This window comes from Electrona antarctica, assembly GCF_951216825.1.
Source record: "Electrona antarctica genome assembly, chromosome: 4".
Classification (NCBI taxonomy): domain Eukaryota; kingdom Metazoa; phylum Chordata; class Actinopteri; order Myctophiformes; family Myctophidae; genus Electrona; species Electrona antarctica.
In genome coordinates this window covers 37,310,274-37,440,080 of record NC_136809.1, presented here as the reverse complement: position 1 = coordinate 37,440,080, position 129,807 = coordinate 37,310,274, and the positions used below count along the sequence as shown (strand labels likewise).

The following is a 129,807-nucleotide window of genomic DNA, read 5'->3' as shown; positions in this document are numbered from 1 at the left end:
CATCCTCTAGAGCCTGAGGTGCTAGTGGTAAGTTGAAGCATATCCTCTGTGACACACACACACACACACACACACACACACACACACACACACACACACACACACACACACACACACACACACACACACACACACACACACACACACACACACACACACACACACACACACACACACACACACACACACACACACACACACACACACACACACACACACACACACACACAGATAAGCACTTGACTCGGTTCCACCGATATAAATCGATAAAATATAGTGACAAAAGCAGCTCTACAAGCTTGCGGTTATTTTCACAATGTTTGCCTCTTTCTCACGTAATATGTGACAAATTGTCTATTTTGGTATTAAAAGGGTCTTAGAGTCATTAAATTGTAACTCTTTGGAAAATAGCAGATCTACAAGCTCACGTGTTTGGGACGCATTATGAGCTTGTAGACTGGCTATTTTTGAGGGGCGCTAACCCCTCCTATGCGGTGGTTACCAAGTACAGACCCAACGTATACTGTATAGGGTTGATATAATATGATAGGGTATAAGTGGTTTACTTGCCTGGAAGAAGTTTAGCTCAATATCATTGAGAATTCCATCGTTGTCGAGGTCGGACACTCTGAAGATTCGTGTCAGGGCTTTCATACAAAGTAACTTCATCTGGAAATCAAACAGTAACAGGACTCATAAAGTCAGTAAAATATACTGGTTTTCAACTCAGTAGATTTCGACTAAAACGGGGCTCCCAGTTGCCACACAGTTTTAACAATGAATTTTTACAACTTTTCCAAAGTATTTTACCTAATTTACAGACCTATAGCAATCATATGCTAACAAGTAGAAAGTCATTCCAAACATTTTCCAGGCATGGAGAACAGTTTTGTAATAAATATGGAGCCAAAACATATCAGTTAAGATGTTGTGTAGTTTGGTAAAGATGCAAAACCAGCTGAGAACCACTATACTAAAAACAATATACTCTAGCCAATAACCATCCGTCCATCTTCAACCCAAAATGTACCCCCGGCCAAACTATTACCACGGTTAAAGTTGGCTAGCCTGTTTGATACCCCGGGTGAATAAACTGAACTAGCCCAGAATATAGGCTACCCCATTGTGGTGTTTACCTGTGAGAAACATTTTTTATATTTAAGCTGACAGCATTTGACCTGTGTGTAAAGCGGTGATGCACCCTAGAGGTAGGTGGAGAGCATCACATCTCTTGCCTCATCGATCGAGGTCTTGTATCAGCTATCAATATTAGCTTTTATTATTAAGAATACAGTCATTTCTGTTATGTTTGAACATTGGTGTATAATAGTTATTATTCTACTATCGACAACAAAGCCAAGCTATCATAACTGTGCTATAAGCGACGTACAGACTGGTTGATTTTATTGTATAAACAGTATAGTTAGTGAATGTGTGTACGTGTGTGAGTGTGATATAAACAACAAAATTCCATAAACGTTGTGTTTGGTTTGTTACAAGTTGATTGAGTCGAGTAGTTTGCACTGTTGTGTCCAGGCCAGCGATCCATGTCAGAGGGAGATTGTTTAGTAACCACTTATTAAGCAATATTCTGTATGAAACACTTTAACCCCGGGCAGCCGGGGGTAGATTTTGGGCTGTTACACAAGGTCATGAGGCAAAATATTACATTATGATGTAATCCTTAGATTCCTTCTTCAGCTTACATCCTTTTTCACTGGGCAGTAGAGGGGGCCGGTGGGGTGAAGTACTGCCTTTTGGGCATAGTAGAACATCTCTGATATATTCTTCAAGTTCTTTGCCGAACACTGCAAACATTAAGAAGAATTATTAAATAGATAAACAAATGCTTCCTGAAAGACAATAATCTTTATACCTTTATAACCACTCTACATAGGGGACTGTTAGTATCGAAAGCTATCACTCTCAAAAGTAGGGCCATGTCTGCCTTGCATTTCTGTCTGTGTGTGTGCTCGACTGTGCGTGCGTGCATGTGTGCGCGTGCTCATGTCAAGCCAGAATAGGCCAGGGTATAAACAAACAGGATCATGCCCACTTGCCCAGTCTATTAACCAGTCTAACCAAACAATGTGTTAGACAGCAGTTGTGTACACCAAGGAAGGCTTAGGTCTGCCAAGCCAGTAGTGCAGTCAGTCAGTCAGTCAGTCAGTCAGTCAGTCAGTCAGTCAGTCAGTGTGTGTGTGTGTGTGTGTGTGTGTGTGTGTGTGTGTGTGTGTGTTAGCAGCAGTTTAGTGAGTGACCATGTCTAAAATAGCTGGCCAAACTGTAGCAACTAAAAATAGCCAATCTACGATCTTTCAATGCATCATGGGAGCGATGCCTGTCAGTGGGAGGTGTTAAACGAGAGAGGTGCAGGACAGAGGGTGCTACGCCTTCCCGGGGCGACTCCTCACAGACAGGTGAGCCAGTAGGGTACAATAGCAGCATCTGATATAGGGCATGTGAGCCCAAAACACACATACATTAATTTTAAGTGGATCCAATCAGTGTGCAAGTGTGCAAGCCCAGCTTCTGCCAATGTTTGTGTGCACACAAACAAACAAAATAAAATAAAATAAAATCAAGATGTTCTGAATAAGAATTGGCATGAGAACCATTAACAATGTACAGTATAAGAGTAAAAAATGTAAATGTCTTTCCTTGAAGATACAAAGTCAGCTATCATGTTTCTATAATGAAATATCAAGAGAAGCGAGAGACGGAACATAATTCTTGTCTTGGGCCAGCTTCAGGTGAAATAGACAGAGTAGTGCTAAGGCCAGTCCACAGTCACACCAGTGTAACTCCTTGCTACTGCAAATCCTTGCAACCATTATTCCCAAATGGCACCAGTGACCAGTCTGGTCAGTCCCGACCGCAGCAACGGTCTCTTAAACTGTTTTGTTGCAAGGAGTTGCATTAGTGTGGACTGGCCTTAACATTAAAAAGTAATAATCATACATAGAAAAAAGAAAACACATGGACCCAAACGTTTTCACAGTATATCTCTGACCCATAAATCAGTATTCTTTGTAAGTCTTCTATTACAGTGCATGTGGAGGTCCTGGTCCTACCTCGACACAGGTCTCTATCTCACTGTGCTGGTTCATGATAGGTAGTATGGTCTCCATGCTACTGTGTTCCACCAGATCAGACTTATTCCCCACCAGGATCAGAGGAACCCTGCACACACAACATAAACTTTTATCTCTTTTTGTAAATCAACACCCAATTTGAAAAAATAGCGCTAGACAAAACTATCAAAAGTAGCAGATCCACAAGCCCAAATGTGGCGCGAAGCGACACATTTTGGGCTACTTTTGCTATTCTTTTTTTAATTTGATTCCTGAAAAGTAACCGACAGAGAGGATAAACACCATGAGGGCAACATAATAATAGACCAGCTTGTAAAATTTTACTTTTGACGCCCCCTTATACTGGTATTGACGTGAACCCTCTCCTTTGTATGTTCCTCAATCACAATTACTGTCGACAGACTACCGTATTGTGCGAATATAAGATGACTCTGATTATAAGACGACCACCATTTTTCAAGACTCATTTTTGGGAAAAGAACATTGAATGTCAAATAGTCTAGTCCCCGATTATAATACGACCATGTTTTTAGGAAATTTCCATTGGAAAAAAACATATAATATAATATAGGGTACTCACCTACTATCCTTGTCCCTGTTCTCAGTTATGAGGGGGATCCAGTGGCTAGTAACCTGGATGTTAGAGAGGAGATGATTATCACTATTTTACCACAGTGGTATATGGTCATGGACATATCAAGTGTTTTAGAGGCTATTGGGCAAACACATATTGCTTATCAAGTTAGCATGGTGACAACAAAATACAGAAAAATTAACTGTATACCAAAGCTGGTAACTGACCTTCTCCATAGAAGTCTTATTGTTGACAGAATAGACAATGCAAATCACATTTGCCTACAATGAGAGAAACAGACGGCGATCATGTGCATTAGGATTCTACCTGGAATGGTCTAATCTGTATGGGTGTCAGAGCAATGAACTAACTCACTTTGGAAATCTCCTGAAACAGCTGCTCATCTGTTTGCTCTGCCTCTGTGGTTGTATAAAATATGACTTATTAAAAGTCCACTCCTTTCTCAAGTCATTTCTTTTGATATATGTTTTACTCACTGACATGATGGACATGGTATTTTTCTCCATTCCAATGTATAATGTACAAAAGTACAATTACAATACGATGGAGAATATTGAATAAGATACAACTTTTCAAACACCACTACGTCAAAATAAAATAAATGAAAAATAGTCTTAGCCATGACAGTACCCGAATAGTCAACTATGTGTGTAGGAACTCTTTCTGGTGTGACATCTGCTGGAATTGTGATCTCCTCAGCACGATAAGGAACCTGTGACAGATACACACAGTCACACACAATGCAATACAGCTGGCTTTAAACTAATTATCAAAGCCTAATTTAATTTATTCTCCGTATTATGACAGAGTTGGACTGGGACAAAAAACAGCTCCGGCATATAATGCCTTAACAGGCCACCTTCTGATGTGGAAAGTGGCTCAACTAACGCCATTTCTAAACCATTGTGCTCATCACAGTTCATATCAGTATTACATTTCAGCTCACTCACTAACACGGTTAACAGACTATAATAAAGTCTGTCCAGTGAATGGGTACCCCCAAAAACTTCTTATCAAAGCATGTGCATGCTCTCAAAGTATAGATTAACCTTTGTGGTCTTTCCGTTAATCTTAACTCCATAGTCCATACCATAGCAGTGGATGTAATTGCTTGAATAATTCAATCATACCACTTTCGGGAACTCCTCGCTGACCAGGGACATGATGAGAGAGGTCTTCCCCACCTTGGCTGTGGAATCATTTGGGGGAAAAAGGTTCCTCATCCATTAACAATTTGTTGAAATGTGTGTGTTGTAAATGCATTTCTACACAATATATAGCCTAACTTGTAAAATCTTTATTTATTTTAAACATTCCTTTGGGTGTGTGTGTGTGTGTGTGTGTGTGTGAGAGAGAGAGAGAGAGAGAGAGAGAGAGAGAGAGAGAGAGAGAGAGAGAGAGAGAGAGAGAGAGAGAGAGAGAGAGAGAGAGAGAGAGAGCAGTGCCATGTACATTAGCTAGTTATATTGATTGATAGTATATGTTCATCAAAGGTGCACACTGCACAAATTCCATCAATTTGTGAACTAATCAGACAATCAGGATAATCAGGCCATAAACATGATCAGGTCTCCAGACCTACACCTTCACACTAAAAGGACCCAGTGCAATTTGATCAGGAGCACTAGTGTCAGCATTATTCTTGGTGAGCATAAGAAAAGTCTATAATGTTTTGGTGTGAATGTGGCACTTCTGCTGCTGCTCAGCCTCTTATATCTCTAAAAGCGAGATGCTATATTCTTGACTATCTCGGTGGTGGCAGACTGCAGTGCTCTATAGGAACAGAGACTGTGGGTGTGGGTTATATCAGAGCCACTCTGGGTTATATGTTTGAATATTAGATTTATTTAACCTAGATGAATGAGAGGCGATGTGCACAGACACATTATTCGTGGTGGACGTCAGCATCACGCGCCCAGCTGTCAGAGATGCAAAAGAGAAATCAGAGGGTGACCTGACAGTCACACATCAACAACACAAGCAAATTACATTAGCCTATACTTACGCTCTCCCACTAATAATATCCTCACGTCTTTGCGCATCTTCACCAGCGTTGAGAAACAGAGCGCTGAGTGTGTTTATTATAATAAACATGTATATGCTCATCTGGATGAATGGCAGAAAGCGAGACGGCGTGAGCTTTCCACGTCAGACTGTTCCTGTTCCGTCAAAGTAAACCCCAGCGCGCTCGTCAAACGCCACCTACATAAACATGTGACGTCCGGTTGGTGGACTTCAAATTAAGAGAATGATTGTACCAGAGCCATATCTAAGGCTCTGGACTGTACAACATCATGGTAACAATCTGTTTACATTTTAAGATTTCAGGTTTACAAAAAAGACATGAAAAGGTGAATAGATGTGTAATTTGTACGGTTCGTTGCTTTTTCTAAATAAAACAAACAATAAAAAAGTGTTTTTTAGTATCAAGGGAAAGGTGGCTATTGATATTTTATAAACACCATCATACAAGCCAAATTACATTCTGGAATATGAGTGTTCTGTTGGGAAATTTGGGAATATACATTTTAAATTGGACCAAGAATCCCCCAAAAATATGTAGGCAGTTTCAAATCTAAAGCTATTTTTCTCTTTTGTAGAGTGAGGTGTAGGCCTAGGTAACAGCTACCTACCCAATTATCTGATCATCCTGAACAAAATACAATGTATGTGCTGTGCATGCAAATCATATGTAGGCCTACTGTAAATGTTCATATTCAACAGGTTCCAATAATCCAATGTTAAACAAGAACTGGCAGCACAGTCTGACACTGTTCCAAAGAACACGGCCATGTCAACGTTTATTTTGATCTTATTTTCCTTAATTAATTACATTTCTGGTATTTCTAGTGATTTTTTATTAAAATAGATTATTGTGAAGTCCGCCAAACGGAAGATTGATGCTTCCTTAAGACTTGACGAGCGAATTGAAACCATATGCATAGAGCCATAATATAATCTTTGAAACCACGGAGACTGAGGCTGCGAGGCAGGCTGCACGGCCTGATTCGATTGGCCTATTATTCGCATTTGTGTCCAAGACCAAGACACCTTGCACCTGTGCTGTGCTGCAAAACGGCCAGCTCTGCAGAACAAGTTCTTTGGGAGTTTTTACGAATGTACGATATTGTGTAAAATGTCACACTGAAGAGTTGATCTGCTCTCGTCCTTTTCTAGCGAATCTAGCCTGACCGTTAGCTTTAACGGCATCAGACGGGGAGGGATGCGATAGATCGTATAGCCACATTAACACAAAGTTCGGTGACTCGATCGGTACCCTGACCACTCACCAGTCAGTCAACACAGTCCCCAGCCAGTCCGCATCAGCTGGAATGATGCCTGTGACTGTGCGGCTGTGCCTGACCTGATCTCCCTGGTCATCACACCAATCACATCACAGCCAGAGCCACCCCTTCAACGAGACCAGATGAGAGACGACACATAGACAAACATAAAGCGCACACAAATGTAGGCCTACCATATGCCACCAAAATGTGTAACGCCCTACCAACAGCCATTAAAACACGCGAATCCCTGACTCCCTTGACTGCTCTCAAAGGGCACCTACGGACGGCTGCAATTCGAAACTGCCCCCCGTAAAATGTGAATCCCCCAACCCTTTCCCCATAGTATACTATATGTTTCTTTTCCCTTTTTACCTCCTTACATGATTTCCTGTTTTTTTTTGTATACTTGTACGTCTCTATATGTTCTGATGAATTGAAAAGGGTGGACCCTGTTGTAAACAAGTGTAATGCTTTATCAGTGTCTCGCGTCCACAGTCAGTAACAGTCTTTGTATTGAGTTGTGCTTTCTTATAAAATGTACCCATTCTGCAAACGGTTAATACATACTTCAATCAATCAATCAATCAACCATATCAAATGACTTACAAAAGACACCAGGACAATTTGAATCGTACATAATGCAATATGCATACATCTTGTTAGATCAATGACATTGGAAAAAACTGATTTGCACTAGTTTTTGCCATCACTACATTTAAAAAGAAATCTTCTGGAAGTTTAAGCGAGACAAGGCACGTTCATTTGTATAGCACATTTCAACAAGGAAATAAGCCTTTAATGCTTTTATCCTCTGCGTGTGTGTGTGTGTGTGTGTGTGTCTGTGTATGACTATCTGTGTCTGTGTCTGTGTGTGTGTGTGTGTGTGTGTGTGTGTGTGTGTGTTATATGGATGTGCTGCTGATGTGCTCTTTTCTTTTATCGCCAAATAAATCAACCAATATCACTCAAAGTGCTTTACACAAAACAGTAATAGTAGACAGTGCATAAGAAACACATTTATTAAAAAAACATTTGAGAAAATGAAAAGAAGAGAATACAATCACAGGATATCACACCCGTGTGAACTGAGTGGTGTAAAGTCTTATATAGCCTGATCAGCTGTGGTCTGACGTAATGTCTGACGTAATGAAATCACACCCGGGTGAACTGGGTGACCGTAGCAACCATGCTCATTTTTTCTGCACAGACAGACAGACAGACAGACAGACTAACAAAGCCAGTTGTAGGAGTGGTTTACACCACTCAAAAACGAAGTAGCTAGGTTGCATAAAACAGAAAAGTATTTGTTTGAGTTTATAGTTATAGTTCTCTGCGTAGTTCACTGGTTCATGACGTTCACAATATCAGAAAAGTATTTTGGACATATTGTACGCCACTCAATGCATTCAAACCAACCATAGTATTTTGAAATCAATAAGAAATATTTGCCGTAGTCATATATGATATGGCTAACGATTTTTTCTTTTTTTGTTTTTAAAGTAAAAACTTGTGTACGTTTTCCACTACAATGCATCATTACGTCTAGGGAAAGATAGTGAGTTGTGCAGTTTAAGTCCATACAGCCAGAACGCCGGCCTCACTGGCTGTGAAAACCCTCCGTTGGGGTTCACACAGTACAACAAAGTCTGGTCGTCCTCCAAGCTGTAGAAAGACAGCGATCCTCCTGTAACGTCCACACTCACAGCCACTCTCACTAAACGGGGCTTCTCATGTTTCAGTGGCTCTTCATTGCCGTCATGCCAGTAACTCAGACTCTCCTTGCCCCCTTCCAGGCACCAGGAGCAAGCAGTACGTCCCAGCTGGTCATCCCATCCAATGGTGTCATACGCCACGCCAACAGCCCAGCCCTGGCTTCCTGTGGTGTCCACATCCCAGTAATGGAGCCCCTCGCTGAGCTGTTGCTCGGCCAGCCATTGGCTGATTCTGAAGCGGTCGTTGTGGCGTCCGGCAGAGGACTATTGTGGATTTACAATAGAGATAAAGTTAATTAGAGGAAAATAGATAGATAGATAGATAGATAGATAGATAGATAGATAGATAGATAGATAGATAGATAGATAGATAGATAGATAGATAGATAGATACATAGATAGATACATAGATACATAGATACATACATACACGTATGTATGTATGTACATACGTACATACATACATACATACATACATACATACATACATACATACATACATACATACATACATACATACATACATACATACATACAATAATCAACATAAAGGTCACGCATATTGTTACGAAGGATATGAGATATCACTCTGACGTCACAGCAGTGACGTCAGAGGCGACATCTTCAAGACTATAAAGAAGAGAGCCTGATAGGCATGAGTGAATTAAGCTTTGACTTTGGTTAAATACTTTAATTTACGGACAACTACCAGATAATAACTAGATAGCTTGGATGGAAATTATTTCCCCATGTAATTATTTTTTACTGTACCGGGATCATCTCCTCATCTCACTTAATAACAGTTATCAGATCCGGTTTAGAACGGATACGGAAACGCTCTGTGTTCATGCATGTATGTGCGTGGGAATTATCAGATACAGTATCACTGTCAGTAGACGGACGGGCTCTGAACCTGCTCTGAATCAGATGTGAACACTGAACACAAAAACGGGAGGTTAGACTGTAGAGTAGACTGGACTGCAGCGGTAACATTTCCACCCGGACCATTTATAATGTCGCACACCGACGAACCAATGAAAACAAACAACCGCACACGTGTCTACAACAACAGCATGGTGTGCTGTTTGAGCTCATTAGTCTGATTCACATTCAATATTTATTTGATTCATTACATGTTTAGCGTGTGCAAAATGTCAACTAACGCAGACGTGGATGTGGCAGAGAAACCTTTACCTCCTAACTGGATGTTACAGCACCCGATGTACCTGCACATGATGAATCTAGAGGTGGAGGACTCTTCTCAGGTTCATGCAGCTTTCCTTGTTTACATGGATCTGGTTGAGGTGCGTCAGTGGACAGATGTCTCTGGCGTTAAATGTCCCATCCTCCAGCTGGTGCTGTTGGAAGGTAGGGAGAAGGATGGTGCTGCCGTCCAAACTGTTCTGCCTCTGCCTGTTCACACATCTCTGAGCCACGGAAGTATACGGCAAGTGCTGGACAGAGGACCTCCCATGCTGTTGTGTGCGGTGGCGTCTGACTCCAGCCTGGTCTACCAGAGGATGACCGACGGGTTAGTGACACCCGACCCTCCAGCGGGTCCCTTTCAGGAACAGGGCCGCCGGCAGCACCGCAAGAGGCGGCAGCAACGCTGACCACGGAGTGAAACCACAACCCCGCTGTTGATGGACTTAATATTCAACAGTTATGTCTATGTGAAAAAGCTTTGAAAATGAGAAAGTAATGATACATGGTCCTTCGAGCCGTAAAAGACAGCCAGACGCACAGGACGACCGCCCTAAGTACGTCTGACTTCTAGACCACCTGACGACAATCCAGGCCCGTCACCAACAAGCACCTAAGGGGCGTCTTCCGACGCTACATACAGTCCAAGATCTCAACTGAGAACCCTATCATGCCCACAGAGGACTCACAGATGCGTATCGACGAAGCGCTGCACACCCTTGAGGCGACCAACGCCTCCATGTCCGCAGCCATGCGGGACATGGTCGCGGACAGGATTGCGGACAAGGCTGAGTATGAAAGACGTGCAACTGCAGAGCGAGAGCTTTATGCGCAGCGCGCGTCAGAACGAGATACCCAGCTGATCGAGGCAATCACCCGAGCCTTCGCCCGAGCAGGCTATGGGAACCTTGTGCCGCCTGTCCAGCGAAACGATCGGTCAGATGACAGACATTACATCCCACCGTCACCCGCCACTGTGCGGTCCCCTGACCCAGGAACATGCTGGGTCGTGGGTGTGGGCGTGGGTTATGCGAGCCCACGCCTCGCCCGCTCAGGGCGCGGCACGGCCGGCAGATACACTATCTCACACAAGGTGCTACATCGCGGAATCCACTCCGACCTCCGATGTTGCGATCCAGCACCCGGACAGCGACGCCCGCGAGCTCTCCACCTCACCAGGCCGTGACAACGGCATACGCAATGCTCCTACGCCAGCCCCCGACGCTACGGTCGACGGGGGGAGAGGGATCGGCCTCAACCTCGACATAGTTGACCGCTGCGTCAGCATTTCCAGCCACTCCGCCACTCAAAAGGGAAAGCTAACAACGAACCTCCACTCAGGAGAGATAGAGGGAAGGCCAAAGCCACCCCCCACTCCATTGACACAAGCTAGCAGCGTACTGAACGAGTCAACAGAGAATTGTGCAGCGGTCAGCCTGAGTAGGCCAACACCCTCGCCCAACCGAGCCACCTGACGTCCACCCGACAGGCCCACCAGCGAGAAGGAGGACGACGACGGCGACCCACAGGGTCTCAGGTCATCTCCTGACGCAAGCCACCTGCCACCGCGCACCAACCATGAGCCACGCCAAGCAGACAGCCAGGCGACCACCGAGGACGTTCAGCTTTACGACCCGAACACCCTCAAAGCGCCAATTGTCGCAGTACGAACGACCGAAACGGCAACTGCCCACGTCTCAAGCACAGCTCTAACCACTATAGCACTGGTAGTCAAGACTGCCTCCATCCCCGCCCCAAGCGTGGGCACACCGCGAAAGTTAGAGACCAAACAATACGAGCCTAGCGTCGCACAGACAAGGAACAAGGAGAGCAGCACTTTGGCCCCAACGAGTGGCCAAGTCGCCACGCTCCACCTCGTCTTTTGTGTGAGCTCGTCTCAAGACGAGCCTGCACAGACAGAGAATCTACAACAGCAGACCAGCGCCAGGAAGACATCCCACCCGGCGCCCAAGAGAGACGACAACGTCCAAAGGAGGCCAAGGCCCCCCAAGCAGATAGCACCAGGCCAGAGCCTGACAAGAAAGCAGAATTCTACCCCATCTGCAATACCAACGACGCAAGCCGCCCCAGAGTAGGTGCCGACTTCGGCGCTGATTGAGATAGAAGCCATTCTGAACTCCAGGCCCGTGAGCCATGTATGTTTCAGATACCGAATCGCCTCCCCATGGGCCGGCCCGACGCCACCAGTCACCCATCCTGAAGCCGAACTGCTCAGCCGCAAGAGGCAGCGACATTCGCCGGTTCTACATTGACCAATCGCCCCTCGCGAAGAATCCTGCCACCAGGACGCGGCTCTCCAGACGCAGTGACGCAGTCGTACCTATACACACGACTTGTGGCACAACTGGTCGGACTCCCAGACTGCCCGCCGCAGCAAGGGGAAACGAATAGTGACCACGGATAGTGAAGCTTCACTAAGGGGGAGTGTTACGAAGGATATGAGATATCACAGCAGTGACGTCAGAGGCGACATCTTCAAGACTATAAAGAAGAGAGCCTGATAGGCATGAGTGAATTAAGCTTTGACTTTGCTTATATACTTTACTTTATGGACAACTACCAGATAACTACTAGATCAGACACCTATTTCAAGGGATCGTATTCCACCCCTCACCAACAGAGGACGAACCCTCGGCTCCATATTCCCACCAGATTGAGACTCTGACCAGAGCCCCGATTACACATATGTTGTTGGTGTATGTAGGCTACATAACAAAAATTATGAGCTTTCATTTGACACAGTGGGACAAAGCCCACAGACAACACAAACACAAGCACCTACCTTGGTCACCACCACTTTGCCTGCTGTCTTGAAGCCAAGACCTCGCTGACCCAGGGCTGGTGTGAACGTAAGGAAGGCGAATGTAGCACCAGGCAATGGTGGGGGGAAGTCTAAAAGCAGTGTATATTAAATAAATATCAATATTGTTGTAAGTTGTTGTCAAAATAAATGTAGTAAATACATTTTCATGTTAAGATATGACTTTAATCCAATCAGGAGCGAGAACTCATACTGGATACAGGATAAACAACTGAAGTTGGATGTGATGAAACAACAAAATGAGCAGTTGATTAATGATCTTTGTGGAGTTCTATTTCCTATTTACATAAAATTGGTATCCTGACCTGAAAATGCATTTTCAGATTGCTGAAGAGCTAAAGAGACCCCTGTTACTGAACAAATACTCACTTTCATTTTTTGTACATTTCAGTTGTTGAATCTGTTGGTGATTGAGGCTCTGCCTGGCAATTTTATATCAGCAGCTTACTGTGTGCTGTAACTATATCTGATATCAGGTACCAACATCATACTGTACAGTAGACTAGGGAAGGAATGTGATGGAGAATTTTGTGATATTCACCTCTGCTACAATACAGAGGTGCATTTAAAGGCAGCACAAACTGTCTCATACAACGAATATATAGCATTGATATACTGTAGTAGGTTAGTTATTACACGTACACACCAAAAAATGGAAACCTCCATTTTTTGGTGTATTCTAAATGGTTGTATGCTAATGTAGGCTAATGTAGGCCTATAGTGTACAGTAACACGATAATAATAGGCAACTCAATAAACAAGCTAATGGTATAGCACTGCACAGTGGTACCCACCCTCTGCTCTATGGTTGTCCTGTAGTGGTTGGCCGATTGCCAAGTCCTGGGACAGTCTTTCACTGAGGTCTGTGTCCAGTGGAACATCACCTGTTGCCCCCTCTGCATTGGCAGCACTGGCAGGAACAGCAACCTGAAATAATTTCATGAATTGAAACTGATGACCGCGTTTCATTAGAAAGAGTTCTGCTATACTTCAAATAGGCTACATTGCCTTGCCTACTACCATCATTGGGAATGCTTAAATAACTGACCTTTTTCCAGGGAACTGTCCTGCAGCAACCCTGCATTACACTTTATGTAATCTATAGCCAAATGTTTTCACTTGCCTCTCTTAAATGAACGATATGAGCATCACTGCCAGTGCCAGGATCACATGCCAGGTTTGGTGAAAGTGTGGAGGTCTCATCAAATCCGGACGTCACATTAAACTCCTTATGTCCACCATCACCATGAAAACGTGGGCATAAAACCAGTTTGTAAATACGTTTTGTGCAGGTGGTTAGTAGGCATTTATTCGGCTGTGTAGACTAGTCATTTTGAAAGGCCTACTGAAAAACCAGCATTTAGAAAAATAAGGGCTATAACCTAATTAACTGACTGACAGCTGTCACTTTCACTCTCTTGCGGTTTCGTTCAACAACTTACCCTTTCGGCGTTGGAAGATACTTCATTAGAGACAAACGATTTGTGGTCCCAAACAACTTTGACAATGTTGCATAGTGCAATACTCTTATGTAATCTCATGCCATTGAGAATTGGTGCTCTGCAATCGGGGCAGGTTTTTGTCTTTTTCCTGTGTTTAAACAGTTTACGTATGCACTCAATACAGTAACTATGTCCACAGGTCAGTGTCGTCGGATCAGTGAAGTTTTCTTGACATATAGGACATTCAATGAATCTATCTAATATGTTGAGAAGATCTTCAACTATTTCCATCTTGAGCCAGCAGCTTCGGCTTCAAGTTGCTCGAAATGAAAGTGAAATTAAACGATCTGCTTTGACCTTTCCCTCGGTTTACGTCATGACAAATCGCTTGTCCTATACTGCCATCTGCTGGTTGTCTGGTGGCACAGCCAGCTCTTCTCCCCTTTCTTTGATCTCAGTTTCTTTCTACACTAGTATGATAAAGGAAACGCTAACAAAATACAACACTTCAAATAAAATGCCGCATTTTATAAGAAATTGGGTACATTTTGAGTAGCCTATATACTAACATAGTTATATTATTAAGAAAGTCACTGACTTTACCCTGTAAACAAACAATAATCAGTGTTTAAAAAACAAACAAAAAGAAAGATACAGTTATGTGAATGAAGCCATGTTTGTGATCAAGCAACTTGGACCAAGCTGTCCCATTTGTCCTATTATAGTGTCTACAACTCTACGGTGTAGAATGTGCAAAGAGTTGTATTAGCAGTTGCAGTAATTCTGTCATTGGTGTTGATCTGGGCTGCCAGTGCACTCCCTTAGCTACTGCTTCCATTATGATGAAATGTTGTCTAATATTCCAACAAGGGTGCTTCACTCCTATATCCACATCCAGTCTGTCTTCTCTTGATGCTGATTGTAGTCATTTTAACCTCGGCCAATTGGCTTCATCTGTTAAAATAAACAAAGAGGACAATATCAACGCACGCACGCACGCACGCACGTATTGTATCGCTCCTCTGCCTCCAAACAGCCTTAAGGTGAGCTGGTAAGGACCTACATTTGTAAGCTACTGGTGGCCACCCACAGAGGCGCTCCCACCAATGAAGCGCCAATGCGGTGCCCACACCCATCACCAACCAAATGTGAAAAATAACCATAAACTCCTAGGCCTGGCATCACTATTTTGGGCATGCCATTCATTATATATAGGTGAAGGTTTTTGAAAATGTTCAAGCTTTGTCAGAAAATTTCAAAACATTTAAAAAATAACCAATTTATAAGATCAAAACGCATCGCAACGTGATTTTCTGTGAGCTTGTAGTTTATGAAATGCAAGTATATCTTACTTGCATAGTCCTGCATGGTCAGGGGTTGAGAGATGATCTGCTTGAAGGCTGCTATCCAGTCCTTCTGGTCCTGTTCCTGCTCGCACATGAACACAAACTGTCTGCCTGGTGTCTGCAACGTGATACCACACTGCCATCTGCTGCCCCGCATGGCATTGGGTGATCCCTCGTTTACAGAGTAGTTGTGGCTCTCTGTGCCAATGAAAACAGCACCCAGCTCAGTAGCATCCTGTTGCCAAAACAAACAAACAAAATAATGCATGATGTGTGTAAATGAATATAGACAGATATGTGCATGCTTTTGAAAATTTAAAAATACTGTGCACAATCATTACCAGTGGAGTTTTAAAGTAGAGAAGCTTTCTGTCCAAGCTTAGAGTGAACCACCTCTTTTTGAATGGCTCCCATTGCTGAAATTACAAACACACGCACACGCACGCGCGCGCGCACACACACACACACACACACACACACACACACACACACACACACACACACACACACACACACACACACACACACACACACACACACACACACACACACACACACACACACACACAGATTGATTGATTGATTGATTGATTGATTGATTGATTGATTGAAATATTTATTAACAGTTTGCAGAATTACAGTACATTTCCAGCACAAACTCAATACAAAGGCTGTTAACTGTGAGTGGACGACCCAATTAAGCATTACACTTGTTTACAAGAGGGTCCACCATGTTCAATTCATCAAAACATTTAGAGACGTACAAATAGACACTTCTATATAGACAAAGAACAGAACAGGAATTCATCATAATGGAGGTAAAAAGGGAAAAGAAACATATACAGTGAGGGGAAAAAAGGGGGGGGGGGGCGGTGGGGGGGATTCAGATTTTACGGGGGCCAGTTTCGAATTGCAGCCATCCGTAGGTGCCCTTTGAGAGCGGTTTTGAAGGAGTCAAGGGATTCGCATGTCTTAATGACTGTTGGTAGGGCGTTCCACATTTTTGTGGCATAGGAGCGAAAATAATTTAGTCCCTTGTTTGTGCCGAATCTGGGTTGTACATGGTTCGTTGCACTCCCTCTGGTGTTGTGGGTGTGGACTTCGTTAACATTAACACTAGGATGTCTGAAAAAAATGCACTACTAATATGACGGCTAACGGTCAGGCTGACCGGTGTTTTTCGTGCTATTTGATTGGCCATTGTCTCCCCCACTGTCTAATGATCTTCACACCTCTCTCTGCACCCGTTGACGGCTTGCCATTGTCTTCTAAATGTTACATTCCAACGAATTCAAGGCAGCAGTTTCAACTAGACAGGACAACTCAAAGTTATTTTTTATTTCAGTTTACCAAACTATAATTATAGTGACGGTGTGAGCGCTTTATTGAATACCCTTGCGCAGCAAACACTGTCCGACTTTGTATTGAGCCAATACAATAGGCTACCACACGTTATTGCCAGAGCCAGGCACATTGCTCAGACGAAATACGACATTAGTTATATATTGTCATTTTATATAGAGGGGGAAACATCGATGTAATTAATATATATTTGATTGATTGTGCCAAAAAAAGGAAAGAGCTGTGCGTGCGTGCGTGCAAATCAGAAAAGTTTAGGCTACAGACAAAGGAGTTGGGAGTTTGGGAGCGGCTAGCCTTCTAATGCTGCGCACATATTAGCCTATATATATTTAAAAAATACCCAGCATAATTTTTGGGAAGGCTAAGCCTGGCCTAGCCTTACATACCCGCCGCCTATGATCGATGTCATTTATATATATTTGATTTATTGTGCCAGCAGAAAGGTCCGTAGCAGCAGCACGGTTTATATATACACCATAGGATAGATCAAGTCATGTGACGCATCACCGCCACAAATAGTGCTACAGCGTTATCTAAAATGCACTTCCGCATACCTCACCGTCAGTTACTTGGATATTTTCTCCCTCTCCACGAGAGAGGGAGAGAGAGAGAAAAAAAGAGAGCCGTGATGCGTGGAAATCAGTTCCACTGGTCGCGTGCAGAAAAGTTTACAGACGAAGGACGGACAGAACTGTTCTTCTTACTGACAAAACATTTAGAAGTTCGGGACGTCTATCGGGTTGGACTGATTTCAAACACTGTCATTTTTATTTGGCATCGCGCTGATTCGCGCATCGGCGAACATTCTCGCTCCAAGGAAATGTCGGTCGGGTCAAACAGACCATGCTATAAACTTTATTATTCCAGGATAATTGATTCATTTTTATCATCGCCACCTTACATAATTATGCTATAAAGATGGCGTGTATAGTCAACATGTATTTATATCTATTGAGCTATGCGTTTGGTTGAAACAATACGCCAGTCAGTCAATACACCATATTTCACCATATTTTTGATGCGCTGATATATTAAATGAATATGCGCGACATAGTCACAATGCTATAAACTTTATTATTCCAACATAATTATGCTAAAGATGGCGTGTATAGTCAACATGTATTTATATCTATTGAGCTATGCGCTTGGTGGAAACAATACCACACACCATATTTCTTTTTCCGTTTCGAGAAATAAAGTCAGACATCGTTATTTCTGCAAACCGCATATAACAAATATAACATCTAAAACAACATTTAGTTTATGTAAGTTTGTAATGTAAGTTTGCCTACATGTGGAAGGCTAGTTGGAATGCAAATGACACATTAGCTTGAACAATGCCCGTCTCCAGCCGGGAGGGAGGTGTGAAAAGCACTGCTTGTGGGGGAGAAAGGGTGAGGGCTCTAAGAGCGGTCCCACGGACCGAAAAAGAGCAGACATTTTAGTAGAATTATGTCTAAAATCATATTTCCAAAACGTTTCAGATGAAAAAAAAAACAGAGATGGTTTGAATCGAACATTTAGAAAAAGTCATGCAAGGGGAACTTTCTCAGGACTTCATGGGCAAAGAAAATCCACTTCAAAATTTCAAAATCGGTCAGCCTGACCGCTCCGACGCGCTAGTGTTAAGGAAGTATCTAGACAGGTACATGGGTATCTTGGTGGTGTATCGAATCTTGTGGACCAGACCCATTGCAAGATGCTGTACTCTGTCGTCGACCCTAAGCCATTCCAGCCTGGCAAGCACAGCTTTTGGATAGGTAAAGACAGTTGAAAAATAATTCACAGCTAGAAGATCAACTTACCATTGGACCAGTTTTCTCCATGTACCCTTCTTTCAGACTACTTGTAGTTAACTGAGGTATAAGCTGTAAAAAAAAAACAGACCGGTCTGAAGTGAGTGGTGCAACAGTGCCCCATGTTGGTACTCTAAACATAGGGACATATAGGGACATTGCTGTTCCTTGGAGTAAAAAATCATAAGAGAAGTAGGTTTTAAATTGAATACAGTAAAGAAAACAATAATAATAAAGCAAGAACTAATTTCTTTAACCATATGAAACCTAGCTTCCCACTTCTGGAGAGAACATTCAGCCAGAATAACAGATCTACAAGGTCCCATGAGCTTGCAGATCAACTATTTTTGGTTGAGACATTTTTGGTGTAGAGGGGAAAACAGGGAGGACCAAGTATAGAGCTTTGGAGGACCCCGGTCAACTAAGTTTAGAGATTAAAATGTGAAGTTTGGAAATAGTTGTACTCTTTATGAAAGTGTGAAAAGGTCTTACCTCACTATCTTGAGCATTTGGGTGTTTCTTCTTGAGGTAGACAAACTGGGTTGCCCTAATAGCATTAAACCAGGATACAATTACCTATAAGGTAATGGAAACGGGGAACTAAGTCAGGAAGTCAAGGAGCATTATTTTTTAAATGCATTTATTTTTAGATGAAAAAAATCAATGTATTTGTTATGACAATCATCTAAAGATGTCAAACGGAAACTACAAATATAATACTAATACTTACATAACTGAAGTTTGTCTCACCTGCCCACTCTCATGGTAAACAAATAGATTCCTGGTACGTCCCTCTTGGACATATGATATCTGTAGTCCATGAGCATGGCCTATCTTCTCAGGCTGAAAAACTGCATTCAGGTCTTTCAAGGAGATGACAGCTTTTGGAGACTGGAGAAGGATTATGTGTATATTATCGAAAAAGATCATCATGGGTTTGCTTGCAAAATGAATAAAAAATCACACCCGTGTGAACTGAGTGGTGCAAATCCCCCCCCCCCCCTCTCTCTCATTAGCAGGCAACAGTGCAGCACTATCTCTCTCTCCCCGTTTCTGGCACAACAGCGCCACTTTTGGTATTCATTGGTACTGGTCACACACAAACAGTCACACACAAGTCACAAACATAGTTGAACACGGACATTGCTGTTCCGGACGTCACATTAAACTCCTTATGTCCACCATCACCATGAAAACGTGGGCATAAAACCAGTTTGTAAATACGTTTTGTGCAGGTGGTTAGTAGGCATTTATTCGGCTGTGTAGACTAGTCATTTTGAAAGGCCTACTGAAAAACCAGCATTTAGAAAAATAAGGGCTATAACCTAATTAACTGACTGACAGCTGTCACTTTCACTCTCTTGCGGTTTCGTTCAATGTGAAATGTGAAATGTGAAACAAGTTGCTATAAATTAAAGCATTCAAATAAATATAATGTGATATGAAGAGAAACGTAGTTCTGTATGTCATTGGGGCTAGTTATAATGTAGTAAACAGGTATATGGTTAAAAATAAAAATACTCACATCTTTTTTAACAAAGTATCTAAGAGTGAAGTCTTTTTGGGAGAGCTGGAATGTTCTCTTCAAAAACTGTTTGTTGTCCTTGCCCTTTTTCCACAGAATGGACTCAAATGTGTCTGGATCGGATGAAATCAAAAGAGCATATGAATCAAACAACGCTGTTTGGTATGCAGAATTATAAATTAATAATACATATAAGTGGAGAGGAATCTTTGAGGCATAATGTTTCTGTGTTTAATTACCTGAGCTGTATGCTTGCTGAAGGTCGTTATTCTCTCCAGTGAATGCTCTTCTCTCATACTTTGCTCGAATCCATTGATCCTTCAGAACACTAAGATAAAAAATAAAATGTCTCATGATGACTATAAGCCTCACGTGTTGCCAACAATCAACTATCAATAAAGACATAGAAGCCCCCAAAATATGTGAATATCTGTAGTTGAATAAAAATATTCATGAACAAAAAATAAATAATCAAATAAAACAACAATTCTTTATGCTACAGCAGGGGTAGGCAATTCTGGGCATCTACCACTTTTTGATCTAACAGGCAATCAATTTGATGTGAATAAAATGCTTCTCCCCAGGCAGGCAACACCAGGTTGAACTTGCAATTAGCCGCTTGAGTGATCATGTGCCCAACAATGTTTCCCACCTACAGTATAGCCTAATCAGTGGTGTAGTGTCTTGAGAAGTGTGTACTTTGTAACATTTCAAGGTGGTTTGGTCAATATGTCTTACATGGAGGATTTTTTTTCTTTTTTTATGGTAGGCATAGGCCTATGTACCCTCCACTATATACTACTGAGCAGTTACAGCCTCTAGTATTTGTTCCTCTTTTAAGCACAATTCTCAAACTGAATGGACTATTTGGTTGATTCATGAGTTTTCAGTTCCGCAACAAAACGTTGAATGATAACAGTAGCTGATATGATGACAGTCACTCACAGACAATCTTTTTGTTGTGGGCGGTACAAAAAAGCAGGGATCAACTTCTCATAAATTGCTTTGGCAGCACAATTTCCCCTGTCCCTCATGAACTATAAGAAAAACAAAAACAACACCACAAACATGCCTTCATATCAAGTATTTTGTCAAAGATGAAATAAGAAAAATAAAAGTATCCATTTAAATTCCACCATTGATATGTATGTGCAGTGCATATGTGACTGAGTAAAACATCTTTGGAATCTGGAAACAGTGAATTGATGGAGCACAATCACTCAACAAGTGAATACAAACTATACCTCAACAAGGGAATCATCCCAGAAATCCAGGCGTATAGACTTTACTTTGCTGACAGCTGGCAAATCACGATGTGTCCCTGAACAGTTCAAGCACACAAATATGCCGAGGGTGTAGGAGGACCAATCAGGCTCTGTGAGGAAAAAGACATGAAAATCTGGAGTGTGTACAAATGGACCCAAAATGGTCCATTTGTACACCCTCAGACTTTCAGAGTTAAATTAACACTCAGTGTAGAGAGACACAGTGTAGGTGAGTTATCACAATGAATGGGCAACAGCTATAACATAGAAATACATCACATTTTTGCTCTTTTCTAAGCCAATACAATGCATTACATATTTTCTGGCCAATGAGATAAGCACAGTACACAAAATAACTTCTGTTTGTATCAGTTTTATTCTGGACTTTGACAGTTACAGTAAACATCTCTATATGACTTGCTACCATTCTGATGAACTGCAGTCCACCATGAAAAAAGGAACATATTACAATCAGATCATAAACTGAACTGAAGTATTAACATGTAGCAGTCACTTCCTCTCATGAGAGTTTATTTCAAAACATGACAGAGCTATAAACTATCAGTTTCGGAAACAAACAACACTGCATGTAGTGCTGCACAGTGGTGGAAAGTAACTACTGTAAGTGCATTTGCTCAAATACTGTAAGTACAATTTTGACTTGAGAATAGTTTTGAGCTGAAATGGCTGTGTGCCCCTGTGTGTGTCTGTCCGTGCCTATGTCTGTCTGTTTAGAGTAGGACCTATTGACCCCTGCAGATGCCAGGCCATTCACACTAAGCACTCCCGATCTTCCGCCGTAGTCTGAAAACCCACCTTTTCAGACTCCATCATGGCCCATAGCACTTACCCTACCCCCTTAGACAGCACTTCTTAGACTTATATAGCATTTGAAACAGACTTATAGCATGTCATGTACAGCACAATAAGTGCATTGTATGTAGTCATAGCACTTCATAGTATATATGTACAGCATAGTATAGCATATATGTATAGTTTATATGTATAGTGTCATTATATAGATATGTTCTAGTTATAGTTTATATGTATAGTGTCATTATATAGATATGTTCTAGTTACGTTCTTAGCTTACGCATGTTTCGCGATAAATGCATTTTACATATGTGATGTATTCCCATGCTTTTTGTTCTTGCTTAATGTAAATCGCTCTGGATTAAGAGTGTCTGCTAAATGCCTAAATTGTAAATTGTAAGCACTCACCCATTGACCACTCCCTGCAGGGCACACGCTAGCCCCTTTCGGAACCCTCGGTTAAGCTTTTCTGAAGGAGGCAGATTTACATACCCTCCGTATGCAAAGATGCATAAAGCGGATATAGGAGACAACGGAAACGTGGGAGAAATCTCATTAAGCGCCGATGCAGTTAAGTATTTTTAATCTTTTTTTTAAGTTTTGGCTGCTCTGAAATTCTCTCTTCCTCACTTCCTTGACTTCCTTGTTGACTTCCCATTGTACCGCCTCCCGAGCGGCGACTGGCTAGCTGCACGTCCTAGTTACTGCCTCTGATTGGCCGACCGCGTACATGCAGGATGTTATAATGCTGTTGTGTCGTGGGAGGCGGGACATGAGAAGTGAGGAAGAGAGAATTTCAGAGCAGCCAAAACTTTAAAAAATGATGAAAAATACTTAACTGCATCGGCGCTTAATGCGATTTCTCCCACGTTTCCGTTGTCTCCTATAGCCACTTTATGCATCTTTGAAACATCTCACCAACACTCAAGCGGAGCCCCGCACGGTGTGAATGGAGGGTATGTACATCTGCCTCCCATGGAGAGCGGAATAAGTACTCAGGGACCCTGGGGTAAGCGACGTCCGAACTTCAGAAAAGCTTAACTGAGGGTTCCGAAACACACACACGACAGACCTATAATTTTTTATTATATTCCAAAACCACTTCAGATCTATATACTGCAGTGCAATTTGAAAATTGCTTTGCGACACGTTGTGAGGTTGTAGATCTGCTATTTTCAATGTATTGTTATACATTTTATAAATATGAAAACTTGTGAAATGGGACCTTCTACATAATGAACATTATGCATTGGTACTTCTGATGCCAATATTTTGTACTCTTACGTAAGTAAATGTGGAATACTGGACTTGTATTGCTGTAACATGATACTTTTACTTATTACAAAATGTGAGTACTTCTTCCATCACTGTCTGCATGTAGTGCAGAATATTTTTATGTATGTCAAATATGTCAAAGAATATGTTTCAGTTTACACTATCAGAACAAAATTAACAACAGGCTGCTATACATGTCTTCCCAAATATCACTTTTTTTGTCAGCAGCGTTTGAAACAAACATTGAATTCAGACAACACTGTTTCTCCTGTTATTTATAAAATAAAATAAAGCATGAATACATTTTAATCAAACTTCAATTTCACTGTAATTGATCTTCAGTTCCTTTAGCTATTACATTGTTTGCCAACATACTCACCAGGGGCTCCACAGTCAGCACAGATGTTGTTGCCTGGCTGCTTGACCAATTCAAGCAGAACCTTCTTATTTCGCTCCAGGCTTGCCATAGGTGAAAATAGATTGTTTTTGTCATGGAACACTTGTTAACCAAAGAGAAAATAATATATAGATATTAAGTAAATAATTATTCTATCCATTAGACAGTGTGGTTCTACTCAGTTGTGCTCTCCCTTGTTGGAGTGCCGCAGGACTCCCAACATTTCCTCTTCGTCTCTTAGCACTATGGATTTATTGTTCTGCACACAAACACTGGACTCCAGAAATAACAGAAAGGAAGTGAAACAAGGCACCACCACCATGGGTGATAGAATTCTATGTCGGTAACAGAACAATTGAGTGTGAGTTTGATAAGGTGAATAATAGCTTGCATATTTCCTGTTAACTTGCCCTATTCAATTCCTTAAATAGCTGTTACAATTAAGCTCACAATGCGATTTGTAGTGCTTGATTTAATTGATTGAAATATTTATTATTTAACAGTATGCAGGATGGGTACATTTAAAGCATGGACGACACGACACCATAAAGCATATTACACTTGTTTACAATAGGGTCTACCATTTTCAATTCATCAGTACATTTAGACATACAAATATACACTTCTCTATAACAAAAAACAGGAAATCATCATAAAAGGAGGTAAAAATGGAAAAGATATACAGTGAGGGGAAAGGGGGAGGGGGTAAGAACTGAAATGCCCAAAATAGGAACATATGGGGGTTCTTCCTCCACACTGGGATAAAAACAGCATCTAAAAGTTTGATGGGGCATTTTTTACACGTGAGTGCAGTTAGAACTTTTCCATTGCATCTTATGAGAGGTGTTCTTCTGCTGCCGTTATGTGCGCATGCTGTTGCTTATCAGTGTGACGTCGTCTGTTAAGGCGTCTATTAAGCATAATATGCCCTAACACAAACAAAATACGTTTTAGCTTTAACACCATCAGTCCATCACACATTCTAATGTTGTGCTTTCAAATACATTTCTACTAGCGTTTTCATATACATTATTTAAATCTTTTGGATTTGGACCAAAATAAGTTTGACACGCCTTACCTCTTGAGGGAAAGAAAATGAAGCCATTCTCCTGCGGAACAAAAACGTTCGGAACCATCTAACACCAGCACGCTTACAATATCGGACAGTCAAGAGTGTCGCACAGCAAAACAACCAAGTAGCCAAAGGGCAAAATTGTTCAACCTGCATGTTTTATAATGTTGTTTATTATAATGTATTAATACGTAGCAGTTTTGGATGATGAGAATGTGGGTTGCAAGGAGATTTCTGTCATCGGTCGTTCACAGAGGTAAGTTATGTAGTTCTAACCAACTAAGTCTAAGCACTGGTAATTTATATTGTAGTTACCATATACTACTCCAAGGTAGCCCAAACATTTAGATTCTCGTAGAGGTTTTTTTTCGATTCTGACGAATCTCTCAACGAGAGAGATTGAGAGATTCGTCAGAATCGAAAAAAACCTCTACGAGAGTCTAAATGTTTGGGCTAACTCCAAGGTAGTTACGAGCTATGGTTACTCGAGCTAGCAGCTAACCGTTAGCCCTGCAACTCCCCAGAATGGCTCGGGTCACAGTTTGTATGGGAAATGCGTTGGATTTGCGTGTTCTGTGCATTTAATCATTTATTTCATTCTGAAATGATGTGATAGGGACCCCCATAAGATTAGATAGAACTTTGAGTTAGGTGGCTGCAGCTTGACTGACCAGCTCAAATGAAATCATATTCCTATGAGAAGTTACAATATTCTCAGATCTTGTGTACCATTCTCTTGTAGGAGGACAATCTGCAGGTCAGTTTGGTTTATTCCAACGCCCTCCAAGTTGCTTCCCTGAGCTACGATATCTTCAGTGTACGTGTTGCTGGAGGAGTCGGATTCCCATTGCTGGGTTCGAGACCCTGAACCCCATCATCTCATCCTCTGGCGACTGTAAGGACGACGAGAGATCCTTGGACTCTTGTTACACTTCAGATCAACGGTCTGTCATCCTTAACCTCCTCAACAACGCTACTGTGTCAGAACTTACAACTGTCAAGCTCCTACGTGGCCGCAAGTCGGTCAACATTGTGGATCATAGGACCAAAAACGGACCTTTTAAAACTCTGGAAAGTGTGACAAGTGTTCCCCTACTGAAACACAAAAGTGCCACCATAGTCTTCAATTCCATTCTCAATCCTCCGGAAAAGAAAGAGAGAAAAGTTAAAATGAACTTGGCCAAGTTTATCAGGCCAGAAATTAACAGGTCTTGGCTGGAGGTGAGTTTCTGATTTAGCTTGCATTGACCATTGTCACTTACTCACTTTTATTGAATTTACTACCTTTACTTCCACTTAAACCCTATATACTTCATTGACTGGGCTCCACCAGGCATCTAGGTGGGGTACAACTTCCAAGTATATTTTCCCCTCCACACCAAATCTAGCCCATCTACAAGCTAGGGACTAGGACATTAGGGTTCAACAACTGTGATTTGTTGTTTCAGGAAGCCAGCTCCATTGTGTCATTAATATGTGGAACTAACAGCATTGCTTGGGCACATGTGGACCGTGGGATGACAGTGTTGGACTGGCAGCAACTGGCTTGTCCTAATTTCCTGAAGGGGACCTACGATGCCCCATCATACTTGAATGATGTAAGTATTTAGATTTTTACGTTGATCATTCCAATTATCACACATGACACAATCCATAACTCATTTTCCTTCACAGTACCCATTTGCACGCAGCACACTTGTTACAGAGCAAAAATAGCAGCTCTCAAAATGATATGATGCAACATTATCACGTGTGAGCTCTTAGATTAGTTATTTTCATCTTATGACAATGTCAGGCTTAAAGCCAAGCGCAGATTTATTTATTTTAGCTAAATAATAAATAAATATAAATAATAAATATAATATATATAATACATACAATCTTGACAGGTCAAAATTCAATTTGTGTCAGATTCTGTGTCTAGGTGAGACAACTTGGTTAGTTATGATTTGTAATACATTTTCCACCTACAGATCTCATATGTTGTGTCACTCCTCCCCTCTGCTGATTTCTACATTGTGGAGAAGAACATCATCACTTTACAAAACCCAACACTGTTCCCTGTCCTGGCTCACATGCGGTCTGTCGAGGCTATGCTGTTTGCCCTGTTAGAGCCCCGATACTCTGAGACGGATGGCAACAGCCCTCCCAGGTGAAAAAGATGACAAAGGGTTACAACTTACAACTATTGATTATTTTTATTTTATTATATAGTAATTATTTTATACATATCTCAAATTGATTAACCATAAGTTATAACACTGTCATGCAAAAATAATAATTCATCCCGTTTCCCGCCCCCCTCCTTCACCAGGGTTCTGAACATGAAGCGTGGGATGGTGGGCCGTCACTTCGGACTGATGCTAGGCGAATCACGGACCAGCGGGGCGGAGATGGTGATGACGATGATGACGGAGTCTGTGACACAGAAGCTACCTCGGTTAAACTTCCCCCATGAGCTCCTGATCAAGTACAAGGACGCTTTCCAGATGAGAACGAGACGAGGGGATGAACTGTGTGATGCCCTCCTACAAGGAGTGGCCTTTTACGAACTGCTGAGTGAATCTTCCAAATAGGTTTGACATTAATTTATGCTTTGGGAACTGTTAGTCACCCAGACAAACATGGATTAACTTTGACTCCTGTGTGAGCCTTCCAATTCATTAAAATACTATCCGTTACTAATCTGGGGGGTGGGGGGATTCATTTGCGTTGTGATTCTGTCCCTATCGGTACAAATCTCGGACAGTGCTGAGTTGACTGAAGATGACTTTGCAACGCTCAAACTCGCTCAGCAGTGCCTCCGTCGAAAGAAATGAGTGCACCTTTTTCAATCCAACTGGTTTTCTAATCATACTGTGACAAATACATATGTAACAATGTTTTGATGGTGGTTGGTACTGGTAGATCATCCTGAATATCTGATCATAAAATATTACTGTGACATTTCTGCTGTCATACAGGGATGGTATTTGGACCTTTTGTCGCTATTCTTTCTAAGTAAAGATCTGTGAATTCTGCAGCAGCTCAATCTTAGAGGAACAAGAACGATGATTAAATTAATTAACTGGTTTCCAGCAACCCATCTTTGTATCAAAGTCAAGCTACATGTAACTTTTTCATACCTGGCTCTAGTCCAGAAATACCTCCAACAAAATAATGGATTTTTATTTACTCGTATATATATTTCAAATGTGTTTTTCCAATTACAACTACAGAACTGAAGTTTCCATTAAAAAAAATTAAATCTAGTTCATCTCTATTCACAGTATTAAAGCACAGTTAAAAAAATCACACCTGTGTGAACTGAGTGGTGCAACAGTGACGTCACATACTAACCATAGCAACCATGCTCACCCGTACAGGAACAAACACAGGTACTAACAAAGCCAGTTGTTGGAGTGGTTTGCACCAGTCAAACTAAATATATAGTGTGGTTGATGAGGACCAGGTATTGGCTTGTCTATGGGAATTCTTCAGAAAGGAGTTGAATAGTTGACTTGGAGAGGCCTAGTCCAATGTCGCTGAGGTAGTACAACCTGGGACAAAATGGATACATAACATAAGGTTGACAATTATTTTCTCATATGACTGTGTGGCATGCTTGCAAAGTCATCTGCCATCTTGAGGCATTTTCCTATACAAAAGATACTCTTGTTATCATTAGGCTGACAATTTGTAAAAATTTAAAGAATTTATTTACATTCTTTAAAGGGTCATATCATATCTCCTATTTTGAAACCGAGTCCTATGGTCCTATTATATATGGATGGTTTGTCTGCTCAACTGAGAACCTGTAACACAGGATGCATGGTCGGAGAAACACTAGTAAACCATCTGATGTATGCAGATGACCTGGTGGTCCTCAGTCCCAGTAGTGCTGGTTTACAACAGCTCCTTGATGTTTGCTCTGAATATGGTGTGCAACATGATATAAAATATGCTAGCAAAAGCGCTGTTCTAATATGTAGAACTAAAGAGGACAAACGCCTTAAATTTCCTATCTTTAACTATCAGACAATAGTCTTGAGGTCTGGAATAAGTATAAATATCTTGGCCATTTTATTACGGATCAAATGACAGATGATATTTACAGACAATGTAGGAAGCTGTATGCTCAAGCAAACACTATTGCCCGAAGGTTCTGTCATTGTTCCACTAAAGTGAAAGTGTCCTTGTTCAAGGCATATTGCACACCGCTTTATACTGCACACCTGTGGTCATGTTATAAAAAGTCTAGCATGCACAGGTTGCAAGTTGCATATAATGATGCCATGAGAATACTTCTTAAACAACCCAGAGGGGGCAGTGCTAGCCAGATGTTTGTCACTGCTGGAGTGAGGACTTTTAAAGCACTCCTAAGAAATCTAATGTTTAAATTTATGAAAAGGCTGGATGTGTCAACAAACAGTATCATTGTAGCGCTTTCAAGCCCCTCAGTGAGCTGTTCACGTTATACATCTAGTTTAAGGGTACACTGGCTAAAATGCCTGTATGTTCTACCTGTGGGTTAAGTTATGTAAGTTTTGTATTTGTTTTACATGCTTTTATGATTTTTATTGCCTGTTGTATCTCTTGTATGTTACCCCGTGTATGTATTCCTATGGACCTGAGTCTGCTAATAAAGTTGAATTAATTATTATTGAGAGGATATAAAAATCGTACAAAACTTCCCAATGCTCGAGAGCTCATAATCACATACATAACTAGAAAGGTCGCAATTTTAAAAAATTGCAAAGTGTGGTTGCCGCAGTGGCTTACATATGCCCCTCCCACTGATATTGCCAGCCAAATACAATGTCACGTCACCCCTGCGATCATGCGTAAGTAATTCGGAGGGTATTTATCCCCCAAAAATCATGTTTTTGCGACAAACGGTTACATTTTTAACATTTGCGGCGCCCCCTATGGATGAAAATGCTTTCGGCTCTGGGTTGAGTAACCCACCCGTGACAAGTGATTCAAATTTGGGATGGATTGGACATTCCGTTTGTGATTTATGGCATTTTTTGTAAAATAGGCCCCTCCTACTATCTTCGGACGACGATTACGGCCGAACGATACGCACTACCAAAATTCTGCAGTTGGTGTTTTAATCGGATGGGTCCGGAGATCATGTGTGCCGATTTTTGTGAGATTTGGACAAAATCTGTAGGAGGAGCCAAAAGTGTGTTTTGGAGAAAATTCAAAATGGCGGAAAATCTATCATGACGCAAATATTTTTTATTTTACGACCTACGGTTCAAGAGTTATAAGCCAAAATGTAAAGTGGGCTGTTATAGCGCCACCATGAGGCTGACCGATAACATTATAAGTTCATTAATTTTAGTAATTATGAACCTACCCTCCAAGTTTTGTAACTATAGTGCTTACAGTCTGAGGAAAAAATACTTGAATGTGAGAAAATGTGAAAAATCGCATTTTCCCATTCATGTCAATGGGGAAATTTTATTCACTAATAAATTAATATCAATTAAACTATACAACATTTCTCTTAAAAGAATACAAGCTCATCCTTCCCGATGAAGCCGGTCAATTTGAGATATGGCTCAAGTACGTACAGTCAAAACTGTGGGAGGAGTAGTGCGTCAAAAAAAGTCTTACTCCAGTAATAAAGTGTTACAAGTACTATAGTCTGGTTGCCCTTTGGGCAACCACACTAATAAATGTCTACTCTGCCATAGGATTTAGATTAGAAATATGCAAATTTGACCTTCAATATAAGACACTCCGCTTTGGGATTTTAATTCGATGACATTTTATATTCTGACTCACCTGGCCGGCGGCTGCCCCTGCTGCTCTGCCCTGTCTGAGCGACAGATGGAGCGGAGCATAGGCATGTATTCAACAGTGATAGCCCGTCTGTTTCCCAGGACGCTGAAGAATCGACTGCATAGAACTTTCTTGCTCAGCTCATACCTCTTCTGGGCGGCACTGGACAGACATGTGGTCATATTGCATTATGCCGCCAATTAGCGCACACTCATTTTAGATATGCACACAATGTGAACCTCTTTCAGGCTTACATTGACCACACACCTTTTTCTACATTAATCTAAAACTAACTTCCAGGTTTTACAACTACAAGCCAATACTATTAGGCTAGAGGTCATTCTTGTATACAGAGCAGAAACAAATTAGGTTTAAAGGTAGTGCAAGTTATTTTCTTTGGTTAAAATAAAAAGCTCTATCGTGATAGTACTCATTGATATAGTGTTTGTTCAGTAACAGGAGTCTCAATGTCTCTCCAGTGTTTTATTAAACAAACTCCATTTTCTGAAACTGGGATACCTATTTTATCCAATCAGGATAGAGAACGCAGGAAACCCAGAGGTTTTTATTTCCAGGGAGAAAAAAATACAGATTAAACAAATAGAATTGTAAGTGATGACACAAATAAATGAGCAGATAAAATTGGAACTGGAACACTATAAAAGTAAGCTCTTCAACTGCTACTCTCTCTAAATTTGTCACCTACATACAAGGAAACCACTGTTACTGAACAAACTATGATTACTATCAGAATATAGTCATTTAACCTCTTGATCATATAACTGAATCAAATTATCTCAAACTGAATTGGGCCCACATACACAGTAGACTGAAATGGAAATAATGTAGGAGTTATGATCGAGTATACACACTCACCTTGGGTCACAGAAAAGGGTTGAACTAAAGTTGAAACTTTGTCTGTGGAATGAGACAGGAATGGTGAACCTCTCCACCAGCCTCTGCCACTCTCTGTCCCCCAGTCCCTGTCTGTATCCCTGGACTTTAGTCCAGACCTCAGACACCTTTCTCCAACATGTCCGAAATGCCAAGCCCTCAACAGAAGCTTGAATCTCCAATATTCTCTCTTCTTGCTCACAACTGTCCCCTTTTCTCATCTCATCCAACAACCCATCTCTGATCTCTGCCCCAGTCCAGACAAACTCTGCTGACCTGCATGGGCCAGATACATGCGATTCTTCAGTTGGCACTGTGGAATCCAGGTATGACATGTGATCAATGAAATCAATTAAGGCATCCAAACAAAGGGTTGCCAGTTTAGTCACACTGTCTTCAGTCTTTGGCTTGTCATTTGAACATGTAGCTCTATATTGTGTCCCCATCAGTGACACCGAGGTTATGTGTGTTTTGGCTGCAACACCAGAAGATGAACGGTCATCAAACACTGTTGGCATACATTTTCTTCTGCCAAGCCTGGAAAAGTTCCTAACGGAATTCACAGATGTGGCTCTTGTAAGATCAATTACCTCAACCAACTGTTGCTTTTGAGGCTGCCTGGCAGGGGTTGTTTTATCACTCTGCAACCCAGAACTAGTCACATCATCTGCACAGGTGGAGGATCCCTGGGCAGTGGTTGTCAGGGGCAGAAGCAAGTCCATGTTGGAGTAAAGCAGTGGCACACCTCTCCTCCAGCTTTCAGCTAGAATGTTCAGAAGTTTGTTCAGATCAAGATTGGTCTGTAGAACAGAAAATAGAATATCTATAAGATAATCGTAATGACAATACTGTGGTGCGCAAACCTAGTGAGCACGAGGACCCAGGTTCAAATCCGACCCATCTTGTCTTGCATGCCTCTTCTTTCTGCCCTTGGTTTTCTCTCTCTCTTTAGTCTCGAGACAGACTGTTGACTAACTCACAAGAGGGCGCTCTTTCCTTTGTTTTGCCAATGGGTTCCCAGATTGCTCTCTCTACACTGACCTATTTGAAATGCAGCATAGAAATGTCTAAATTAAAATAAAAAAAGACCACACTTGCCTTCAAAAGGGTCAGTAAGCTCAGACGGGTCTCTGTCTGAAACCCCAGCATGCTGGGAGTGCACCCCACATCACAGGGAGGAAGATGGGGATTGTCTGAAATGTCTTCCACTTCACTTATATTGGATACTAGAATAGTCATATTTTTGAAATAATTTATAAAATGGCATTCACATTCAATTCATTCACTTTCATATTTAGATGTTTAAGTAACACGGAGCAACATACACAGTGTCCTGGTAGGGTCCTTCTGCAGATATTCCCTCTGAGGTGCCAGTTGCCCACCACTATGCACCCAGAACTGTAGTTGGAGGAGGCAAGATCTGATATCCCCCCTGCAGAGTCTCAAGAGATTGGTGACATCACCCAACTCTGTCCTCACACTCTCAGCCAAACACACCAGCCGCAAATAACTACAAACATTCACCTGAAAATTGACATCTTTGTGAAGAAATGAGCATCACGCCTGTCACAGACATGCGCAGAGCAAGTTCAGCCAAGGAAGCTTTGAGAAGGAAAAGAAGTGGTCATGTGACTGAGCTGCGCCATGACACTTTCATGGATACTTTCATGGGAGCAAAACTACACCAGAAGTTCGGCAGAATGCGCTGGAGTCAATGAGAGCTCAGTGACCAGCTCATGGACAAACACTATTTCTGAATGACTGAGACCTTTTGTAAAGTAATCGCTTCTGGCAAATAACAGAAGACATGTAACACATTATTGTCTGCTGTGTTGCTTTTCGATGTGTACACTGTGTAATTTTATAGAGGTATGGTATCTAAAGTGCACAAAGCACCTTTCTGAACGCACCAAGTATCGCGAGACTTCCCACCGTTTCCTGTCTGGCAGCCAAATCTCACGATACCTCCGAGCCAGAAACGATACCTGCTGCTGTTTAGATCCTCAAATAAAATGATATACTGTGCACTCTGTGCACATCGAAAAGCAAGTGATTAGAAAACAACCTGTGATATGGCTTAGTTTATAAAATTCCTGAACGGATTATATGACAAAGGTCTCAATTGTTCAGAAATAATGTTTGTTATGAGCTGGTCCAGCCACGTGACCACTTCCTTTCCTTCTCAAAGCTTCCTTGGTTCAGCCAAGGACTGTCTAAAGAGGACGAGACGCAAAGACCGTACGGGCGACGCCAAGGTGCTCCATGGAAGGAAAGAAACATGCGCGTCTCTCTCATCCTCTTTAGACAGTCCTTGGGTTCAGCCAGGAAACTCAGTGCAGTTGCTGCCGGCCCTTTAATTGGGCCGCCTCAACATCACGTTCACATGATTCACTTCATCCATTCACACACTCATCCCATTTTCATACCGGCTATTTAAACTTTAAAGTTTGCACCACTCATTCTGCTTGCTTACTTGCTGCTGCACAGTGCACACTGATACTGCTGTGCTGCTGCCTGCTTAAACTTTTGCTGCTTACCCTCCTCCACCCCCAGCTACCACCTGTCGTTTTGGATCTGCTGTTAGGTACGGGAAATGGGACTGATGCGCTTGATCTCAGTACCTAAATGCAGATCCAATTCATCGCCAAACCATAATAAATATATTGCTCATTTGTATTCAATAAATATTCCATCCATTCTTGAGTTGTCCTGACTGAACTATAACAGTTGTATGATGTTGCAATCTAATTATGTTCTGCATTTAGACAATGAAAGGATGCAAAGGTGAAGGGTTTACTTACCAAAGAAGGTGTCTTAAAAATGGTTACTTCAAAATGTCCATCAAACCTCTCTCTGAATAAGGGGTCTAAGGAAGAGATTGTCTTCCATTAGACCTTCTCTGATGATGATTACATTATAATTACATTATAATCCATTTGAATCTCTCTTTTTACCACTGGCAGTAAGAATGACCGGTCTCTTGGTGTTCCTCATGAATGTCTTGACGGCTGTAAGGAATCCTATATCATCATCAAATATCACATCAACCTGCAGGGACAGTAACAGCTACAGTAAATAAAGAGTTTATGCACAAGCACAACCAGATATGCAGTTTAATGATGCCAAATGGTTTACCTCCTCAAATAGAATAAGTGATGTGGCCATCTTTTTCCTCTCCATCACCGTTGAGCAATTTCTCAACTCATTACCAGGTACTGATGAAATATCAATGGCTGGCTTCTCAGATAGGACACTTGAATGCAACTGGTCTGCTTTAGCCTTCATCTTGAAGAAGTTGGCCAAAATAATTGAAGCTGGGCTAGGTTTTCTTTTACTACGAGATTTTACACTTTTTTGTCCCCTTCGTTTTGAGGTGGAGATAACATGTTTGGCAGACAGCATATTATGTCCTGTTAAAGAAAATAACACTCCCTTATTATATATTTTACATGACTTGAGACCATCATGTCACAGGTTTAAACATCATCAGTATCGTCTTACCAGTTAAGGTATCATGTTTAGTTGTGGAAACGTTGGTGGTGTTGTAGATGTTGAGGTAAGCTGGTTTGAGGGCGTCTTTCCCAGAGGTTTCCACCAGGTGTGACTGGACAGCCTCCTTCAACTGGGAAAGAACATTGTGGCCACTTCGTTGGGAGGAGCTATTCACCTCAATCACCTATAGGAAAGACCAAGCTAAATAACCCATTTAGACCTGAGGCCGATTCTAAAAACACCTTCTAAAACCTAACCTTTATTCTCATTTAAAAAAGGAAAACAAAACATGTTGCTATATGAGACACAGAGGGGTATGTGACACAGAGGGCCGCATCCGGCATGAAAGGTAAAACAACGTAGGGCATGCCCCCAACGCCACCACTATCAATTTGTAGCAACAAGGACACAACCACCTGCATCATCACACACACACACACACACACACACACACACACACACACACACACACACACACACACACACACACACACACACACACACACACACACACACACACACACACACACACACACACACACACACACACACACACACACACACACACACACACACACACACACACAGCTTCTGTGTGGAGGGCGAGTATTTTACATCGTTTTATGTTTTGTTTAAACCACCAACCTTAAAGCCCAGCTCCTGAGCACAGGCGTACACAGAGGATGTTTTTCCAATGCCTGGAGGTCCTGTGATCAGCATCGCAGTACATAACTGCTCCTGTTTCTCCTCCAATCCAGCTTCACCCTGGAAGTCACCACAGTCCCATGACTCTGCCAGGCAAGATAATTATGTCATATTCATTCCTGGAAATGCTCAACATTCCAAAGAAAACCTACAGTACGAGACATTTTGTAAATAAAATCCAACATTGACCCTGTCACTGTCACAGTTAGAGGAATATGAATATGGTATAAGAATATTATATAGACAAAGATAATAATCCTCACCATTACTGCTTTCTTCACGTTTCATTTCCAGCTCATTTTTACTTTCATCACAATCAGCTCTCAGTTTCCATTTCTTTAACCAACTGCATTGCAAAGACAAATGAGAAACTACATTTAATAACTTCTGAATACGAATACGGTAATCTATTTCTAGTAGTAATGCGCCAATCAATTGGCCACCGATCGGCCTCCAAATGACTCGATTGGTGATCTGCAATTAACCCTATCTGGAGAAACCGATCGTTTATACCATTTAAGTGGTATAAAAGTATAGTATAATGTAATTTTGCATCTTTGTGACAAGCCTAAACATTCTCCCCTTACTCCCCACACACGCAGGAACAGTTTTGATGTGGGTTTTTGCATATTATAATTTTGGAAATATTCAAAATTTCCCCTTAGGCACAAGATCGGTATCGGTATCGGCCGATCATGAGAAAAACAATCGGTGATCAGTATCGGTCCCAAAAAACCTGATCGGAGGCGGAGAATCCCTAATTTCTAGTGCAATATAATTATAATATTAGAAAAGCATGGAATATGTTTATGTGAATATATCACCTGTGGAGCTTATTTACAGAGGAGGCGTTTTCAATTACTTCATTTGAATGCTGAGGGCTGTACCTCCCTGTCCAAAGCATATCTGCTATAATGGAGTCTAGACAGATGAGCAAAAGAAAGAAAGAGGAGGGTTTGACTCTGTTACTAGAGAAGACATACTGTAATACAACTTGATGAGTTCTAAAACAAAATCAGTCAATGTCCATGTAAGAATCCTCACGTCTTTGGAGACTGGCACCGGCTTCAAACACCACACTTGCCGATTCCGTTTGACTTGTCAGGTTAGGTTTTGGCTCATACTTGACATCCTGGCATCTTCTCTCATGCTGCTTCAATCTATAAGTACGACTGAGCCTGCCTCTTCTGGGCTGAACACCACCAGGGTCATTGTACTCTGGTGGTGACGGACAATGACCTGTTGCACTGCCTTCCTTTGAAACAATGCTGGAACGCCGACGTTTGATCAGCGAGTTGTCTGAGGCATCGCTTTCATAAGGTTGTTTCCTCTTCGCTCCTATGTGGTCACATGGGACCTGGCTGGATGTTGGGACCGTCTCTGTGGCAACAGAATAATAATCGATTTGGATCACACTGACAGATTTGAAGGGCACTGGTTCTCAAAGCGGGGTCAGGGGACCCCCAGGCCTGGGGTGGGGTTTCAGGGGTCCCCAGCTAAATGATATGATACTGCACTATGAACTGAAACTTTTTTTAATGCTGCTGCTTTATGCTACTTTATTGCACTGTATTATGTAGCATATACTGTAGGTGTATTTTATTTATTCTGCCATGACCAGGATCTTGGTAACATATTTCATTCTGTACTGAAAGACAACAAAACTCCTTGAACCTTGAGTTGAGAACCAAATGGACCGTTACGGGTCCATTTATATGTATATGTATGTGGCCTAATGCCCAAATCAATGTCAAACCTCAATGTCAGTGTGATAATGTAATATACTGTATGTTTGATCCAGAATGGCAAAATGTACAGGTATGTAGACAAAATCTGGATGTATTTAGACAGATTTTGTCTAAATACATCGATACTCAGGCTCACCTTGGGATATATCTCGTAGGCTGTCTCTATGTTTCGTCTTCAGATCAAGAAAGACCCTTCTCAGTGGAAAGGATGGGTTATCTTGTGTAATTTCTTCCAGACAGCTATTCTGAGCAGACGCAGACAGCTTGCATCGCCCTTTTCTCTCTATCATCAGACTGGATGATGATGTTGGTTGTTCTTCTTTCACCTCATGGTGTCTAGTCTGAGCAGTACCTGATGATCTGTGCAGTAGTGGCCCCTTATCTAAGGGGTGCTTCAGTCTGCCTTTACCTGTCTGTTTAACACTGGTGTTTTGCTGCATTGTTGTCCTTAAGAAAATTGGAGCAAGTTTGATGTTTGGCATACAGTTCTTCTCATACTGTGGATGATGTTCTCTAGTGATGACACCATTTGTGCTGCTAGTACACTTGGTGTATTCAGACAGGAGAGTTGAACCTGAAGTTCCTGAACCCTTCTCGCAGGCTTCAGTTTCAGCATGGACATGACAGTCGTTGAATAAGTCAGTTGCATCCTTACATGTTTTTCTCCGTTTGAGTTTGTTCCGAGTTTGAAACATGACGTTAAGTTTCACACTTGCCTGTCCTGCAGGGAGTTCATTGCACAGTTCACTGATACTGAACTACAACTAGCTTTACTCACGATTGTTTTGCTGTTTAGTGTTTTTATTGGTGGAAATAGTAATTCTTCTTCTTACAGTTTTATGACGGGTTGCAACCATTGCTTGAATCTACTGCCACCTACTGTACAAGAGTATAACGTCGCTGGATTACGTCTCATTGGATTGGACGAATGATGTGTTTTAATAGAAAAACATTTTATAAAACTGAGGACGAGGCAAAATTGCAGCCCAGTGCTTGTGGGTCAGTAATTATACACTTTTGTGTAACTAACTTGTCATTGTAATTGTCAGTTGTAACTTAAGTTCTGACAATTAGGGTCGACTCTGCAATCAGAGCAGAATAGTACATGCCATTATTGTAATTGTAGCATTGTGTGTGTGCTACTGTCTGTTATTGATATATTTTAAACATATCCAGACATTTCGTATAGACATGTCTCTAGGCATCCATCTCAAGTCCAAATAGACCAAGACGAGATTCAAGTCATTTTTGTTTTTTCCAAGTCATGCAATGAAGTCACCAAAATTGTGAATCCAGTGTCACGTCCACTTAGGGTGAAGACTCTTTGTACGATCATGTATTGTCTTACATTACAGACTTACATACGTTTTGGCAGTGAACATTGTAATGTAGCCTACTTCTTTCAACATCAATGTTATAACCAAGTAGCCAATGACCAATTTGTTAATGTTCACACAAAACTGTTCTTAGCAGCTAGAATTTGATTAGAGCCCAATGGCTATTGTATAAACATGTTAAGATTGAGAACCGTTAATACAAGAACAAGGTCAAATGTATTTTATTTAAATATAAAAATCCCCATATTCAAAGTTTACATTTCACAAATTTTAACACGGTGCTTTGATAATAGTGGTGAATTGACTGGATTTCCCTATTCCAGATGACAAAAGGAAAATGTGCACAAAAGGCTGAGGGCAGGGAAAAGGCTATCGTGGTTATCCATAGCGTAAATGAAGAAAAAGAGAAATAAGGTGTTTACCATCAGTTTGTGTACACACCGTAAATCTATGGGTTTGAAACCTTATTGTGAAATGAACTAACGATAGAAGGTGCTAGAAGGAGAACAGAACTAACAAAGTCTTCAATGAAAATCACCCACTTTGGCATAAACTGCACCTAATAGGATAAAACAAGTGAGTTGGACCTCAAAACCAACCATCAGCATATTGCTTTGAGGAAAGGAAGAAAAAATAAAATGAGATAATTGGATTCACAATGGGGTACAGCTAGATTTAACATTACAATGTATACAAAGTTTCTGTAAAGTAACAAGTATAACCCTGCTTTATAATACAGGATGCCATCAGGCCTTTTGTATTCCCAACCTTTTCGAACCTTGTACTCAAAAAACAGGTTCCAGCATATTATCAAAATATGTCAATAGATCTTTCTTTCACAGACGGTAATCAATGCTATGTAGGGGCCACACAAGGTGATGCAATACAACCTACACAAAATCTTCTGTAAAACATTTTCAGATAAGTCATTTGTTCTTGATGTTCTTGTTTTGTCAATGTGGGCCACAAGGCTTAATAGGAGTACAATCATTTTAAATGTAGCCCTATGGTAACAGTTCTAGCCTGCAATCCAAATCAGTTATTCTCTTGACCTGGAACCCAGCCTCATAACATGATTACTACTGTACTGCAATGTTGTCAACTCCTACTGATCCATAATATGAAGGACAACTCCACAAGTTTTCAGCTTCATCTCAAATTGCGTCTTTTGGTGTGAAGATCTCAAAGTTGAGTTCACCTTGTGAGTCCAGCACTGGCTTTAACTGGATCACCAGTACACAGGCTTAACTACAGAGTTCGACTTCCAAGACGCTATAAAACGTACAGTATAAGCTAGAGCCATCACCTGTCCCCTCTGGTGTGTATGACTGTGTAAGGGACTGACGGTTAAAATCTTTAAAAATTGCTCAAGAACTTAGTGATTAAGCTACCACTTAAAGCACTACCACTTAAAGAGAAAAATATATATCGATGGTGGAAAAGGAAAACTTATTTTTCAGGTCAGTCATATCTGACCTATAACCAAGTCAGAAATGTTGTGATGCTAAAGCTGGGTGGTGTAGGCCACCTCATTTGGTCCAGGGAAACGTTCTGCAGCCAGGTATATAAACATGGACAGGTAGATCTGGTGTGGGTTTTTTCCACATGAAACAGAAAAATAAATTTGATCCGATAAGGAGAGAAAAGAAAAAAAACCTTTTGAATTTCAGTAGCATAAATGGATTTAAGTTCAATAGGGCTGCAACAGTTAATTTAACCACTTTCAACCTAGCATCCTTGGGCATGTCAATAGAGGCCATCTACAAGTTTAGAATGCGTGAACGTACATTCTAAGCTTGTAGATGTGCCATTCATACTATTTTTGCAAAAAAAGTTGTGTGATGTTGTATGAGAGGGCTTAAGTGGTTTATCAGACTAAATCGTGTAGTAGATTATAAACATTATACATTTCTCACAAAAGTATTGCCAAGAACATTAATAAAAGTTGCAGTCCTAAAGAGAGACTAGCTTGAAAGATGGCCGAGTTGTCCTTCAACAAAGTACGGCAGAGTTTTCATTCAACAAACCATAGTTTAGATTTCTAACATTAGCAGGTAAAAGTCCCACTTTTAATTAATCCAAATGAACATCACTGACAGTGATGACTGTAAAATCAAACTCAATGGTTTTCCTTATGACAAGGGAAAAGACATTTCAGAATGTTTGAGACAAACTGCATTTGACATGATGCAGCAGGGATCAAATAAAAACTTGATAATTCAAGTTAACAGTTCTCTAAAATATGAATACCAAGTTCTAAAATAATCAACTATAAGAGCAAGAGCCAACAAGGTTATTGTGTATGTGTACAAACAATGAGTGACACTGTTATTATACACTTCTTACTGTATTGGTGATACAGTCCTTATGAGACGGTCACACCAAAATCAGGTTATCAGTTTACCCTCACACAACAGCAGCTCCGGTTTGTGGCCCTGACACGATGCATATTAAGTTGGTTCAACTCCAATTATCCCGTCCTCAAATACCAGATTTGTGTGGATGTGGGTGGTTGACTGGTTGTATTGTATAATTGTTCATATTTGGTTCAGTCTTCAAGTCCCTAAAAAGATTGTTTATGTATATATTTGTCTGTCTCAAAGAGAGTTCCTGCACTGTAACTCCTCCCACCTATCTAAGCACCAAAGGGTCGGTAATGGTCAGAAAAACAAAAAACCCAAAACGACAAAAGACAGCGATCAGCATCTGTCCATCCGTCCAACTGACATCAGTCCGTTACGCCACCTTTTGTCCTCTTGCCGTGCTTTCCTCCGCTGGAGGAGTTGGTGGTGCCGTTGCAGGGCCAGGTTCCTCCCACCATCAGACTCGCCAACAAGTCGTGATCCCCTTCCACGGCATCTGGGAGCTCCTCCTGGATCTGCCGGAGACGGGCCATGGCACGGTCTATGGTCGCCACACTCACCAGGTTGAAGTCGTGCATGCTGACCAGGTGCAGGAGGAAGTTGCGACAGAGGTTGCGGCGGGCAATATAGGCGCCACAGTTCTCCACGAACAGCATGCTGGCCTGGTTCATCTGGTTGTCTGCGATTAAGCTGCAAGGGGAGGGTGGGGTGCTATAACAATTTGATCAAATATGAGTTTACAGCAGTTCAAAGCAGCAAAATTTGCAAGACAACCTGAGAAATACAATGCCTAAATATACAAACAGAAAATAATTATGTGGAGCTACAGATGGCACATCACACAGTTCATCAGTCAATGGTTTATATAGGCTAATCAAATACTGTGTGTAGGTTAGTTTTAACTGATGACCATGTGGAAGCTACAATATGGTGTCAACATTTGTCCATATTTAACATACTGTATACATACCCATTCTTCATGACGTGTAGATTCCAGAGTTTCATCACCTCCTTCTCTCCCTCATTGACATCTGTGAACTCGTCCAGTTGCTGAGGAAAATGCCAAATACAATGTACTTTAAAAAAAAAATGTATCCAATCATTGTTTTAAGCTATTCATGTGTAGTTTGTGCTTTTAACCTAATTTTTATTTACTTTCATTGATACTGTAAATATTGACATTTCAGTTATATAAACTGCCATGTGAATAACAAATTCTTCCCTGCTCATGTCGGCAATGTATGACTATGTTCCCAGCAAAGTAGTGGGATTCAAGTGTACACGGAAGATTATTTTAGCCATCTGCACGCAATAGTTAATTTCCTGTTGCAGTGTTTGTGAATATCAGTAGACAGGAAATAAAGTGGGACCCAAGCTGTACTCTAGCAAGAACAAGTACACTGGCATGGTCTATAAATGCCTGCGGAAAATGCTAGTCATGACACATGTTGCTAAGCAACCATTACAAACGTGTGCATAAGACTTTTTTTTGCAGTGGTACATGTTAATTAGTTACTAATGGATGCCAATTAGTTACTAATGTAAAAGTTACCAGTTGTAATTTTGTTTTATAAAACTGTCCTTTCCATCGAAGGAAAGAGCACAGCACTGTAGACTCACGATGTTCACAACACAGTAGAGGTGAAATTAAAATGAATCATCAAATGTTATTTAGATTTTTTTTGGATAATTTCTTTATATCCTAATTACAACTCGCAACAAAATGTGCATGCTGGACTTGTTCCATTATACCGTAATTATTATAATTCATTAGTATTAATCACATTTGTAAAATTGAAAATTAAAGTTTTTGGCTGCTGTATATTAAGCAATTTCACGTCTATTCAAGTGTGTTTGGGTTGTACTTTATTACATTACTGGCACTTATGGACTAAATTAGCTGCATAGATAAAAGTCCCTACAGCATGGCATTCTAAGTATTGGCCTCTTTACCGTGGCAGTCTTCTCCCTGAGCCACTCGGGGTCTCTCTCATCCTCACTGTCAACTTCCATCTCTTGTGGCCGGAGGGGCATACAGCTGTCGCTGTGGAAGTAGAGGCGGTTGTGACCGCTCACATACGTCCTCTGCTGCTCCAACTCCCCATCCTCAGACTCCAGGAACTCTGACAGACTCGGCTTGGTCCTCTTTGGCCTGACGGATGACAAGCAGGAGTGACAGGAATTATGTGGATGTGTATTATTATCAAACTATAAATGCACCAAGTCTGTGTGTGTACGTACGTACAGCTTTTTTAGAAAGGATTTGCAAGGATAAATAACCACAAGTACATTCACCTGAAAACCACATAGCCAGGGATTGGTTACCCACAAGCAAACCTTCAACTCAATAATAATTCACACACAGAAAAACTTCAGTTTGATTCGTTTGTATTCCAGTTCACACCCAAAATCCAGTCCACTAGTGATGTGCGGGCTGGCTTTTTTCATAACCCGCCCGTCCCGCCACGGGAGCCAGCCCGCACTAACCTGCCCCGCAAAACAATATATGAAACGACCCACCCCCCAACGACCGGCTTTTTAACAACCAGCAAGTCCAGTCCATTCAATTGCTTTCAAGAGAGGGGATGGGGCAGGGACGTGCAGAGGGAATTTGAAGGGGGGCTGGAGTTCGAAAAGGCAACTATATTTTTGAGGGGCGCTCTATATACAGATTTAATGTTTGTTTTTAGTTCAATGTTTGTTTTAAAAATGCCATCGACAATGAAGGGAAAAATGTAGTCATCTTGTCCCCAACACAAACATTAAACACCATTAACAATGAAGAGTTTGTGTTGGCACCGTTTGTTTTACATCAAATCACCTAATCAACATGAGTTAGACTTTAATATATTAGCGCCCCTCACTTCACACGGATGTGATTTTTCTTTTACATTTCTACCCAGATTTAGAGGAATATCTCATTTAAACACTAGGAAATTACCCAATCAGAGAACGCCACAGTGCATCTGGGTTGTGTCGCCGAGTTGACGTTACTCCGGGTGTGTACTGGGGTGAGTGTGGATAGTTGCAGTGGTGTGTGTGTGCAATAGCCGATCGCTACACTGTCATGCCAAAAATAGACGTTCTACAACACCTCTAAGGGCAACCTAACAAAGTATAAATCCGGCTCAGGTTTCAGTATCTTGGGGCACCAATAGCAACAACATAGGTAACTTCTGATGCCTGACAGGGAGCCCCAAGTTTGATTGCCAGGCCCACTGGACCTGCACATCACCATCCTGGAAAGTGGAAACCCGAATCCGCCAGTGCAAAAATTATGATTCCCCTCTGCAGATTTGGTCCGGCCTCGCTCAGTTGTGATAAGATTTCACTGCCCCCTATAGTTGTGGGGCACCAATCAGGGCCAAGTATGCAACTGCGATGCAAGTTTATCCATAGATATTAAAAAATATAGATTCCTCATTGGCCGCTGCAGTTCATTGGAGCGATGTGTCTCCAATGAAGGCAGGAAGTCAAACGGAAGTTCAGTGCTGAAGGCTTTTTTTTTTAAAACCACATTATAACAGTCATGACATAATACAAAACAAGACAAAACAAACAAACAACAGTTATTAATACAACATCAGAGCCAGGGGGGGATTACTAACAGAAAACATTAAAGAGTGAACACAAAGTAACAGTTCTCCGCAGCTTTCTTATTTAGAAGTGCTGAAGGCATTTGCTGAAGGCACGCTGCGTCACTGCCCAAGTGACGTCACTCATGCGACTCCTCCATGTCTCTCGCTGTCACTCAAGTGACTACTGGCCAATCACAGCTCGTCTTGTCCGGGACTTCCGTTACGCATGCGGAATCTTGACATGCTTCCGCTCATTGAAGGCAAATGGAATCTCGGGAAAATTGTGCTATGGGTTTTATCACCAGAAGCATCATTTTAAATAAGCCCCATGGAAATGCAGGTTCCACATAGAAATTCCAGACTAATATTTAAGAGTCATATTAGTCTGGCCATGCCAGGCTAGCGTGTCACTCCCTGACGGTTTCCTGTTGCTCTACATTGTGGACGATCAATAAAGGTTAAGAAAAAAACCAAAATAAATACCTTTCAACATAGGCTGTGAAGTGTACAAAGCTGCTTGGGATAAGAAACATTGACAAGCAGCTGCTTGTAGGCATATCATTTTAAGTTAGCTAGCATTGTCTACGCCTACAGCTACTTTGGACAACTGGATTTTTGGACCAGAAGTTTTTATTTACAGAGATCGCATTTACAATTTTATTGTTATTCACCAACAAACCGTTTTATATGCATAAATGATCAACTGTGATAGAAATTTCACTCTTCACGAGTTTCACTTTACATTGGCATTTCCTAGATGTATGCAAGTTTGTTTTGTGACATTATATGCATATAGCAGCGTGACCTGTGTTTGGTCTACTTCTGTGGAGACATGCACATACAAATGAGCCCCGTTCTCCCAAACCATGAAAAGAAGCGTGACGTTTCGAGCTACATGCTGTTTGGCAAATGGAAAGCATGTCTGATGAAAAGCATACAGCTCGAAATGTCACAGGCAGGTGTGCCATGTTACAACTGGAGCCCAACTGTGTGCAGTTTTCTTCCTTTTGCAACTTAATCAACTGCTCATTAAAATCAGAATTTGGTTAATTAACAATTCATGAATAAATTAGGGTTGGAAACTAATTGGTCGACTCTGTACAGCAGCTGGTCTGTAACTTTTAAATAGGGGCGACTCTTACCTGCACACCAATATGTGAGTGACGGCAGTCCTCTTGACGGGGCCATTGCGGCTGAAAGCAAAGCCGGGTTGACTGTGGATGTCCTGAGGGTTGCCCACGTAAGAGCCGTCATAACACTCGTTGATGGACACGTCTATTCGCGCTCCTTTCGGGTGAGGCTGTGAATATAAATACCAATTAAATGAGATCATTTCGACCTCGACCACAATGCCTTTGGAGGGACCCACAACAGACAGAAAAGAGAAACGATTAACAAACTGCAATTTGGTTATATGCAAGAGCACAACCAATCTCTCACAAATCATAGCTATGCAATACCCCTTTCACACACATCGACACAGGATACTATAAGGTGAACATTTACGATTTTAGACAGAAAAAGCCAACTACTACGGTACGTGAAAAAGCTTTTTAATAAAGTACCTCCAAGAGTGCGGTAACATTCCACCGCTCGCTTTACAGGCCCACTTCAAACACTTTACATTCATTCTTTAAAGTCGAGGATGTTTTAAAATCCTTTAAACACTATGATAAAGCAATGAAGTATTCAGTCACAGTGTACAAGGTCTCACGCGCACACACGCACCCTTACCACATAGTTGAAGATGAAGCGACTATGGGAGAGCTTGAGGTGTTTGAGCAGACTGTAGAGCTTCCGACAGTTGAGGGTGCACCAGGGACAATGGAGATCATCCCTCGCCTCAGTCTGCTGCCGTGTGTTGTTGTTGTACAGGAACTTCACACAGAAAAGAATAGGTGTATTAGTCACTGGAACCGGATTATCACAACGTCACCGGTTCTCACACTTTTCCATTTTAAGGACTACCATACAGTTGGGTGCCACCGATATTGTCCCTTATCATTTGACCCATTTAGGCCTGACCTCAAAATTTAAAAAAAATCCTTCTAAATCCTCCAGTTTTCTGAAATAAATATTTTCACGATTTAAAAAAAATAGCAGACCTACAAGCTCGTAGCACGCCACTCGGTGGCGCACTATGAGCTTGTAGATCTGCTATTTTAACTAGCTAAATTATAACATATTGTTTAAAACACCAAAAGGGGTTCCCGCCCAAAATGGGTTAAGTAACTCAGAGGATCGAACCACTACAATAGAGGGTATGCGCATGCATAAAGTGAGTGGCAAATCGAGTGGCGAAGTGAGTTTATCATAGTTTAATGCAATCAGGTTTGGATGTATGGACCATCAAGGCCAGAAAGTCGTTTTTTGCCACTCAGGAGGCATTCCCGCATAACTATGACGTATGATGAATGATGATGTCACGCGCATAGCCTCTTTATAGACAGTATATGAAATGCTGTATGTATGATTGAATTTGTGTTTATAAAAGTCAATAACAAAGGCCAAAATTAAATATATTTTTAAAAATATATAGTTAGCAGACTGCTAAGAGTGAATCGCTAAGAAACTCCTAAAGGATCGCAACCCTAGTTAATAGTTATACCTACTGGTCAATTTATTATATTATGCAGTATTTGGTCTATTGTTACCAGCTTTTCAATTGTTACCAGCTTTTCAATTGATCAGATTGATACTGGTCAACTAGTCAAATATGATTCAGTTTATTGTTTAACTAACAAGCCAGGTGTACCTCATTTCATGTCTGTTATGTTATGACAAAAATATCCTACACCCACGCATATCCTGTGTTGTGACTGTTGTACCTGATAAAATATACGTAGTTTTTGCCGCGGCTCACAAAGGATCAGTTCTTTCCTCATCTGTACATCTGTGGTGACAGAGTCTTTTAAAGCTGCATGGAAGACATGGAGTTATTCTTAGAACAGCAAATTCACTAAATCAATTAGACCCTAGATGAATACTGTAGTAACTAACAAATACACTGTCCCACACCAATACTTAAGAGTGTGGGTTGGAATTCCATAGCTTCGCTTTTCGTGGAGCACTGTGATCTTTGTTTTTAATTCAAACATATTTGCTTCTTAGTAAGGGTGAATGCACTCTACAAAAACTCTTTAACTATCAGTTTACTTTAATAACTTGCAGGATGAGCATATGGACATCCACCAACAAACATATCGTCGTCAGACGTCAGCAATACATTATTTGTAACAAGACAAAGGTGTTATACATCCAACACCTGTACAAATCCTTCTCTGTATTTACATGGACACTATTTCGTCATTCAGAATCAAATAATTCTGATCAGAGATCATCCCCCCCAGAGCGCCAGTCAGCCTTACACATTAGGGCAGCTCTGTTGTTGCTGGTCCGCGTCTCCATGGGGCTGGAGCTGTCCGAGTTGCGGGTGGCCAGCGGTTTGGCCACAGGGGCAGTGGACTTGTCGCTGGCATCACCTGTCCAACGCAGCGTAAACTGCAACGTGGGTCCCTGAGAGAATGTCTCAAACGGCGGCAGCCTCTGTGTGCGAAGGAGGACAGTAATACAAATTAATATTTATTAACACAGCAAAGACACACAAAAAAGTAAAAATGGACAAATACATGGAATACACTTGCTCGCTCAAACACAAACCTTCCCGTCCAGAATGGTCTCCCATGTTGCTCTCTTCTTGCTGACAGGGCTGTCTTCCATACCTTGCATCGACACCTCATATTCCCCATCCAGAAGCTGCAGCCTCCTGAATGGGGAGACACAGATGGCAATTAGAGGGATGGAGGACAGAGCACGATTTTGACGCACAGGCTAACAAAAGTTTTTCTGCTATTTCTCATTAAATGGAAATACTACAGGAGTGCTTCATGCTTACTGAGGTTACAGACACAACGCCTACATTTCCCCACGGGACCAATAAAGTCTATCTTATTACTCCCTTTAGCATGAGCCCATCCACCACTCACCTGTTCTTGTCAAAGACAGTCATCTGTGCAACATATGTCTCTGTGGTGTCTCCCTCTTCTCTGTGGGACGAACCCCTCTTTTTTCTGCTCAGAGTTTCTGTCACATCTACACAGAGAAAACAATTAAATTGCATCAAACATCTGAAAAGCTGTATCATCCTGGCACATGTAAACAAATCTCAACAAGTTGATCCATCCTACCTAACTCAACAAAACACAACAACAAGGCAATGGCAACCCCAAGTGTACTCTATGGGGTTGCAAATCAGTACATCAAACTCTTTTCTGGGCCGTTTATTACCACCATTATTGTTCCTTCCTGGCAGCTGTCACAATGATGTCTACCGTTTCAAATTTCAAAAAGTTAAACCCTCGGTGTACTAGGCTCCATTTGTTTTTTCAATACATTCAATCAACCACTGAACCGTGAGCATGTACTTTGATTGGTTCTCATTTGAATGTGCTATGCTCCTCGCTTGCCAATAAAGTAGCTACGCCTCCAATAGGGATGCCGTAGAATATCTACATCTAAAAATGCCTGCGGAAAATGCTAGTCATGACTCTTGTTGCTAAGCAACCATTAAAAACCTGTGTGTAGCACTCTTCTGCTAATGTTGTAGTTGGTACATGTTAATGTCAACAACTTGTAGGTCTGCTATTTTTGAAAAATCTTGAAAATGTGCCTCAAATCTTTTGAGCACCACTGATACAGAAACATAAGGACATTTTTTAAATTTCGACGTCAGGCCTAAATGGGTTAACCACTTGCGCCCTAGCAATCCCCATTCTGGGGGAACATTCACACAGAACATCAAAACAGCAAGCTTACATGTCACATTGCAACCCATTGTGAGGTTGTAGATCAGCTATTTATATCCAAAGATTAAAACCAATAGGGTTAAAGTGTTTAAGACCCTGGAAGCCCTGCAAGGGGTTTCTACGCACCAATGTTCTCGTTGGCTTCTCCATTGACAAGACCATTGGTGTCTCTCCTCCCTGTGCGTGACACCCTGAACAGGAGTGAGTAGGACTTCACCATGTGGCTGTTGCTGGGCTCAAACTCATTGCTAGAGACAAGTAAAGACGGGTAGGAGCCCGACTTGGTTTGGTTGCTGTCAGGATTCAAAGGCACCTGCTTTTTTCCTGTAGGCACTTGCTTAATCGGGCAGCTGACATCCTGGAAGAAAGACGCATACAATTTGAAAGCTTAACAGGAGAAATCAGATGCATGTGGTATGTGTAAATCTTCACTGAACATTCATTTCACATTTAAAAACAATGTCAGGGAAGAGGGAACATTTGTAACTCTACCTTGCGTTTTTTATGGCAGACTTTGACAAGTAGCACCTCAAGGGACACTGAGTTTTGTTCATTTTCTGAATTCTGAGATGGCTTTTCTGTAAGGCAAGTCATGTTTCAATTCAGTGAAATAAACTTCATCTTGCTCATTAACAAATAATTTCACCAGTATCACAAATTCTGAACAAGATCACTAAGACATTTTAATTTTATTAAACAGTAACATTGGCCTACCATCCTTATGGAAGAACCCAGTGAATGTTAGCTGCAGATGTGAAGACAAACTAAAGACAGAAAAAAACAGAGGGTTTGTCACATTCAGATGGGACGATGCTATGATGCTTCACTCTGTACTGTACTTGGCTACTCTTTTATTTCTTATCCTTTTTTATCAATTGCACAGATGTGCTCATGCTATGTTGTCCTATACTATGTTGTCACATGTCTGTTGCTGTTTTGTACTTTTATGTTTTAAACCTCTATGATCTGCTGTAAATCAAATAGCCCTCTGGGGACACTAATAAAGAACTTGAACTGGAAAAGCAACTCTGATACCCCGAACCTAACCCGACGCACTCAGTTACACACACGTCATTGACACCCAAGGACCACAAATGGAATAAAGCTCTTGATATCTTTTCCGATCCTTTTGACAGATATGTACAAATATTCATATATATGAATACTTGAACAACATTGCCATTGTATGAAACTCATATTGACATCTTACTTTTGAGATTCCTGCTCTCCCTTCATCTTCTCCACTCTCTGCAACAGATCATCCACTTTGAATGTTTTCCTGGATACAACAATTGAAATGAAGGGATGACATTAACCAGGAGTGCTCGTATTTTGATGACAAGTGAGGTTGAATAGGAATTCATTTTGTATCAATGAATTACTCAAATGTTTTACCTTTTGGCATTTGTTCTTGTATTTCTGTGAGTCATGAAGGTGAGTGTCCTGTGCAAGAATATCGGCTAGAATAGAAATGTGAGCAGATTAGTACAACTTGCTACAAATGTGTTGAATGAAGAAGGCACTGGAGCAACTCGGAAGATTGGAGCCTTTCACTTTAAAAGGAGAATTCCGGACTGGCAGTTTTTTTTTACCAAATTCTTATTTATTATATATCCATTAACCAGTGGTAGAGGGGAAAAATCTTTCTCTAGCACACTGTAGCTCTGTAGTTTTCAATAAATAAAGTGTTTTAATCCCATAAGTGGTCGATTCTGTCGGGAGTTTCCAATGGCTGTAGTGAACAGGCGCATCCGGAATTACGCTCAATAAGCTCAGTAAACAAGAGGGAGGGGAAAATGGCATTGGCCACTTACAGGACTAAAACACTTAATTGAAAACTACAGATTAATACGGTGCACAAGCACCCTGGCAGCCTCTATATTTTGTATTTGTATTTTGTACATACATTGTTCGGAGTTGCAGGGGCTCAGTTGTCTGTCCAACACCACAGGGAGAATTGACTTAAGACTCTTGTAGATGGAAAATGTCAAAATTGATACTAGTCTAAATCTTAAACTACGGATCGGTCTGAGGCGCGGTGGAATACTCCTTTAATCCTTACCAAAAATGTGTATTTTTCTCAAAAATGTACAGTAATAAATAAATGTGTCAACTTACTGCCATCAAATTCCTTGTGCGCAGAAATCTGTATATCTGAGTTGGCTCTAGAAATAAATTTAAATAGTGAATGTCAAATTATGTAAACTTTATGAATGCATTTCTCAGTTTTCCATCAGTCCACTGTAATAAATGCAATTCACCCACCCATATCCCATTATAACATCATTGTCACAACCTAAAGAAGTTGTGCCAAATAACTCCATATACTAAGGAATGTCAACAACTTACAACTACTGTAGTTAATTGACGCACACCCACACTAGTAATAATAGAACTATCCATAGTACATGACTACATGTTAAGCATTTAAGAATGTTAAGACTGTTTGAAGTCAATGTGGGTTTAAAAGGTGTGACACCAGTTTGTCCAAAAGATATTTTGCAATGTCTGTCTGTGGGAGGGAAACATGCATGTACTGTAGCACCCTCATGACTTTCACACCAAGTTCAGCTAACAGGCCCCACCATCACCATGACATGATCAGATGTGGAAAGCAAAAATATACATGCAAGAGACAAAACTGTAGTGGAACATAATGTTCATTCCAATTATGAGGAAGTCGTTCTGACTGACAGCACAACAGTAGCCCACAACACCACCACCGCATTATGAAATAATTATAATCTGGGTCCCCACTTTCAAAGGCCTGCAGGAACAGCTCATGGTCGGCCTGAATCTGCTCCATCTTGGGCTTCTTCACAGAGTTCATGACGGTTGACGAGGCCGGGTACGCCGCTCCGTTCGCTTTACAACTCACCCCGCTCATAATAAGACCTGAGGGCTTCACAAAAAACACGATATCAGATCACAGCTACAACAATGCCATGATAACAAACAGCACCACCGCAGTTTAGCTCAATTATTAGCCATTAGCACTAGTCCAAGTTAGCGAAAACCACAATGCTAACTCTTAACTAGTGGAGATATAAGCTATTTGTTTAGGCACTATTTGGGCATTAGCACGCGTGGTAATGACAAAGAATCTCGAAAATGCTGTCTTTAAACACAGATCCTGGGTACAACAGCAACAGAAAGAAAATCAATCCAACCTGGCTAATGGCATCAGTTTATTCGGTTAGCATCAGTTAGCCACAGCTGGCTAGCAGAACAGAACACAAGCCTCGTAGCCTGGCAGGCAGAAGAGGAGGCGAGGAGAGGAGGGACAGATGCTGCTAGCTAGCTGGCTAGCAAGGCTAGCATCGTTGGCTTAATGCTACCACACCGACATCCAGTTTAGATGCTTCAGTTCCCCCTTTCTGGTCACCCGGCAGAGGATATACGGTGCCCAGTGTGGGCGAGGTGGATTATTTTTGGATAGAGTTATTGATTATTTGATATTATCTCTCTCTCTCTACTACAGTAGTTGGCTTGCTTTCCTCCGATTTTGTACTGGATAGCAAAGCATTAAGCACTTCTCGGCCAATGGGCGTCGGGAAGAGCTGTGTGAGGCCGGTGATTGGCCGCGGACGGCTGTGGGTGGGCGTAAATGAGGCATAATGACACGCGACCGCGGGATCACTTTCTGCGATTTTGCGGGAAATCGAGCCATGCACATAATTTGCATGGATGGAACTGATCCACCGTTCATTTATTTATTTGTTTTATTTATGTGAGTTTGCACAGTGGTTGTAGTGACATGACAGTAATTGCTTTTAAATGTGAAAGAATGTAAATGTGGTTTGTTGCAATGCTTCTACTGTTACTGCTTTTTAACAAAACTAAACAAACAATCAAATCTTTTTTACAGACACTCTGAGTAGTAACCATAAATACCAGCCCTTTTCCATTTTTATTTAACCTTGTCTCCACGTATATTTTCCTATAAAACATAATCTAAAATAAGTTTCATGGTAAAGTGAATTTCATGTACACGTTTCTCCACGGAGCTATTTTACACACGGACCGGAAGACGAGGCAATCACAACTTCCACCCCCTGCTTCCACTCGACACATGTGTGTAGTAGGAGACATCAGCAGTTGGTTCATACAGTGTTATTGTCTTAATTATTTTGTGAATTTTAACATTCGCCAAACGTGTTTTAGTCTGAAGGATGGCAGAGATCGTTCAGCACCGTTTGGAGGACAGAGTGCCCGAGTTGGAGCAGCTGGAAAGAGTAGGACTGTTTACCAACAAAGAAGTCAGGTGAGAACTTTACACTGAAAAGTCCAGCAGTGACAGTCAGCTAGCTAATGGTCGGATAACTTTAATCCTATTTTTACTCTATTTTAAAAATGGGGGGGGGGGGGGGGGGGGGTCTGATAATTTATCCAACACTTTACCATTTGCTCAACCATTTTAGCCCTAGAATGTCTGTGATCTTAGTAGCTATGATCTTATTATAATCTAGCCGCAATTTACAACTCTATATTTTTTTTTACAATGGGATGAATCTAGAGTTGCAATACCCTCCATTGACTCCCCACTCATCATATTGCGTTTGCGATCTGCTGGTCTTAAACGACGTTAAACTCACCAACATTGCAGCTGTAGTCCAAGCTTGAATTATCCTCTTTCAATCTGCCGAGCTTGTTTTTCATAAAAATCCACCGTAGACATGTTATGAGCTACTTTCTGTCCAAAATATTCCATAAGTGATATTCCTGCCGTAATATTCAACCTACCGTAAAACAAGACGTGTGGGAGAGCGCTTGTTTAATAGAAGGCCGTGCGTGACGGGGCGTCGCGCTGCGTCGGCCTCTTCTTTGGGTGTCTTACATGCGCAGGTAAGATTCTATTAAACAAGCGCTCTCCCACACGTCTTGTTTTACGGTAGGTTGAATATTACGGCAGGAATATCACTTATGGAATATTTTGGACAGAAAGTAGCTCATAACATGTCTACGGTGGATTTTTATGAAAAACAAGCTCGGCAGATTGAAAGAGGATAATTCAAGCTTGGACTACAGCTGCAATGTTGGTGAGTTTAACGTCGTTTAAGACCAGCAGATCGCAAACGCAATATGATGAGTGGGGAGTCAATGGAGGGTATTGCAACTCTAGATTCATCCCATTGTAAAAAAATATAGAGTTGCAAATTGCGGCTAATTATAATCTTACATACGTTTCATGTATTCCTGTATTCACAGCCATAGATCCCTCTAGCCGCAATTTGCAACTCTAGATTTTTTTATAATGGGATGAATCTAGAGTTGCAATACCCTCCATTGACTCCCCACTCATCATTTTGCGTTTGCGATCTGCTTGTCTTACACAACGTTAAACTCACCAACATTGCAGCTGTAGTCCAAGCTTGAATTATTCTCTTTCAATCTGCCGATCTTGTTTTTCATAAAAATCCCCCGTAGACATGTTATGAGCTACTTTCTGTCAAGAAGAATAAATGTTGGAGTTTGGAAGCGCTCGTTTGTATTAAGGGGTCGTGCTGCTGCCTCCTGCATTATGTGCAAATGCGAAACAAATGCATGCAGGGACGTTCAGTGACTTACGACGAGCGCTTCCAAACTCCAGCACTTAGAAAAAGAATCACTTGTCTTGCACAGAATTTCTTGACAGAAAGTAGCTCATAACATGTCTACGGGGGATTTTTATGAAAAACAAGCTCGGCAGATTGAAAGAGAATAATTCAAGCTTGGACTACAGCTGCAATGTTGGTGAGTTTAACGTCGTGTAAGACAAGCAGATCGCAAACGCAAAATGATGAGTGGGGAGTCAATGGAGGGTATTGCAACTCTAGATTCATCCCATTATAAAAATATCTAGAGTTGCAAATTGCGGCTAAGATCCCTCCTATCCGCGCACAGTAGCAGACTGACATGCGCGGGTCGGCATAAATGTGGTCCACACCCAATAAATAATTCCTAATACTTGGAGTCATATTTGTCCTCTAGTTTCATATCCATGTGAAAGTTCTGGCAGAAAATGTGTGTTTAGTCAAATATCTCCACTTTTCCACGAGCTTCACACAGACAACATTCTCTGCGGGCGAGGGGCCCGGAATGACCGCTGGACTTAATTTATCAAAACGTCCTATAATCATCACAAACGTCATCACCAATTGACCAGGGAAGCACAAATGTACACAATTGGCATGTGCGTTGTCATCTATGGTTGCCATATGTGGGGTGATTAATCACACCACCTGCCAATTGTGTACATTTGTGTTTGCCTGGTCGATTCGTGATTTGTTTGTGGTGATCAGAGGAAGTTTGGGTAAATTCAGTCCATCAGTCATTCCATGCCCCTCGCCCGGAGAGAATGTTGTCCGTGTGAAGCTCGTGGAAATATTTGACTAAACACATGTTTTCTACCAGAACTTTCACATCTATATGAAAATAGAGGACAATATCTGACTCCCAAGTCTTGGGAATTATTTATTGGGTGAGTACACATAGGCTACTACAAATGGAGTGCGGACCACATTTATGCCATGCATGTCAGTCTGCTAACCGTGCGTGGGTAGGAGGGATCTATGGCTCTGAATACATGAAATGTATGTAAGATCACAGACATTCTAGTGCTAATGTATTTTAGGCCAGAGATCCCCTTTTGTATTTTTTATATAATGTGTAGGCAGCAGTCAATCTGATCCCAGTAATTATTGATTTACTATGAGATTTGTTCTTGCATTACTACTGAAAGCGTAACACTTAATCAAAATTAAAAAAAATAATCAATTTAATTGATTGTATACTATAGCTCTACACTTTTTTCTGAAAAACTTGCTATATCAAACTGCTCGAACCTTTTCATGTCAATGACCACTCAAAATGTGCTGTATTTGGCCATAGACCACCAGCCCCATCTCAAAATATTTTGTGGGGATCCCCAGAAGCAAAGATTTGAGTTAAAATGTTTGCTTTAAAAAGAATGAGCTTGTATATCTGCTATTTTTGAAAAGCCAAAGTATAAAATAATGCCTTTTTAGCTAAAAAAATATATAAAATGACACGGATCCTTTCCCAATCTTAATGGGTTCTTTTCCCCTTATGTGTAGGTCCATGATCAAGAGAGCAACAACCTTGGAATACAAGCTCCACAGGTACATCATCAATAAGGAGGACTTCATTGCCTACGTTCAGGTAAGATCATCAAACTCTATAAAATAAATATCACAATTGGGTTTGGGATCCGGAATTCAATACCAGAGGTTCTCGAATGTTTTAATTTCAAGGATAACCATAACTCTGAGTGTACTGAGTGTCCATTTGTACACTCAGAGTTAAGGGTCCATTTAGTAACCCAGAGGGTCCCTGGACCAGCTGTGTGTATATATAGCAATATATAGGAATTCATGTGAAGCTGAACCTTTAAGGAATCGGACAGTTAAGAGCTGGAGTCGTTAAGAAACCGGAATTGTTAAAATCCTAAAGGATCACAATGTTTTGGCTATGGTTGAGGCTGGATGGGAGAATACTAACCTAAGCTTTACTTGATTACAGTATGAAATCAATGTTCTGGAACTTATCAAGAAGAGAAGAGAGGTAAGAGATTTGCACGATGTTACAGTACTTTCTCAAATTAAAATGACAAGAGTATTTACTTGTTACTTGCGCAAGCAGAGCGCGCAAGTAATAGTTTTCGTCTTCGTATGTCGCTGTTTGATGTGTATGCGCCGTGCCAGCGTATGACGTAATGACTACTTGTGCTTGATATGGCAGTGGTGTCAGATTACATACATGTATACATAGGGGCATTACCTTTAATCCTCCCGACACTAAAACATATCGTCATTACGTCACCATCGAAAACCAATTACACCCTGGCATTGGGTCCGACTCCTTTAATCCACATCTTCATGTCACCATTGAGAGCCAGTTATACCCTGACGTCATATGCTGCTACGATACATACGCATCAAACGGGGCATACGCAAAGTAACCACAGTATACCGCTAATCAACTTACAAATTACATATACATATACATAGAGGCATTTCTTTTAATCCACCCGACACTGATCGGCATATACGTCACCATCGAAAGCCGTCACTCATCCGTATTAATTACAACATTACGTAATTGGTTGTTGTTAAGTACGTAACGAAAGAATGAATTTGAAATGCTTAAATAGAATTACCTTCATGTTCCTTCATGTTCTCCAACTGTTCTTCAACAGAAGAACATGAAGGTATTTTTTCATGTTCTTCTTTCACAGAGAAGCTGAGATTTGACAGTTTGTAGCGGTCGACAGTACTTGCGTGCTCTGCTTGCGCACTAGTAGGCCATTTATGTGCAACAAGCAAGTAGGCACTCGACAGAGTGCAGTTCTAGTTTATCCTATGTTTAGATTCACTATGCATTAGAATTAACAATAACTTTGTCATACATGCAGTATAGGACCATGCAGTGCACACAGCACCTTCAAAAGTGTGCTATGATTACTGTACATTTTCCTTTACCTTGTTATTGTTTAATTATTATATTTTGTGTACTTGACATATTGTTACAAATTAAATCTTGAATCTTGATTCTGCAAAGGTAAGTCGCTCTGGATTAAGAGCGTCTGCTAAATGCCTAAATTGTAAATTGTAAATTGCAAAGGATGCTTGTTAATCAAATTACTGAAATATTACAGTGCAGTGGAACATAGCTTAGTACACTCTTCATCAACGGTTACTGTTAAATAACACCAGAAATACCTTTCATTTGCAGCATATTTGCTACCAGTTCAAAAGAGAGGAGATTGAATACCCGATCATCCGTAGGATAAATATCGTCTTCAGAAGAGCAACAACAAAGTGGAAGGTAGATGTCATGTTTAGTAGTCATTTAAGCTAGCAGGTATTGATCTTGCATAATCAATGTTACACAGTGTCTGAGGTGTTTGGCTTCAGGGGAGCAAGTGTATTGATGTGTTCTCCATAACCTTTTGCTTGGAAATGCAATTAATTGGGGATGCATCTATCAGAATCAGTTTGTTTATTGACCAGGTATGTACACATACAGGGATTTTGACAATAGTGCATTGATCTCAGACACATACAAAATCGTGTAATCAGATGTTTTATCTGAGGTTCTGTTCGATTTTGAAAACATCTAAATCCTAACCTCAGTTTTCCAAAAATTGTATTCTTTTATTCAGAAAATAAAAATAAAACCGTTTGCTAAAGCAACATCTAAAATGACAGATGCTTTCCCGGTTTTAACCCATTAATACCAGGAAAGCATCTGTGTCATTTTAGATTTTTGCGTTGGCTATTCAAAAATAGCAGCCAGATATACAAGCTCACATTTGGAAAATCTTGAAAGAACTACTGGTTTAGAAGGCATTTTTTAGAATCGGCCTCGGGTCTTAAAGGAGAATTCCATGCTAGAATGCTTTTTTACCTTTCTTACCTTTCTTTGTAGTTGTTACGTCCCCACCAAAGAGGTCCAGGTGTTTTTTTGTGCAAAATTATTGGCTATTTCCCCTATTCCCCCTACCATAAGCCCTCAATGAATTGCATTGAATTGAATGGGAATTGAATGGGGCTATGGGGTGTTGTGCTAATTCGCTTATTTCCATCGAAATAAGTAGTAAAGTGTGCCACTTGGGATATTATTTACATTATGAAGAGAGGATATATACAAAAAAATATATAATTTTGAGCGATGGAAATAAGCGAATTAACACCCCATAGCCCCATTCAATTCCCATTCAATTCAATGCAGTTCATTGAGGGCTTATGGTAGGGGAAATAGCCAATAAGGAGTTTTTGCACAAAAAAACACCTGAACCTCTTTGGTGAGGACGTAACAACTACAAAGAAAGGTAAGAAAGCCTTTTAGTATGGAATTCTCCTTTAATGGGTAGGTATAACAACGAAGGCTTTCCCGGTCTTAATGGATCAAACCCCGCTGCTTTACAATGCATGAAACGCAAAGGAGTGAATAAACAGATTTTCCTTCATCACAGAATGACATCCAGCTGTGGCTATCGCACATTGCGTTCTGCAAAAAATGGGTATGTTCCATCATCTGGTTTGTACATGATTGACTAACTTTCAGCTAATGTTTATACTCTCTGCTATTGGTAATATGTTCCTTGACGTTTTAATGACAGGCCACCAAGAGTGAGCTGAGTAAAGTGTTCTCGGCCATTCTGGCTATCCACCCTGACAAACCAGGTACAGTTGGTTAAACATTCAGTTCAGTTTTCAAGTTGAGTTCTAAACGGTGTCACATGACCAACATTAATTTAATATCTAGCTATGCACAATGTCATACAACATGGATCTGAAAGTAACATAGTGGCCAAAAAAGTAATAATGTTTTAAAAATATAGAAATATAGAAATGACAGATGATTATTAATTTATTTTTCAGCCCTATGGATCATGGCAGCTAAAACCGAACTGGAGGACAGGAATTCTTCAGAGAGTGCCCGGCACCTGTTCCTGAGAGCACTGCGCTTTCACCCAGAGGACTCAAAGGTCTACCAGGAGGTAAGCAGGATTTGTTTGTTTTCTTTTTTAAGTATTTAGACTTATTTTATAATTGGTAAATGGTGCATTTATAAAGTGCCTTTATCCAAGGCGCTTTACAATGATTGTGCATTACATTAACCTATTCACACACCAATTCATACACCGATGGCAGAGGAAACCAAACCACGGAAGGAATCAACCTGCTCATCAGGGTCAATTAGTGGTTCAGTGTCTTGCTCAAAGGACACTTCGACTCTGCGGACTCTGACTCTAGAATGCCCAAATCCCTCACATTTAAAATGTGGAACCTGGGTCGTTAGGGCACATACCACACAGCGCTGTATGTCATTCCTCTGCTCCCTGCCCACCTTTCCTGTCTCTCTGTCATTAATTGCCGCTATCGAAATAAAGCAGAAAGGAGAAAAACAAAAACTTAATTTTAACTGTAGAGGTTAAGTACAAACCAATCTGGTATTGTTTCATGTAAGGGAAACGGCAGTGAATATATGTTTGTCAAAGATGTTGCTGTTTTGAATGACTGTTTGTGTCTGTGTGCTAGTATTTCCGTATGGAGCTATTGCACGCGGAGAAACTGAGGAAGCAGAAGGAGGAACTAGAGAAGGCTGAGATGGATTTGGTGAGTGTATGCACACACACATGCACATATTTATTTGTCTTTGTTATATAAAGATGTTTAGTGCTATACATAACTTTCTAATCTCTAGACAGTTAAATGTTATCTTGACCAATCTATATAATGGAGTATGGTAGTATGGATTGCCGCTTTTAACCCCCTTTCATACATTCCAGGGTGAATATGAGTTCTCTCCAGAGATTTTGAGTGGAAAACTGGCCGAGGTTGTGTACAGAGATGCTACAGCTAAAATCCAAGGTGGGCAGTTAACTTAATGTATTAACAGAATCTTTTGACATTATCCATGTGGTGTTCCCAGACCTGAAAAGAAAGTAGAATAGGATATTTGCTCATCGATGTCTTCTGTTTGTGTTGAACCATGTTGTTTTTATCTTACCCTCAGGACCAGGGTTCATCATATCACTCTTAAAAATCGCAGCTATCTTTGACTTCACCAAAGAGCTCCAAGACATCATACTTGAAGAGTAAGATACATTCTTTCTCTCTGTGCTGACGTGGGTTGTCGTCATTATGGCTAAGCAAGGACACATTTGCTCACCTACATGTCGTCTTTAGCTTACAGACAAAGTACACAGAAGACAGCCTAACGTGGGATTTCATGGCCAAGCGAGAGCTGGAGGCTCCTGGGGCTGGGGAGGAATTACAGAGTGCCAAGGGGAGGGCCTCCGACACCACCCGACGAGAGGAGCGCTGCTGTCAGGTGTATGAGGAAGGCCTCAAGAGCCTTAATACAGGTAGGCATTGACACAAGAAGACTATAGCCAATACCCACATTTAAATCTCGGCCACTCGCTCATTCACACTCGATCACTCCAGCATGGCGGTGTTATGGTGAAATTGGTGACCTGACGGAATTTGTGACCATCTTGTGGAATTCACACGACTTACATGGAGGTCTTTAAATACGTGGCCTGAATACCGCGTGGTTGAACTCTGCTAATAAACAAACTGCAATGATTTTAATTCGGACACTGACATTATGTGACTGTCTACACGATTGTCACATATGTGACAATCAACGATTGACAATCGTTACAGAACTAGTAACTCGAGAACCGTTTGTCCCACCGACTTCAAATTCGCCACACACGTCCCACACCACCACAGGGAGTGCAGTGCCCGGCCTTGAGTCGGTCGGACCCACGGTTGTCCAGAACCACCACAAAACCTATATCTCCATATATGGAGCTGGCCTGTTCTGACACTACAATGATGTTCTGACATCTGCATAGACTCCATATTTGGGCATGCCTGACGAAGAACTCCATATATATGGGTATTAAAGGGACACAGACATAATAACTGGGTGGGGCATCCATTTCCAACTTGCATCGTTCCAAGTAGGCGCGCCCAACGGGCACTGCTCTAGTTCGCTCTAAATAGGCAACATCTGGCTATGTTATGCAGATGTTATTTTAGCTTGTCCACAAATGGCAAGTTTTTATTTAGATATTATTTTATTTTTAGGAAATCGAAGTAAAAGGCAAGTCTTTTGCACACCTACAAAGGTGACAGGTGTGTAGGAGAAGACCAGACAAGGGCCCCAATGTACTGAAAGAACTCCTGCACAGTGTCTTCAAATGTAAGGAAAGACGTTTAATGGGAATAACGTTTTGGTCTATTAGGCCTTCGTCAGACCGAAACGTTATTTGTTGTTTTTTCTTTCAAGACGGATGAGTTTGACGTTTACCTTGTAGATCTTAATTGATTTCCTGGCACTTATTTGACTGTTTACCCAACCTGGTTTTTGGTTCATGCTGTTTACTCCGATCTTGCACCTTGAGAGTCACTGGATAAGAACTTCTGAGAAATGCCTAAATTGTGTGTCGTGGGTCTCGTCATGATGATTGTATGGTGTCTGTTCTCAGAGCCTATGTGGACGTGCTATGTGGCCTTCTGCGTTGAGAGACAGAAAAGAAAGACCAATGTTCAGGAGCTGAAGGAAAAGGTAAGAATATTAATGTTGCTGTTAAAGATTTAAATATGAACAAATGTCTGTATATTATTTGTGATAATCTGTCATGTTTGTGTATCTGCATGTTTTCGTCCCAGAGGGAGGAGAGGCTGTTGGGAGTGCTTCAGCGTGCACATGATGCCATGCAGCTGAAGGAAGATTACTACAAGAAATGGGTAAGACAACTAAAGACTGCTAAAGTGCCCCATAGGACTATGACATATGGTCTGCTACTATGACTGGGCAATTAACCGAAAATATATCGACACCGATATTTAGAACAATAACCGACTTAATCCATTAAAACTGCATTGGCTATTCAAACATAGCAGATATACAAGCTCGTAGCGTGTCACCAGAGTGTGAGAACTACTGATTTTAGAAGGCATTTGCAGAATCAGACTCGGGTCTTAATGGGTTAATCTAGCTCATAGGTTTATCGAGTAATCAAGAAGCATTTCTTTCTTTTTTTGTAATACATGTATATATTTTTAATTTTTTAATTATTTTTATCAACAAATCGACACAAAAGAAAAATGAATAGATTCTTTATAATTGACTAAATTGATTAGTCTAACCTCTTATACCTGTATTATACTTGGTTGTACAATGGTGGCATACAAAAATTGTGAAAGTCGCCTTGTAGATCTGCTATTTTCACGTGAAAGATTTTATACATTAATCGTAATCGACTCACTGAGGCAAAAGTTTGAAATTACTGTATTGATTTGACATTGGGTTAGGTCAGGGTTTATCGGCCAGCCTTATCTGCTACTCTGTATCAACTTCAGAGAGGGAAACGGATAGATTTAGCCACGTAGAACAATTAACACCATCTTCTCTAACTGTCCAGCTTCAGGTCCTACTCTCATCAGGAGATGCAGAGGGAGCGGCCAGCGTTGCTATGGCAGCCACACAGCGCAATAGCAATTCAGTGGCAATATGGTGCGTGAGCCTTCAGACTCTGATGCAGGTTGAGAGTGGAGACATAGGCAGCCTATTCCAGGAAGCACTCACACACATCAATCCCAAGGTACACACACACACATATTACTATACTTGTGAGGGCATCAGCATTTTTGGACAGCGATTTTATGAATGCCATTTTCAACCCTAACCCCGAAGCCAATCTACAATCCACACCAGCATGCACCTTTAGTATAAATCAGGCAACCCCTAAATCTATCTTCTAAATACCTACTTTTAGCCCTCGTTTCCTAATTGTAAGCCTAACTCAAAAAATATATATTTTAATCATATTTTAATCTCCTGTGTGGACCAGGAAAATTGTCCTCTACTATTCTTGTGGGGACATTTGGCCCTTGCAAGAATAGTAATGCACTACTTGTTTCCTCACTATAGTTGTTTTCCCTACTTGGCTGTCTGACACACACACACACACACACACACACACACACACACACACACACACAGGAATTAGAACACAGACCAATCACCACCTCTGCTGTGTAACTGGGCCAGCTCCCTGGCTCAATTAGTCTCCACTCCAGGATATGAACTTCCAAATCTTCTTCCCCCATGCTCGCTGTTTTATTACTGCCACTTTTATTGTATATAAATATATTTTGTATGAAGTTTCAATTACAGTATTATATGTGGAAGTAGCATTTAGTTACCAGCTCAAGCAATCGTAAATATTTGTTCCCTCAGCATTTCAATAGTTTTAGCATGTAGCTCCTACACCCTGGACCCCACTTTGAGTACCACTGTCCTAGTTGTGAGAAGATATATCCCCATTACACCCCTTCAGAAGCATATCGGAGCACTGTATCACTACTAGTACATACTTTAACCCTTCACAGTATACCGCAACGCACCCCTAGACGAGTTTGTAGTAGATAGCTGAATAGCAAGGGCTTGTGGTATGCATTTTGAAACACCCTTCCACTGAAAAATGGCTATGTGAGTGGGATTATAGTCACCATGCTCATTATGTAAGCTCCACTCACTCAAGATAATAAATTTCTTTGAGAGTGAAACTGAGACTATGGACACACAAGGACAGCAGCCATATAATATGGGTCAAAATACACACACACACACACACACACACACACACACACACAACTACCCAGAACCATTTAGTCCAGAGCTAGTAGGGATTGCACATGATATTTCATATTAGTAATATATTGTGATTGCTTCAGTTGATGTTGCACTCCTTCCTAATTAATTCCGTGGTATCAGTGGTTCTCAAACTTACTTTAACACGCATTACTCTTGAGAGTGTACAAATGGCGTCTCCATTTAGACACTTTCAGAGTTATAGGCCTGTGAGGGTCGATTTGGACCTTTCATGGACCCCACTTTCAGAACCCCTGTCCTAGATTGTTTTTAAATGACACACTCTAACCGATCGACTGATACACAAGTTGTGGTTATTGGAATCGGTATAGGGAAGGAGAAAATGGTATCGGTAGATCTCTAGTGAATTTGAACCTGTTCCCTACAATCAAAATGCTGTGTGTCTAGTCTACCAATGGCTCATTATGGTTTAACTATATCGCATTGTTGCACCTGTGTGTTGATACTTGACAGGAGAGTCTACCACTCTGGCAGCTCCAGGTTCAGTGGAGTGTGTTGAACCAACAGCCTGAGGAAACAGAAGCTCTTTTCAAGGTACTGTATTCCATCAACTCTGGGACAGCTAAAAAACCTGTGCACACAAACCCCAATTATCACCCATCACATTTGACAGCCTATCTAATTTGTTTGTTGTCGGCACAACATACAAATTTACTGAAAATGTTTCCCCAAACTAACAAGACATATTTTCCTATTGGCTTATAATGGAACAAAGTTGATCTCATGATACCTGTTGGATAGTAAGTGTCCTACAAATAAAACAAAAACAGTGCATGAACCTTTTAACAACTTAAGCCATTTATATGTTGTGAGAGCCTATATTTCCATTCTCTGCTCCCTTAAAAACCTATGGTCAGAAAACGTAGCACTGTCGAGTGGCAGCAGGTCAGGTTATGGCATGTGCCATAAATATTATTAGCATGCATGTTTTTACTGAGTGTCTCAGACATTTTGTTCTGACTGTTCTCAGAGAGGTCTGTTTTCTGCTGTGGCGGCTGTTGCCATGGAGATGAAGGAGAGCTACCTTGACTGGTCATACACGACTGGTGGCTACAAGAAAGTGAGAAAGACCTTCATTAGGTAAGATGCTATGTTAATGGATGAGGAATAAGAGCAGAAATTCAAAATATTTCCCTAAAAGAAAAACTAACTTGTGTCCCCCTCCTCTAGTTTACATGAAAGCCGGCCCTTCTCCAAGGCGTTTTTCACCACAATGATCCAGATTGAGAAGGAACAAGTAAGCCAGCAAACTATACCAACATATGTGAAAGCTCTGCAAATGTGGCCCAATAACCATGACCTCAAACACATTTTTCCAACACATTTTGACACAAGCTTTGGGTTTTTGATACTCCAGTAGTTCGACTCTTACTATTCTGGCATTGGTGCCACAATTAAATTAATTTCTACTATTTGGTATACTGGTACTTGAGTACATTTGTATTAGTTAATGGCTTCTGCGTCAAATGTTTCACATACCTTTTACATTGTGCCAAGAAATAATTCTGGGGAGACATTGGTTTCTGGGATCTGGAGTTATTTGTATACCTAAACGTTAAAATAAAATACACTGCTGGTTGAAAAGAAATGTTCTCGCTTCTTCCAGGCGACTCCAAAGATGAGCAATCTGCGCGACTACTATGAAAGAGCGCTGCGGGAGTTTGTCACTGCAGATGATGGTGAGATGAAATTAAATACAATTAGGATATCATGGTAAAACAAAATCAGCTAAAGAAAATCTCTATTAATATAAAATACTGAGTAGATGATGAGTTTAATATAGTCTGTAGGTGATCAGTTACTTTAGAATAGATAACAGCTGATAGACACAGGGGCAAGATTTAGAAAAGACATGTAAAACTGTACAAGATTAGTGGAAAACTGGAAATGTCCTGATCCTCTGATGCAATGGTTGCAACCAAAAATAGATTGTTAATCTGCTTCTTACTAGGACCTGGCTAAGATATGTATGCGCTTCATTTAGCGGAGAATATCTCAACTGTTCTTGGCTAATATGACCACTGCAAACAACAGGGCGAAATACCTTCTAAACTGTGTGTGACAGATTTCCTGAGATGCTCAAAATGTTCAGAATACTCATGTTTGAATACTCAATAGACCATATGCACACGGCGGTCATCTTTCCACAAGTTAATGGCAGGGTGGAAACTAGCCACAATTTGCCAATGACTGCCCATACATCTAAACAGACAAAGTCTTAATTGTATTAAATTATGTCAAACTCACTAAAATTGCAGCTGTATGAAAAGCTTGAATGATGCTCTTTCTATCTGCAAAGTGTTTGTTGCATAAAAGTCCACGGTAGACATGTTATGAGCTACTTTATGTCAAGAAATTCCTTGCAGTAGTATTGGAGTTTGGAAGCGCTCGTTGATTAATCACTCAACAGTCCTGCGTACCGCCTGTTTTGAATTTGCACATAATGCAGGAGGCAGCAGGATGTTGCGTTACTGAAAGGGAGCGCTTCCAAACCCCAAAAAAAATCACCTGCAAGGAATTTCTTGACATAAAGTAGCTCATAACATGTCTATGGTGGATTTTTATGAAACAAACACTTTGAGTTTGATGTAATTGAATACAATTAGATAGGACTTTGTCTGTTTAGATGTATGGGCAGTCATTGGCAAATTGCCGCTAGTTTCCACCCTGCCATTAACTTGTGGAAAGATGACCGCCGTGTGCATATGGTCTATTGAGTATTCAAACATGAGTATTCTGAACATTTGGAGCATCTCAGGAAATCTGTCGCACAAACAGTTTAGAAGATAGAGCCATGTTTGAAGTAGCTGTCTGGTGTGGTCATTTCCGGGTATTTCGCCCCGGATAGAGAATTTTTCACAGTTCCCACGTTTTTCACAGCGGTCATATTAGCCGAGAACAGTTGAGATATTCTCTGCTAAATGAAGCGCATACATATCTTAGCCAGGTCCTAGAGTATCTGGTGTTCCCCTAAATAAATTGAGTCGCATGTCCTCCACTTCAGGACTTAATTTGGGGTCAGGCCTGAAAGATTTAGCATAGAAACGAACATTCTGCTCAATTTATTTACTACCCAGACAAAATTATGTTTCTGTTTATCTTTTAGATCTGTGGTTGGAATACATCAAAGAGGAAATGGGTCCACTTGGCCAGCCGGAGAATTGTAGCAAGATTCACTGGAGAGCCATGAAGCTTCTAGAGGGGGAGAGCGTGGAAAGATTCACGTCTAAATATACTCTACTTCAAACTGGACATGTCTAAACACACACGTTGGGCTCAAGCAATGGACCATTCAGAATACCTATAAATCACATTTGTACACCAGTTGTAGGTGTACAATATTAGGTCTTCACTGAAAGGGAAAGAGTTGTTTGACAAAGCACTGTGACCGAAATTGTTTGAGAACAGGTGCTGATCCTCTAGAATGCTGGTTCCATGTGCAGTTTTACTTGTCAGTGATTCTCTTGTAACCAGGCTATTCTTCAGAAAGTGGCCTTTTCGATCAATTCTATTTGTTCTTGTCGGCTACTTTAGTAATTGCAAGTTGTTCTAAATTGTTTCTATTTCATACTTAACACAATTTATATTCAAAGCATTTGATGTATGCTGTTTAATGCCACAAAGTAACATAGTAAACATGTTATAACAAGTTCCAATCAATGTAATATAAAAACACATTTATTTACGCTTTTAGTGTGAAATTACACATCTTGTGTTGTTGTGGTCCCTCTGTGACGACAATATAACAAATAAAGATGTGAACATGTTTCATACATAACCATTTTACTGGCCCTGACAGACTATGTAAATTAGTAAAAAGTACCTTGTTTACAGTTGACCTTACAAACATTCTTTATAGTCTCTAAAGTGACAATAAACTGAAACACTTCTCACTTCATAATCAAGACATAATTAACATAATAACTTTGTTACATACTAGGTAAATTACTTCCTGGTGAAATGGTGAAACAACGTGCCATAATAAAACTAGCAGAAATATCTAGGCTACCCAACACTAAGTTAGCAGTGCACCAAATAAACAAGTTTGCTGTTTAAGGACACTTGAACTCTACCATACCAAGCATCTACACTTCTATAGTGTACTGTATGGTGATTTTATGAGGTACAACAAAACGATGGACAAACGCATTGTTAAAGGTTGTGTAAATGTTAAGTCAAAGCTTTGCCGTATATTCTGATAGTAATCATTGATAATAGTGCGTTCTGTAACGGGGGTCTCCCCAACGGCAAAGACATTTTCAGGACGTGTCTGGCCAATTTCATCCAATCAGGAGAAACTACCCATTTATCAGATTCAAATTTAGTCTTGCATATATTTATTTGTGTCACCACTTTTAATGTCATTTGTTATACACTATATCCTTTGAGTTTATCTTAATGATTGGATAAAATTGGTATCCTGACCTGAGTGCATTTTCTGTTTGCTAAAGAGTTACTGAACAAACGTTAATGTTTGATTACTATAATATCTATTTACACTTATTTTAGCAAAACCATACAACAATCGTACATAATGGTCTTAATAAATTGACATTTGTCAGAAATGTAGGCCTGTTGTCAAGAATGTTTCACAAATAGTAAATGCATGAACACTATTTAACGACTCCTACCTGTTTTCAAAAGTGATGTTTATATGAGGAGAACCTGTAGCCAACTATCTATGATCTAGAGCTGGGGTCAATGTTTTTCAGGGCAAGGACCCCTTAGGTGAGAGATGAAACAGGGACCCCACCACTAAATATTGGATTCATGTTAAATGTGGGGTTTCAGACATTTAACAGCTTAAACCCTCAATACTTTGTACACTTGACCTTTGGCTTGACTTGGTCTGCTCTTTTTTCACTGTACATCAAATCTCTTTGCTGAAAATAACCAATCTAGAAGCTTGCCTTGCAGACGCGTTGTGAGCTTATAGATCTATTTTCCCAAATGTTCACCCAGAATAGGCTTGCGAGGGTTCAAGTGGTTAATGTTGAAGACCCCGATCTAGAGAATTGCTTCATGAATACACTAGATATTATCCATTATAGATGCCTCAATAAAAAATACATTCAGACCCTCTGCAACCTGATTGCCTCAACTCGGACATCAAAGCATTTTGCCATGATACCTGTCGTATATTTGACAACGTTACATATATTGAATGTTGCATCACATTGCTTCTGATGCAACATTCAGCCTTCAGTATGAGATTAGTGCAAACAGAATAATGCCCCTGTCGAGAGTTCAGAGAGGAGAAACAAGGCTTATAAGGCATAAGTTGAGCTGGAGTATGTTTCAGTTAAAGATCCCTTTGAAGAGTTGTAAAAGATATACAGTAGTCAAGGCTAATACACAGACACAGTCTGCCAACTCTTTGTTATTAATTTCTGCTAACGGATGCCAAACTCTTTCTCTATGCAAATAAAGCAACCACATGATGCATGTAGGGGGGGGGGGGTCATTATCTCATGTTGTTTACCACTACCACCAAGTCCTATATTAGATGCTGTCTCCTAACTTTCTGTACAACTAGAGAAGACACCCAGGGTTGGCGTGCATGGGCCCAACCTTACAACCCATGGAAACTAAACTACACCCTTAGCAGAGCTTTGTGATCAGGACTCTATAGGGGCACATAGGAATTACAAGCTCAAATATCTCTTATCGGCAATGAGAGAATCTTTGATCTAATGTTTGGTTTGGTCCAGATGGGTTTGGGTCCGATCCGTCCACCTTCCCTGTGTAGTAGCCCAACCGGTATACAATCATACTCGTCCTTTTTTTGTTCCTTCTCATCACCTACATCTTCCGGAAAAAAATGTAGGTGATGAGAGCCAACACGCCTGCTGACAGCAGCCCAATGACACACTGATGGATGCCGATGGCATTCTCCAGGTCATGGATGCGCTCCTCCATGGCGTTGGTGCGGATGTAGTCATAGATGGAGGCTCCGATGCTCCACACAGCCCACGCCGCGTCCACCACAGCCTTAATGGTGGGAGAGACCATTGAGAAGGCCACAGGGAGCCAGGCGCAGGTTCCGCCCACATCCAGTGCCTATGGGCCCCACTACGCTGCAAATAGAGAGAAGAGAGGGGCAGTGCAGTGCAGGGCTGTTGAAATGGGTGGCCCTATACTTTGACGTTTTGCATGAGAAAGGAATGAGTGGGATTTATTAATAGCTACAAAATCTGTCACCACGTACACAGCCTATTAAATCCGTTCTGAAATCAGTAGGTGTCTCAGTCATTGCTGGTATTGTATTTCCTTTAGAACATATACATTCCACTCCCATCTCAGACCATCACATCACCTGCTCTAGACCAGTTGAATAAGTGACAGACTCATCACTGGGCCTTCTCTGACGTCACTCACTCATAACAGATAGTGCTGTTTTCTAGTGCCTTATATCAGCTGTCCATCCCCATGGGGAGCAATAAACATTGTAAATGATAGGGTTGAATCACATTACTTTACTATTAAAGATCAATAATAACTCCTATATGGAATGTAAATCTGAATCATGAACTACAAAGCTATCTGGGCTGACATAAGAATAAAGACATAGGAATGGCTTAGGGTTGGGACAGAGTACAGCATCTTGCAATGGTCTGGTCCACACCCACAACACCAGAGGGAGTTCAACAAACCATGTGCAACCCAGATTCGGCACAAACAAGGGACTAAATTAATTTCGCTCCTATGCCACCAAAATGTGGAACACCCTACCAACAGTCATTAAGACATGCGAATCCCTTGACTCACCAATTCGAAACTGGCCCCCGTAAATTCTGAATCCCCCACCCACCCCCTTTCCCCCCTCACTGTATATGTTTTTTTTCTCCCTTTTTACCTCCTCTATGATGATTTCCTGTTTTTGGCTATATAGAAGTGTATATTTGTTATTTGTACAAATTGTACGTCTCTAAATGTTATGATGAATTGAAAATGTAATAGCCTATACTTTATGGTTTCGTCCACCTGCAGTTGAGTTTTTGTATTGAGTTGTAGCCTACTTGAAATGTACTGTTCAATGTACTGTTCAATCAAAAAATATCTATGAAAAACGGCTCAATGTTGGTGATTAGGATACATTTAGGATTTATTACAAATAGTCTACCTGCATTGGTCTGTCTGCCTAGGCTACTAGCCTATTGAATGAACAAGGCGCACTTGTTTAGCTGGTTACGTCGCTTGCAGCTAGAAGTTCGTACGCACGTATTAAGGAGTTTAAATTACCTATAGCCTAGTTAATAGTGGCTACTTACCAACGGTTTTCCAATGCAACTGTGGGATTAACATAGGCTACGCATCCGTAGCCTACTTGTGTTGTCGTTTGCGTAAAATATCAAGCTGTTATGAAATGATGTCTGGTGTAGCTGTTCTTGGCCCATCTACTCAGTGTGACATTGCTTGCTGCTGTGCGAGCGCGTCACCACGCTCGGACTAAGTAGGGCGTCATCTCGTACAATGGAAAACAACAATGCATTAGTATCCTCCTCCACAATAGAATATATACCTATATCTAGGGCCTATTATCAAACTAAATTAACTAGGCCTACCTAGATTTTAGGATATAACTTCTGCCAAATCTAAGGACACAATCTCTGACATTATCTCACACATAGGCCCCGATAGCCTAATTTATGGATTGCCCCATGATGTAAAAGAAAGTTACGGCAACGACAGTGCAGTGCACACTTTCACCACGAGGGGTCAGGCCACGCCAAGATATTCAGCAATGATGTAAAACGATAAGATAAGATAAATCTGTATTGATCCCCGGGGGGGATTCAGTAAAATTAAAAACGAAGAGATGCGATCACCTGGCATGTATCCTCACACAGTAAAGACTCGGTGTTTTTTGGACAGGGGACACCGGTCCGCCACTGCAGGAACTGATTTAAAATCCATTGGAAACATAAATGAGCCGAGATATAGGCTATAGGCTGTTGTGTTACTGGACTTTCGAAGAAGCAACAACATACCTCTGGAATGTATGCATGTTTTAGGTAAACATATGTTCGTGAATCGTGGCTATTATTACCCAACAGTGCTCTTGGCTGTTTTATACTTGTGCCAAATCAATATTAACAAACACTGCTGCGCTACAAAATCTTAGCGACGGAAACCTATAATTGGAGTGACGCGCTCAGAATACCACTTAGCAGAAGTCCATTTTGGGGAGGGCCCAACACGAGGGCGCAACACCATATATCAGGTCCTTCCACCTCTAAGTGATATCGTGGTCATAAAGCTGCAACATGGCAATAACATCAGCGGCTCTTTACAGAGCGGATATATTTTGGTTTAACTGTCACTGCACGACGTGCGCACGATCGAGGTCCGCTCCTCGGACTGGAAAACGCCAAATGAAACGCAGGAGGAGAGACGGGCACCACAAGGCAGCAATACACTGTTGCGTCTTCTCCCCCCCTTGGATGGGACATGCAGGGAGGAATGCCAAGACTGCTCCGAGTTTTAGAAAGAAGAAATTGCTGCAATTTCGTCCCAACGGATAATCTTACTAAATGTGTGGGGTTCTTCGTGCAATAGGCTACTATACGCAACTGATCCGATGTTATAACAGGGGCGGTGGTGGTGGGGATGGAACGGAGAACTTCAAGTTCAACACACGCCACATACAGACCAAGTCCTGTATGTTCACAACGAAGTCATCTGCTGCCTTTAATACCACGGGATGCAGACACCAGCCCGTCGCTGTGCTCTGCGCTCATCATTGTGTGTGTGACATTGGACTGAAAGGTAACAGACACCCAGCGACACTTATATAGAGACACATACTTCTACACACACTGACAAGACAGCGGAGGATCAATTTATAGATTTGACTACACAGAGTTTATAGATTGAGAGCTCTAGTGCACTATATGCCGACCATCTATGGAAGGATGTTGAGCTATTTCTATAGATGACACACCTGGTATTTAAGTTAGGCTTTAGCTACTGTACTACAAGAAAATTGCACAAACCAGAAATAAATATCTATGTTTTTGTATTAACAAACAACGGCTTACATTTGGACTTTAAGTGATGCTGTGTGTCAGAGGTTGGGTCTTTGCGGGCAAGGTGAGTCCTCATTCATTCAACTGGCCTACAAAGTCCCAGTTTCTGGCGCACGTGACCACCAAGTTAGACTCTCCACTGTGGGCTATAATTCACTACATCATGGCTATTGTATGACAGTTCTGTGGTTAAGTTATGAAGTTATATTATCTCTTTGGCAACTAATAATAGCATATTGGCTACATTTCTGTTTAGATCAAGTGCAACATTCAACTTTTAGCAAAGAAGCAGAAGCTCAAACAATAGGCTACTCCTTGTTGACTTACAAAAAAGAAAGAGAATTGGGGGATCAAGAGCAAACAAACTCTGGCTGGTGTTAAATATGAAGCGAAAACACTGGATAATATAATAGTAGGCTAAAGTAGGCCAAGTTTATTCCCATGTATAGGCTACTGTATGCAGCACATGGGCCCTATCTACTGCACGGTTGAGGCATTATTGTAAACCTAGCAAAATTCCAATATGTCATTTTTTTTTGTTCAATTTATTTAAAATTCATTTTACAATAATTCACAAATATATTCTAAAGGTGTTTCCAGCTCATGGACAAACATATACAGGCCCCCCAGAAAACGAAAGAAAAGAGTTTGTGAAAAGTAGATGAGCATGGGCTTTTAAAAAGGCTATCTAAACCTTTATTAGGTTAGGAGTTTTAAGACAATATGCCCATCCTCTTTAGACTGAATCATTGAATTTAAAGATCATTAACATTATTGGATACATCTCTCTGGTCAAGACTGCATAGGGCTATAATAAAAAAAAGTTACTGAAATGAGTGACCATAAAGAAAAGTAGCAAAGCCCACCCACTATTATATGGAACAAGCATGTCAAGTGGTGAAGAAGGCCTGCTTCTATATCTGTCCTGACCCTAGCATGCCGTACATATCTCACTAATGAATTTAGCATCCTGACACTAGATGCTTTATGTAATTAATAGAACGGATGGTGATGGTGGCATCTCCGTGCTGCAAATGACACATAGGTAAGATATTTGCTGAAGCATGGGATTTATATTTTAAAAGCTGACAAAAAACACTCCACTGTGACACTCTTAAATGGTCATATAAACGACAGTCTCCCTTTGCCACCGGCAAGCAAGACAGTAAATCACTACATTTATCTTTCAGTTTGTTTTATTTATATCAAGTATTGGCTTTTTAAATAGTTATTCATGGTCTCGCTCCAAGGCCATGTTTAACAAATCAGTCCATTTGTTTTTACAAGCCTGCTATTCTTTGTTGCTATTGTAGCAAGTTGTTATGGGCCTACAGTACAGTGGGTTGCAGGAAAATGGACACTGATTCCTATTAAATGTAGAATAGTATCCATTAGTGAAAATAAATAAATAAATACACACACATCTATATCGATAGATAGATAGATAGATAGATAGATAGATAGATAGATAGATAGATAGATAGATAGATAGATAGATAGATACTGTAAGTCTAGATACTGTATATATAAGTGTAGTAAGTTTTATATTAGGAGCTATACATTTACCTATCAGCACACACTCACACATGTCTGCCATAATGACATATGACAAAATGACAAAATGACATATCACAAAAAATGCAGATAAACAGTCTCCAGCCAAATCCACTCCATGTATGCTAAACAAGAGAAAGAGCCAGCCAGAGTATGAGAGTCCAGGGCCTAGTAAGGCAGGCTTGGTGGAATGGGCCTGGTTTGAATAAGCTCCATAGCTATGGGGAACTCTGGGATAGTCACCAAGTGTGCTGATTAAAGTTGTGATATTAAACAGTGCTGGCTGCTACTGCCTGCCAAGGCTCTCTCAGTGGCATTTCACATCGTTTAAAAGGTCCAATCGGGCTCATCTCGCCACTTACTGCACAGTGTTGCTTACATCTTTTGTTTTTTCCATCACGCCTGTCTAATATGCTCTCTCCTCACACCATTTGTTAGTAGGGTTATAGGCTTACTTTAAATAGAATTTCCCTACATTTTCCAGTTTGTTTTGCATTGTAGGTGTAGGTTACCGAGTTCGCCAAGTTCTCTAATGAGATAGTGAATGCCTTACAACAGCCAAGTAGGATCTTGCAATTGTATTTAAGCATTATGTAGGAAACTCTGATAAATGTAAAAAAAATAAAAAACCACAGACTGTTTACCTTTTGCGTGAAAGCCGAACTACTAATGAACATGAGGAGCGTTCCTTCTCGGAAACTCTGGTATGAACTCATTCGACCCCCTTTAAAAACGTCAGTGCAAATCCCAATAAAACTCTTCCATTATAAATATACAATTCATAAATACTGGCAAGCACACTTGCTTTGTGTGAAATATGTGACCCAGCTCCCCTAAAGGGCTTGATATACTTTGTTGCATGCTGTATTGCACACCGAAAATAGCAGATGTATAAATTCACAATGTGTCGCAGCGTGACACAATGAGAGCTTGTAGATCAGCTATTTCTGGAGCGCAACCACGTATAAATCCTTCTCAAACGTTAAATATTCTAAACATTCTAGGTTGTTGCCGTTCTTCAGCCGCACTTGTACTGCTACCAAAGTTATGAACTCAAATCCCGTTTGACGAGCCAGTAAATACTGCAGCTCCATCTCAAAATGTTGGAATGAAACATTAGAGGAAGGTTAAGCTAGCGAGGGAGGGAGAGGGAGAGAAAAGGCAGCAAGAAAAGTGAGGGACTTTTAAGGGCAGCTGTGTTTTATTAACTCAGTCATAATGCCCCTAAAAATCCTTATTGCTCTTGCAATGGTCAACAATTCTCCTGTCGCAACATACCGAGAAACTCTATACAGTACTGTATGTATTGTATGACATCACCGCAACAAGCTGTCACACTAAGGGGACCAGGCATCCATGGTTAACTTATTAAAAAATGCGAGGCAGGTAGTACTATAATACATTCAGAAGAGCAATCCATCCGTTAACTCAATGAACTACTTAATTGAACTCTAAATGTATAAAAATGTACCTGTTCTTTCTTCCAGGCAGTCAACCGTCTCATGGTACAATCCCTAGAAATAAACAGTAACTATAATGCCTTCAGGGGCTTTGCTGTACGTTTCGCTGTACATGCAAAGATTAGTATTTTGCAAACATGGGGACTGTGGGAATGTAGAGCGAGAGGGGAACATGTCACACTTTGCCCAGACATTATTAAATGCATCTCTTATAAACCGACGCGTCCTTTTGGCAAACGTATGAATTACTCTGTCATTATATTTCTGTCCAAGTACTCAATGTTTAACATGCAGACAGAGAGTCAGTACTCCATGTCCTTCATGGTTTTGACTTTGTGATTTTGTGCCAAGGGACGAATGGACAGACAGATGAGCATGCAGGAAGATAAACTGAATAGAAAGAGCAATACAGACAGGTGTACAGATACAGATGACAAATTGCCATCCAGCCCAGACAGACATGAAGGCAGGCAGAAAGAAAGAGTCACAAAGGAATATATATATACATACAGAAACGGAGAGAGAGAGAGACAAACTGGCAGATACATAGACGAAACGGATAGAGATGAATAGACGTGAGATACAAACGCAAGCAGATAGACAGTAGAAGAAAGAAAGAAAGAAAGAAAGAAAGAAAGAAAGAAAGAAAGGAAGAAAGAAGTTAAATTAACACTGAGGATTTTACTTTGCAGACAGGCTGTGCAGAACTGACAGACGGGCTGTGCAGAACTGTGATCCAGGCCTGGGTGTGGTGTGGTGGTGTGTTGGGGCTGGAGAGAGAGAGGGTGGTGTGTGGAGCAGAGCTTTCGATGTTGGTGAATGACTCATCAGAGGGAGGCTATTCTGTTGAGATTCCCTCCGGGACCGCCACTGTGGAAGGAAGGAAGAATCCTCCCCACCACAGGGAGAGGAGGAGAGAGAGACAGACGGAGAGAGAGAGAAGGAGACAGAGAGAAGGAATGAGGAAAGGACAGAGAGGGAAAGTGTGGATGATGACTCAGGGTCGTACAGCGAGTGTCAGGGGAGGGATGTATGGAGGAGGGAGGGGAGGGAGGGACAAATTACTCATCAGAGCATGTGGAATCTCATATGGCTATCACAGGACTGACTGTGTGCTTCCCGCATGGTTGCTGCTCACCCGCTACCCACCCGCCATTAGCCCCAAGCGCTGACCTAGGATCAGTCTCACATTTCCATCCAAGACAAGAGGTGAACAAAATATGTGGAGGGCAAGGAAGGGCGGGGGGAAATTAACTTGAAAGTAGTGTTTGATTTATTTTTAATCAAACTTGTGTTCACTCCTGTTTGGCTACCTAGAGGCACTGAGTGCGGACTTGACTGCAAAATTAGATCTTAGCTCTTTCAGCAAAAAATAATCAATGTGACTTAGGTCCTCAGAGGAGCAAGAAGGGTGAAGTCTTGAGTAACTATGCCACAAGTCTTTCTTACCTGTAACCTTTGGTTTTTGGCAACAATGTGTGTGAGGGCCCAATGACCCATGTTGTAATCCCTTTGTGTCTCTTTCTAAAAAAAAATATAATAATAATAATAATAATAAATTATATATATATATATATATATATATATTCTCATGTTCTTTTGCCAAAGACTTTTGACAGTGCGGCAGACTGGTGTCTGTCATGGCCTTAATTCTGGCACGTGGCTGTTCAATTAACCACTGGTTTCCGTTAAAGTGGGTGGCAAGACAGGTTAGTGTCCTGGATTTAATCAGGGATGAAAACAGCTTTTTATAGGATAAATATTGTAGTGCTTTGAAAGATGAGTTTCACCTGAGCCTTTGTTTGCATACATTTGGGTTTTAAATTACAGCAAGTTGGCGCATGTCTCTCTGCTCTTGTCTGAATTAAGCAATGTTGTGGAAACATGTAATCTGAGCACAGACTTTTATTCAAAAATAATATGAGCAAGTCATTGCCTTTTATCCAAACAGAGAGTAACAGTTGAGGTACAGAGTTTCTCCTTTCCGTTCACAGGAACAACATTATTGTCTCCACCAGGCCGAAGGCATGGGGAGAGAGTATGTTTTGCACTCTGTCCGTGTGTGTGTGTGTGTGTGTGTGTGTGTGTGTGTGTGTGTGTGTGTGTGTGTGTGTGTGTGTGTGTGTGTGTGTGTGTGTGTGTGTGTGTGTGTGTGTGTGTGTGTGTGTGTGTGTGTGTGTGTGTGTGTCCGTCACTCTGTTACCAGCTAATCTCCGGCACCATTAACCCGGTCGATGCCAAATTTTACACACACACTCCCTGGATGCCAACAATGAACCTCTGCCCCAAATTTCCCAGAACGGCCTGTTATAGCGCCACCAGGAGGCCGACTTTTGTAAAACACTTTTTTTTATATTACTCCTCCAGATTCTGTCCAAAGATCCCGCAAATCGTTACACAGAATCTCTATAGTCATGTGTTCAAGACGGATCTGTCCGATATTTCATATTCCATCCTAATTGGCTAACATTGGCTTTCAAAGTTTGCAGGATTGCGTGTGCGTCCGTCCGTCTGTTAACAGCTAATCTCCAGCACTGTTAACCCGGTCGATCCCAAATTTTCGGCCTGTTATAGCACCACCAGGAGGCCTACTTTTGAAAAAAAATGTTTGATATTACTCCAGATTGCAGCATGCAATTTACGTGAAATCTTTCATGGACTTTTCAAAATAGGTGTGTGTCTGGCAGGAAATAGTATTGTATTGGGCTTATTCTTCATTATGTCCCAATAAAAAAGTGCCTGTATCAGTAGCTATGACTGTGCAGTGATGTTGTTTGTATTTCTATGTCTCATTAAAGGCACATAGCTAAAAAATAACATTTTTAGATGTTTTGGAATGGATGTGTCTTTTTAATGGGTGCTTAAATAGGTTCGACAATTTTAAAATTAGATCTTTGTCAATGTAGCCTTCAACAGACAGATGAGCTACTGTATGTATGTTAGTGGAGTATTTAACTGATGGATCAAGTGAAAGCGTGACATTAGCATGACATGCAACTGGCTTCTCTCTTTACCAGCATGTGACTGGAAGGCCAAACCAGTAGGAGATTTTGGATGTGTGTGTTGGTGATTCAGATACTGACAGGGAGCCAAACACGCAAAGGCAAGAATTGGCATCTGTGTGTGTGACTGTGTGTGTGTGTGTGTGTGTGTGTGTGTGTTTGTGTGTGTGTGTGTGTGTGTGTGTGTGTGTGTGTGTGTGTGTGTGTGTGTGTGTGTGTGTGTGTGTGCGTGTGTGCGTGCGTGCGTGCGTGCGTGCATGCGTGCGTGCGTGCGGGTGGGGTGTGGGCGTGCATGGCTGGTATAGACACATGTGTGGCCGGTTAAGACTCACCCGTGGCTTCCGTGTACGGTTAGGATTAGGTTAGGGTTTGGGTTGTGCGTGCGTGCGTGCGTGCGTGCGTGCGTGCGTGCGTGCGTGCGTGCGTGCATGCGTGTGTGTGGTTAATCTCGGCACCATTGGAGTGGACCTATCAGCATGAAATTTTGCACGCACACTCCCAGTAGCCCAAGGAAGAACCTCTGCCCCAATGTTTTCACGTCGACCTCCACCAGCAGGCCGATTTTGTCCTACATATGTTGATCATGTAAGTGGAAACCAATCATATGTCTAATCAGAATGGAATATGAATAAACTAAGTGCGGGAGTGGCCTGTATTGCACAAAATCCCACAATCATGCATGTTGCATGCACATTACCACTAGGCTAAGGAAGGAATGCCACCCTAATTCTTTTCAAATCAGCCTCACGGTTGCACTATACAAATGATTCACAAATGATTCAAGTTTGGCCTATAACTCTTGAACTGTAGGTCATACAATCAAATATTTTCCCCTTGGATTCCTTGAATAATTATCCAACTCCCCAAATAGGCCACTGCCATTTTCAGAATTCTCTGATTCAATTCTGATTGGCTATGATTGGCTTTACGGGAGTGGCCTGTTTTGCACAAAATCCTACAAATCATGAACCAACCTAATTGCCATGAAACATTACACACACACAACTGAAAAACCTCCACCCCAAATGTTTCAAATCAGCCTCATGGTGGCGCTATAACAGCCCACTTAACGATTTGGCCTATAACTCTTGATCCACATCAAATGTATTTCCCCCTGGATTACTTATATCTCATGACACAACTCTCCATATAGACGAACCCATGGAGCAGTGCGCTGTAGGCCAGGTGTAGCTAATCAGTGCTGCGGTGTAAGGCCTCATTCACACGTACCAAACACCAATCAAGCAAATGTTTGGTCGCTTTTTTGTTTTTTTGGGCCACCACAATGCTTTTCCAATGGGAGTCACATGGTTTGATCAAACATTTGTGTTTGATTGCTGATTGCTGGTGGTGTTCTGCCCCTCCCCCCTCATCAAACAAAAATGTTTGGTCAAACCATGTGACTCCCATTGGAAAAGCATTGTGGTGGCCCAAAAAAACAACCAAACATTTGCTTGATTGGTGTTTGGTATGTGTGAATGAGGCCTATGTATGTATGTATGTATGTATGTATGTATGTATGTATGTATGTATGTATGTATGTATGTATGTATGTATGTATGTATGTATGTATGTATGTATGTATGTATGTATGTATGTATGTATGTATGTATGTCTCTCTCTCTCTCTCTCTCTCTCTCTCTCTCTCTCTCTCTCTCTCTCTCTCTCTCTCTCTCATTAGCAGGCAACAGTGCAGCACTATCTCTCTCTCTCTGTTTCTGGCACAACAGTGCCACTTTTGGTACTCATTGGTACTGGTGCTCATAGTCACATAGTCACACACAAACATAGTCAAACACAAACATAGTTGAACACGGACATTGCTGTTCCTTGGAGTGGTTGCACCACTCAAAAAAGAAAAGAAGACAAAAAACAGTACTGTTTGGTGATGCTCTTCACCAAACCTTTTGAATTATCAATTTCTAATCACTGGAGCAATTATTTTTGATTTCTTCTCCACATTTGGAGTTACATCATGGCAAGGTAACTATTGACGATATGCACATGGTTTTGCCAGCAGGGTGCTTCAGCATTGAAGCTGTACAAAAGCTTGAATTATCCTCGTTCTATCTGCAAAGTGTTTGTTTCATAAAAATCCACCGTACACATGTTATGAACTACTTCCTGTCAAGAAATACCTTGCAGATGATTTATTTTGTGTCAGAGTTTGGAAGCACTTGTTATCAGTAAAGCAACTTCCTGCTGCATGCTCCATTAGTGCACATTCAAAACAGGTGGTACGCATGCAGGGCCGTTGAGTGATATACAAGCACTTCCAAACTCCAACACTTTGAAAAAGAAATCACCTGCAATGAATGACAGAAAGACGTGGCTCATAACATGTCTACGGTGGATTTTTATTAAACAAAAACTCTACAGATTGAAAGAGGATAATCCAAGCTTTTCGTACAGCTGCAATGTTGGTGAGTTTGACGTTGTTTAATACAATTAGATTGGACTTTTCTGTTTGGGTGAATGGGCTTTCAATGGGAAGTTGCACCTAGTTAGCACCTTGCTGGCCAGATGGCAGCCGTGTGCATATAGTCCATACAAGTCAAACCTCTACCAAAGTGGTCTTGCCCTTTAATGGTACCTCTGTGATGGCTGCGCCCAGGGCAAATTCGTCTACAGACAAATCCACATAGCTTTGCCCTGTAGGCCAGGTGTAGGCTAGGCAATCAATACTGAGGTGACAAGCAGCGCTTAATGGTACACCTCAGCTATGGCCAGCGGTGGAACAACTTGGTACCGGGCCAGGGGGATGGCTGCATGATCAGCCCCCCCCACCCCCACCCGTACGACACAATGAATTATGGTGCAATATAATAATAACTCATCAACGCTTGACGCTTGACTTACAAACCAGTTTTCTCTCACATAAATTCAGTACATTACTGTACATCCTTGCAGGCAGTGACAGTAACAGTACACTATACTGTACTGTACTGTAACCTACCTGTTAATGTTTTTTTGGGCAACTGTTGATGATTTTACCAGCGTGAAACTTACACAATTAATTAACTACTCACCTAATGCCGCCGTAGAGGTTCCACCATGTTTAACCGCAAGCACGGGAGCAGTGCATGTTCGCCAACCTTAATGCATGTTCGGACTAACGGGACTTCGGATCTATGGGCAGTTCCCATCTGCATCACAACTGTCATGGCAGTTGTCTACAACCGAAACAGGCTTCCTCTTCCTCTTCAAAATAATAAGAGCCACTTGTAATGATTAGTCAATACTAGTTTTATTTCTTAAGTGAACTTACAGTATGCACCCTGAGATAATGTTTTGAATGGGCCCGCTTCCTGGCTTGCAAAGTGCGACCAAATAAAGGTCTGTGGGCTGGCAACCATGTGCATATCGTCAATAGTTACCTTGCCATGATGTAACTCCAAATGTGGAGAAGAAATCAAAATTGCTCCAGTGATTGGAGCAATCCCAAATTGATAATTCAATCAATTTGGGCTGGGCCCTGGAGTCACGGGCTGGGGTGAAGCCACCTCCCAACCCCCCTGGCAGCCTGACCTTGGGTATGGCTGCGGCCAGGGCACCTTTGATTTGTTTATAGGTGCTGGCCATTTGTGCCAGATTGTTGCTACTACTCCTACAGACTTCGTCGAAAACTCACACAAATGGTGGACATTATCTCTGGGGTCATGTCATCAAAAGTCTTATTTTTCAGATCCCATTCCAGTTGGACAAGACTGGCTGCTTTCAAAGGTTTGCATACATCTGGGTAGGCAACCTGCCCTGGTGGAGTCCTGTGCTCTGAGGAGCACACTTTTCTAGTTTTATATATATGTGCGAATCCAAGGCCGAGAGGGTGATGAGACGATGAGCTCCTTGGTGGCATGACTCAACAAGAGAAAAGAACACGCCTTTGGGACCATACCCCCTATACCCGAAAGCACACGCCCACACAGAGTAAAATCCTAGGAACCCCCCCCCCCCCCTACACACACACACACACACACACACACACACACACACACACACACACACACACACACACACACACACACACACACACACACACACACACACACACACACACACACACCTAGCAGCAGCCACATAGTCCTAGATCTTAAATTGACGTTGCCATTAGGGTGTGGACTCACAAAGTTCCCGCAGTAGAAGAACCACTCAAATCAAGAGCAAACAGTGCCGACAAAGGTGAGAGAAAAAGTGGAGCAGACTTTCTGCATGTGGATCCCTGTAGCAACCCCTTTAAACATTAGAATGAACCCTCCTGACCTGGTTTCAGCCAATCAGCTTGTGAGACCTGCCTTAGGTGGGACTAATAGAGTAAATAGATAAGGGTGTTGCAGCGGTGCAATGGTCATTTACTCAATATTTAGCAATATCTTATAGTTTTAGTGAATGGGAGTTTGTGTGTCCTCCTTTTGTGGATTCTTTGAGTATGATTAAATATTTAACTAGAGAGATAATCACCCACTTCACATGCAGCTTTGACCAGGAACTATAAATCAATTATATTTTAACAGAAGGCAACTATTTGAAGCCTAGCTGGCGCTGCGCTACTGAAAACGTCTGTCTCTCAACAGTGGTTGTTGTAAACAGATAAGAACTGTATGTAGAACTGTGCAGAAGATGAAAATTAACACTAGAATAGGACTGCCAGGTTTCAGCTATAGTATTAGGATTGTCTGTCTACACACACAGGCACGCACGCACGCACACACACACACACACGCACGCACACACGCACGCACGCACACACACACGCACGCACGCACGCACACACACACACACACACACACACACACACACACACACACACACACACACACACACACACGCACCTGACTGAAATCTCCCAACTCAGTCAGACACCAGGGCTGCAGATGCATGCACACAAACATGTGCGCACAGTGCGCACACACCACAGACATAAAACGCTCCAACTCTTTGTCTTTGTTTTCATACTGAATGCTAAGCTGCTCACTGTTGTTGAACATTTCTGCGCCAATGGAGTGTGGAATGAATGCAATTCAATTGCTAGTCTTCCTCTCCAGCCCTCCTCTTCCACTGTTTGTCTGAGTATGTGTGCCATACGTGACTGCAGACTTCATATTTGCAGTCTCTGAGTTTGCCTTGCTTGAAACTATTTGCTCGTATCATGAAGAGAAATGGAGCTTTCATAGCCAAGATGTGGTCCTCCACAAATATTAGAATTATTCTGAACTTTCTCCCAGTTCAATCCCATTGGGTCAATGATGCATATTAGCAAACTTCACCAGCCAGAGGTGTTTCCAGGAATTACATGTTGGGCAGGCAAGATGTGTTGTCGTCGTCCCCGTCCCCCGTCCCCCGTCCCCCGTCCCCCGTCCCCCGTCTCCCATCCCCCGTCCCCCGTCCCCCCCGCGCGCACAATCAGAAGCACTAAAGGTTTTCAAAGAGATATACCTGCCAGACGAGTAGGCTACAAAGGCTGAAAGGCTGCATTTGCATTCCAATGGGTGATTGAGGGTCGCGCTCTATACGCACAACGGCCAATCCGCTGTCCACTAAGGTTCTCAGGTCTGGTGTTTGTCCTCTCATTTTTCTTAGTGTATGGATATTGGCCAGGCAGAAATGTAGAATGTAGATACGCCACTGTCACCAGCACTCTCTTTGCATTGCAAAACCAGCTGAAAGTTGAACTCAGCTCAGTGTCTATACGCATTGTGCAACATTGCACTGAAATTGGCAGTTGTCTGTTTGATGTTGCAGATACAGCCAAGCCAATAGGTAGAGTTAGCCAGTGAGAGAGAGAGAGAGAGAGAGTGTGTGTGTGTGTGTGTGTGCGTGCGTGCGTGCGTGCGTGCGTGCGTGCGTGCGTGCGTGCGTGCGTGCGTGCGTGTGTGCGTGCGTGCGTGCGTGCGTGTGCGTGCATGCGTGTGTGTGTGTGCGTGTGTATGGCTGGGTTTTTACAAGCGAGGAAAAGAGTGTGAGTTTTGGCACATCATTTGCCAGAAATTGACTGTTTTGATGCCAAGATTCACCAAACATCTCAGCTTGCAGAACTGGACATGTTTTATCTTTCAAAACCGTTCAGTAATCATGGTGGAGCAGTTTCTCTCTCTCTCTCTCCCTCTCTCTTTCTCTCAAAAGATACAATAGGAAAGGTAGTCCAATATTTTCTTTCAAAATGGTTAGCAACAGTAGGGGCAACATATTTTGGATGAACAATCTGGAGGCAACAGTCAGCGAGAAATGATCATTTCTTAAATCATTCTTCATCACGATGCAGACAAGAGCAACATCTTCCAGTACAGTGTTAAGCTGTTAGCCACTTAAGTCCTATTTTATACTTTACCACTACAGTGTCCTATGAAAACAGCTAAAATAGCGATCTTCAAGCTCACATATCGCATCATGAGACCCCTGCTGAATATTTAAAGAAAATGTTTCAGAATCTTTGGAGACTTTTGCCTGCGACTTGCCCGAAGTATGGATGCCAGGTTGATAGTGGCTAATACCTAATTTGAAAATAGATATATATATATTTTTTTTTAAAGTTCCTCAATCCACATTGGTTCTCAGTTCTATTGAAGGAAGCTATTCAAGGCCCTGGGAAAACATTGTCATTTATTTTATTTGTGCTCTTTATGTTGGCTTATGCATCGGGATTCTTCCATTTTGGTTTCACAAAGGAAATGTGTTTCTGTGCTTTTTGTCCCCTCGAAGCAGTTTGATGTGCTAGTAACGTAAGTAATGTCGGTCTGCAAAGCACATGTTGAACTGACAAGTCTGTTAAATATCAGCGCCACATCCATGTGACATAACTGATGTGGACATAAATAAATACTTCAAATGTATGTGTGTGTGTGTGTGTGTGTGTGTGTGTGTGTGTGTGTGTGTGTGTGTGTGTGTGTGTGTGTGTGTGTGCGTGCGTGCGTGAGTGCGTGCGTGCGTGCGTGCGTGCGTGCGTGCGTGCGTGCGTGCGTGCGTGCGTGCGTGCGTGCGTGCATGCGTGCGTGCGCATGTGCGTGTGTGTGCATAGAGCACGTCTTATTTTAAGGTTGAACAAAGAGCTGTTTTATGTTGGCACTAGAATGATGGGAGCCACAATAATGACGAGCATGCCTGAGGCGACCCAAAGCCCAGAAATGTGCCTCCTTGGACCTTCCTACTCATTCCATGGGCATAAGTACGGTGGATTGATGGCGACCTTACTCCAAACTCAACAGTTTTGGTAATATATTTTATATTTCTAAGTTAACCCAAATATAAAATAAAAAAAACGTTTTCATGACACTCATATTATGTTTGTTGTCTCCACCAGGCCGAAGGCATGGGGAGAGAGTATGTTTTGCACTCCGTCCGTGTGTGTGTGTGTCCGTGTGTCCGTGTGTCCTTCCGTCCGTCCGTTACCAGCTAATCTCCGGCACCGTTAACCCGGTCGATGCCAAACTTTGCACACACGCTCCCTGGATGCCAACGATGAACCTCTGCCCCACATTTTCCAGAACGGCCTGTTATAGCGCCACCATGAGGCAGCTTTTCACACGTTTTACCTACAACTGCACCGATCTGCGTGAAACGTTGCATGCACACTCCCTAGAGGCCAAGGACAAACCGTTGACCTGCATTTTCCGCATCTGCCTTTTCTAGCGCCACCAGGAGGCCGACTTTTGTAAAACACATTTTTGGATATTACTCCTCCAGATTCTGTCCAAAAATCTCACAAATCGTTACACACTATCTCTATGGTCATGTGCTCAAGTCGGATCTGTCCGATATTTCATATTCCATCCTAATTGGCTATAATTAGCTTTCACAGTTTGCAAGATTGCCCCGTTTTGAACAAAAGCCTCAAATTATGAACGCAGCATGCAATTTACGTGAAATCTTTCACACATTTTCTTACTAGGCTGAGGAATATATCCCACCCTTTTCACATTGGCCTGTTATAGCGCCACCAACAGGTTGATTTTTGCAAAACACATTTTTGGAACAAAATGCCTCAAAAACATGTTTATATTAATCCTAAACATTTTGCCAAACATCTCACACAGTCCTATCCTCCTGGTGGAGACCTGTGCCCAGAAGGGCACTTTTTCTAGTTAGCACTATTTCAATACCCCTTGCCCCAATTCACTTATTATTTCAATGCATCTTTGTCTTGGCTGCTTAGCAAACAGCAAGATGATCTTTAGCCTTTGCACATACTGTATATGTGCATAAACACAACATGTTGGGCTGACATGAGCGGGTCCAGACATAATTCCGATGGGCCGGTGTTCGGAAGGGCCGGTGTTTCGATGGGCCGGTGTTCCGATGGGCTGGTCTTCCGACGGGCCGACACGCTGTTCTGACGCACGCACACACGCACGTACACACACCCATGTTGGTTTGCTTGTGTGTTGATTAGGTGATAGATAGGCTGTTATGCACTTAGCCTCTTCCACCATGGACAGCTATAGAAAACAGATTAAACAATTCACTCACATTAAATTAACTAAGCAATAGGCTACTAACCAGTAAGACGCCTGGGGGCGAGGTCGCGTACACTGGCCATATATGGAGCGTATCTTGAGTGTACAGGGTGTGATGATGTCAGAACAAGATATGGAATGTCAGAACAGGTCAGCTCCATATAAGGGTGGCAGCAGGGGCAGTGTATCGAATATGCAGGGTTTGATGAGGGCCCAGGTAGGGCCAGGCCTTAATTTTCGGGCCTATTGAGAACACTAGTTTTCACCGGCTGCCGGGCGCGGCTGCACAAATAACTTAGAGTTTAAATGGACAGGTATCAGTCAAAAGGGAGAGATCGAAAAGGAAGGATGGATGGGGAACGATCAACATATGAAATGTCAGAATAGGTTCTGACATATATCCATATACTAATATTGATGACATCAGGGATCTCCATATATGGGCTTAATTGTGACAGCAGGTCTCATTTACTATGTCATGTAATGTCATGAGACGTGGGCACCATATATGGGGCTTTCCCCATGTATAGGGATTTACACTGACTGACTGACGGGAAATGCATGATTCCATAGTTAACTGTGACCTTTGCGGCAACCACAGTGGTTATCATGAGTCACAATATGATCATATATTGGCATTCCCATGTGGGCTTAATATTGATCACAGTCAGGGATCTCAATATATGGGCATAACACGGATTGTATGAGTGTATCAGCTGGGAATGCCCATGTATGGAACTTTTTCACGTGATGTCACGATGATGTCACGATGACCTGGGACCTGGGGGTTTGCCTGGGGTGACCAGGGGACTGATGTCATGTGATGTCACGATGACCTGGGGGCTTGCCTGGGGTGAGCGATGGGGATTTGAGTTATAGGTGACGTGTCAGAGTGACGGGGATTGTGGGAGTTTTCACACACACACACACACACACACACACACACACACACACACACACACACACACACGCACACACGTGCACACAGAACAGAACAGAACAGAACAGAACAGAACAGAACAGAACAGAGCAGAACAGAACAGAACAGAACAGAACAGAACAGAACAGAACAGAACAGAACAGAACAGAACAGAACAGAACAGGGCCTTTAAATACAGTACTTTTCTTACAGACGGAAGGCAATTGAGCTTTTTCCTTTTGGTAAATTATATTGAAGAATTAACTGGTTAATGTGTGTACCGTCACTTTAAATGCGTAATAGAGGGCGCAGCTGTATCACACACAAAAACACACACACACACACATGCACGCACGCACACACACACACACACACGCACGCACGCACGCACGCACACACACACACACACACAAAAAACTTAACTTAAAAAAAAACCTTAAAAAGTACGTAATTTATTCTAATTGTTGTTATTGCAATTTACGAGCTGCGTTCGCTTCCCGCGTTTGCGCGTCTTACTTGTTGATCGCCTCTTGTCTTGATTGTTTAAGCATGACGCCATGTGCCGCTATGCTCGATAGCAGGCTTCGGAACACCGGCCCGTCGGCATATTGATGCGGACCCAACATGACACCTTCCGCTGTCACCTCAGTGCTACTGATGTCATTCCTATTCCCCTCCATGCTTTTCTGGGCTCTATAGAGTGTATGCGTATGCATAAAGTGAATGGCAAATCGAGTGGCAAATCGAGTGGCAAAGTGAGTGGCAAAGTGAGTTTAGCGTCGTTTAACGTTGTTTAATGCAATCATATTGGACTTTTCTGTTTGGATGTATGGGCTGTCAAGGCCAGAAAGTAGTTTTTTGGCACTCAGTAGGCATTCCCGCATAACTTCCTGGTTTGATGATGATGTCACGCGCATACCCTCTATTGTGTTAATTTAACTAGCCCTTACCCGTTGTGAGATATTGCCCCCCCCCCCCCTTGTGGCCACAGGGGGTACTGCACCCTGGGTGCGTTTTTAATGCACTAATAAATTAATTATTAATCATTAATGTGTAAAATCAAAAAAGGGCTTCATTAAGACCTCCATATTATTATGGTCAATGCCTGTGTGAAAAGTGGGAGTGATTGGTGCAGGCAGTGAGGAGATACGGTGGTGTTTCTGACAGACAGACACACATTCAGACATTGACTAAATTATAATAATATGATGATAATGATGATGATGATGATGATGTAGCTGCTCAGATGCTCATATTGAGTGCTCAGGGGGGAGCAGAATTAGGATCTTACTCATGGACACCTCGACTCATAGCCGGGTCTGGGAATCAAACCTGGGACCTTCTGTTTCCCAGGGGGGCTCTCTACCCATTCAGCTATGGCTGCCCATACAACTGACACTTTACATAGAAAAAAACAACTCTATGAAGCCATGTGCTGCTAATTAATACATGTCTTTCCAAAAAAAAGAAAGTATGGAGAGCTGGACTTCCTCATGTCTGGTGGTGACATTTCTACCTCTCTGTGAGCTCAATTGTCAAATCGACCCTGGTTTTATTAAGCATGAAAGGAGATAAAGATGTTTCAAGGCTCCTGTTGCAAGAAAGCATGACTGGAGAGATTGAGGCTAAAATTAATGCAACAGGCCAGTGGAGCCTTGGCAACAACAGCTTATAATAAATTCACATTGTTTTTAAAGAACGTGTACATAATGGAATAAACACGCCCCCCCTGTTCCCAAGGATGAGGGATAGTAAATAAACTCAGTTTAACTTGTTCTGTTCCTCCCCAATACACATACAGGTTCACAGTATGAACCTATTAACCTACAATGTAGGGTGTATTTGAAGATTAAGCTACTACAAAACAAAAAATATGCCCTTTTCTGTGATACCAATCATTTTGAGGGTACCAATCTTTCTGTAATATCTCGTTCTATTATTTTATGGCAGGGCTTCTCAAAGTGGGTACTGTGGCACCCCGGAGTGCCTTGACACAAGTCCAGGGCTGCCCGAGTCAGAATACTTTAAATTTATCAATGTCACTTTCTTTTTTTAGCCTACAGTACACCAAGTCTCTTCACCAAAAATAGCAGATCTACAAGCTCACGAGTCACAACGTGATGATGCGTTGTGAATGCATTGTGATGCTTGCGGAACTCGGCTAAAGCACTGGCGTGCCAATAATCACGGTAAAGCACACCCTCTCATGTAATATTGCTTATGTATAAAAGTTATTTTCATTCTGTCCTAATGGAAGCAAATATTCTCTCCAGTTGTCCTTGTGACACACTATCTAAGATTTACATAATTACGTACTGTAAATACGATAAAAGGTGCTATGTAATTCATGTGTGCTGTGGATGAAAAAGTTATTTAGGCCTAGGGTTGACCTGAGCCAAAAATGTTTGAGAACCACTGTTTTATTACACGGCAATCCTTAACTCTTCTGTATGTAGTTTTGTTTGCCGTGTTCATGAATAATGTTCTGTCCCTCCATAATAAACATATAGTTATGTAACCATGTACACCAAACCATGTCTAAACCTAACCAACTGTACCTAACCTTAATCAAAACAAATTACATCAAAACAAACCCATGCCTCAACGTAATAACGAATAAACAAATAACCTTATGCCTAAACTTAACCATCTGTAATATCTAAGCTTAACGATTTCTAACTTTATACCATAAATGCAACCATGTCTAACATAATAACAGGCATAGGCATAGATATTTCTTTCTAAAAAATATATCTCTGCTACCGGGAGTTTAGCCTACAATCCAAGCTTTGCTATTCCAATCCGTTCTCTTACTACACAAAACGGCTAAACAAAAAACATGGCCTTTAAGAAACACTATGGTCAAGCAGTTCAGTTTAGGTGTCTAATGTCTGGGCACTAACTTTAAGCTGACCTTATAGGGACGACAGGGGCTCAGGAGGTAGAGCAGTTTCCCGGTTTGATCCCCACTCATTCTGTCTATGTGTTTCGAAGTGTCCTTGAGCAAGATACTCTTAAACCCTAATTACTCCTGATAAGCAGATGTGAATGTGCACAGCTTAACAAATATGTTATGGTGTTCCATGGTTTTGATGTGTGTGAATGGCCAAAATCGCCCTATATATTTCTTCAATTTAATTCAAACTTTATTCAAGACACTCACAGGGAACACAAAAAAACATATAAACCTATATGTACTGCGTACTGCATGCAGTCCATTTACAGCATAGGCCTGTTTTCAGAATTCTTCTAGCTATGGCCTCTCCTAGATAAATCTCATGCTCAATAATTTTGAGGGCTTGTTTCGTACCTACAAGGCAGCCACCTGATTTTTTCAGCATGAACAATTACAGCCTTAGTGTTAAGGGACACTTAGGGGTATGTTTTGACTCCCTCAGTGTTAAATTACCACTGAGGATTTTGCTGTGTACAGTATGTTAAATTGCAAGGACTCATTTAGAGTACTTTGACAAAGTAACATAGCTATATCTAAATAGTGTTTAGATACACATTTCTTGAGAATAATTTAGAGTTGCCATTTTAAGCTTTCCACAAGTCACCTTTGGGATACCATGCAAGCCATTATGGAGGAAAAAATAACATTAACCTTGACAAAATGTTGTCCTTTTCTGCCGGTAACCACTAAGCTAACCATCTGGTGCTTTGTGTGTTTTGTGGGGATCAGGCTCAGATGCGGCTGGGTCGCAGGCATCAATATAATTAAGCGGTCATGGTCTAGTTTCCTGGTAGTAACTGTATTAAAGTAGTAAGTAAGTTCATTCTAGCTTTTTTCTCATTTTTACTTATTTTCTCTCGGAGGACAGTCATCCAGAGAGCTTTGGAGTGGGTGTAAAAAACAGAGTCTTGCTCAACTGGCAACAAGAGCAATCTTCTTAAATGTTAATGTTAGAAGTATTCTCAGTGACTCAGTGGAGAACGGAACGAATTTGTAACCACATGAAACCTAGCATCCCGATGCTGTACATTTCATAGCCTACTCCTGTAATAGGCGAACATTAAGCACAAATAGCCGACGCGGTGTGAGCTTGTAGATTGGCTATTTTCTGTGAAGAGTTTGTTAAGTTTGTCAACTGAAAAAAAGGATGGGGCCAATTACAGACTCCTTGTAGTGCAGGGGCCAACACTGATATTTTCTCTATAATATATTTCGGTATGATACATCTTCCAATTCAGTAGCTTTAATGCCAGTTATACTGTATGTGACCATACCATTAACAAACTGGCCTAAATTCGGCCATAGCCACTTGCCCAAATGTGCCCAAAAACCTATGGCTGTTTTTAGCCAAATCTGGCTCGGACCCTGGACTATGGGGACCCCGTTCAGAGTTTGAGTAGTTAAGAAATGTCGTCGTACTGTGTCTGTAGGAGCCTGGAGGAGGACAACACAAGCAGGCGTCAACATACGATAACACATGTGACACGTGATAACTTGGCTGTGATATTTATCGCCATGTCAGCGTCATACCTTTTCTATGAAACTATACACGATCGCAACTATTCAAAACATCTGCAACAGCTATAGGGTCCGTTAAGATTTCACCCTTCTTCACTCCCCTGCCAAACAGATTATAGTTTCAGTGGGATTTGCCAGATAGATAAAATGGAATCCGCATGAAATAAAACACTGACATCCACTCTCAGTCCGTGATATTTCCAGTGAGAGAGAGAGAGAGAGAGAGAGAGAGAGAGAGAGCAAGCAGGGAGTGCGCTTCCAGTCTCAGATTTACAGTCGAGAGGTCACCAGTGGAAGTGGAGCTGGCGTAGGGTGGTGCAGAACTCTATCCTCATCTCTCCTGTTCTCCTGCTTCTCTTCCACTACACCCCCTTCTCCTCTCACCATCCAATTGCGACGTATTATGAGCTTGTAGATCAGCTATTTTGGGGCATGTGAGTGACACCGTCATGCCAAGTATAATTCAGGCTTTACTTTATGTGCGTTCGTGTCTATGTTTCAATGCAGAGGTGATTGTGTCCTGTGTAGTACTTGCTATATGCCATCTCCGCAATCTATATGCCTACTAATAGCGGAAATAGCCGATCGACAAGCTCACAGCGTACTGTATCACATTAAACGCTAGGTTGAAAGTGGTTATACAACATATGGAATACATGGAATGTGTGTCAGTTCCTACAAGAATGTGCCTTTTTGTTCATTCTTTCGAATTTGGTAAAGAAATACGTGTTGCAATATTAGTGCAAGAAGCTGAAATGCCTCACCAATGACAGAGTGCAATTTTCTTTTTCATAAATCAACGTTAGCAGTACATTTAATTCAATCCATGCGCACGTTGACAACAAAGTTCTAACATCTTTGGTATTCCACCCAGAATCTAGCCTTGTAAATGTTCTGAAAACATCGAGCACGATCAATAAAATCCTCAGTGTAATTTATCCATTACTGTAACCAAATGGACCATTTCGTCACATTTTTATAGTGTTTTACTCTGCAAGTAGGCCAAATTCAACAATAGTTATCAACACCACCTTGAAAGTTTGAGGTTCATTATTATTGTTGTTATATCTGTATTATTATTATTATTATTATTATTATTATTATTATTATTAACTAATTCAGAATGTCCATAAGCCATTTAATCATCAGATGAATGTACATTGCATACATTTTATCAGAATACATATAGGCCAATTAGAAATTCACCAACTGCTGTTAAACACCCACACATTTAAATGTCTCCTTGTGCATGTACTGGCTTGGTTATATGGTGTCCTTGCCCACTAATAACCAAATGGGCATACGCTCTGCCAGTAACCTCCACACATGCCAATAACTACTGCCAATAACTTAAGCTTGCACTCAAAGTGTTCTTGTTGGTAGGCTATAGTAGTAGTAGTACAGACAAAGTGTTCTTGTTGGTAGGCTATAGTAGTAGTAGTACAGACAAAGTGTTCTTGTTGGTAGGCTATAGTAGTAGTAGTACAGACAAGGTTCTTTCTGCCCACTTCCCCAGACTTACTGCAGGTTTACCACTTAAGCTTTACTGTATATTTATAGTATACTTGGCCATATAACAGTGTTGCGTGGTGAAGATAGCAGATCTACAAGCTCACAAAGCATTGTGACACGTTTTTCCCCTTCTCCATTTTCGAAAATGGTTGTCTAATAACATGCCCCAAATAAAGATGGTAATTGTAATGTTTATGGATTATGGATAATACAAAAAATATAAACACAAAACACTCTTATAAGCAACTGTTTCATATGACACAGACTTTTGCCTACTTTATACTCAGTCGTGCAAGGGTGCCACACACCGAGATAGCAGATCTACAAGCGACGCAGTGTGAGCTTGTAGATCAGCTATTTTCAGCATGAGACACGTGTCGCATGACTAAATATAAATGGGGCTTTACATTCTCTAGTCGTCACGGTGTGATCCTGAGGTCCCTTCTGAAGGAGATGCTACGGCACGGAAACACAAAAACTCTCTTTCTTGATTAAAAAAAAGAAAGTGTGCCAAAGTGCTCGAGGGTTCAAGTTGACATGGTCACACTGCTTGTGTTCTTAGGATAAAACGGGCGTAGTCGTAATTGAGAACCTCGCATCAACCTCCAATCCTCTTAATTCTTCTTTTCTTTAATCGTAATGTCGCATTAAATAAACACGCTTGCATTTGGCAAGTGACTGTGTAGGACAGTGGTTCCCATACGCTTTAGCTCAAGAGCCAAGAGAGAAATTGGATGTCTCCCCGGGACCCAAACTAGTGCAAATAGCAGCTCTACAAGCTTGTTTATTTTTTGAAAATCTTTTGAAATAAACAAAATGTAGATAAACTAAATATGAAAGGGGTATTTACTCGCAACCCATAAATTAAAACCACAAATTTGTCGGCGACCCACATACGGGTCCAGACCCACTGTTTGGGAAACAGTGGTGTAGGAGACGCATTGCGCGAGGAGCAGCACGTGGTCATAAAGCATCCATAACGAATGGAGAAGGAAGAGACCCCACAAGCAGCGTGGGCAGATCAGGTTGTCAGAGACCATATTTAAAATCTGGGTCAGAGACCAGGCCATAACCCCTCTCTCTCCCTCTCTCACCGCCTCTGTGCAGCTCTTCACTTCTACTTTATGCAGAAGAAAGCTAAGTAGCTAAGTATATTTACTTTTGAGATACTTTTACTCTACTGCAATATTTCCAATTTTCAGTACTTTTGCTTCTGCTCCACTACATCTCAGAGGCAAATATTATACTTTGACTTTATTTGAAACCTTTAGTTAGTATAGTTACTTTGTAGATTTATTTTGATTATTATTGCAAAACATGCATTACCCAATTCAGCCCTATATATATTTCGGCCGATCTACAAGCTCACAATGCGTCGGGATGGGACGCATTGTGGGTGTGTAGATCTGCCATTTTCAAAAGAGTTTTAAACATTTGAAAACTTGTGAAATGGGACATTCTGCATAATGAGTATTTCTACTTTTGGTACTAGATTTTGATACCAATACTTTTGTAATTTTACTCAAGTACATTTTTCCAAACTGACTTGTAACAGAGTATTTCTACATTGCAGTATTGGTACTTCTTCTATATCGTGCACGCCTTCTGCCACCGTGTGACACCCGAGCCACGGTGGCAGCCAAGCTGGGTGGGTTTCACATAAGCACCTTAGTTAGAAAATCATATTAGGTCCATTGTAAATCAACAGGGTGAAGATTCTCTCGGGGAAGGGTAAAGAAGAGTGTTTTCTTTTGCAGCTTCACCCTGCTAATGGCTGGCTGCTCAGATGGCTCAAAACATGTCGCTTCGCAGCACGTTTCGAGTTTGTAGATCTTCTACTTTTGATGCTTTTGTGTGGCTCTGTAGTATGATCAAGTAAAGCATTTATTTACGGGGGAAATAAGAGGTTTCTGCCCGACAGCAACGATATACACTGGGTGTCGAACCCAGGTATACGATTCCTATTCCCACTGAACTGTGGCCACTGAATGTAGCCCTCGTGAAAGTCACACACACGTTTTACACATAGCATAGTAGTGCATTGCATAACGGTAAAAGCTTTCATTTTACGCACTGGGGCCTACTACCAAGAGAGAAATACTGTGAGACATTGGAGAAAACGTTCTGTCCTCTTTTCAGCTCTCAGAACACGGAGCAAAATTATTAATATCCTGGTCCAACGGAGGGCAATGGGATTACTGAGAGGCATGAGTTTAGCGTTACAATGTGACTGAGTTCTACTTTATGCATAAGAAAGAATATAGGTTGCAGCTCTTGCTGCTTGTGCAGGATCGATTCAGAAGTTTCAGAACAGTAGAGGTATAGTGAGGACTGCAAAACAGCCATTATTATGATGACCCTGGAGCTTGGAGTCAGTGATAGAAAGTGTTTGGCCTGGTTTCGGTTCTACTTTGGGTCTCGCACTGCGGTCGCCTCTAGAACTTGCACACAAGTATCCTGAATATACTACATTGAAAATCCATACTCGGCACATGGCACATGCCTGTTTTAATTGCAATAACCAAATCCCCTCTCAAACCCAGGTAGCCTATTGTGTAAAATGTCTGGAATAGCAGTAAAAACAAGAGCTAGAAATGCATCAAACCTATTATAACATAATGTATATAAAATATCATTGTTGTATGAAGATTTCCAAGGAAATAAGCCTGCGATAGAAACACCCCTCACCAATCTATATCCCCAACATACATACAACCTAGCCTGGCATGGCCATGATCGGAGCCTAAGAAAACATTAATTCGAGCTCCCGCTAAACAAAACAATGATCGCATCACTAGTAGACCTCTGTGGGCCTCAGTAAACCACGAGGTATGAGTACTTTTGTTTCAGACAGAACAACAAGAGCCGCTCTTCTTTGCTCATGTTGCACATTTAGCTGGCACTCGGCACCTACCGCCCCCTATGGGAACAGGTGTCCAAGGAGTTAATAAATAACGAGGCCATCACCCATTCTACAATAATACCAGGCTTGTAGGGGTCTGAGAGTCTATTAAATAAGTCTGTTAGGTAACAGATCAACATGTCAGTGCCCATGTACATCCTCTGGGCAGTTAGATCAGTATCCAGTACTACGGATGAGTTTTCTGTCCAAAATCTGAAAGCGATTTACAATGTTATATGCGATAATCAAAATACGCTTACAACTCTTATATAATTACATTTTGCTAACCACTTTCACACCAGAATTCATACAAGCTCACAACGTGTCACGTTGTATGAGCTAATAGATCTGCTCGTCCCATCCCCATCCAGTACATCCTCTGAGGGTAAGATAACTCACCCTTTTTCCAACATTGATCAAAATAACAATTCTTTCTACATTCTCTAATTGTGTAGACTTCTTGTAAATTAACTTAAGTAATGTAAATGTTTAACAATCATTTAACTTTACACTCATCATTTAGTTGAGGACCACCTGGAACCCCCCAAGGACCACTGGTGGTCCCCGGCCGGCGGCCGGACCACTGGTTGAGAACCACTTCCTTAAACAGATCGTTTTTAATACTCTTATCAACATGGCAGTATATTATTAATTTATTATACATGGTAAAGGGTGAGTTATCCAGTATTCCCTCTGAGCAGTTAGATCAGAACCTACTACTGTACATCCTCTTGGCAGACGGAGCGAGCAATAAAAGCACAGCTCAACAGCTATAGTTGCTGTCCCACGCCGATGATGACAGTCAGGCAGAGCCTCTGGCTTCGCCAGAGGTCCACGGAGAAGTCCACGAGGTCAACTTTCCAAAGTTCAGGCAAATTGATCCAGAAAGTATCTTTGCAGACCTGTCACCAGCTCACTCTCTCCCAGAAGGTTGTGGGATCAAATCACATAAGGCTTTCAGTGCATCAGGAGATATAGCAACATGTCAACGCTCACGCTTAAAAACCCACCAAAGTAAATACAGTTCTTGGCCAAGAATCTTGAGAGGGTAGAGAGAGGTAAATAAAGAACCTGTTTTTCACACAGAGGAGGAGCCTTGCTCTTGCAAGGGCCTACACTGCTCCCACCACTGCTTTTATTTATTCCTTTATTGGTTACTGATCCTGTAAAATGTTGGATTGAGCTCGATTGATTTTATGTGAGAAGGCAGCGTAACATAAGGCAGCGTAACATACAGATAGGGCTGACATGTACAAGGGAGTGAGAATGTAGGCTAGATGGGAGCCTGGGAGGCATTTCAGTTATTGACAGCTGTATAGTTGGTGTGCCAAAATGCATTGGTGCTGATTAAGGACTCAATTTAATCTGTGCAACAGCTTTAATGTTTGAACAAAGAAAGAATTGTACCATTATTTGTTTTACTTTTCTTACATTCTTTATTTTTTATTCAGTTGTATGAGAGTATATTAATGCCCCCCCCCCCCCCCTCTTTTAAAACTGTATTGGAAATAACCTGATTTGATTTATTTTATAATACAGCCGGTGGCAGTTTTCCTACTTCCATACTGTGCAGCTTTTCAGCCGTCATGAATGCTGGTCTAGTGACACCAGCAGCCCTGGAGTAGAGCAGAGCTGCATGTCTGTAGATCCCTGCTGAGATCTGCCAGGGACCCCTACTTACTGTAGAGCCCTGCTGAGATCTGCCAGGGACCCCTACTTACTGTCACTGTGATTCACACCTCCGTTCAGCACACGCACGCAGACACACACACACACACACACACACACACACACACACACACACACACACACACACACACACACACACACACACACACACACACACACACACACACACACACACACACACACTGTCCATCTAGGATGAAGGCCGTTATGTTTTACACGTTAGCGTTGCTGTTTCTTTTGTCTTTGAAATGTTTCATAGGATTTCCTTTTTTATCATACGCTTTTAGGCATATGGAGTTCTGTGTCAGATATGTGGTAAAATGGAGTCCAGGCCAGTCCTGGATTGATCTGTCAGGATAAAGTGTGTGTGTGTGTGTGCGTGCGTGTGTGCGTGCGTGCGTGCGTGCGTGCGTGCGTGCGTGCGTGCGTGCGTGCGCATGTCTGAGAAAGAGAAGAGACAGAAAAAAAAGGACAGCAAAAAAAACATTTGATATTAAGTTGCAGAGTATGCTGCCTGCTTGTTTTCAGACATGTATGTACTCAACGTTATCTTTTCTTTCCATTATGCATGCAAACAGGATATAACAGGTGTCCCATCCCAGGATGATGACATGACATCCTAGGAAAGCTTTGATCCCGCAGCCTTCCCGTTTGTCACTGGGACTGAGTCATTTGAAAATACCGAAAAATATGCAAGTATGACAATAAAATGTGATGCCGTCTGTTCTTAATGATGAAAGGAAATGCCTTTGGTGATTGTCTTCATGTGTATTTTATACAGTATTTGTAATTTCATCCCGAGTGTACAAATGTAACCACATTTGGTGACATTTGTAAACTCTCAGCTTTGTAAATTAAGACTGAGGATTTGTGGTGTGTATTTGTGCTATGTTTTAGATCTACTGCAGATATGCATCCATCTATTGAGTATCGGCGTGCGTGCGTGCATGCGTGCGTGCGTGTGTGCGTGCGTGCATGAGCACACGCATGTCTCTATCGGGTGTGTGCCGACGTTAATCATTGGAATGTTGATGTGATCCAGAGTTTGCACATTAAAAGTCCTCGGCTTTAATTTAACCCAGAGAGTGTCCAAAGCGGACCCTCGCGGGTCCATTTTGGACACTCTCAGGGGTTAAATGAGAGCTGGTGATTTTGCCGTGACGTGGGTGTGCGTATGGAGAGTCCCTGGGAGCAGAGTGAAGGTCCTGCAGTACAGAGGAGCCATGACCCAGACTCTGTCCACGCCCACTCACAGGGACGTGTGGCCCTCGCTACACACAGTGCAGTGCATGCTTTAACCCAGAGGTTCCCAAACTTTTTAGAAACTCACGTAGATTGGCTATTTTCTATGGAATTTCTTGTCTTGATGTTTTATTTTATTTCTTCATGAAATTACTGGAAAAATAAATAATTTAATTTGTTTTTAATTCATTAAATGTTTTGTTTTTTGGGGGAAATGTTTAGAAATATTTTAAATAAGTATTAACTAAATGTATAGGAAACAAAAAATAAAGGGACCCATACAAATGTGTCTGTGACCCACACATGAGTGCTTGAGAACACATTGAAACTGGGTAAGCATCTGTGTAATTTTAGTTTTAGTGTTGGCTATAAAAGATAATAGCACCATGAGCTTGTACAACTGCTAGTTTGAAAAAGATTGAATAATTTTGAATTACGAAAACGTTTTGAGAACCACTGATTTAGACGCCATTTTTAGAATCGGCCTCAGGTCTCAAGCAATGCTGCAGTAAACACAGACGCACAACAAGCACACTCACACACGCATACCGGCCAATAAGACATAGAGACCAGAAACACAAAGATGAACACACATTTCAGCTAAAAGTAGCCTGATCCAGAACTCCTCCACGCGTGCGCGCGCACACACACACACACACACACACACACACACACAGACACACAGACACACACACATTCCTCTCACAGAAAAATGCAACAAACGCATCCCGTTGTCCTGTGTGGGTTGCCATGCAATGAGGAGCACATGACACAAATCGGGTGTGGAACTCGACCTCTTATCACACAAAAGCATCCCACAGAGAGAGCCATGGGGGGGGGGGGGGGGGGCATGTCTTCCCGTACGTCGGCAGTCATGAGTTCTCCATCCCGTTTGCCACGCTATGTCTCGTGGTTCAAAAGACCATAAAAACGCCTGAACCAAAAATCCCCTGTAAAAAAAAAAGAAGAAAAAAAAGCCGTAAGAGCGTGTGGACAATAAATCAACCCCATTCGCCCCAAGGGGGGTGATTTGAGCTTAAGAGGAGAAGGAAGCACCATGATAAAGTTGTTTTCTATGGCTTTATATAGTCCTAGAAATGTACTCTTTGAAACTTTGTCACAGCTTTCGAATGTCGAAGCTATGTGAGGTCTAGATGTCCCCCAATTAGAAAGATTAGCTTATATGGGATTTGTGATTTTACACTCACTTGCATCATGCGTCGGGGTCATGCTGAGTGTTAAACACATATATTTCAACGACAGGAGATCATGTATCCCACTTTCTCTCAGAGAGCAATCTCTTTTCAGTGTCTCTCTGATGAAATCACGCAGCTTACAGTACAGCTGTACCTGTCACGGTTGATGTATGTCTGGATTTCACCCTATCAAGGTCTGGATCTTGTTATCTTGTATCTGGATCTTGATATTGTAACGGAGATCAATTCTTGACGTCATCCATCTTCCTGACAGAGGCGGTATATTTCATGTAAAACCACTTTTTCAACACTATGTATTTTCCCTCACCGACATCAACCACCTCAAAATAATTTGGAAAATTCAACTCATGAGTTTACTTCAGGTGTCGGAATGGGTTAATACAACTTTGGGTTAATAAAACTAAGTTCCAAAACCATGGCACAACTTCTATTTTCAAAGTCTTGGCAAAAACGTAGAGCAAAGTAGAGCAAAAGGAAATGAGATGGGTTTTTTTTGTATAAAGCGTCACATCCACACAGTGCCCACATGCGCTCGCTTTGATTTGGTTTATGACGGGAGCAGTCTGGCATGATCCAACCGCAAAGGGTCAAATCAAATTGTGCATGTGCTTCAGCATATTGTCGCCGTCAGGCAGAAACCTTGTATGTCCAAAACTATTACTTTTTAGGAACCTGTGTTCCTATGGATCCAGTGCAGTTATTATTGTCTCCGCCAGGCATGGTGAAGACTATGTTTTTGCCCCTGTCCTCCATCCGTCCGTCTGTCCATACTTCCGCATGTCCATCCGTCCATCTGTCTGTCCTTCCGTCTGTTACCAGCAAATCTCCGGCACCGTTGGCCCGGTCACTACGACATTGTGCACTCACTCCCTGGAAGCCAATTCCGAACCTGTGCCCCAAATTGTCCAGAATGACCTGTAGCGTCACCATGAGGCATATTGTTGCAAAACATTATTTTTTATATTACCCCTCCACATTTTATCCATACATCATGCAAATCGGTACGGACTATCTCTATGTGACCAACATGGATCTGTCCTATTTTCCATATTCCATCCCGATTGGCTTCCAAAGTTTACAGGATTGGTCCGTTTTGAACAAAATACATCAAATCATGAACGCAGCGTGCAATTTATGTGAGATTTTGCACCCACATTCCCACTAGGCCGAGGACAAAGTGCCACTTGAACATTTTCAAATCAGCCTCATGGGTGTCGCTATAACAGGCCGATTCGCATTTTTACCTATAACTGTACTGATCTGCGTGAAACTTTGCATGCATTTTCTGATATTACTCCTTAAGATTCTGTCCAAAAATGCAATGCAATGTACGTGAAATTTTGCACGCACATTCCTACTAGGCCAAGGAATAAATCCCACCTTTTTCACATTGGCCTGTTATAGCACCACCAGAAAGTGGAATTTTGCAAAGCATATTTTTGGTTTTGGAACAAAATGCCTCAAATCATGAATTTGAACATCCAATTGCCGTCAAAGGCATAAGAGGAAATGGCACCCTTTTCACATAGGCCCATTATACCAGGAGGCCACAACAACCTACCTGACAATTTACAATTACAATTTACAATTTAGGCATTTAGCAGACGCTCTTAATCCAGAGCGATTTACAATAAGCAAGAACAAAAAGCATGGCAATACATCACATACAAAAAAAGTAGTTATCATGAAACATGCGTAAGCTAAGAACGTAACAGTGGAATATCTATATAATGAAACTATACATATAAACTATACATACTATACTATACATAAATACTATAAAGTACTATGACTACATAAAATGCAATTCTAGTGCTGTCTACGTAACATGCTATAAGTCTGTATAAATGCTATCTAAGTCTACATAAAGTGCTATCTAAGGGGTTAGGGTACCTGCCCTGGTGGAGACCAGCAGTGTACTCTGAGGAGCACTTTTTGTAGTGAAATTGGCTAAATAAACATGTATATTTATTTTGTTGATTGTTGATTTTATTGATGTATAATTTTTGTTTAAATAGTGAAAATAGCCAATCTATAAGCTCACAACGTGTCGCATTGTGACATGTTGCGAGCTTGTAGATTAGCCATTTTTGCTACTTTAGTGCAAAGTAAATATAGGGCATTAATTTATTAAATAAAAAAAGCTTGCAATATGGAAATACAAGGTTTCTGGCCGACATTGATGTGTGTGTGCGCGTGTTTGTGTGTGTGTGTGTGTGTGTGTGTGTGTGTGTGTGTGTGTGTGTGTGTGTGTGTGTGTGTGTGTGTGTGTGTGTGTGTGTGTGTGCGCGCCTGCCTGGAAGGCTGGCTCATCCCATCACAAGGTATAGCATCATTGAAAACAAATGCCCTGAGGCTACTGGCGTACAAGCAGTCAAAGCCCTTTAAATTAGAGTAGCATTCACTAACACTGGGTTACTGAGTTCACCAGCAGCCAAGATATGAAAAGCACAGATTGTCTGGCATGGTGGCTGTATAAAATTTGATTAAAAAGCCTGGAACCAGTGGCCTATATGTGACCAGCACTAATTGAATGGAGTGAATCGATGGATGGTTAGATGAACAAATGGGGGGGTGAATGGATAGACGCAAAGTACAGTGGTCAGAAAGATAGATAACGGGCTAACTGGAGGAATGAATTAATGACTTAAAAAGATGGTGTCGTTGCTGTCGGGTGGTAACCTTGTATGTCTAAAACCGTTCCTTTTTGAGTGGTGCAACCACTCCTATAAACAGCTATATGTGTGTGGCTGTGTCCCTGGGTCTGTCCCTGGCTGTGTCCGAGCATGAAAATAGCGTTATAGCGTTTGTTCACCACCAAGTGTCACTGTTGCACAGCCTAACACACAGACACAGACACAGTACAGTACAGTACAGTACAGTACAGTACAGTACAGTACAGTACAGTACAGTACAGTACAGTACAGTACAGTACAGTACAGTACAGTACAGTACAGTACAGTACAGTACAGTACAGCACCACTCAATTCAGACAGGTCTGATTTTTATTATAATTTAAAATAGTGAAAATAGCCCATCAAAAGCTTACAATAATGTGTCACAACGTGAAGCTTGTGAGCTTGTAGATCTATTTTCACCACTGTCACCGTCACTATGTATGATGAAGTATGGCATGATTGTTTATATATTTAATATTAATATTTAATATTAATATAGAGGTACAAACTTTTGTAAGGTTCAATGCTTAACCATGAACTCATTATGTATAATAGAAGTATTATTGAATAAAGATCCTTCTAAAAAATTATATGAAATGTGTCTTGAGTCTCATTGTGTATTATACAGTCTATAGTATGTATAGCTGTGTCATATTGGATTGTATGTAATGCAGTGAAAACTAATACAAATTATTCAAACTTAAAGTACATCAGGAAGATGCTCTTTGTCTAGGCTATACAACCTGTTCTGCATAATGCAAATCTGTGTGCAAAACTCCCACCTGGACACATGAAGTATAATGTACAGGTATGACAATGCACCCTGCAGTGGTACAACTAGTACATTTACTCAATTATTATTATACTTGAATACAATTTTGATTTTGATTTTTTTTTTCCCTTTACTGGAGCATTTGTCAGTACTTTTAGTTTTACTTTACTAAAACAAGGACACTGCATAATGATTTCTTTCTACTTTTGGTACGATTCCTGCATTTCTTTCAGATGCATTCAAAACTGTCTGACCAATAAGGAATTGCATCATGGGCTATATGTAAAGCCAAGCTGCCAGGCCTCCATTTACTATGCAAAGTTGCTGCTAAAGAGCACTCAGTGTGGGCAAATGTGAGAATTATGTAACTAACCTTATTCACCTTTGTCTTCATTTTGCTAGTGGTGAAAAGGAACTCAGATTACCATTTTGCTTACACACACTGGTCAACATTTTGTTTGTAAATGTAGTACTTCATACTACAGTTCAAAACAGTGGGTTCCGCCGCCACGCATCCAGTTCGTTGGACACAGTTACAGTTCAAAACAGTGTTGCTCCTAAGTGTTGAAATATAATTTATGAAAAGGCTACTACAGTGATAGCCTTTCCATAGGAGTATCTTTTTATATTTTTACAAAAATAATACAAACAGCCAATAGCATATTATTACAAGTTATGAATCTTGAACCTAAGGCATAAAGTGTGTTTGCTAGTTCATAAGGCAGTGTGATGAACCTGCATACAGGGCTCTCGCCTTGCCCTAGCCCCCTCCCACCCCACCCCTTGTCCTAGCCCCCTCCCACCCCACCCCTTGTCCTAGCCCCCTCCCACCCCACCCCTTGCCCTAGCCCCCTCCCACCCCACCCCTTGTCCTAGCCCCCTCCCACCCCACCCCTTGTCCTAGCCCCCTCCCACCCCACCCCTTGCCCTAGCCCCCTCCCACCCCACCCCTTGACCTAGCCCCCTCCCACCCCACCCCTCACTGGGGAAACCTTGCCCTAGCCCCCTCCCACCCCACCCCTCACTGGGGAAGCTCTCGCCTTGCCCTAGCCCCCTCCCACCCCACCCCTCTTGCCCTAGCCCCCTCCCACCCCACCCCTCACTGTGGAAATCTCCGGGAGGACAAAACGGGCAAGCATGGGGTGAGTTGTCCAGTATTCTTGTTCAGTATTACATTAGTCCATTAAGACCTGAGGCCGATTCTACAACATTCTTCTAAAACAGTAGTTCTTTCAAGATTTCTCTAAAGTGTTTATACACGCTCGCAGCACGGCACGAAGTGACACACTGAGCGCTTGTATATCTGCTATTTCTGAATAAGATCTAAGATCAAAGATCTAAAATGACACAGATGCATTCCCGGTTTTAATAGGTTTAACACACAGGCAATGTGTGAACTTCATCCTACAGTGTCACACAAAAGTAGCAAAAGATAGCCGATCTGCTATGTGAGGTGTTAGGAGCTTGAAGGTATGCTATAGCTTTTTTTTTTTTTTTTTTGTCAAAGTGAAAGTGGTTAAATGTGTCTGTGGGTTTTAAGTATTAACAAGTTTTAGTATTAACAAGAGCCTGTGGCTAAATAATAACTAACTGGAATCCTATTTGAAAACAGGTTCTATTTTCTGAGTAACAGATTTGGACGTTTCTACCCAACAGTGACGATAAGCACGTACGCACAGTCACAGATACAAATGCCCATCTCACACATTCATGTTTTATAACGTTAGAGCATTATGTTATGACAGAGATGGCATGGTATGATACATGTGATTGGTGGCTAGAGAGCTTAATCGTTTGGACTGAGGAAAAACAGGCCTACAATGGATCCATAATTGAATACCTTATTTTTAATAATAATAATAATACACTTTATTTACTGAGCACTTATTGAAACAAAGTGCTTTATGAAAACAAAAAGGGTAGAGTAATCTCAGCTCTTTACCAAGGTCTGATGGCAAGTAAAGAAACATCTACTCTATATTATATATTAAGGAAAAGGGGGGAATTGGACATGGGGTACAGATTACAGATGAGGACTGGTACATTACATATGTAAAACACACAAGTTTTACTTTACTGTTTACTTTAATTTACTTTATTTGTTTTTTTAGACAGGACAATGCATATCAATGGACATGTACAGTATATATGCAATGTAAATACACCGGATTTAGCAAAAATGCTAATTCTCATCCTCAGTCCACACATAAAAACAACAAACAGTATACTTACATTAGGAAACAAAGCATTAAAAACATACATACACAAGGAAAGTACAAAGGTGTAAAGTGCATCTATATAATTTAGCAGCGTTTTTTTAAGGGCGATATGGATTTATAGCTTAAGTAACCTGTGCATAAGGTGCAGCTCTGGAACATGGAGAGAATTCTGCTGGAAGAATATTACCCGATATTTCATAACTCAAAAGAATGAAGCAAGGATGCTGAGCAACAACCATGCTTTATTGGTAAATAAAGTTTTTGGGGAGCTTTCAAAACGGTGTGCAGACTTATTCTTTCTTTTGCGATGTATAAATAGTTACTGACCATGAACACATATTTTGGGATTGTCCAAAATTGAATAACTATTGGGATAATGTATGGTCAGAGATAAAAAAGATATTAAGCTGTGAGATACCCAAGACTAGTGTTGTACTGTACCTGGGTGATTTGAACACATTTCATCCAATCAGTTCCAGTTCCAATTTTGTCTGCTTACCGTATTTGCTTCGTTGCTTCCATTTTCACTTGTTTACCCCTACATCCTGTATGAGTTCTCTGTCGTGATTGGATGAAATTTGTATCCTGACCTGAAAATGACCTGAATTTTCCATTTACTAAAGAGCTGGAGAGAAGGCAGACCTCTGTTACTGAACAACCAATGATTGATATTGGAATAAGAGCTATAAAACACTTATATTAAAAAAACTAACTAACAAAAAATTATTCACGTACAGCTTGATTTGAGCAGTGGTTCCCAAAGTTTTTTGTAAATAACTTTTTCATCCAACGCACCCCTGAATGACATTGTTACAATAAAACCTTATATTTGTCATATTACGGTATGTAAATATGTAAACCGTTCCCTCTAAGATACAATATGTGTCACGAGGAAAACTTGAGAGAATAGTAGTTTCCATTACGCCAGATTGAAAATAACTACACCCTTGACATTTAACCACTTGAACCCCTGCAGCATCCATATTCTGCGGGGAACATTCACAAAAATAGCAAAAGAAATACAAGCTCAACGTGTCGTCAGCTTGTAGAGTGGCTATTTTTGGGGAGGAGATTTGGTGCTCGAGGGTTTAATTGTTTAAACTGAAGTGATATTGATAAATTCCAACATCATCAAAGTATTCTGTGGCACCTGGACTTGCCCTTGTGCCACGGCACACACTTTGAGAATCACTGCTTTAGAGTGCTCAACAATAAAGTCAACATTAAATGATGAAAAGGCCTTCGACAAGAGCAAGCAATAACAACAGACTAGAACATACCTTGGTATGTATTCATTTCACTTTTATTAGTATAGTGTCTTAAGAATCTGTGGTAAAGTAATCCCCCCCCCTCCCTATTTTAGCAAACCACAGGGTTACAAGGCATAGAAAAATTGTTCACTGCCCAGAACTTAATGATTGCTGGGAATGTCAATTAAAGCTTTGTCTGATAAAACGCAATAAGCTGTGGGACAAGTCACAGATTTCATTAGCTGGCCTGGAGGGAGAAAGTGTGGTCAGAAGCCTGTTGAATAGGCTATTCAACTTCATCTACCGTAACAACTTTATTGTCACTGTATAACTAACGCAGACGGTAAACCTTGCTATGCATACCATATAAAATGCATTATAAACATACTTATTAGAAATCTGTTCTTAACACAGTATAATTATAGTTATAAGAACTCATTGATATGCATAATTCTTTATGATAAGACACTATAAGTGGTCAGTCATTGCTTTGAAAGATTGTAGAGATAATAGTTGACCTTATAGGTCATTATAATGCTTTATAATAATGTGTTGTGATTATTGTTATAACGCATTATGAGCATTAATGAGTTATTGTATAAGTGCTGCAAGCAGATTAGGATGCATTATGATATGCATAGCAAGTGTTACCTAGACCTACACCTTAACACTTGCTATGCATATCACGTCTATAATGCATTATAAACAATCTACTTTAGTCAGGTTGCAGTGCCAAAACAGTTATTAGAATGTATTAGATTGTATTGGTAATGTAACTTGGATTAAAGTAGACACCTTTATATTGCTTTAAGCATTCCTGAATACAAGTGCACTGTAAAACGTTCAGTGTTAGTTTTAAATGGGGTGTATAAGTGATATTGTTTTGTTAAAGTACGTGTTAAATGGAATATATTCTGATATCAATCACTGTCGGAATAAAGAGCTTTAATTTTTTTTACAAAAAACCACCACTTAGTTACGTCCCCTTTAACTCTCACCTAAACATGGTGAACTAGCACGGTATTAGCAATTCCGTACATATTATACTGTTTTGACTGCGACGGAGGCGTGGCTTTCACTAGTATTGTATGTACGGAATTGCCAATCCGTGCTATTTCATTGTGTTTCGGTGAGATCGGGTTTGACATTATTTACGATTCTGTGCTATTGGGTTACAACTCGGACCGGGCTGAGATGGCTCTACCAAACTTTGCAACGTTTGACACGGAAACACATGCTCGGTGGTGTCTCTCGTGGCTCAAGTTCGGTAGAGACGGCGACCTTCCGTTACAGTCTAAGGGGAGGATTTCAGTGTAATATGTACAGATTTTGGGGTTTTCTAGGCGTGTATGTACGGAAATGCCAATCCGTGCTATTTACCGTGTTTGGGTGAGACCGGGTTGTTAACTCAGCTGTACAAAGGAACCACATGGACCAATGTGAACACTGAGGATTTTACTGTGTGGTTGAATCTTGAACAAATTGCCTTGAGATTCAACCAAAAACACAATAACCTTGAAAGTAGGTTACTGTGGGAGGTTGGCCTCACCCTGGACCGGTATGACAGGGCCTATTAGCCCCACCTCAGAGCTGCATCAGGAGGCCTGGTCATTCAACCTGGCATCCCCAGCCCGGAGCTGCATGACAGAGACCACTATAGTGCATCACAGACAAATGGAACAGACCATGTACATTCACACGTGCATTGCGTGCAATGTATGCGCACGCACGCACGCACGCACGCACGCACGCACGCACGCACGCACGCACGCACGCACGCACGTACGCCCATACTCAAACCTACAGCAGAAGAGCCTAAAAATAAACTCATAGGCTTATCTTGTGCTTAAAACATGCTCCATAAACAATACTCAACAGATTATAATGCTTGCGTGTTCCTTCCCTTCCCATGAAAAGGGCTGCAGCAGGACGTGTAGGAGTTGTGTGTTTATCCTTGGTAAGTGCATACAGCTGCTATAGCGTCCAGCGCAGGTAGGGAACAATACTGGCAGCTTCACACTCCCAGCACAGGGGACACATTCAATAAGAAATAAGAGGAGGAATAGAAAGAACTGGCCCACTCACTCTACAGATGGATCCCCTGTGTGTGTGTGTGTGTGTGTGTGTGTGTGTGTGTGTGTGTGTGTGTGTGTGTGTGTGTGTGTGTGTGTGTGTGTGTGTGTGTGTGTGTGTGTGTGTGTGTGTACGTGCGTGTCTAAAATGTAAGTCCACCCACATGCTCACATGCGTGCATCTTAATGAAAAAAGTATCTGCAAAGGAATGCTAAGTATATAGCTGTAAGAATGACAATGTTCATATTCATATTGATTGAAGTTTAGAAACCGGGCTGGTCAAGATTTAAAGGAAAAGGCCAGAATAATTTTATTTTGTATTGCCAACCTATAGGAGCAGATCAAAACCGAAAGCCCAGTGACTGCTTTTTAAATCTGTGATGCACATTTTCTTATTTTAACTCAAGTCTTCCTGAAAGATCATAACGTTGTTCCACAAATGTCTATGTTAATCGAAAATGATTAATTATGCTGACGGTAAGCAACAGGAATGTATGGAATATACTCATACAGGTAGGTAGGAGAAATGCATTTTTCAGAAGTTGGTGTTTTCGTAGGCTAGATGTTGATGTTCACAATAGATGCTTTAATAAATTATTTTATAAAGAGAAACTTTAAAGAGTCCTACCCTGCCAACACCTGCAGTGCCAAATAGGGTGAATGGTTAAGGATTCCTTGCCTGTCCAATATAAAAAGATGTTATTCTATTATCAAGTTTGGGGTCCAGCCTCAGCTACTTTTCTGTGTCCCAGAATTCCAAGGACAAGGACATTTGATCTTACTAGGCGACTATTCTGAGCCTTTTCTCAGAACGGGGCCACATTGGGCCAATTCTCTGTCTTAAAATACTTTTTAATTTTGTATATGGGCCTTCAACTGGCAAGGTTTGGGTGTAAGTCAGTTAAGAGGTTTGAAACATCCATCATACCTGTCACACATTTACTTACGTCATCAAGTCCCAGAGCGTGTTCCACTGCTTAACCTGTTCGTCAGGCTCTTTCCCATAGAATATATTTCACTGTGGATTGATTCTCTGTGAAAAGCGGTACAACGCAGATGGTGGCTTTGAAGGTTTGCCTGCCAAATGCCCAGAGCCAAATGTTCAAAATGCATTGTGGTTTAGTTTAGGATTTGTCCATTAAACATGAGTACAGTTAAGTAAGATTCACAGAATGTGCCCACAACATTCACACGGTTATGCAAACAATTATGTTCTGCTGCCGGGATTCACTAACTCATTAACTTAACATTGTATTTGTTTTAATTTTGTTCAAATACTGTACAAATATGTATTCATGTATTTACTAATGCATTATGGAATATGAACAGGAAGGACTGTAATGTCAGTTGTTTTCAATGTACTTTGTTAAATGTGTCATATAATCCCATATGGGATGGGCCAAAGTGGCATGACACAAAAAGAAAAGTGGGTAACACTTTATATTAAGGTCGCCTTTATAAGCTCATTTATAATGCATTATAATGTGCTTATAAGGCATTATAACACTCGTTATAAATGTTTATAATCATGTATAACAACTTATAACCACGTTTATAACATATTATAAGTGCTGGTCATAATGCATTATTATGCTCAGTGGAACAGCACATTATAACTATTATAACTTAGGTGGTTATAAAGGCACATAGAGAAGTGCTGTAATGTCTGTGTCATAATGCATTATAACCAATGTGTTTATTAAATGGAATAATGTCTTATAAACATCAATAATATGCTATAGCATAGTTGCAAGTTTTGTCACTTTACTTAAAGGTCACAAAGTCATGCTATAGAGTATTATAAAATGATACAACTGCTAATAACCATTAAAGAATGTTGCCACTTTACTTAAAGGTCTCAAAGTCCTGCTATAGCATATTATTGATGTTTATAAGACATTATTCCATTTAATAGACATTGGTTATAATGCATTATGACACAGCCATTACAGCACTTCTCTATGTGCCTTTATAACCACCTAAGTTATAATAGTTATAATGTGCTGTTCCACTGAGCATAATAATGCATTATGACCAGCATTTATAATATGTTATAAACATGGTTATAAGTTGTTATACATGATTATAAACATTTATAACGAGTGTTATAATGCCTTATAAGCACATTATAATGCTATATAAATGCGCTATAATGCATTATAAAGACAACCTTAATATAAAGTGTTACCGAAAAGGGTTTTGGCCTATAAATGACTATTACGTTTACAAAACCATGTAGGTTAAACGATTAACTGTGTATCATTTACCAGAGGACAAACAAGGAACAGGGAGGATTTTAATGTCTTGAGTTTGGCCAGAGTGAAATCTCCAGTTTCAACAGCAATCCCAAAGGCCAGCAGTGACACATAACCCCAAGACTACACTTGGCTACTAGTGTGGTAGGTTACACATACACACATGCAGGCATATTTGCCTGCACGCACATATGCACACTTGCACAAATTCACGCGCAAGCAAAGACTTGTGTGTTCACACACTCACATGTACAGACAGGCACACACACAGACACAAAAAAGAGGACCCCCACTGTTCTTTCCACCCACTCATCCACCTCGCACTCTCCCTGTTGCAATCCCCCGTTTATATTTCCAACGTATATTGCGAAGTCGAAGAGCAGACGGTTTTGCCATCCCTCTCTCAAAATAGCCACCAGTTAGCACAGCCAGGTCAGATGGTTTTGAAACATCCATGGCAAACGGTGCTGGAGTGAAGAGGTGGAGGGGGCACACATGTGTGTGACTGCCTCTCAGAGAGTATGGGGAAAGGTTGGCCCCTGCAGTTCCAAGGGTGGGCCTCAAGAGGTGGTTTCTTTCACACTCGGGTGACAATGAGGACCTGGGAGGGGGGAGTAGGGCTCTCAGCAAACCAAGACGAGAGGTCCTTGTGTGCTCGGATGGCAAGAGTACACCTGTGCCCACGCTTTCAGCTGGAGACACGAAAAGAAAACGCTCCTTGACTGGACTATATACTGCACGCACGCACGCACACACACACACACACACACACACACACACACACACACACACACACACACACACACACACACACACACACACACACACACACACACACACACACACACACACACACACACACACACACACACACACACACACACACACACACACACACACACACACACACACACACACACACACACACACACACACACACACACACACACACACACACACACACACACACACACACACACACACAAAAAGAGTGCCGAGCTCAGCAAATAGTATGTTAGAGCAACCGATGTTACGATCAGTCCATGTGTGGGGAAACCATAGGGAATGTGGCTGAATTATGTAAACTGACCATCTTATCTTACTATATACATGAAGAAAACATACTAGAAAAATGGTGATAGGACAATAACGCAGGCTGTAATTTCCTGTACTGCTCCCGTTCCTGTGTACAAAAACAATACCAAAGAGCTTTGGACTTTCATTGCAATGGACCTGTTTCCCAGAAGTCATTTTGATACCGTAACTGAAGGTAATAAACTTAATTGTGGCAAAAAAATAGGAATTTAAAAAAAAATCCAAAAAGGTAGCACATCCAAAAATTAAACAAACGGCGGACAAAGTACTCACATTTCCATTTCTTTATTGGCACACACCAAAAAGGAACGCTTACGCGTTTCGGCTATGCAGCCTTCATCAGAGCATTCACATCAAGTGAATTCAAGTCAATTTATACAAAAGGGTCAGAGTTCACCTACAGCTGAAATCTCAAGTCAATCAACAGGGTCCAATCACAAACTGATTTGAATAAGCATTTTGAGGCATAGTATATATATATATCTCAGTTACACATCCAGGCATTAAAGCCAATCTTAACCCAAAAAGCATTTTAAGCTATAGTCATCATTCAGTCCATTGGGTGTCATAGTATTGAGTCTGTATATCCACTGCATTTCTCTTTGGGCTAGTCTCTTTAGAATATATTGTGGGTTTGTTTCATTTTAAGGTGTTTCTGTGTGCCAGCATTATGGTTAACTGTACAGGAGCTGTCCATGCTGGCACACAGTATCACCAAAACCAAACACAACCATAATGCTGTGTTTACGTTTCAAATTGGCCGCTGAGAAGAGGGGCTACAGTAACTCATTTGTAAGTACGGAACATTACAAGGGTGATTTTCATTTAGTAGCCTACTAACGCTTGCTGTATTACCATGTATTTACAATACATAGTATTTACAAAAGCACTTGCACTTTGGAAGTCACTGTGGAAAAGATAAATCAAAGCAGTCTAATGGACTAGAATCAGGCCATTCTACGCACAGTAAAACAGCAGTAAAAGGACCTATTCTCACTGAATCCATCTCTGTCTTCACAGAGTAATGAGAACCATCACAAAATGTCAGCACGCTTAATAAAACAGAAATTTATAGGCATGGCACTGGTGAGAAATCACATGCACCATCTGGTATGGTCAATGTGTGGATGTACTTTTAAGTCTGATGTATTCTGATGTGTTGCGTGCCGCCGGAAACAGACGATTTACAAGCTCACAACATGCCACCTTCCGCAGCACGCTGTGAGCTTGTAGATCGGCATTTGTTGCCATCGCAACACCTTCATACGACGGAGTATTCAACATTATAGTCACGACATGAGGACCATGAAGGAAAGACTTGGCTCCAATGAGCTGAACCGATCCGGAGCCCGGCCAACCATCAGATAGGATCTGGTCTCACTTCGTCCTGTTTCGGTCGGGCAGCCCAGTCGGCCTATTGATTCATCAGAGAAGTGGGCTGATGCTTGACATAGCAAGAGAACATGTAGTCTCCTAATGACTTAACCACATCAACTCCTTCTCCCTTTTTCTCTCGCTCTCCCTCCCATCCATCTCTCCCTTCAGGCTGCAACGGTGGCTAGAACACAGTGAGTCACGTTGGAACAAAAAGAACCATTCAGCACACACACACACACACACACACACACACACACACACACACACACACACACACACACACACACACACACACACACACACACACACACACACACACACACACACACACACACACACACACACACACACACCAACTCCTGATCAACTCTTAACTCTAGCCAGCATGTCTCGTCTTAATAAAAGCTATCTACCTCCCTCGTACTTCAACCCCAGCACAGTGCCTCTGCCCCACCCCCTTCCATCCACCACCACCACTCCCACGCTGAATCTCCAGGCAGAACCAGATAGGAATGGCCCATGGTGAGGCCAGATTCAACCAATCTGACGGCCTGGCGAGAACCACGTCACCGTTCTGGTACGGCTCCCAGAAACCACCAGGAGCCAAGCCTCTGGAGGCCCCACTACCACATCACACATCTCTGTTGAAGCATGAGAGAGAGAAGGGGGGGGTGGGGGGGCACAAGAGAGAAAGAAGGAGAGAGAGTGCACGAGAGAGAGGGAGAGAGCACACAAGAGAGAAAGAAGGAGAGAGAGTGCACAAGAGAGAGAGAGAGAGAGAGAGAGAGAGCACACAAGAGAGAAAGAAGGAGAGAGAGTGCACGAGAGAGAGAGAGAGAGAGAGAGAGAGAGAGAGAGAGAGAGAGAGAGAGAGAGAGATAAGAGAGAGAGAGATAAGATATAAAAGACAACACATAAAGCGTTCTCTTTTTCGTCTTTGTTTTGTCTGTGTTAATGTTATATTTTTGTGGAAAAACAAGAAAATGAATAAAAGTATAAAAAAAAAAGAAGACCATAGAAAGAGTATATCGTTGCTGTCGGGCAGACACCGCTTATCTCCATATTTTAACTTTTTCCGTTTTCTTCGTAAATTAATGCCCTTCTTGAGCATCACACACAAAAGCAGCAAACGTAGATCCACAAGTTCAAAACGTGCCGCAAAGCCACAGGTTTTGAGCTTGGTGGATCCGCTACTTTTGTTGCTTTTGAATTTGAATCCTCTAAAGTCACAGTTTCTTTTCTTTTTGTGACATATGAGGTTTCCACCCGACAGAGATAATATCATGTATTTCAACGCACTAGCGGTTAGTTCTGTTTGTTCCTGGCCCCAGTGTGGACCGTGGCCTAAGTCACATTGTCCCACATGACCCAGTCACCATGGACCCAGTCACATTGTCCCACATGACCCAGTCACCATGGACTTCTTACTGGTCCATGTCCTTGATACGCCAGATGATACGCCAGATGATTTGTGGTCCCTGAGCAGATGCTCACAAATCAGCGCTTAATCAGTGTGGCCATTGTTATGCAATAAAAAGTCTAGTTAATCCAAAGGAAATCTTTATATCTGCTGTACTTGGGATCTTGATTGCAGTCCAATGTTTAACATCAGTTAATTAAAATATTTTCCCTGCACTGACCGCTTTGTTCACCACCTGACTTGACTCAAGAGACATTTTACTCGTTCCAACAAGATCAAAATGTACAGAATGGTGGTGCCCAAAGTTATTTACTTACTAATGCCTTCTGATTCAGTAGTTCTCACACTTCATCAAGATTATTACTTGATTACTATTAAAAAATAGCAGATGTATAAGCTCATGGCGCAACACAAAGTGACGCACTCTAAGCTTATATATCTGCTATTTTTTAATAGCCAACGGTTTTAATGGCTTAAAAGCCTGGTTGACGTTCTTTTCCCAGACAGTTTTGAGTTTGAAATACCTCAGTGAATAACTTCACGATGCTGACCTGTGTAAGGTACGTTGATAATGCGATAATGCTGTTTATTGAAGCAGATCGGATTAAGACCAAATCAAACAAGAGCAAAGAACTTATTCCAAATGGCAATAACATGTACAGTCTATATGTACACGTATGTAATCACTGATGCAGTGTATACATTAGGCACGGGCATGTCTGTACTCATGCTCTGTATCTTGAACTCACTCACCCTGGTGACGTTATATAAAAAAAAGAAATGTCTCTCCAGGCTTCATGCCAGTACTCACACTAGCATGCTATATAGGAGGAAGCCCCTCTGCAGGTCACGGCCACGCGGTAGGACATCAGTGTCAATGCCATGTATGGACCATGATAATGAGCACATCAGAACCCAGGCTATGGTCCTTTGATCCCTAGCCCTCAATTTGCCACAAGTTGTCTTCTACCCCGAGATGTACATTATTGTTGTGAGCAGAAAATAACCTTGCATTTCTTATGAAACGCTTTTTGATGCCGTCGATGTCTACTGTAAAGAATTGTAGCTCAGATGGAAACGTTGCAGTAAGTCGTTTCCATCTTGTGTTGAAGGATGAACGATATGAAAAGGCTGATTATTTTTACATCAATACTATTCAATTACATTTTCAATTCAAAGGGCTTTATTGGCATGAGAAAACATACGGTAGGTTTAAATTGCCAAAGCAAAAACAATACAATCAAAACAAAATGTGTACTATATTCATGGAATGTAGTTCAGTGGGTTCTCAACATGTGGGCCATGAGGGTATTTCAAGAAATTGGCCACACACAAAGTTTTTGACGCGATAAAAATCCAAAAATCTGCAACCCAAAAAATGGGTCCCGACCCATTGTTTGGGAAACACTTGCCTTCAGTGCATGAGCATTCTGTTCAGACATGGAGAGGTGTCAAAACCCTCAGTCGGAGAGCAACTTCATTATTCAACATGTTTGCTTTGATACTGCCAGTGGGAAGACTGGGGCGGTAGGTAGAAGGAATCCCCAGGGAACCTGTCTACCTGAGAAATATTACATATAATGATGGATGCTTACAGAGGCTTCCACTGCTGACATCCTTTCCAACATGGTAAATGTCTGTACATGTCCACACTGCTATCAGCCATTTAGCAAATACATACCAAGGCTAGACTAGAACTAACAATACGCGTTTACTAGGCCAACCGCTTTGCTTATCCAAGCAGAATTTGATTAAGCATTTCAATAAACTCACGCAGGGGGATGGTTCCGCCAGTAGACAAGTGTGCAGATAGCAGAGACTGCACAATGAAAGTTTGGTCACGTCCAAATCAAACTCCTATTAATAAAACGTGTGATGCAGGTGTTCAGCGTACTGTGACGGAATGGCTCAACTCGTGTTTACATTAGCACTGAGGCTCACCGGTATGCACAGGGTTCCTAGGTATCAGTATCTAGGTCATAAAATGACTGACATGTACTGGCATTTCTATATGCTTTAATCTAACCACTGATGTTTCTTGCCCGGAGCGACACTGACTTCAGCTGTTTGTAAGTCTTTCTTGAAAGTTAGACATTTCAAACCTATATAGTCAATAGGGGTGACTAAAGTAGTTGCATCACTTAATGTGCTATGAATGCTTCCTCGACTTATGAGGATGAACAACAAGACAATAACAATATTACAGACAGTCCAATTTACGAGTCAGTGGCTTCGGGCATTGGTAATGAAGGCAATGCTTTTTCTAATACCATTTTCTCTACCATTTTTGACACACATTTTAATCTTTCCACAATCCACATCTGGGTCCTGACCCAGATTCTGGGAGGAGAGAGAAAGAGAAAAAAAGAAAAAAACCTCTAGGGCAGTATGAGACTAGAAGTAAGCATAATGGTTAGTGTAGTACAGGGTTGTGGTGAGAAGACCAACCATCACAGAAAATACTAATGAGAAGGAGGAGAGCTTAGCAAGCGAGGATGACTCAGTGTCATGACCCAGACTGCATCTACCCATGCAGGGTGGGGATGGAATCCTCTCTTTCGCACGCACAGAACACACGCACACGCACACACACACACACACACACACACACACACACACACACACACACACACACACACACACAGACACACACACACACACACACACACACACACACACACACACACACACACACACACACACACACACACACACACACACGTACACTGAACTTAACCAAACCAAACCCAAAGCAAGCTCGGTAACGCCTACATTAAGTTAGTATGAGTAACAAAGGAATTTCCCTACCACATATTTAACCAAAGACAGTCATTCAACTTCCCATACTAGAAGTGGAGGTACAGTGCTAAATCAAGAGGACAAAGAACATTTTAGCTTTTCAGCACAACACTACTACTACAAAAATATATATTTGATTTATGTGCTTGTACCTTAGAGTATATATGAATGGAGACGGCACCCGGAGGAAACCCTGAGGCGAAATGGATATACTGGCCGAATTCGGTATTGCAGCGATGGCCCAAACACATGAACGTGCTGGTCCGTTGACTATCATTGCGCACGTTCATGATGACACGTGAACGCTGTTTCATACGTGAACGCACGTGAACGCGTGCAATGATAGTTAACGGCAGCGTGTTCATGTGTTTGGACACAATCCATCCCAGAATGCACTCTGTTCCTACCCGGAAGGAGGAGTGAAATCGCCTCATGCGCTTTTGAGCAACTTAATGCAAGTGGATGGGAGGAGAAATCTGGTGTCGTCTCTATTCATATATACTCTAAGGCTTGTACGTACTGTACCTACATGTATGCATGACTAATTTGTCTATTTGTCTATTGAAAGAAGTAAAATGTTTGCCCCTTTAACTGGTCACTGTTGTACAGCATAATCCTGAGTGTTACTCTAACCTTGATTGGACACATAAGGGTCACATTTTGCACTCTAATTAACACTCAGCTGTGTGTGGCATAATCAGAATATAATGCCCTCCAGTTAGAATCAACACACTGTTCTCAATCCCAGTTTGACTATGAAGGTGTATGACGGTGTGTGCGTGCGTGCGTGCACACGTGGGTGTGTGTTAGATGAAGATGTGTCTATGTGTGTGGGTGCTAGGTGCAACTGTTAGCAGTGGGCCTTCCAGCAAGCTGTCATTCTGCCTATCAGATTCTGTCTAAGGCGTGTGTTTGCACATGCACATGTGTCATGGCCCACATGCACGTGCTCACACATGCATGCGCACTCCAACAGAGTCTCAGCAGTGAGCCCAACCATATGAAACACCTCAGTGCCTGTAGTGCTGCTTGACACAAACATACACTGTACGTAGTCGTACACACAATGCTCTCACGTCTTCCCACACACAAACACATACTCATGAATGCGCACGCAGGCGTTGGGTTTGCAAACTGGATCTTGACCACAGAACAAAATCCGGTCCACTATGGACGGCGACGTAGACAGAACTGTCATTTCCCATGGAACAAACACACACCGACAAATGCTCGCTCATGCACACAAACACACACGTGCACAAGAACGCATGATGTACTGTGCATGGCCATACTCACACAAGTGCAGACATGTACTGTACACACTCTCATGCACACACTCAAACAACAACCCTGTGTTTGCCTAATCTTGTTCTTTCCTCTACAGAGCAGGCCATTTCCTTATACAGATTTATCACCAGTGTTGTTCAAGTCATTTGATATGCTTTGTGCAAATGGCTGTGAGATGCTTTGTGTGAAAAGGAGAGTTACTGGCCATTTGTTTATTACTAGAATTTCGCGGGCCTTCGGCCCACTCATCCCAGAGTTGCGTTGCCCCGCGTTGCGATACAGAAGTCCACAGATACAGAAGTGCACAGTGACAGGCGTTGTATGCAGCTGTTTTGTGTTGCAGCGCGCGTGTAGTGTTGTTGTTGTTATCCATATATGCGCCTCGGTTCGTCCCGTTTGTTCCACGCCAGGTGTCGACGCAGTCGTTGGCGCAAATTTCTTATTATTTTAACTGTGTATGTAATCGCGGCTAGTAGCACACATTTCTTTTTTAGGAGCACGATGAAAAGTTATCAAATAATGTGTTTGAGGGCCCTCCTATATACAGCTTTAGTCCCCACACGTCTCAATATTTGCCATTGACAAAGAACAGAGAAATTAGGTCGAAATGCCGCTAAATATGACGTAAATTAAAATGTATTATATATATATTTTTTTTTAATTGAATGTAAATACTTTACTTATAAAAAAACCTGGCAACCCGCACCCCGCGGTCATTTTCCGCTAACCGGAGCGGTGCTCCCTAGCCTGCTGGAGGGGTTCACATCATCCCATGCACCCTCGAGAGGAAAAAGAAGGAAAATAAATGCAGCCTTGAGCCTACCTACCAATGTGGTGTTGTGGAGCTTGATCACCTCCTCCTCCTCCTTTTCTCCCCAAATTGCCAATCCCAATAAATGCAAAAGTTGCCTAGTGTGAATACTTCCACAGCCTAATTACTAAAGGATAAACTATCAGTCTTCTCCGAAATCGGTCAATGTTTGTCAACTCAGCACGTGTTGACAACGCATAGTAAACAGAAGCCGTGTGTGTGTCACACCAAAAGTGGTGACCTATAGAATCCTGTACATAGAAGCATCACGCAATCGTCTCCCTCCCTGTGTGGGTCACGTGGTGGGCTTTGAGCAAATGGGAGAGGGAATGTAGTGTTGCCAGGTCCGCGTATTGTAAGCGAGTGGTAGTGTGTGTAAGTAGCGTGTTGAATGGCATGTTTTCTGTGCTTGTTTTCATAGACGTGGCAACAAATTAGGCGGGGGTGTCGGTGCTTGTGGCGTGTTTGTGTTTATTATTGATATTGATATTGTTTGCGAGTGTGGACGGGAGCCGGCTTTAGTGGCAGTGCGATGACAATTTTTACGCGGGTGGTGTCGAGTGTGGCCGTGCGGCGCGACATGAGGAGATAGGGAACGAACGACGCGGAGGGTAAGTGTGTGACGTGTTAGTGTGTTGTTGCAGTGTGTGTTGCAGCGTGTTGCAGCGTGTCAGTGACGTAGTAGCTGGTGGCTTTCTTTTCGTGGTTTGGGCACAGCTTTTGGGCACACCTTTTCAAATGTATAATAGATTGTCGCTCTGTCAGTGTGTGTGTGTGTGTGTGTGTGTGTGTGTGTGTGTGTGTGTGTGTGTGTGTGTGTGTGTGTGTGTGTTCACAGGCAGTGGTGTAAAGTAACATTTACTACTACTACTTTATTTTCACTACTACTCTATTACATCTCAGAGGCAAATACTGTAATTTTACTCCACTACAATTATTTGAAAACATTAGTTACTAGTTAGTTTGTAGATTGTGTTGTAATACAAAACATACATTAACCACTTCAGCCCTATATACACTTTGGCTATTTGAAAATAGACGATCTACAAGCTCACATTGTGAGCTTGTACATCAGCTATTTTCAAAGGATTTTCATACATTTGAGTACTTAATACTTGGTACTTGGTACTTTAAAGTTTAAGTACATTTTGATACAAATACTTTTGTACTTTTACTGAAGTAGATTTTGAATTCCAGGCTTTTACTTGTAACAGAGTATTTCTACATTGCAGTATTGATACTTTTATTTAAGTAAAACATTTGAGAACTTTTTCCACCACTGGTGTTCACAGGCTATTAAAAACAGTATAGTGAATGAATACTTGTTCTGTGGAATGATACCTAACAGCACAGAACAGAACAGAACATAATACTAGTCCAAAGAAGAAGACAAAAATCGCAAGGCCAAAATATGAGCCCTGGGGGACTTCTGAACAATGCTAACTTTAGAGGAGCTACAGTAGTTGGCCGGCTACATCACATGTAACAGGCCAGCTAACCCTAATACATTAAAAACCACTGCCAACAAAGTCCAAGACAGCATTATCGGCACATCTAGACCATCTGGCTACAGATATTTCATCTGCAGGATCTGTACTTTGGTCCAGTTTTCTTCGCAACGTTTGAATATATTAGACCCCAGACTCCTAATAGTAGAGAATGTACTGTAGCTAGTTTTGTCTCTCTCATTTCATCTTAATTCTTTTTTTGCTTGGTTATTACAACGGGGTCTTTAGCGGGGCGCAAGGCGAAGAGTAGATAGGAATAAAAGATAAATAGACTTAGTGACTTGATTTATTACTAACTTAAAGTGCTATTATTTTCTATTAGAGATGATAACAGAGGTGGGCTAATTTTACAGAAGAGCAATAGGACAGAGTGAGGAGATCGAGGGAGTGGAGTGATGGAGGAAGCAATGGAAGGTGAGAATGAGAGAGAATGGGAAATGTATAAAGTATGTGCAAGTAATTATGGAGGACGGATTGAGGACGGCAAAGAAGAGAGATAATAGTTTGGGAGCCATAGATTAATGGAGTGATTCCCCAGACAGTCAATGGTCCTTTGGACTGGTGATATGTACCAATAAGGTCATTCATGTATTGGCTACAGTCTCTCATTCATGCACGCAAGCATACACACAGTCTCACACACACACACACACACATGCGCGCGCGCACACGCACACACACACACACACACGCACACGCACACGCACACGCACACACACACACACACACACACACACACACACACACACACACACACACACACACACACACACAAGGCCACCTACACACATGCAAACACATACTGTGTAGGAGGCACACATACTGTACACAGCTGGTACAAAGTTCCCCTGGGATAATGGCCAGCTGGCCACAAACCATGGTTAGCATTCTGCAAAAAATACTCCAGAGTCATGGATTAGCCACAGTGTGACACACAAGACCTAAGTGAAAATACCAACTGGGCCAATTGGTAAAGTCATCCAGGCAAGTGTTAATCCAAGCTATTACTGTATAGAACCATGTAAATACACCACGCCCACCAGTGTTGGAGACTAACCTTAATGGTCAGTCTGTAAAGCATTGCATTTCTGCAAAACAATTCTTGAGATTGACAGAAAAGCACACAATAAACCATCATTTGATATAAAGAACATGTATACTTGAATCCCCTGTTGCAATGTTCTCAACAACACTCGACAGCAGTTCACCTGGCATCTGTCCAGCGAGACGGCACACAGCACATAAACTTGCAAAACGTTGAGGGAGCACGAACCCACTAGGCCAGTCTGGCTACACATCTCTTTTATCTTTCTGTACTTATTGAACTCGGTGCATCTGAAAAAGCTTAAGGCCTTAATCCCGCTAGATTCTCATAAAGGAATCTCCTGTCAATTTCACTCCATTTTCATCAGGCCTCGGTTTGGGCTCTGGCAGGGAGAGCAGAGCCAAGCACATTTCTCTGAGTCATCAGAGAGAGAGAGAGAGAGAGAGAGAGAGAGAAGGGGGAGGTTGAGGAGGGAGGAGGCATGACCGGCCGGAGTTCCCCTTAAACTCTCGCGGGCGAAGACTCGCGCTGAGCAGCAACAGGCAACAAGCTGAGCAAACGGCGCTCTATTGTTTCAGGCCTGCTGGCAACGTAGGCCTTCCTGAAACACAGCAAAAAGCTATAGAAGACACATGAGGGAGCTGTGCCAAAAGGCTGCTTAGTTTGCATGGTGCGCTGAAAGAGCTAATAGAAATGGTAGAAAGCTGTCTTGTATGTGTGTGTGTGGGGGGGGGGAGTTTAAAAGTGATTGCTGTGGAATTCATGTCGAAGGCATTTCTTGACTTGGCTGCTTGACAAAGAATACATGAGAAAAAGACGAGAGGGGAGAAAAACGGGGTTATGACAAGCCATGCAGCACCATGAAAGACAACGAAGAACGAAGTCTCCTGTCCACCAGTTGAACCTTACATTTAGAAATAACTTGAAAGGTGAGAGTATGACTGACAGAGCATGTCAAGAGGCCATAAGGCCAGAAGAGCACTGTCACTGTGCTGCTGTAATGTAGCGGAGGAGGATAGGTAGATGTAGAGCATAAAAAATGACCGATTCTCAATTAAAAGCTACACAACATGAAGGCAAGGCCCCAGTGTAATAACACGATGCCAGGGCTCTTAAGATATGTAATCTGTCTATAATATATGTAATTTGATTGAACAACGCCTATAATTCCTGGCACCATCCAGTGTTTTGCCAGGCGGTGCTAATGTGGTTGTAGTCTGATGTGGAGAGAGGTGCTTTTCTGAAGGGAAAATGAACCATGCCTTCAGATGATTGGTAGTTTCCAGGAAACTACCAAGCATTCGGCCTCCTTCTAGGAATCAACACAGTTTAAATTAGAACAGGGTATTCATTCTTTAAAGGTGAAGTTATGTTTTCTTACATATATTTAAAATCTATTCCTTGAAAGCAACAAAAGAGGATTTGACTGCTTGCCACCAGAGCTCCAGCCAAAGCACGGGTGACAATTTATAACGCAGAGCCTAAAATGATGTATAATAGCGAGCTGTGATGTAAGAGAGAACTTAAATCATGATGACAGACTTATTGCTTGCTGGTCTAGCTCGAGATAGATAAATGACATCTAGGAGAAAGTGAATGGTGAAAAGCAGACACCGTCAAAAGGCACCAGGCTTTGAAGTAGGAGCCATAATTTCCCAACTTTAGCCCTCCAAACAGTTTCACACTTTCTCACGTCTTCCTGGGCCAGGCAGGCAGCGCCACTGTTTGTTTTTCAGTTCAACGCGGGGACAAATTTGGACAAGGGCGACAACTGAGTCTATTTTCTCCACGTGGAAGCTTCAAGTGGAGGGGAGGGAAACTCAAGACTAGTTTTACCCACTTCCTGGAAACGATAAAAGCACGCACAAGGCTACTGTAGGCTAAGGCTACTTCATAAAGGGAGAGGGGGGAGAAACAAAACACAGAGGTGAGACAGAGGAGAGGGGGGAAAGAGAGAGAGAGAGAGAGAGAGAGAGAGAGAGAGAGAGAGAGAGAGAGCGAGAGAGAGAGATAGAGATATAGAGATATATATATAGAGAGAGAGAGAGAGAGAGAGAGAGAGAGAGAGAGAGAGAGAGAGAGAGAGAGAGACAGAGACAGAGAGAGAGAGACAGAGACAGAGAGAGAGAGATATAGATAGAGAGAGAGAGAGAGAGAGATAGAGATAGAGATAGAGATAGAGATAGAGATAGAGAGAGAGAGAGAGAGAGAGAGAGAGAGAGAGAGAGAAGAGAATGACAGAAAAAGGTGACAGATTGAAAACTCCTGCTGAACAAATACGATGTGTAAGAGAAACGTCACGGGCATCTGCACAAGTACAAGTGTGAATGTTTGTTTGTGGTGTGAGCCGGGGAGTTGCTGATCCACAAAGATCCGTTTACAGTGAGTGCCCCCAATGGACCCCTGGAAGGATGCACTGCAGAGGAGCCACTGCCAACTCTCCCTCTCATGCGTGCGTGCGTGCGCGCGCACACACACACACACACACACACACACACACACACACACACACACACACACACACACACACACACACACACACACACACACACACACACACACACACACACACACACACACACACACACACACACACACACACACACACACACACACACACACACACACACACACACACACACACACACAAGGACACCTGTTAAAAAAGTAGTGGTGTAAAGTACATGCACTCAAGTACTATACTTAAAGAGTTTACAGTAAGTAAAGACTTTTGAAGTATTTGTTTTACTTTACTGGAGTAGGCCTACTTCCAATTTTCAATACTTTTACTACTTTGATTATTATTGCAAAACATAACCACTACAGCACTTCATATACTTTGGCTATTTGAAAATAGCTGATCTTCATGCTCACAACGCGTTGCAACTTGTTGTGAGCTTGAAGATCTGCCATAAAAAAAAGTGAAATGGGACAGACCTATACAAGCTCACTACAGGTCCCTTTGCGCCGCGTTGTGAGCTTGTACATCGGGAATCGGCAATCTTCACTACTTCTTAAAGGGATAGTTCAGATTTTTTGCTGTATGAAATACTTTCCATTAACATAGTGGTTGCAACATATTAATTGATTGCCCGAGGTGGGAGTTCTGCCCTGGTTTTGGTCATTTTTTACCCCTCTATCACGCGGAACTATGTTTTTTGTGTCCATATCACTACGCCCAAAAAATAGTTCCATGTGATAGAGGGGTCAAAGTTGAACGAAAGTTGCGCTAATATTTTAGAAATAGGTCAACAATACAAATGACGTTAGTTTTGTGAATTAATTTACTTTTACTGCGTGGCCCCAGTGCCCCCCACAAAATGACCGGAACTACTTAATATTGACCAAAACCAGAGCAGAACTCCCACCACTGGACTCGGGCAATCAATTAATACAGTTGCAACCACTATATTAATGTATTTCATACAGCTTAAGTTAAAAAAAATCTGAACTATCCCTTTAAGGTGCGTTCAGACTTGAATTTAAATATTCACCTCGGTTCGTCCTGTTTGTGCTGCGCCAGGTTGCGCCGCACGCGTTCGCGGCGCTCGCGCAACTTCTCGTCTTTGCATAGACTTTGTATGTAATCAAGGTCAAGGTCAAGTTTATTCATAGGCCCTATATGTCCAAAGCTGGGCAATTCATTTTACAGCAGATAATAATTAAAAGCTCTAAAAGACACAATACAGTAAACATACAACAACAACAGACATACGTATACATTATCACAAGATACAGATTATTACCTTTAAATATAAAGTGCAACTAGAGCTAAAGTGCACCAAGTGTAACTACATCTATCCTCATGGAGGCAGGTATAAAAGAGAATTTGTACCTGTTATTTTTGGTGACAAGGGTCTTTAACCACTGGCCGGAAGGCAGTAATGCATATTCCCGGTTTAGGGGGTGGAAGCTGTCTGCTCTAATTGAAGATGCTTTTTTAATCGCGCCGCTCTAACATCCTAGTCTGAACGCACCTTTAAACATTCGATTTCTAATTCATGGTATTTTAGATTTTTCTTGGATTTCTTCATGAAATTACAAAAAAGAAAAAATGCTTTTATGGGAATGTTTTTTGAAACAACATCATCATCATACTATAATTCACTCAATGACTGAATGAATGAATGAATGAATGAATCTCTAAAATATTAGTGCAACTTTCGTTCACCCCGTTTTTACCCCTCTATCACACGGAACTATGTTTTTTGTGTCCATATCACTACGCCCAAAAAATAGTTCCATGTGATAGAGGGGTCAAAGTTGAACGAAAGTTGCGCTAATATTTTAGAAATAGCTCAACAATACAAATGACGTTAGTTTTGTGAATTAATTTACTTTTACTGCGTGGCCCAAGTGCCCCCCACAAAATGACCGGAACTACTTAATATTGACCAAAACCAGAGCAGAACTCCCACCACGGGACTCGGGCAAAGAAGTTTAGGATAAGGGGTTTAGCGATGGAGCCCTAGAGGCCCAACTCCCAACAGAAAAAACAGCTTGAAGTGCAGTCAGCACATGGTGGGCTGGACGTGGTGACAGTGACAGACTTGGCATTGCAGTGCAGAAATGTAACACACACAGACATCGCTTTGCCACATATGGTATGGTCTCCTCCATGATCTTGGCTCACTAAGAAAACTACAGCCAATGCCAGCCAAGAGGGCTCAACCACATACTGCACAACAATTCTTTGTGATTTGTTGAGGACAAGTTCACCATTATTGTCTCCACCAGGCCGAAGGCATGGGGAGAGAGTATGTTTTGCACTCCGTCCGTGTGTGTGTGTGTCCGTCCTTCCGTCCGTCTGTTACCAGCTAATCTCCGGCACCGTTAACCCGGTCGATGC

The 129,807-nt window shown here is 41.6% G+C and overlaps 7 protein-coding genes and 1 long non-coding RNA gene across 13 annotated transcripts in view; 2 read left to right on the top strand and 6 right to left on the bottom strand.

Moving 5' to 3' along the window:
* rhot1b (ras homolog family member T1) overlaps positions 1-5,847 on the bottom strand; it is a 17,415-nt gene extending 11,568 nt beyond the window's left edge. Inside the window, exons 1-10 of the mRNA XM_079499133.1 lie at positions 5,696-5,847; positions 4,821-4,879; positions 4,321-4,402; positions 4,045-4,088; positions 3,897-3,950; positions 3,676-3,728; positions 3,075-3,183; positions 1,707-1,808; positions 571-669; positions 1-46 (exon numbers count right to left, since the gene is read on the bottom strand). The exon at positions 1-46 is cut by the window's left edge and continues 63 nt beyond it. Of these exons, the coding sequence (XP_079355259.1) occupies positions 1-46; positions 571-669; positions 1,707-1,808; positions 3,075-3,183; positions 3,676-3,728; positions 3,897-3,950; positions 4,045-4,088; positions 4,321-4,402; positions 4,821-4,879; positions 5,696-5,732 (685 nt within the window). The 5' untranslated portion in view covers positions 5,733-5,847. The remainder of the gene's footprint in view (positions 47-570; positions 670-1,706; positions 1,809-3,074; positions 3,184-3,675; positions 3,729-3,896; positions 3,951-4,044; positions 4,089-4,320; positions 4,403-4,820; positions 4,880-5,695) is intronic.
* Positions 5,848-8,248: 2,401 nt separating this feature from the next.
* On the bottom strand, positions 8,249-14,640 carry rnf135 (ring finger protein 135). The gene is made up of 5 exons (XM_079499377.1): positions 14,177-14,640; positions 13,858-13,962; positions 13,529-13,661; positions 12,696-12,805; positions 8,249-8,953 (listed from the first exon to the last, which is right to left on the bottom strand). Exons 1-5 carry the CDS (start codon positions 14,465-14,467, stop codon positions 8,501-8,503), a joined length of 1,092 nt encoding a protein of 363 aa, XP_079355503.1. The 5' UTR covers positions 14,468-14,640; the 3' UTR covers positions 8,249-8,500.
* Positions 14,641-14,842: 202 nt separating this feature from the next.
* LOC306921509 (arf-GAP with dual PH domain-containing protein 2-like) lies at positions 14,843-24,112 on the bottom strand. The gene is made up of 11 exons (XM_079498654.1): positions 23,938-24,112; positions 21,450-21,580; positions 21,151-21,242; positions 20,445-20,533; positions 20,206-20,318; positions 19,431-19,571; positions 19,173-19,256; positions 18,690-18,752; positions 15,864-15,938; positions 15,529-15,757; positions 14,843-15,130 (listed from the first exon to the last, which is right to left on the bottom strand). The coding sequence occupies exons 1-11, from the start codon at positions 24,023-24,025 to the stop codon at positions 15,102-15,104; spliced, it is 1,134 nt and encodes a 377-aa protein (XP_079354780.1). The 5' UTR covers positions 24,026-24,112; the 3' UTR covers positions 14,843-15,101.
* A 950-nt stretch (positions 24,113-25,062) lies between these two features.
* On the top strand, positions 25,063-28,278 carry tefm (transcription elongation factor, mitochondrial). Of its 2 annotated transcripts, none has more exons than XM_079500025.1 (5): positions 25,063-25,283; positions 25,785-26,248; positions 26,476-26,625; positions 27,001-27,179; positions 27,342-28,278. In XM_079500025.1, the coding sequence occupies exons 1-5, from the start codon at positions 25,232-25,234 to the stop codon at positions 27,601-27,603; spliced, it is 1,107 nt and encodes a 368-aa protein (XP_079356151.1). In that variant the 5' UTR covers positions 25,063-25,231; the 3' UTR covers positions 27,604-28,278. The 2 variants fall into 2 exon arrangements, with proteins under 2 accessions (XP_079356151.1, XP_079356150.1); XM_079500024.1 differs by having other exon boundaries at positions 25,064-25,283; positions 25,770-26,248.
* Positions 27,211-38,434, bottom strand: atad5b (ATPase family AAA domain containing 5b). 2 transcript variants are annotated; one of them, XM_079500022.1, is made up of 15 exons: positions 37,775-38,434; positions 36,935-37,270; positions 36,715-36,811; positions 36,154-36,236; positions 35,831-35,976; positions 35,195-35,369; positions 34,829-35,103; positions 34,648-34,741; positions 34,495-34,559; positions 33,019-33,217; positions 32,792-32,919; positions 31,676-32,493; positions 30,803-30,961; positions 28,385-28,566; positions 27,211-27,445 (listed from the first exon to the last, which is right to left on the bottom strand). In XM_079500022.1, exons 1-14 carry the CDS (start codon positions 38,331-38,333, stop codon positions 28,491-28,493), a joined length of 3,210 nt encoding a protein of 1,069 aa, XP_079356148.1. In that variant the 5' UTR covers positions 38,334-38,434; the 3' UTR covers positions 27,211-27,445; positions 28,385-28,490. The 2 variants fall into 2 exon arrangements, with proteins under 2 accessions (XP_079356148.1, XP_079356149.1); XM_079500023.1 differs by lacking the exon at positions 28,385-28,566.
* A 746-nt stretch (positions 38,435-39,180) lies between these two features.
* On the bottom strand, positions 39,181-53,270 carry suz12b (SUZ12 polycomb repressive complex 2 subunit b). Of its 2 annotated transcripts, none has more exons than XM_079499230.1 (17): positions 52,892-53,270; positions 52,479-52,616; positions 51,840-51,886; positions 51,117-51,181; positions 50,932-51,000; positions 50,436-50,485; positions 50,214-50,299; positions 49,848-50,079; positions 48,903-49,008; positions 48,577-48,682; positions 48,285-48,462; positions 47,745-47,833; positions 46,651-46,794; positions 46,059-46,216; positions 43,292-43,490; positions 42,309-42,388; positions 39,181-42,049 (listed from the first exon to the last, which is right to left on the bottom strand). In XM_079499230.1, exons 2-17 carry the CDS (start codon positions 52,606-52,608, stop codon positions 41,704-41,706), a joined length of 2,085 nt encoding a protein of 694 aa, XP_079355356.1. In that variant the 5' UTR covers positions 52,609-52,616; positions 52,892-53,270; the 3' UTR covers positions 39,181-41,703. The 2 variants fall into 2 exon arrangements, with proteins under 2 accessions (XP_079355356.1, XP_079355355.1); XM_079499229.1 differs by having other exon boundaries at positions 52,479-52,623; positions 52,892-53,269.
* Positions 53,271-53,432: 162 nt separating this feature from the next.
* Positions 53,433-68,701, top strand: utp6 (UTP6 small subunit processome component). 3 transcript variants are annotated; one of them, XM_079498622.1, is made up of 20 exons: positions 53,433-53,451; positions 53,886-53,985; positions 56,798-56,882; positions 57,243-57,284; positions 58,455-58,547; positions 59,698-59,745; positions 59,845-59,908; positions 60,107-60,225; positions 60,767-60,844; positions 61,018-61,099; positions 61,245-61,326; positions 61,418-61,596; positions 62,731-62,810; positions 62,915-62,992; positions 63,670-63,849; positions 65,376-65,456; positions 65,893-66,002; positions 66,093-66,159; positions 66,529-66,601; positions 68,029-68,701. In XM_079498622.1, exons 2-20 carry the CDS (start codon positions 53,894-53,896, stop codon positions 68,181-68,183), a joined length of 1,788 nt encoding a protein of 595 aa, XP_079354748.1. In that variant the 5' UTR covers positions 53,433-53,451; positions 53,886-53,893; the 3' UTR covers positions 68,184-68,701. The 3 variants fall into 3 exon arrangements, with proteins under 3 accessions (XP_079354748.1, XP_079354747.1, XP_079354746.1); XM_079498621.1 differs by lacking the exon at positions 53,433-53,451 and adding an exon at positions 53,756-53,795; XM_079498620.1 differs by lacking the exon at positions 53,433-53,451 and having other exon boundaries at positions 53,757-53,985; positions 68,029-68,699.
* On the bottom strand, positions 68,630-72,332 carry LOC306921480. The gene is made up of 3 exons (XR_013789778.1): positions 72,194-72,332; positions 68,795-70,999; positions 68,630-68,761 (listed from the first exon to the last, which is right to left on the bottom strand). It is a non-coding gene; the product is annotated as an uncharacterized lncRNA (long non-coding RNA).
* Positions 72,333-129,807: the final 57,475 nt, after the last annotated feature.

Bases quoted from the DNA above. Each gene is read 5' to 3' on its own strand.
- rnf135 (XM_079499377.1), bottom strand. From the start codon at position 14,467: ATGGAAATAGTTGAAGATCTTCTCAACATATTAGATAGATTCATTGAA. The intron at 13,963-14,176 runs GTAAGTTGTTGA...GGTGGACATAAG, and splicing joins TATCTTCCAACGCCGAAAGG to GAGTTTAATGTGACGTCCGG. The intron at 12,806-13,528 runs GTGGGTACCACT...CACTGCTTTTAG, and splicing joins GGACAACCATAGAGCAGAGG to ACTTCCCCCCACCATTGCCT.
- utp6 (XM_079498622.1), top strand. From the start codon at position 53,894: ATGGCAGAGATCGTTCAGCACCGTTTGGAGGACAGAGTGCCCGAGTTG. The intron at 57,285-58,454 runs GTAAGAGATTTG...TTTCATTTGCAG, and splicing joins TTATCAAGAAGAGAAGAGAG to CATATTTGCTACCAGTTCAA. The intron at 60,226-60,766 runs GTAAGCAGGATT...TCTGTGTGCTAG, and splicing joins ACTCAAAGGTCTACCAGGAG to TATTTCCGTATGGAGCTATT.
- atad5b (XM_079500022.1), bottom strand. From the start codon at position 38,333: ATGTTTCAAACTCGGAACAAACTCAAACGGAGAAAAACATGTAAGGAT. The intron at 37,271-37,774 runs GTGAGCCTGAGT...CTGTTGCCACAG, and splicing joins CCTACGAGATATATCCCAAG to AGACGGTCCCAACATCCAGC. The intron at 36,812-36,934 runs GTGAGGATTCTT...TCATCTGTCTAG, and splicing joins CGGTGCCAGTCTCCAAAGAC to ACTCCATTATAGCAGATATG.
- tefm (XM_079500024.1), top strand. From the start codon at position 25,232: ATGATGAGAATGTGGGTTGCAAGGAGATTTCTGTCATCGGTCGTTCAC. The intron at 26,249-26,475 runs GTGAGTTTCTGA...TTGTTGTTTCAG, and splicing joins TTAACAGGTCTTGGCTGGAG to GAAGCCAGCTCCATTGTGTC. The intron at 27,180-27,341 runs GTGAAAAAGATG...CTCCTTCACCAG, and splicing joins GATGGCAACAGCCCTCCCAG to GGTTCTGAACATGAAGCGTG.
- LOC306921509 (XM_079498654.1), bottom strand. From the start codon at position 24,025: ATGGCAAGCCTGGAGCGAAATAAGAAGGTTCTGCTTGAATTGGTCAAG. The intron at 20,534-21,150 runs GTGAGTGACTGT...TTTTTATCTTAG, and splicing joins CCACAACAAAAAGATTGTCT to TGTTCTGAAGGATCAATGGA. The intron at 19,572-20,205 runs GTGAGTATTTTT...ATCCTTCTCCAG, and splicing joins GATACTTTGTTAAAAAAGAT to TCTCCAAAAGCTGTCATCTC.
- suz12b (XM_079499230.1), bottom strand. From the start codon at position 52,608: ATGAGCGGGGTGAGTTGTAAAGCGAACGGAGCGGCGTACCCGGCCTCG. The intron at 46,795-47,744 runs GTACAACAGTCA...TTCTGTGTGAAG, and splicing joins AACTACGTATATTTTATCAG to TTCCTGTACAACAACAACAC. The intron at 43,491-46,058 runs GTAAGAGTCGCC...GTCATCCGTCAG, and splicing joins ACTCACATATTGGTGTGCAG to GCCAAAGAGGACCAAGCCGA.